The sequence below is a fragment of the Lampetra fluviatilis genome, chromosome 68 (genome assembly GCF_964198595.1).
Source record: "Lampetra fluviatilis chromosome 68, kcLamFluv1.1, whole genome shotgun sequence".
In the NCBI taxonomy this organism is placed as follows: domain Eukaryota; kingdom Metazoa; phylum Chordata; class Hyperoartia; order Petromyzontiformes; family Petromyzontidae; genus Lampetra; species Lampetra fluviatilis.
Window position 1 is genome coordinate 6,323,410 of NC_136342.1, and position 129,882 is coordinate 6,453,291.

At 50.8% G+C, this 129,882-nt stretch overlaps 1 protein-coding gene across 1 annotated transcript; it reads left to right on the forward strand.

Annotated features, from left to right (window-relative positions):
* The first annotated feature begins 1,558 nt into the window (after positions 1-1,558).
* Positions 1,559-100,214, forward strand: LOC144952549 (NACHT, LRR and PYD domains-containing protein 3-like). Its single transcript, XM_078883001.1, has 9 exons — positions 1,559-1,634; positions 11,918-12,307; positions 14,949-16,608; positions 58,182-58,268; positions 69,676-69,759; positions 70,892-70,978; positions 79,577-79,660; positions 81,133-81,219; positions 100,051-100,214. The coding sequence occupies exons 2-9, from the start codon at positions 11,941-11,943 to the stop codon at positions 100,130-100,132; spliced, it is 2,538 nt and encodes an 845-aa protein (XP_078739127.1). The 5' UTR covers positions 1,559-1,634; positions 11,918-11,940; the 3' UTR covers positions 100,133-100,214.
* The last annotated feature ends 29,668 nt before the right edge of the window (positions 100,215-129,882 follow it).

Consider the following 129,882-nt stretch of genomic DNA (forward strand, 5'->3'; position numbering starts at 1 on the left):
CCCTCCCTTCCAACCGAGCTTAAATATATGCTCCAAGCATGGTGCTGTTTCATTCAGACGCTGTCGCCTCGACAGACCTGGTTTTCACCTCGACAGACCTGGTTTTCACCTGAGGACGGCTGCTTGCGTTGTGGCCGAAACGTCGTGAGAATTATTTTATTATGTTTTATTTTTATTATTTTATTACTTCCCTTCTACGTGACTTTACCGAAAGAACCAAGAAGAAAAATGGAGAGTGTTGTGTATAAATGCTTGACGGTTAAACCGTTTCAATGATAATTTTATAATTATTTCATAAGGTGTTTTATATATTTTTTGTTTACTGAATGCCAAAGATATTGACCTGGTCACTGAGATCGATACCTAAGAATCCAACTTTTTAACATTTACTGGGTGAATTTGTTCATAGGATGTCAAGTAGGGACAAGCCACCTGAGTAATTTTATATAAACTGCACCCCTACGACACGGAACTGTTGACATTAGTGGCAGGGTATTGGAATCTGCAGGTGAAATTGTGAAGAGCACGGGAATCTGCCACCATTACGCCCTACTCACTGTGGCCCCTATGTTGCCTTGGTCTCGCCCCACGTGGTCCCTTTCACCTAATAGGGGAACCTACCTCTGATCAGCAATTTTGAGGTTTGTGCTGGTGGATCATGCAGATTTGTGAAGCTTACCAACATTAAATACTAGATCAAGACATTTCTGCATTAGTTTGTCCTATCACAAACCTACCTTGGAAAATCCCTCGAAATATGAATCTTCTTCCACCACTTCACACACCTCTCCCACAATGGTCTCCACGACAATCTGGTTTCCACCAAGGCCAGTCTACCGAACTGACGTTCTGCAGCTGCATTAATGGTGACACCTGGCGTGAATGAGCTCATGCATACACGTGGTATAAAGAAATCTACTTTGCACATGCCGGCTTCTGAGTGCGAGTGGGCTCATGTATTTGTGTAGTATCAGTCAAATGCTTTGGTGGGTGGAAGTTTAACTACATTGGTTAAAGATGAAAGTGCTTGCTAACCATTAAGATATTAAGCAGGGCAATATACACACCGTTGTTGTTATTGTTGTTGTGCACAAACAAGTATCATGCACATGAATCAAGTTATAATGCCATGCCAGTGCTTAAATAATACACAAATGGGAAATTGAAAATAACCTGTAGTTTGTTTAACACGTAGGATTTTTATTCCTCTTTAGATGACTCCGGGGCATTGGTGGTGATGGAAGCAAACGGTCCTGCATATCAGATAATTAAATCCAACAAAGTGAAACTACAAACATACCTCCAAGTGAAGTACTCAGACGCACTTGACCATTCACTTCAAGCAGACATAGTGGATGATCAAGAATACAGGTCCCTTAAAAGTGAGACTAACCCTGTTGAAAGAACACGGGGCCTGTTTGACCTGGTGCTCGTCAAGGGAAACAAAGTCTGCATGAAGTTCCTGCAGGCTGTGCTGGTGGTGATGAGAATCGTGATACCTCTTTTGGATCAGTGGATATCAGAGAATGAACAGCACATAAAGGAGATGGGCATCGATCTGAGCAGGGGCGGGGACACAGTCATCCCTGGAGCAACATCATCCCCCACTCCACACATTTCTGGAGCAGATTCCCGTGAGTGATGCCTCTTTTCAGCCCAACTGTGTCCATGTCTTACGTGTCTTTAGGTAATGGCTTTGAACTGGGATTCATTGGGATGTGATGTTTGCAAACTGAAACACTACCACACAGCAGTATTGACATCATTAAGCGGGTATTAACATGCCACCAGAACACATACTGGGGATCAGCAATTTGGAAAAAAGGTCTAGTGGGTCATGTATATTTGCGAAATTACCAGAAATCCACTCTTCCCCAGATATTTTTCTGTCAAATTCTTGCCTATGTTAGAGTCTAGGCTCAATACTTTTTTTTATTTGTCTATGACGGACTGCTTCTCTATATTAAATCAGATTCAGTGCACATAGTCACCATATAAATCCAGATTTTATTGCATTGTAAGATAAGAGGCTTGTGTAATGAGTCCAACTTAGTCCCAGACGTTATCTTAGGAGCAACACAACAGTACGTAACATAACACAATCGACACTCGGGTCTCGAATGACCATCTAACCACGCTACGGCAGAACTAGACACGGTTTGCTATCCCGGTCCGGACCACAAACAGGGTCCCAGACAGCGTGGCTAGAGGCTTCTTTTCCCCGACGTGGATCTTTGTAACACCAGCATACGAAGAACCTCGAGCTTCTCACGGGGCCTTCGTTATATGCCCCCGGGCTGGGGCTGGCTCCGCCCTTCACCCCGCCCACCTTCCAGGTCTCTCGGGCTCCTTCTTGAAGGTTCCCGAGAGCTCCTTTGGACCACATGACTATTCACGGCCCCTGTCCACTGGTGGCCCCCCTCCAATATCATCTGTTCACGTGACAGCAGGTCAACCAGCGTATCATGCCCCAAGGTAACCCTGGCTGGCTGATGCTCCCTCTCGTTCCCTCATCGGGAGCCCGCACCGTACACTGCTCACGGTGCCTCCGTGCTAACAAGTGCTTACCCAAGCCCCGCTCGGGCTGGTACTACATCCCGTAACCCGGGCTGCCCATAATGACAACACATTACCCACCGTGGCTTTGTAAGCCCCGACACCATACAGTGACAAGCACATTCACTACATCACCCCCTCCCCCCCCCTTCGTAGGTTATAGCCATCCTGGCTGCCAACTCCCCCCCAAGTAAGCAACCAACGTATAGTCAACAGAACATAACAACAAGTGTGCTCCAACAACATAACAAAGCAATAAATTACCCAACCCAACTTTACAATATATACACAAAAAAACGAACGGTCAAACCAACAATCGCGGCGCACGAAATCCCCACAATCAACATCTCCCACCTACAACGTGTAACAACACCCGTGAGCTCGATGGCGAGCAGGATCAGCCAAATACTCACCACGACTCGCGCGAACGCGACAGCCCATGACGGTGTGGGAGTTACGCAAATCAACAAGGCTGTGACGCCGGTCCTCCAGACGGGTTGGGCTCGACCACCTTGGTAGGGCCGGGGGGGCAATAAATCGACCCGATGAAGCTGGCTCCTCACGGAGAGCAGTAGGCCGGGTCGTCGGGTCCTCAATGTCTGAGCACGCGAGGCTGACACGAGCGGCCACGTACAAGGCATCAGTAACGCGGGGGCGGAACAGAAACCCACGTTGGCAGACACACGCCCCATCTCATTGGGCACACCCGACACTCGGCCCTTTCGATATGGAGATGAAACAAACTCACACGGCGTGATAAACGGTTTAAGGCGAGAGGGGTGCACAAACCAGCTCCGCTTACCAAACCGAACCTGGACACACTGTGGCCGCACAAACCGAACCACATCAACTGGTCCTCTCCAAGATTGCAGCAATTTAGGTGATGTGCCCACTGGCACCTGTGGACAATGCAACCAGGCCCTGTCCCCCGGCGACCAATCCCATTGACACCTTTGAGCCGCTCGTTGGCCAGCTGCCTGGCCCGAGAGTTAACACTGGCGGCTTACCAAACCTCTTAAAGTTTTCCCATCATGAACCGAATTGTGTCAGAATTTTTTTACACATTTGGGGCAGTCGCAGCCTGCAACTGAACATCGATGGGAAGATAATACTCTCTCCCATACATCAAAAAGAAGGGAGAGTAGCCGGTGGACGTGTGAGGGGTCATCCTATAAGGGGCAAGAACCGCAGGGATATGCAAATCCCAATTGACCTCTGACTCACTGACCAAGTGACTCAACATGGAGGTCGGAGTCCGGTGTAGGCGTTCGACCATGCCATCCGTTTGCGGGTGATTGTTGTATCTTTGCCCCTTTTCTCAAAAATTAATATTAAGAATAATTAGGCCAAATTTTTTTTTTTATATATTTTTTTTTCATTAAATAATGAAAACAGCCCCTACTCCTCACAAGCACACCAGGAATCTGTGAAACGGGGAGGGCCATTAAACGGTAAGACTTCGGAGCACAGAGAGGTCAGAGACATCCAGATGGACAAAAGGTCGATGGCCTAACCTTCCCAAGACGTCTGGAGATGCACGGATAACGTGCAGAGCAGAGAAAAACAACTGTTGCAACTCGCGTTTTCTTTAACGTTTTCCTTAACGAAAAGTAGAAACTTAACAAAAGAATCAAGCAACGGTATAAGACTGCAGCCTACAATAGGGGCTTTTTTTATTAGTAATTCCCTTATTTTACTCGTATTCACTGCATATATATTATTTTGTATTGTATGTTTCTATCTACATGACCTTACCAAAAACTAAAGAATACGAATTCCAGCTGTCAAGAAAGCTTAAGTGGAAACTTAGTTACACTTAACCTCAGGACATTAAAATATAACTCGAGTAAAACAGTGCAATCCCTGAATACAGATAGACAACAAACGTCAAAATCTCCTCAGCCACCTTTGTCTCCAACGGTCCGGCACAAACAGATGGCACCATAAATACTTAGGGGGTTAGAAAGGGTCGCGAGGAGGGGTCGGGAGGGTGTCTGTTTTTTTTCGGTATGTTGTTTCTCTCGCAAGAGATGCGCAGAGGGGAGTCACGTTTTTGAGTTTAAGCACAAACGCGCAGAAGTCTGTGTGCAGTCTGGTTCGAGTCGCACTCAGTCTTGCAACTCGGCTTGCGACGCGGCGTTGCGACGGGGCATCGCAAGGGAGCTGGGGCGAGTCGTGCCTCGAGAAGAGATGGAACGAGGAGGGGTCGTTCGTGTCGCAGAAGTCTGAGTTCAGCCTAGGTCGAGGCTGGGTTTCAGCCGTGCTCCGGCTGGCAGAGCGTCGTGAGGGAACAAACACCGATACCGATGGCCGGTGTCGCTTCTCGCAGAACGAAGTGGCGAGGTGTGGTTAAATGCGAGTGAAGCTTGCGAAATTCCAGCTATCATTCTCGTGAGAGAACCTGAACCAACGAAACCCCTGAAGTGAGGGCGGGAGAGGCATCAGCGAGTACCCGCGTGAAACTGGTAGCTGCATGCCAAGGGAGAAAGAGTGTCAGCACGGACGACCTGCGGATGAGCTGTGAGCGCTATTGGGCACCGCCGAAGGCGAGCATCGTGCCGACTCAACAATCATCCAGCAGTGGAGAAGACTGGAGCTGCCACCAAGAGAGAGAGAGAGAGTGCCATCGAATGCGCCGTGTGTTTGATACACACACACACCGACCAACACCCAGTGAGAACAGACAAGACGTCCAGCAGCGACGACGGAATCCTCGCGCACCACGACGGCGAGCGTCGTGCCGACTCGTCATCCAGCGGTGGAGGAGCTGCGCGCTATCCGACGACGGAATCATCGCGCACCACGACGGTGAGCGTCGTGCCGACGCCACTCATCAAGCAGTGGAGAGAGAGAGTGCACAGGCAGCACACCCGGGCGTCACCGAGCGTCGTGCCGACTCGTCATCCAGCTGCGGAGGAACGGCGCTATCCGACGGCGGAGTCATCGCGCGCCACGACGGCGAGCGTCGTACCGACGCCGCTCAATCTAGCAGTGGAGAGAGAAAGCAGGACGGGCTCGCTGCGGCCACGCCCAAGCGAGAAGTAACCTTTGAAGAGCGGGTTGTATCCCCTCCCCCACCCCACAAGCTCTGACACAGCGCCCTGCCTCTGCTTAAAATATTAATTTTACAAGGGGACAACGCACACACAACACGCACACGAATAAGACTTTCAAAAAGTTATCTTTGTGTTTCAAAAAGGGTTGCCATTTCAAGGTGGTGCGTTCAATATCAACTGATCGTGCAAAGCAGTTGCTGCCGTCGAGTTACATGACTAAGAAATGTTTGAGTCATTTATTTTCGTTATTTGCATAATCTTGCCGATGAATCTATTGACGTATACTTTTGCCTTTGCATATTAGAGTGTCATATGTTTGTTTAGAATTAAAATTGCTTAACACCAAGTGTTCGAGTGCTTATTTCCCAGTCCATGCAAAACTGTCTTATTCATAAGAACTGTAACCTGCGATGAGATATGAATTTGGAGACCTAACATAACATAAACACACTAAGATAATCAATAAATGTTTAATCAATTATAATCGGTTATCCTGAGTGATACAACTCTGGATAACGAAGATACGCCTAATTATCATAACTGCACACATTAACATAATCGCAAGCTTTTGCATATGTAGAGGTGTAATTGTGTAGATGTATGGGCACGGATGGGTAACAAACACAAGGGGCGTGGTTAGGGCCGTACACAGAGGAGGTGCTCACACCGACGTCCGCACCTGCATCCCCCACGGGCCCCTCCCGGGGGCCGAGTGCTATAAAAGGTGGTGAGCCGGAGGGCTCGAGGTTGAGTGTTAGCTTTAACCAGCGAAGAGTGAAGACCAGCTAGAATAGGCCCCGGAGCTCCCCTGGCTCGCTGTCCTTGTCAGGGCCGACCAGGGCAAGCCGGTGGCGTGGCCCCGAGAGCCCAGACTGACGTTCTTATAAGAGCCGGTCTGGAGACTCAGGGTGCCGGGATCCCAGCTTGACCAGGGCTGGGATAGGTAGCCTCCCCTAGCTCCGTAGTGGAGGACTCGGGCGTAGGTTAGCGGGGTTAGACGTTGTGTCTCCCTGTTAGACGAGTGAAGGGGACGATACCCCTTCAAATGCTGTGTGTACCCGTTTCTGTACACAAGTTGGTATTAATAAATAAGTGTGCCTCCGACCCCATCGTCCAAGCCTCTTGCAACTTACTACACATACATTAATACGATTATATCAGTAATTATCATAATTTATGCATATAATTACATACATTAACATAATTCATGCGAATTACGCATTTTTTAAAATTTCATAATCCGGCATATACAACATAATGGGTGGCTCGCCGGGATCTCTCGCAGACAGTGTTTTGTATGGATGAAGGAACGAATCACTACGTGTTAACCAGAGTATTGTGATCCCACATTGCCGGCCATGGCCTCCACAACGTCGGAGGCCATGGCCGGCCAATAAAAATCCACTCCGAGGTGCAACAGCTGTCTATGCACAGCCCACACAACCCCGCCCCGCATGGCGGTAGGGACAACAACAGCGTAACGGCGCAATCCTCTGTCCCTATACATGTGTAGTGGGTTCGAATTAGGTGCACACACACGCAGCTTGGAGGCAACACTATTTATTAAACGGTAAGTAACATAACGCTGTACATGAGGTGGTGACCACCTTCCTCAACTCACTAACACTCTGGAACGCGACACAGACTGGACCAGGCAGGCAACGGCCTGCCTGGCCCAGGACCACGACTCGGGACTTGACGACCGATGATGTCTTCACTTCGGAGTACAGTACAACAGCCCCGCTCTGCGTTCACACCACGCTTATATCTGGTTTGGCGTGGCTGGCTCCGCCCCGGCGTGGCTGGCTCTCTTCAGGCCACGCCTCCCTTCCCAGGACACGCCTCACTTCCCCCACCTCTGGGAAGGTCTGGATCCCTCCAGCACGTGACCCCCCAGGCACCCCCTTGGGGCCCCCAGCCCTCGTACAGGCCGACACAGTAGTGACCATTCTATGTCACTACATCACCCCCCCCTGTATAAACACACAGCCGTCCCCGGCTGTAACACAACTGTGAAAAATCGAAAAGGTGTGCCTCCGAACCAGCAACATCAATAAATGACCGGCGACCGATAAGAAATACAATCACGTAATATATACAGAATCGACGAGGGTAAAAGGGAACCGCACAGAAAACGGGGAATTAACAACAAATATACATGAAAACTGGCTAACCCACTTACGCTCCAGCACAGCCCCCCCCCCCCCCCCCGTTAGAATCACGCATGCAATGACAGTCACCCGTTAGCACCCCCCCGCCTTTCCGACGTGGCGTCACAACCAGTAGCACGCGTCGGCCATATCGGGGGGGGAATTTCCATGTTACCACCCCACCGCCTTTCCGACGCGGCGTCACAACCAGCAGCACGCGTCGGCCATATCGGTGGGATTTTAACCCAGTCTCTCTCCAAGACTCGCATCGCAGCATATAGCTGTACCGACCGAGCTGAGACGACCCAGTCTCTCTCCAAGACTCGCATCGCAGCATATAGCTGTACCGACCAGGCTGAGACGACCCATCATTCACTCACTGCACAACATGCACCCTAACAACTGAGGGATACAGTCTCAACGTAACAGGACAACTCCACCTGAACCTTACGAATCTCCAGCCCACTGTTTCAACGCGCCTCGGAGGGTCTCAACCTCCGAGCCGTCAGGTCAAGCTGTCAGCCATAGCATGACGGGACCACACTCTCCGAGCCATGTGAGCGCACAGCCCACTAGGCTAGACGAGCCACGGAGTGTTTCAATCTCCGGGCTGTCAGGTCAAGCCGTCAGCCATTGCATGACGGGACCACACTCTCCGAGCCATGTGGGCGCACAGCCCACTAGGCTAGACATGCCACGGAGTGTTTCAATCTCCGGGCTGTCAGGTCAAGCCGTCAGCCATTGCATGACGGGACCACACTCTCCGAGCCCTGTGAGCGCACAGCCCACTAGGCTAGACATACCACGGAGTGTTTCAATATCCGGGCTGTCAGGTCAAGCCGTCAGCCATAGCATGACGGGACCACAACGTTCATGTTAGACACGCAACTCTCACTGGGCCATCCTGGTCAGGACCTGCGCCCCAAGATAGGTGACAGCCAGCAGCACAATTCCAAATCCCTGGCAGCACGTCACCATCGCAATTTAACACCATCACAACACATACAATTTGAATTATGATCCCCCACAGAACTGATCCAATGCCGAACAGGTACGCACAATTTGTGACGATCCCGAATATTCAATGGTCACAACAATACACCTCACATCCCGTATCCGTACACATCATCTCCGAGACTCACATTGCAGCATGCAGCTGTACCAACCGAGTGGAGAGAGCAACGCAATTTGACAGCAATTAACGGAAACGCACCCCCGATCGATGTAGAACACAAGGGGCATTCCCGCACAAAAGACATCATCTGTGCAACAACGGACAGGGGCCAACCAGTGAGGCTGAACCACACCGAACCTGTCATTTCAAAAACCCCTTCAACATTAACCATGGGACTCAGGGCATTCAAATTTTGAGAGCAAAAAAACTATACCACAAACCCCAAGAATTGCCGAATTGATTAATACAGTATATGCAGTATATGAAATTCGTACAGTCAATCATTTGGCGCAATGCTCCATCCAGTCCCCACATGGCAACACACACAACCAATACTCCAGACAATCCGTACATAGTAAATAATCACAAACAAGTACCCAACAGTCCCTACACTTCTTCTTGGTTCTTTCGGTAAAGTCACGTAGAAGGGAAGTAATAAAATAATAAAAAATAAAACATAATACTTCCCTTCTACGTGACTTTACCGAAAGAACCAAGAAGATGAATCCCTGCAGTCACGAAAGCTTTAAATCGAAAAGTCCCTACACTGTTAACAATTTCAAGCAAAGCTCCATACGGTCTGTACATTGGCAACAATGACGATCAAAGTTTCTGACAGTTACAAGTGACAATCACGAGCGAAACTCCATACAGTATACACAATAACAATGGCGATTTCGCAACACAACGATGTAACAACACGAGTCATTAACACGGCAACATACAGCATATCAACGGAACTCGGGACACCAATAACGAATTAATCATTAACTACACCCAGAAGATACCGATCTCGACGCCGTAATTAACAACAACACTGTTACAAGCAGAAACCCGCATGGTCGCCGCGTCATTTTATCACGCACACAACCGGATGAACACGCTCCGCAAACCAGCGAGTAAAAAAAAAACCCGCGATCGCAACCCGGCACACGCAAGATCGGTGAAGTTATTATTATTTTTCTCGTGTCATGTCACGACTCGCCTGGCAAACTGTGAATATCGGAGGGCGGCAAGGTGGAGCACTGGGACGGCCCGAAGAATCTTGCATGGTGAACACGGCCTGCTCTTGCGAACCCCCATCCACAAGACAGGGGCGCCACCTGCACGTGTGGAACTCCCCCTCCGCAGGCGTTGATGTCGGCGGGAGCGGCGCTTTGGCGGGAACAGCGCCTCGACCCGCCGCCGAAATGGCGGGAGCGGCGCTTTGGCGGGAACAGCGCCCCAACCAGTCCTCGAGTTGGCGGGAACCGCGCCCCGACCAGCCCTCGAGTTGGCGGGAACCGCGCCCCGACCAGCCCTCGAGTTGGCGGGAGCAGCGTTTTGGCGGGAACCGCGCCACGATCAGCCGCCGAGTTGGCGGCCCCACCGCGTGGCCCGCATGCCCGGGCCTCCCCCCGCCAGCCACCGCAGAGACGACGGTGTCCTCTCCCCGCGGCTCCATCGCTCCGTTCCCGATGGCGGCGAAGCAGCGGTGCGATGCCAGTCCCGCCGCTCCGCGTGCAGCGCCATCTCTCTCTCTCTGTCACCGGGGCTGCCATCCCCGGGGCTGTCCGAAGGATGGTCGTCACACCATCCCCGTCGTACGAAGGCGTCCAGATGAGTTTTGTCTTTGTTTTTCGTGTGCCCATTTTACTTCCCTAGGATAACACCTAGCAATATTTATATTTCCACAACTTCTGATGCCAAATGTAGTTGGTTCGAATTAGGTGCACACACACGCAGCTTGGAGGCAACACTATTTATTAAACAAGTACATGAGGTGGTGACCACCTTCCTCAACTCACTAACACTCTGGAACGCGACACAGACTGGACCAGGCAGGCAACGGCCTGCCTGGCCCAGGACCACGACTCGGGACTTGACGACCGATGATGTCTTCACTTCGGAGTACAGTACAACAGCCCCGCTCTGCGTTCACACCACGCTTATATCTGGTTTGGCGTGGCTGGCTCCGCCCCGGCGTGGCTGGCTCTCTTCAGGCCACGCCTCCCTTCCCAGGACACGCCTCACTTCCCCCACCTCTGGGAAGGTCTGGATCCCTCCAGCACGTGACCCCCCAGGCACCCCCTTGGGGCCCCCAGCCCTCGTACAGGCCGACACAGTAGTGACCATTCTATGTCACTACACATGAGCAATCCTCCCCGCAGCATAAACTAATTAACATCCCGTGGAGCCATACCATCTGCGGTCTTCTTGACACGCTGGCGCAACTTAAGGAGGGACGCGTCCTCTGCCTGCCGGCGTCCCCGTACAACTTTGGGTCCAGACCCAAAGATGCATTTTTAGTAAATCTAAATTTGATATCGGTCGGACATCTCTGTTGAGCCACCATTCGGCAAAATCCTTAACCCCTGAGTCCGGCCAAAAAGGATCACCAGCCCACAGGGGATTATTGTGTCTGTCCGTCTGTCGTGCATCCAAAAAGGGGAGGGGTGGGACTGGGTGGAGAGGGGAGGGTGGGGACGGGCTGGGTGGGGAGGGGCTGGTCATAACCTACTCACGCCAGCTCACAATTGGCCATATTTGCGGAATACACCACGCTGCCATTGACCCTGGCCATTGACCGAGCAACCCAACGTTCCTACCAGCTCCCTCCGCAGGAATGTGTTGAGGTTCTGCAGCTGCATTAATGGTGACACCTGGAGTGAGTGAGCTCATGCATACACGTGGTATAATCAAGTCTACTTTGTACATGCCGGCTGCTGAGTGCGAGTGAGTTCATGTATTTCTGTAGTATCAGTCGAATGCTTTGGTGGGTGATAGTTTAACTACATTGGTTAAAATATGAAAGTGCTTGCTATCCATTAAGATACGAAGCAGGGCAATATACACACTGTTGTTATTGTTGTTGTGCGCAGACAAGTATCATGCACATGAATCAAGTTATAATGCCATACCAGTGCTTAAATAATACACAAAGGGGAAATTGAAAAGAACCTGTGGTTTGTTTAACAAGTAGGATTTGTATTCCTCTTTAGATGACTTCGGAGCATTGGTGGTGATGGAAGCAAACGGTCCTGCATATCAGATAATTAAATCCAACAAAGTGAAACTACAAACATACCTCCAAGCGAAGTACTCAGACGCACTTGACCATTCGCTTCAAGCAGATATAGTGGATGATCAAGAATACAGGTCCCTTAAAAGTGAGACTAACCCTGTTGAAAGAACACGGGGCCTGTTTGACCTGGTGCTCGGCAAGGGAAAAGGAGTCTGCATGAAGTTTTTGCAGGCTGTGCTGGTGGTGATGAGAATCGTGATACCTCTTTTGGATCAGTGGATATCAGAGAATGAACAGCACATAAAGGAGATTGGCATCGACCTGAACAGGGGCGGGAACACAGCCATCCCTGGAGCAGCATCATCCCCCACTCCACACATTTCTGGAGCAGATTCCCGTGAGTTATGCCTCTTTTCAGCCCTACTGTTTCCATGTCTTACGTGTCTTTCGGTAATGGCTTTGAACTGGGATTCATTGGGATGTGATATTTGCAAACTGCACCACTACCACACGTGAGTATCGACATCATTAAGTCGATATTAACATGCCACCAGGACACGTACATGGGCTCAGAAATTTGGACAAAAAGTCTGGTGGGTCGTGTAGATTTGCGAAATTACCAGAAATCCACTCTTCCCCAGATATTTTGCTGTCGAATTCCTGCCTATGATAGAGTCCAGGCTGAAGACATTTTTTTACTTTGTCTGACGGACTGCTTCTTTATATGAATTAAGATGCAGTTGCACATATTCACCATATAAACCCATATTGTATTGCATTGTAAGATGAGAGGCTTGCAAGAGATGGGAGTCTAAACCACACGACACATCTGGCCGGTTACTTGTTATTCTCTCATATGTGTGGCATTTCACAGAGCATTTGCATTTCCTTCCACCTACAAACCTTATTTACATGAAAGAACTGGTAAAAATTCCAGTCCAGGACCCTCATAAAATAAATGTTTACTCAATTAAATGTCGCTAAAAATATGGCAATTATCTTGACAGTGTTGTGTAGTTGTATATGTGCATCTGTAACTAAATTACTGCAAACTATTGCACCTTTATTCACAAATGCCATATTTTCAGTAAGTGCCCTTTCGCACAACAGATTGATTGACTCATAGTTGGACATCAAAATTTACAATACGGGGCTTTGGAAAATCACCACATAATGTTAACACAGTTATTTTTCGGTTTTGAATTGACATTTGTGTAGCTTACTTCTGCTAGAGCCTGATGTCAAACAACGTCTTCAAAAATCAAAGTAAATGTACACTAATTAAAGTTAAAACTTAAATGGTCAAATTCCCCTGTGTCAAAGTGCAGTGGATATTGTTATTGTGAAATGTATGTGCACATGATGAAGCCTTATCTCAGTAGAGATCACTGCCATTATTAGTATTAAGTTCAAAAACACCAGTTTGGGAAGTTCGTAAAGGTTAAAATGTAAAAATATATGCTTTCACAATGTCATCCAAGCTGGTCCCAGCAGTGTCCCCATGCCACGTGATGAAGGCTGGAGGAGAGGCTCCCGCACCCCTGCATCTGTGGAAACCCGAGCAGAGCTCTTACAGCGCTGTGGTGCAACTCAAGCCGTCCCTGAGGGAAGAAAGGGGGGAAATGCTGCAGAATAGCAGGAGTCAGGAGGTGTACAGGGAAAAACAGCCCCAACGCAAGTGAAAGATAACCAAGAAACAACATTCCGCAACATGCTAACCAATAAACAAAAAAACATTGTAGGAGTAGTCGGCAGTACATTTTATGCGCACATGATGCCATGATAAATGATGACGGGCAAGCAGAAGAGGAGCATAGAGCAAGCGTATCCACAGGGTGGCTCGGACAGTCAACTCTGAAGGGTAGAAGTCAACATGATCATGGGACTATTCCCATTCAGGGAATACGGAATACGTTTGTGTAATGCATCGTAATGCTGCACGTGTTGACACTCTTTTTACAGGTACAACAAAGAATCCAAGTACTTGGAAGAAATTTGTCAAAAGAAAAAAAAAATCCGAAGGTACAGTGATTGTTACATTTGCATATACAGCAATCCCTCGCGGACTCGCCTACTGCGGATTCATGTATACACGGTTCACTATTTTTATACCAATGTAACAACCGTGGTCTGAAAATTTGAGTCTCCACGGGTAAGCACGGGTCCACAACACGCACTTACAAATTTGGTAGGGCAGCGATTCTCCTCTGTGCCCATTCCGATGATGTGTACACTTGCCCATTCATATGTCATTGGTGTCCCAGAAGACGAGGGGGGGGACATGATCTTTTTAACCACCCATTCCCCCATCATCTCATTGTCATCATCATCGTTCATATTAAAGGTATGTAAAGTTAATGTAATGTTTATTTGTATTATGTTGTGTAATATACTACATTTTATTCGGTGTTTAGTTAATATGCAACTTGGCTATGACGAGTCTGACCGTGGCCGTGGTTCCCCCACCCCCTATTTCCCATAAACCCTGTACGTTACCAACCATGGATTTGCCTACTGCGGCCTTTTCCAGGTTTTCCAGGAACCTAACCTCTCTAGTTGGTGAGGGATTGCCGTACATATATATGTAGAAAACGACGGACACACTTCCTCACACAATAATCAGTGATGTACGTGGTCAACAAACTCAATGTGCTTATCATTTGTTTTTAATTTAAACCGATTCTTCTGCTATAGGTATAAATTTCGATTTAAAGCTTTCGTGACTGCAGGGATTCATCTTCTTGGTTCTTTCGGTAAAGTCACGTAGAAGGGAAGTAATAAAATAATAAAAATAAAACATAATAAAACAATTCTCACGACGTTTCGGCCACAACGCAAGCAGCCGTCCTCAGGCGAAGAATGAGAACATTATCAAGCTAGGAGCTTATATAGGTGTAGCGAGGAGGAGCGCCTTAACAAAAGAATGTGCATATGAAGAGGAATTTAGCATACCAATGGACAATGCGTATAGGTATGTTTAATATTGTTCCATGTGTTTTATTTCGATTAACCAGATGATAACTACACAGAATCGTTATTGAAGCTGACGTCATTAACACGAGATTACAACGCACGACCTGGAGAAGCTGCAGTGTTTTTGCTGGAGAGGTTGGTGAAGCCGATTCTGGTTCTTTACTACCACGATTTAATGGCGAGAGGCAAAAAGCACGAGGAGATGATGGAGAGAGCTGAGAGAGAAGGGATGACTTACAAGAAGCTCTTTGATCTCATTGGTCCAATGGGGAAGAAAACACACCCCCGATTGGTTGTTGTAGTTGGGACTCCAGGCAGCGGTAAAACCATGTTGAGCAAATTCATTGTGCACAGCCTGCTGTTAGGTCGGAGGGTGTTTGCACGACGATTCAAGCACATTGTCCTCATAGCATTCAGGCAGTTAAATAATCTTGGAGAGACATCACTTGCAGAGATGTTTTCTCTTCTGCACTCGTGCTTGGGAGAGAGGGCTGATGAGGTATTCGCAAACCAAGAGAGAGCCCTCTTCGTGATGGATGGGTTGGATGAGTTTGGAAAGCGCCTTGACTATGCCACGGCATGCACTGATCCACATGAGACCACAACCATAGAAGCCATCATCGCTAGTTTAGTGATTGGAAACCTCTTGCCTAAAGCGTCTGTCTTGATGACGACCAGACCCATTACAATGGAGCAGCTGAGTGAAGCGAATGTTGATCGAGCTGTTGAAATCACCGGGTTTTCTCAAGAAGATAAAATAGAATTCTTCAACAAATTTTACAAAGACAAGAGTCTCACAGAAAGAGCACTCAAGCTATTGCAGCAAAGTGAAACGGTGAATATATTGTGCCATAACCCCTCATTCTGTCAGATAACAGCCATTACACTGATGGAACATTTACAAAAGCATCCAAACTCTGACATTAGTCTAAAATCAACGACTGACCTTTTCACACAGTACCTGTGTGGGCTCATAGAACACCATGGACGTAGCAGGAGTGACGCCAAGGAAGTCGTATCGGCTCTTGCTAACATGGCTTTGAAGGGGGTTCAACAAAACGTCCAGATGTTCAGCGAAAGAGATCTAGAAGAGTTTGGTGTTAGTTCTTCTGAACTAGGCAGTACATTCCTCAACAAAGTGTTCACATGTGAGGGAATTAGAAAAGGGAGTTGTTATTCGTTTTCACACTTGACAATACAGGAATTCTTCGCAGCCATAGCTATGCATCTGTCACATCCTACCCGGTCAGTGAGTGACATCATCAAGGCGATTGAAGACAGCAAAGATGGGAGGTTTGATGTGTTTCAGAGGTTTCTTTGTGGGCTGGCATCAAATGCTCCCTGGAAGATCTTTGAGGGTATCCTGGATCCTCCATCTGGGAATTCTCCAAAAGAGATCGTTGAGTGGCTCAAGCACAGAGTGGATACTCAGAATACAAACAAACACAGGCTCATTAGTCTCCTGCACTCCCTGCACGAGCTGCAGGATCACAAGGCCGTGAGTGATATTACTCGACCCATGACCGAGATAGACCTGTCATACACAAAGCTGTCCCTGCAAGACTGCGCTGTCCTCTCCTGGATCCTGCAGCATCGAGAGGAACCTATTGAGAAACTCAACCTGCAGAGCTGCGGCATTGGCACTGAGGAAATGAAGAGACTCCAGCCTGCACTGCAGAAATGTAAAGAGCTATGGTAAGAGTCGCATACCTAAAGTTCACTACTTCACAAATGATGCATGTGTAAGTGAGAGAGAGAAAACTGTATACAGCATAAGCTATCTTATCTGGCACTTAACCATCTGTAATGCTCTATTAACCGGCATCTGTCATAGACAGCAATACAAATCTTCCTTCACATATCTGGAAAAATTCCAACAGCCATCAGGCATCTTGCCGTGTGCTTATCATATATATTGTTTACCGAAGATTCAGGGCACTACCAATTGGTGGCGCTAGCCAGAGTCTGTACATACAGTACTGTATACTGTATTCTAAACGGATACACTACTCTACAATCAACTTAGAGTGCTCTACAATTGAGTAGTGAATACCTCTGTACAATAGTTTATTATTTCTTATACTATAGTTAAAATGTAGGCTTAGTTTTTTCTTGGAAAGTTTATGTGCTTGGAAAATGTGTTGAACCATAAGTATGACTCTCAGGTAACCGCCGCGGTGGCGAAATGTCATCTCCCTCGCCTGGTATGCGGGAGGTCGTGGGTTTGATCCTGACCCTGATGCCTGTATATTTGGTGTGTGCATCTTCTGCCTGTGGCCCATTCCCCAACCTCTTCATCTTTCCCATTGGTTCCCATTTATCTATTATGTTACCCTCAGGTGCTCCATGCAATATGTCTAGAAATCCCGTTCTTTTCCCTTAAACTTATAACGAAGGTGCTCCATCGCAGCCACAGTAGATAATGATATACAGTGAGGGAAAAAAGTATTTGATCCCCTGCTGATTGTGTACGTTTGCCCACTGACAAAGAAATGATCAGTCTATAATTTTAATGGTAGGTATATTTGAACAGTGAGAGACAGAATAATAACAAAACAATCCAGAAAAACGAATGTCAAAAATGTAAAAAATGTATTGGCATTTTAATGAGGGAAATAAGTATGTGACCCCCCTGCATAACATGACTTAGTACTTGGTGGCAAAACCCTTGTTGGCAATCACAGAGATCAGATGTTTCTTGTAGTTGGCCACCAGGTTTGCACACATCTCAGGTGGGATTTTGTCCCACTCCTCTTTGCAGAGCTTCTCCAAGTCATTAAGGTTTCGAGGCTGACGTTTGGCAACTCGAACCTTCAGCTCCCTCCACAGATTTTCTATGTAATTAAGGTCTGGAGACTGGCTAGGCCAATCCAGCACCTTAATGTGCTTCTTCTTGAGCCACTCTTTTGTTGCCTTGGCCGTGTGTTTTGGGTCATTGTCATGCTGGAATACCCTTCCACAACCCATTTTCAATGCCCTGGCTGAGGGAAGGAGGTTCTCATCCAAGATTTGACGGTACATGGCCCCGTCCATCGTCCCTTTGATGCAGTGAAGTTGTCCTGTCCCCTTAGCAGAAAAACACCCCCAACGCATAATGTTTCCACCTCCATGTTTGACGCTGGGGATGGTGTTCTTGGCGTCATAGGCGGCATTCCTCCTCCTCCAAACACGGCGAGTTGAGTTGATGCCAAAGAGCTCCATTTTTGCCTCATCTGACCACAACACTTTCACCCAGTTGTCCTCTGAATCATTCAGATGTTCATTGGCAAACTTCAGACGGGCATGTATATGTGCTTTCTTGAGCAGGGGAACCTTGCGGGCGCTGCAGGATTTCAGTCCTTCACGGCGTAGTGTGTTACTAACTGTTTTCTTGGTAACTATGGTCCCAGCTGCCTTGAGATCATTGAGAAGATCCTTCCGTGTAGTTTTGGGCTGATTCCTCACCGTTTTCATGATCATTGCAACTCCACGAGGTGAGATCTTGCATGGAGCCCCAGGCCGAGGGAGATTGACAGTTCTTTTGTGTTTCTTCCATTTGCGAATAATCGCACCAACTGTTGTCACCTTCTCACCAAGCTGCTTGGCGATGGTCTTGTAGCCCATTCCAGCCTTGTGCAGGTCTACAATCTTGTCCCTGACATCCTTGGAAAGCTCTTTGGTCTTGGCCATGGTGGAGAGTTTAGAATCTGATTGATTGATTTCTTCTATGAGCAGGTGTCTTTTATACAGGTAACAAGCTGAGATTAGGAGCACTCCCTTTAAGAGTGTGCTCCTAATTTCAGCTCGTTACCTGTAAGAAAGACACCTGGGAGCCAGAAATCTTTCTGATTGAGAGGGGGTCAAATACTTATTTCCCTTATTAAATTGTAAATCAATTAATAACATTTTTGACATGCGTTTTTCTGGATTTTGTTGTTGTTATTCTGTCTCTCACTGTTCAAATAAACCTACCATTAAAAGTATAGACTGATCATTTCTTTGTCAGTGGGCAAACGCACAAAATCAGCAGGGGATCAAATACTTTTTTCCCTCACTGTATTTCAGGGTCTCCCAGAAGGGGGTTCGTGGTCCTTTCAATTGCCTAAGATACTTTTCCTCACCATTATGTTGAAGGCTTGGAGTAACGTGTTCTGGTGCTTGGATACCCCTGTGGGTTTCAAGCCCCATAGGGATGAATCTACTGAGAGCCTAACATGTGTGTCATATATAGAATTAAAGTACTAGGCAATGTCCTCCTAGAATTCGGTGATATCTGGGCACAGCCAGAAGGCATGTGCAGTGGTCCCCCGTGGGCACCTCAGGCTATCTGGGGTAGAATAAGAAAATGTTGCCTTCTCGTTAGTCAGGTAAGTTCCATGCATACGAGTAATCTGAGGCCAGCTACCGGGGCTCAGCTGGGTCATGACATGCGATGGGATGTCATGACCCATCAGCGTTTCCCAAAAATGTTTAAATTTTTATATGAATCGTTACTCGCAAGATTTGAGATGATATGCATCTGCTCGTTTATACGTCTCCTTTCCTCCCAATAATGAGTCTATTATGGGGCCTGTCTTGGGGTGAAGCAGAGAAAGCTGCTAAATACCGTCCAGCATGGTGTGGGCTTGTTGCGGCCTTATGCCCCATAGGGTGCGAAGGGGAGTAAGTATGGAGTGGGTATTGATAGCAACGTATTTCTTTTTGGTATTGGCATCCCTGAATGAGTAAATTGTCTCATCTTAAATCAGTAAGTCCCCTTTCTTGTCAATGATAGCCATTATTTATGTCGGCCTTTTACTACCTTTGCTCTCTATTTTAAGGGATGGATATCCCCATATAGAGGGTTGTGGAAAAAAGGGAGAATCGGGATCTGCCTGTCTCTGTAAATTCCCAGAGTGTAAGAGACCGTCCATAGTGGTTTAAGGCCCCATGGTCTATCTTTAGTAGGGGCTAAAGTAATCCCTGCGAGAGTCCAGTGACTGACGGAACTTTTTTTTACCATTTCTTCCATTACCCCCTAATTTCTGAGTTCATCTGGTGTTTAATATTGAGGAGGGCAACTGATCAGTGATATTTAAGGAAATCGGGGAGGGCCAAGCCCCCCTCCTTCTTGGTGAGTGAAAGTGAGTGAAAGTCAATTCTCGCTATCTTGTGGTTCCATATGAATGAAGCAAAACGTGAATGGACAAAAAAAACGTTAGGAATGTGGGTAAAGAGCAGTCGTAGGTGGTATAGGAGGAAGGATAACAATTTTCATCAAGTGGGCTCGATTAGAAAGGGAGAGAGGTATGTCTTCCAGACCTCAGGTGATGTTGTGGGGGCCGTTGGCCCCCGGGGTCCCTCCCGCCTGCATCCCCTATTCCGTTTACGTTACCCCACCTCCCTATTCCCCGCTACGGTTTCGCCGGCATTCGAACGCGACGCCCCTACTGTTACAGCCTCGCGCCGCGCTCCGACGCTACGAGCATACGTGCGCACAGCATCATCAATCAAACGCCACACTCCCCCTCTTTACACCACTACGTACAGCTCTCGCACACTGCGAGCGTGTGCCCGTCTATAGCCCTGTGCGGCACTCGCCTCCACGTCGAATAACCACGTTACCAATGCGCATCCGTATCCGACACGTAACGAACGTATGCGCACTCACGCACACAGCTCTCCGCGGCACTCACTCACCACTGAATACTCGCGTTATGATCGCGCACCTGTATCACACACGGAGTGAACACACGCGACACCCACTCTCGCACCGCTCTGCGCAGTGCTCCCCCGAGGCGAGCCGCAGCACTACAGAACCACTGTGTACACACGCTCACCCACGCGCTCAGCTCCGCGCAGCGCTCACTCACGTGGCGAACCACTGTGTACACCTGCGTACCCACACGCTCACACTGCTCGACAAGATCACGCGAGGCCACGCTTCGCTATTAATGATTTATTATCTGCTACCTGGTAATTGATGTTAAATCAGTGAGTCGACGAGGCTGGCCTGTTCCACTAAACCTGTACCTATTCCCTATCTATCGGCTATTATCCTACTTCACCTCCCCACTCACCGTCAAGTGTCCACGGCGGTCCGCTGATCCTTGTGCTAACAGCGTACCTCGGTGCGTCGCTCGGACGTCCGGGTCGCTGGCTGGAGCTGCTGCTGGTCCTCTGGCGCTGGAGACAAGAGCGCGATTTCCCCTTTGCGCTCCCTATTTATCCTCCCTACCTCAAAGGGATGCGGCTCTGAACAATAGGCTCGCGACCCTATGGCATGCGCACGGCAGTTCCGGGCGCTTTTGATATGCTAATTAATGCTCAACCTGTGCGGCGCAAATTCCAATCAATCCCTTTCTCACGCAGGCCCCCCCATTATTGCAGTTCATGCGGCGGCGTCCGTCACAAAGGCTCGCCGTGGGAATCTGTGCACAGGCTCCCCGCGCGCCTCCCCTCTCCCGATCTATTCATACCTTCAGCTCAATCATTTACCCTCCCCAACAATTGTGCCTGCGCGCTCAAGCGCAACTATCCCAACCTTCCGCGACTATGCGCAAGAGCCCCTGCGGTCCTGCTACTCATGCTGTCCCGTCCTTCCCCTGCTGGCCTCGTCGACGCATGGGGGGGGGGGGGGTGTGTGTGGGGGATGCATTTCAACCGTGGTGGCCGAATGCCCCTCGCCGCGGCCACACCATATTACAGCCGGTCGAAGCGCCACGGTGCAACGTAGCATTGGGGGAGGTCATCCAATTCCCTGATCGCCGGAAACCGTGAGAGTTAATCCCGATAAGGGTTTCTCGGATAAAAACCGGTCGATCAGGTGTCCTCCCCTTCCCGCTCTATGGGGGGGGGGGATGCGTGCGGGTATGTTCATGTGAGGTGAGGGGGACGTGGGGTCGGCTCCGTCGCTTGGTGGTGGCGAGGCCGCAGATGGGGCGCCTGCTGAACGGCTTCGTGGTGGGGGCATCACATAGCCCCCCGAGGTGCCAGTCCCCATCCCGGGTTGACTGGAGCACATTGCTTGGGCCGCGCCCACGAGGAAACGTTGTGGGGTCCGGGGGATCCGTCCGGACCTGGTGGCTGTCTCGGGGCGGGTGGCTCCGTCCTCTGTAGCTCCTGCGGCGGCCTCCTCCTCCACTCCAGCGGCTCTCCCCGTCCTCCGGCACCTGTGGGCTGGGGCACAAACTCAGCAGCGGAAGGGTTTAGGGGCCGTCGTCCGCGTTGTCTCCTGACTGGATCGGGGCGTCTCGGGGGCCCGGCGAGGCCCATGTAGGGTGCGAGGCCCCCCAACACGAGGGGTGCGGGTACTCCGGGATTTCGGGGGCCTTCGGGTGACGGGGTTCTCTCTCGCCGGGGCCGCTTTCCACGGTTTTAAGCGGCGGACGTTGACCACCGTCTCTCGATCCCTCTCCCCGCCATAAATTAGTACCGTCCAGGGGGAGATCTGTCGCACCACGGTCCAGGGTCCCCGCCAGTAGGTCGTCAGTTTCCCCACCTGCCCGGCCCCGACGCGAGGGGTGTGTAGCCACACCTTAGCGCCTGTCAGGAATAAGGGGGGTTCCATGCGGGGTCGGGTGCCCTGTTCCTGCCGCCGATGCGCGGCTTCCCCTTGCGGGTATGCTCGGCCTCGGGCTTCTCGCAGGGTCTCCAACAGGTGTTCCACGGGGCGGCTTCCCTCCTCCGGCTGGGGGAAAAGGGACGCCGAATAGCAGATCTGCGGGTAAACGAGACTCACGGCCGAACATCATTAAAAACGGGGTTTGTCCCGTCGACGTGTGTACGGTGGTGGCGTAGGCGAAAAGGGCGTAGGGGAGGTGTTCGTCCCAATCCCGTTGATTTGCGGCCGCCATACGTTTGAGTTTCCCCGCTAGGGTCTGATTCATGCGCTCTACCATACCGTTCGCTTGGGGGTGGTACGCTGTGGTTCGGTCCTTCTGGATTCCGAATTCTCGGCACAGTGCCTGGAACAGCTCGGCCTCGAACTCGCTACCCTGGTCGGTGAGGACTCGTTCTGGGATCCCGTGCTTCAGTACGTAATGTTCCACAAATGCCCGGGCCACCACCAAGGCCGTTTTATCAGGGATGGCCACTGTCACGGGGTAGTGGGTGAAATACTCTACTGCGACCAGGATATACCGGTTGCCTCGATGGGATCGCGGGAATGGCCCCTGTAGGTCGATCCCGACCAGCTGATTCGTGCGGCTGACGCGGAACGGCCTTAGGGGTACCTGGTATCGTGCCGGTTTCTGCCCGCACTGCTGACAGGCGCGGCAGCCCTGTACCCAGGCCGCCACGTCTTGTGCCAATTTGGGCCAGAGATATTGACGACGCAGGGTCTCTCGAGTGCGTCGTTCCCCATCGTGGCCCCCGAGTGGGTGGTCATGCACCAGCCGTAGCAGCTGGGGTCGCACCTGGGCAGGAACACAGATACACCCCGGCTGGCCGGCCTCGGTTAACTCCCATACCACTCCGTTCTGCACACACAACCGGGCATACAAACCGCTCCAGGGTCCTGGTAGGGCGCTTTTTTCCTCCCGCAGTGCCGCCTCCACTGCCGCCAGATCCGGATCTCGCTGCTGGGTCTGTCTCAGCTGCTCGTTGTTTAGGCCCGGGAAGGCGCAGCCGACGTCCTCCTGGATCGTCCAATTGGGTCCCGAGCCGCGGGTCCCGGGCTTGCCGGGCGGTCGACGGGATCCTTGGTGCCACCTGTGAGGGTCTCTGTGGCGCACACTGCACTCTCTCTCGCTGGGGGAAGGTCAGTGGCCGCGGCCTCTTGGGGGTCTGTTGCCTGCCGGCAGCGTCCCCCCGTGAAACACGGGCAGGCCTCCTCCGCCCTTGTCTCGGCGTACACCGTGGGCCGCCTCGACAAGGCGTCCGCGTTTGCATGCGTCCGGCCAGCCCGATACTCGATTTGCAGGTTGTACTCCTGCAACTGCGCCAACCACCGGGCCATCTGCCCCCGTGGCTCCTTGAATGTAAGAAGGAACTGCAGAGCATAATGGTCAGTGCGTACGCGACATCTCCTGCCGTACAAATACGGCCGGAACTGTTTGCATGCGAAAATCACGGCGTACAACTCTTGGCGGGTCACGCAATAGTTCAGCTCGGCCCCACTCAAGGTCCGGCTGGCGTACGCGATGACTCGTTCCGTCCCATCCTGTACCTGTGACAACACCGCGCCCAGCCCGCTGCTGCAGGCGTCGGTGTCCAAAATAAAATCGGTGGTAAAATCTGGGAAAGCGAGGGTGGGGGCGTGGGTGAGGTGGTCTTTGAGAGTGGTGAAGGCCGTCTGGCAGGCCCCCGTCCACTGATAGGGGTGCTTAGGGGAGGTGAGTTGGGTGAGGGGGCGTGCAATCTCGCTGAATCCCTTTACAAATCGACGATAATAGGTGGCGTGCCCCAAAAATGATCTGATCTCCGTCAGATTCCTTGGCCGTAGCCACTCCACTACGGCGCGTACCTTCTCCGGATCGGTGCGCACGCCTGCCTCGTTGACGCGATGCCCGAGGTACCCCACCTCGCGTTGTGCGATGTAACACTTACGTGGCTTGAGCTTGAGATGAGCCGCTCGCAGTCGCTGGAACACCTCTCGTAGCCTGGACCAATGCTCAGACAAAGATCTACTGAACACGATCACATCGTCCAAGTAAATCAGGAACTGTTCCCATTGCAAGCCCCACATCACCAACTCCATCAGCCGCTGGAACGTCGCGGGCGCATTGGTGAGTCCGAACGGGAGTACTCGAAACTCGAATAGCCCCATCGGGGTGGCGAATGCGGTTTTCGGCCGATCCTCCTCCGCCATCTCCACCTGCCAGTACCCGGACGCGAGAACGAGGGTGGAAAAATATCGCGCTCCGGCGAGGCTGTCGAAGGTGTCGTCGATGCGGGGTATGGGGAAGGCATCGCCGAGCGTGACTGCATTCAGTTTACGGTAATCGACGCAGAACCGGGTTGACCCATCCTTTTTCGTTACTAGTACCACTGGGGCTGACCAGGGGCTCGCCGAGGGCTGAATTATGTTATCGCGAAGCATGTCCCCAACTGCCTCTTTGATTTGGGCGCGTTCGGGTGCGCCCACTCGGTACGCAGGGAGTTTAATGGGTCGGGCTGCACCGGTGTCAATTTGGTGCTTAACAAGGTCGGTCCGACCCATGTCCGAGTCGTGTTCACTGAACACGTCGGCATACTCCCGCAGTAACTCGCGCAGCCGATCGGCCTCTCCCTTAGGTAAATCCGCCCATGGCACATGTAACGCGTCGAGCAGGGGGACGACCTCGGCTCGGGGAGTCGGGCCGACTCGCCAGGCCAGGTCCTGGTCACCCTCCGAACGACCGGGGTCCTCAGCCCAGAGTGCGAACACCGATTCGTCAGAGTGGCGTGCGTGCAGGGGGTGTACAGTGGCGATCGGGGTGCGCCGTCGCAGTATCGCTGGGGTATTGTGCGGGTTAAACATCCGCATAAACAATCGGTCCCCATCTGCGTTTACCAACGTGGCAGATCCCACGACCCCATACCGTTTTGCCAACTCCGGGTGAGGAGTTAGCATTACCTCTCCTGATGGTCGGAGTGCGGGGTCGGTGGGGGATGTTGCCACCGGCACCAGCATCTCGGTGAGCGGCCCGATGGTGACTGCCGTCGCCAGGATAGCGGCCACAGGTGCGAAGCGGGGGAGCGTTGGTTCTCATCCCAGGAATGGAATCCGCTCGCCGTTGCTCTCCATGGTGGCGCATCGCTGGCGGGGTTGCACGTTGAGTCCCAGTTTTTCTAAGAGGTCGGTACCTGCAATACACTCGTGACACAACGCACTCGACACGTAGAACTCCTGGGTGCACACCTGGCTGCCTATGTGGACCTCTAGGGTGGTTCTCCCCAGCAACCCCATTCCGGCTCTGCTCGCCGTGTGCAGCGCGCGGTCCGGGGCCTGCAGGTGACGCACGTCGACCCCGATCGCGCTACAGTGCGCTGCGCTCACGAGCGAGGCCACCGCCCCCGTGTCCAGCAGGATTCGGGTACGCACTCTGTTTACCTCCCCTTCCACCAGCGACGTGGCCCCCGTGATCCCCGCCACCAGCTCCCGTAGCCAGTCGCCATGAGTCACCGTTTCCGTTGGCATTGTTGCTGGAACCTGTGTGGAGATCACTCGCTCGCCATTATTCTCACAGCTTGTTTGTGTCGGGGCTACGTCGATTTGACCCCCCAGTGGTCCCCTCTCTAGGGGGGCCTTAGTGTTTGACCTTAGCTCTTGTCTAGCTCGGGCGACCTGAGGACAGTCCCTCCTGAGATGCCCTCGCCGATCGCACACATAACACGCCCGGGGAGGGGTGGCGGCTCCGTAGTGGGCTCTCTGCCCACTCCCTCCTCCCCCAGTGCGCTGCTGCTCATACTTTAGCCCCTACTATCTTTAGTAGGGGCTAAAGTAATCCCTGCGAGAGTCCAGTGACTGACGGAACTTTTTTTTACCATTTCTTCCATTACCCCCTAATTTCTGAGTTCATCTGGTGTTTAATATTGAGGAGGGCAACTGATCAGTGATATTTAAGAAAATCGGGGAGGGCCAAGCCCCCCTCCTTCTTGGTGAGTGAAAGTGAGTGAAAGTCAATTCTCGCTATCTTGTGGTTCCATATGAATGAAGCAAAACGTGAATGGACAAAAAAAACGTTAGGAATGTGGGTAAAGAGCAGTCGTAGGTGGTATAGGAGGAAGGATAACAATTTTCATCAAGTGGGCTCGATTAGAAAGGGAGAGAGGTATGTCTTCTAGACCTCAGGTGATGTTGTGGGGGCCGTTGGCCCCCGGGGTCCCTCCCGCCTGCATCCCCTATTCCGTTTACGTTACCCCACCTCCCTATTCCCCGCTACGGTTTCGCCGGCATTCGAACGCGACGCCCCTACTGTTACAGCCTCGCGCCGCGCTCCCAAGCTGCGAGCATACGTGCGCACAGCATCATCAATCAAACGCCACACTCCCCCTCTTTACACCACTACGTACAGCTCTCGCACACTGCGAGCGTGTGCCCGTCTATAGCCCTGTGCGGCACTCGCCTCCACGTCGAATAACCACGTTACCAATGCGCATCCGTATCCGACACGTAACGAACGTATGCGCACTCACCCACACAGCTCTCCACGGCACTCACTCACCACTGAATACTCGCGTTATGATCGCGCACCTGTATCACACACGGAGTGAACACACGCGACACCCACTCTCGCACCGCTCTGCGCAGCGCTCCCCCGAGGCGAGCCGCAGCACTACAGAACCACTGTGTACACACGCTCACCCACGCGCTCAGCTCCGCGCAGCGCTCACTCACGTGGCGAACCACTGTGTACACCCGCGTACCCACACGCTCACACTGCTCGACAAGATCACGCGAGGCCACGCTTCGCTATTAATGATTTATTATCTGCTACCTGGTAATTGATGTTAAATCAGTGAGTCGATGAGGCTGGCCTGTTCCACTAAACCTGTACCTATTCCCTATCTATCGGCTATTATCCTACTTCACCTCCCCACTCACCGTCAAGTGTCCACGGCGGTCCGCTGATCCTTGTGCTAACAGCGTACCTCGGTGCGTCGCTCGGACGTCCGGGTCGCTGGCTGGAGCTGCTGCTGGTCCTCTGGCGCTGGAGACAAGAGCGCGATTTCCCCTTTGCGCTCCCTATTTATCCTCCCTACCTCAAAGGGATGCGGCTCTGAACAATAGGCTCGCGACCCTCTGGCACGCGCACGGCGGTTCCGGGCGCTTTTGATATGCTAATTAATGCTCAACCTGCGCGGCGCAAATTCCAATCAATCCCTTTCTCACGCAGGCCCCCCCATTATTGCAGTTCATGCGGCGGCGTCCGTCACAAAGGCTTGCCGTGGGAATCTGTGCACAGGCTCCCCGCGCGCCTCCCCTCTCCCGATCTATTCATACCTTCAGCTCAATCATTTACCCTCCCCAACAATTGTGCCTGCGCGCAAGAGCCCCTGCGGTCCTGCTACTCATGCTGTCCCGTCCTTCCCCTGCTGGCCTCGTCGACGCATGGGGGGGGGGGGGGGGTGTGTGTGGGGGATGCGTTTCAACCGTGGTGGCCGAATGCCCCTCGCCGCGGCCACACCATATTAAGGCCGGTCGCAGCGCCGCGGTGCAACGTAGCGTCGGGGGAGGTCATCCAATTCCCTGATCGCCGGAAACCGTGAGAGTTAATCCCGATAAGGGTTTCTCGGATAAAAACCGGTCGATCAGTTGTCCTCCCCTTCCCGCTCTATGGGGGGGGGGATGCGTGCGGGTGTGTTCATGTGAGGTGAGTTGAGGGGGACGTGGGGTCGGCTCCGTCTCTTGGTGGTGGCGAGGCCGCAGATGGGGCGCCTGCTGAACGGCTTCGTGGTGGCGGCATCACAATGTCACTGTCTCTTGAAGCAGGGTTGGGGCATTTCTCTGGAAGAGATATGCGAGTGAGGAAGCTATTGTAACCCATACTCTTTGGTTCTTTCGGTAAAGTCACGTAGGTAGAAAAATAAAAAAATAAATCACGACGTTTCGATCGCAACACAAGCAATTGTCATCAGGTGGTAAGATACAGCAGTAGAACTGCTGAACAGGAAAAGCTGCTGCAACAAGAGGTTATATATATAGGTTTGAGGTGGGTGTCACCCAAGGGTAAGTAGACGGGGTCAGAGATGGAAAGGAGTCCTGTCGCCGTACGCACACACAACAGCTGTGTTAAAGGGAGAGATTGGCACGTTAATGTAAACGAGTATAATGGGAAATGAGCCCCGTCGTTGCACACGAGCAACGTCGCTGCATGCACAGCAGCTGCATTAAAGTGAGAGATTGGCATGTTAACATAAACGAGTTTAATGGGAAGATATTGTAACCCCTGAGGTATTTAATTTGTTCGGGCACCATCTGAGTGATGAAAGTCCTTCCGGGGGTTTAAATAAGACAGGGGAGAGGGACATTAGCTCAAATCTTGTTGAATTTAACTCATAGCCTGAGGCTTATCCGTATTCTGTGATCAGAGATAAGACAGTACGGATATAGGTCATTTGCTATATTAATGTAACTAAGATGTCATCAGCATATAGATTAATTTTTTTCTTGCTTGCCCCCTTGCATACTCCCTTCACATTCTCGTTGCTTCTAAAGAGAGATGAGAGGGGGACATCCTTGCCTGGTGCCTCTGACTAGAGGAAAGCCTGGAGATAGTAGTCCGTTGGTTATTACTGTAGCAGATGGGTTGGCGTAATGGATCTTGCATTTGTTCGTCAAGTGTTAAAGGGTATGCAATGCATTTATCTCTGGTAGCGATATTTATCATAATTACCCAGGTCCTGATATTATCTGCCAAGTTAATTTTAACAAAGCCTTGTTGTATATGTAGTGACTGTGATTGTCACTGTGTGGTGCCGGGCTTACGAAGCCACGGCGGATAATGTGTTGGCAGTATGTGTAGCCCGCTTACTGGGCGTAGACCCAGCCCTGGCGGGGCTTGGGTGAGCGCTGGTCAGCGCGGAGGCACCACGTACAGTGTGCGGTGCGGGCTCCCGGTGAGGGAGGGAGAGGGAGTGTCAGCCATCCAGGGTTACGTTGGGGCATAATACGCTGGTTTACCTGCCGACACGTGACCAGATGAGATTGGAGAGGGGCCACCGGTGGACGAGGGCCAGTGGGCGGTCACGTGGTATAAAAGAGCTCTCGGCAAGCCTTCGGGAAAGAGCTCGAGAGATCTAGAAGGTGGGCGGGGCGAGGGGTGGAACCAGCCCCAGCCCAGGCCGATATAATGGGAGCTCCGTGAGGGGCTCGGGGGTTCTTCGTGTTGCTGGTGATGAAGATCCACGTTGGGTAAAAGAAGCCTCTAGCCACGTGGTCCGGGACACAGCTTGTGGTCTAGGCCGGGATAGGGAACCATGTCTAATTCTGCCTTAGCGTGGCTAGATGAGCATTCAACACCCAAGTGTAGGTTGTGTTATGTTATGTTGATTTATTGAATAAATAGTGTTGCTCCCAAGACAACGCCTGCGACTCACTACATATATATTAGGTCTTGAAAATTAATAGAAATGTAATTTTACTGAATTATGCAAACGCATGTAAGTATGCTAATTATGCATATATGCTAATTAGGTTCTTCCTAATGTCTCGGGGTATTATCAATCGTGATCATAAAATGAAGGTGTAAATGTATGACGTTATGCAAGTGCAGTAATTATGCTAATTAGGTTCGGCTTCATTGTCTAGGGTTGTATTCTCAATTGTATTATAATAATACAATGATTCTCGATTTAACTTTTACTGATTATGTGTTAGTGTTTTATGTCAGGTCTCAGAATTCAGATCTCACCGCAGGATACAGTTCTTATAATTAAAATTATTACGCATGAACTTAGGAAGGGACACTCAGACTCTTCTGTGTTAAGAAACTTTAATATTGAAAAACAAAACACTCTAATATGCTAACACTTATGCTAGGAATTGTCAACATAGTACTCCTGGAGATGTCCTACTCATTGATTAACCCTCCATGGTTACATTTGTTAAACTGGGTAACAAAACAATCGGTTAATTCCTCAGAGTAAAGCGATCATACACGGTGATAGGAAAAAGTGACAATATTCATACAATATTCAATTAATGTGACAATATTCATAGGAACAGTAGTAAAGAAACATGTGCCCAAGGCAAAAGTAGTTTTCAATGAATTCATTGGTAAGTTAAGATTTAAAGCTTTCGTGACTGCAGGGATTCATCTTGTTTATTTCGGTAAAGTCACGTAGAAGGGAAATAATAAAATAATAATAATAAAACATAATAAAATAATTATCACGACGTTTCGGCCACAACGCAAGCAGCCATCCTTAGGTGAAGAACAAGTCTGTCGGAAAGACGCTGTCTTTTAGCGTCGATGGATTCATTGGTAAAGCTATGCAATTAACACACCGAATGACTAAAATACTTCGAAACGACCATATTCATGCAGCTCAATGGACCGAACAAAGACGCTGTCTTTCCGACAGACTTGTTCTTTGCCTGAGGACCGCTGCTTGCGTTGTGGCCGAAACGTCATGAGAATTGTACTTAATTATGTTCTATTTTTATCATTTTATTATTTCCCTTCTACGTGACTTTACCGAAAGAACCAAGAAGATTCATTGGTAAGATTATGCATTTAACTAAATGCCCCTGAACAATGGTGTGCGGCAGTGTAGACAGCGTCTTTCCGACAGACTTGTTCGTCACCTGAGGACGGCTGCTTGCGTTGTGGCCGAAACGTCGTGAGAATTGTATTTTATTATGTTTTATTTTTATTCTTTTATTATTTCCCTTCTACGTGACTTTACCGAAAGAACCAAGAAGATGCATTGGTAAGATTATGCAATTAACTAAATGCCCCTGAACAATAATGTGCGGCAGTGTACCTGTTTGCCTAATAGATGCTTATCAATTGGCTAATGGGCTTCAATTGATTCGCGGGCAAGATTCTGTGATCAAAAGAAAGAAATCTCAACACAATAGTATTCCTGTGAGTGTGTAGATTCGTGACATCGATGCTTTTAAAGTTTTAGCGTCGATGGATTCATTGGTAAAGCTATGCAATTAACACACCGAATGACTAAAATACTTCGAAATAACCATATTCATGCAGCTCAATGGACCGAACAATGTTTTTCACGATCAGCTAATAGTTAACGCGCGACACCTTAGGATGGCCCTTTTCGAACCACCAGAAAAACTTTGGAGCAATCTTTTTAGTCCCGATATGTGCGTTATGTGTGTGCGGGTGTATTGTTTTCATGCTCAACACTTTGTGTTAAGCGGGCGCCGAGGTGGGGCGTTCCTTGTACTAAAAATACCCCTGCTGGGCGTGTGTGGGCGTGTCATACACACGGCGCTTTCTCATACACACAGCAGATCCAGGCTTCTCCACTAATGGATGATTGTTGAGTCGGCACGATGCTCGCCTTCGGCAGTGCCCGATAGCGCTCGCAGCTCGGCCGCTGGTCGCCAGCGCTGCCACTCTTTCTCGGTTGCGCTGGTCACGTTCTTTTCTCCACTGCTAGGTGATTCATCTTATTAGTTCTTTCGGTAAAGTCACGTAGAAGGGAAGTAATAAAATTATAAAAATAAAACATAATAAAATAATTCTCACGACGTTTCAGCCACAACGCAAGCAGCCGTCCTCAGGTGAAAACCAAGTCTGTCGAGGCGACAGCGTCTGAATGAAACAGCACACGTCCTTGGAGCATATATATAAGCTGGGTTGGAAGGGAGAATACAATGCCAGTGAGTGGAACGCGGTCTGAAAGTCATCGTAAACGTGAACACAATCAGTTAAGATCCGAAATGGTTTATTACGTCCTTCCAATGATTGCGAAGCCAGAATCCATCTTCTCGGTTGAAATTGTCTCTGTGTTTGTATATGTGGACAGAGGTTCTCTGCAAGCCATCTGGCTACCGTGAGAGATTCGTTTATGAGGCGATCCACATATACAAACACAGAGAAAATTTAAACCGAGAATATGGATTCTGGCTTAGCAATCATTGGAAGGACGTAATAAACCATTTCGGATCTTAACTGATTGTGTTCACGTTTACGGTGACTTTCAGACCGCGTTCCACTCACTGGCATTGTATTCTCCGCAGGGAAAGGATTCTTTGCTCCGCTGCAAGTTTCCTACTATTACTCTCCCATTGACATATTTCGTTGCTTCCTCTTAGTATCTTTCACACGACGGTCAATGGTACAGTGTATAATAACAAATAGTATAGCATTTATATGCTTAATACAATGTACAAAGTAATATATAGTATCGTAATTGTATAGTGAATATACAGCAGTGTGATATACATTAGGGTGGGTAGAATAATACATAGTGTAAATTTACAATGTATAAGGTGGTTTATAGCAATACAGTATGTAATTTAATGTTGGGTTTGTCTATGGAAGTATATAGTACGGTGTAGACTCGTGTGATGTAAGAGAATAAAATTTAGATGGAAGCATATTATATATTTTTTTACGACGTAGAATTGTAATGTATTACTTACTGTTAGTAACTCAGCTTATTGTAGAGTATATTTAGTATACTGATGATACTATGTAGTTTATACTTTAGTTGTTTACGTGGTGGTTTTAGTTACTGCAGCTACATACTATTAACACTCCTTCCCTTTATTAATGCTACCCCTATCCCCTCCCTTTGATGCTGCTAATCCTGCATAATGCACGGGCATAATTAGTACTATTCACATACATGCATTTCCCATATCCCCTCCCTTTGATGCTGCTTTCCTGCATAGTGCACGGGCATAAGTAGTACTAATCACATACCTGTATTTCCCATAAATATGCTAAATTCCTCTTGATATGCAAATTATTTTGTCAAGGCGCCCTTTCCCCCCCTTCCAACCCAGCTTATATATATGCTCCAAGCACGTGTGCTGTTTCATTCAGACGCTGTTGCCTCGACAGACCTGGTTTTCACCTGAGGACGGCTGATTGCGTTGTGGCCGAAACGTCGTGAGAATTATTTTATTATGTTTTAATTTTATTATTTTATTACTTCCCTTCTACATGACTTTACCGAAAGAACCAAAAAGATGAATCCCTGCAGTCACGAAAGCTTTAAATCGAAATTTAACTGCTAGGTGATTGTTGAGTCGGCGCAATGCTCGCCTTCAGTGGTGCCCGATAGCGCTTGCAGCTCGTCCGCTGGTCGCTAGCGCCGACACTTTTTCTCGGTTGCGCCGGTCACGCTCTCTCCCTTGCACCAGGCACGGTTGATCCTCGTAGCCTCGACCTTTGCAGGAGTGTGCTCGGCTTCTGAGTCCGGATGCTCGTGGTTAGTCGTTAGCCGCTGCTGCTGCTGGTCCTGTGCGATGCTCGCTTGGTCGATGTTTGGCGCATTCCGCCCTTTCTCCAGGTTGATTGCTTGTCGTTGCTTGTCACTCTTTCTCTCTTGCTGTAGCTGCTGGTGGGAGCTGGCACTCAATGTAGAATAAAACTGTTAGCGATACTTCATCTGTCAGCACCGAACTCACACTCGGCGACACGTCGCTCCTCTGCAAGCCTCGTCATCCATAGTCGATTGCGGGGCCCACCCCTGGTGCTCGCCGCAGCAAGACTGAAGTGCGTGGTTTCTGCTCGTCATTATATTCTAAAATCTCCCACCTCGGCTCGCCTCCTCACAAAGGGCAGCTGTTTGTCCGGGTGTGTGTGTCTGTTCTAATTTATTGAAGTAATCTGTTAAGTCACATCAAGGCCTGGTTCCTGTCCCCTTCCTCCAGCCATCTCGCCATCTGTGGAAACAGATTCTTTTAATTGCCCCTAAGTGTGTTTTACTAGTTTTTCAACTTTATGAAGTTTTGACTCTGCAAGTGGCTCAAGGTATGTATTGAGCGATGTTTACAGCCCTTCCGTTGTGGTTTGGAATTTCTTCATGGTGTTTGCTATCTCAAGGGGAGGCGCCCTCCCTTCATACGTGTTTACTGTTCGTCGCCCAGCTTGACGAACTGTGATCGACCATGTAGGTTTCCACCCCAGTGCTGTACCTGATACACCGAACCTTGACCTTTGCTGCCCAATGAGTATATCATGGTCAATAATGTCAAAGGCAGATCAGAGATCGAGGCCAACTAATGTTGTGGTGCACCAGTCATCCATGATCTTGTAGAGGTCATAAGTGATCTTTTGTAGAGCTGTCTAAGTGTTGTGGAACTTCCAGTACGCCAACTGCAATGGGTTGAATCTTCCCGTTGAAGCGACGTTGGGAAATAATTGCTTCAGAAAAAGGTGCTCTATGACCTTTGAAATAGCACTCAGGTTTGAGATTGGGCAATAGTTTGCGGGGTTACTGGCTCAAGCGAACTTTTTTAGGAGCGATGCTACCTGCGCCATTTTTAGCTGGTCTGGAAAACAGCCCTCGTTGAATGAAAGATTTGCCAGGTGGACAATCGACAGCACAAGCGCTATCTGAGCATGATCTGAGAATCGCCGTGTGGATGGAGTCGAACGGCGATGTCTTATTTGTGTGGCCATGCTTTGAACATCAACACCTCTGCCACTGATGCTCGTACCAGGATCTCGAGTTTTAAAGTGGTTCCCAGTTGATCAACTCAGATGGCAGACCGAGAGAATGCGTTGCCTTCAATTTATACATTTCCAACAATGAGTCGGTTAGCAGATCTGCAGGCTGCTCTGTAAGCAAGTCATACAGTCTCGAAACCAGTTTTGTTCCAAATACATTCCAGCCTCCTCTGCTTTTGCTTTGCAGTAATTGCATCCGGTGACAGCAAGTTACCGCGCGCTTTTCCTGCTCTTTTTGTGCTTTTCAAGTGGCCACTATTTCATCAAAGAAAAGCAGTGATGTCATTTTATAATGGAGCTGCAAATAAATAGACCGTTGATGCAGGATTGATGATCAGGTCATCTGATGGAAAGCATCATGGTCCAGTTGTTTTCAGTCTCTGTATAGTATTGTGATGGGTGAGCAAATACTTAATTCTAGATTTGAAGCTTTCGTGACTGCAAGGATTCATACTCTTAGGTTTTTTCGGTAAAGTCACGTAGGTAAAAATATTTAAATTAATAAAAGTAAAATAAAACAAATTAAAAAATTCACCGTCACAGCCACGAGCTGTCGTGGCTGTGACGGTTCCACCTGAAGACGGAGGCTTGTGTTGCTTTCGAAACGTCGTGAATTTTTTAACTTGTTTTATTTTACTTTTGTAATAAACGACTGGACCACGATGTCTGGCTCAGTGTCCTTTATTATTCGGTTCGTGCTGTACACCCACACGGCTGTCTTTACTCTGTAGCTTCTCCACGGTGCTGACTCCAATGTCGGCCCGATCCACAACAGCAGCTCCGCTGCTGTTTCTCTCACACAGCCCCCCTTGGCTGTACTCTCTGCTGCTCTTCTCCCTCCGCAGCTCTCACAGCTTCTTGCTCTCTCTCTCTCTCTCCGCAGCTCCTCCTGGCAGCCACACCGCTGCCTCTAACAAGCAGCCCCCTCTCTCTCTCTCTCCGCAGCTCCTCCTGGCAGCCACACCGCTGCCTCTAACACGCAGCCCTCCTGGCTGTCTCCTCCCCAGCTGCACACCACTCCGCAGCTTCCTCTTATCTTCGGGGTTGGCTCCCGATCGCCGTCGGCGCCCCCCCTCTCCACACTTGCCCGCGTGGCCTCACTCTTTTCCGCTCACACCCCGACTACCTTCCCCTTCCGGTTTACCCGCTTAAAGCCCCGAACCTTACCCCCACGTCACATGACTCCACCCCCCGTGACGTCACCTCCGGAAGGTCGCTTACGCCCGCATTACACCACCCTCCCCCGTAGAAAAATCCCAGCCGACCTCGGCTGACCAATAGCAAATCGTAATGCGGCGAACCGAGCTTCCCCCCCTAAAGGACACTAAGCATATAATGTAACAACAAGAACAACAACAACGCAATGAACATCAACGATCGTACAAAAGCATGCAATAAATACAACTGTAAGAAAAAAATAACAAGACAGCAACAATCAACGAAACGTAAGCGATTTGGAACGTGTGCGGGTCGCCGGCCCGTCCCGGACGGTCGGCGGCCCACTCGCAGAACGGGAACGCGATGAAAGTCGAGGAATGACAGGGGGTAATCCCCCTGTCGCAGCTGGAAGTCCACCGACGTCCCGTGTCCCTAAAGAGTTAGTCTTGGGCTTGTCCTGTGACCGTGCCCGCAGCTGGGTCGGAAGGGCTGCAGGGCTCGAAGGTCCCGCAGACCTGGCAGGCGTCCTCCGAGCAGGGCCCCTCGTCCCCCGCAATGTCACGGCCGGCCTGTCTGGAACAGGTACGACAGGCGCTCCAGCGAGATCAATGGACGCAGGCAGGGGAGAGTCAGCAGCAACAGACCCCGGCAAGGCAACATTGGGGGATGACGCATCATGTAAGGGAGCAACATATGGTTTCAAGCGCGACGTATGCACAACCCAGCGACGAGACCCAATCTGGACGCGTGCTGTCTGTGGGTTGGGAACCGCAATGAGGCGTACGGGACCATGCCAGGGTTTGTGCAATTTCGGCGAGGTCCCCGGACGTACCTGTGGACAATGAAGCCAGGCTAGGTCCCCAACCTTCCAAGGGCACTCCCCCTCAGACCGTCGCGCATATCGCTCGTTCCGGGCCTGGGCTTTGGCCGTAGCCACGCGGGCATTCTCCCGCGCCTCCGTGACTCGGCGAACCGTGTCCTGAATGTATTCAGGAAGTGGTTTACGAGGTCCCTTCACCCCAGTTCCCAATTGCACATCCACCGGCGGCACGTTTTCCCGACCATACATAAGGTAAAACGGCGAATATCCTGTAGCCGCATGAGGCGTCATCCTGTACGCCGAAAGCACCCCGGGGATGTGCAGATCCCAATCTGATTGTTGTTCACTCACGGTATGGCAAAGCATGGCAGACAACGTCCTGTTCAGCCGTTCAACCATACCATCCGTCTGCGGATGGTATGGGGATGTCCGTACTTTCTTAGTCCCAAGGCCCGCGCACACTTCCGCCAATAATTTAGAAGAGAAATTCCTGCCCTGGTCCGTGAGGAGTCTCTCAGGCGCCCCCTTGTCCATAATATACCCAAACAAAAAGGCGTCGGTAATGGCCGCGGCCGACTGATCGGGCAACGGCCAGGCCATCGGCCAACGGGAGAGGTACTCAACCCCTACCAGCAAATATTTATTACCCCTCGCCGATGGTGGAAAAGGTCCCAATATGTCCAGCGCCACCAATTCATTGACTCGAGACACCTGAATCGACTGGAGAGGCGGCACGTAAGGATGTTTCGGCGGCTTACGTTGTGCACACGCAGGGCACGCGCGCACGTGCCCTACGACATCTGTCGCCATGCCGTGCCAAAAATAATGACGTTGCAACGTCAACAAGGTCTTCTGCACCCCTAAATGTAAGAGAGTGTCACAATGGAGGGTTCTAATCAACTCGAACCGCAAGGACGTTGGTACCACCAGGCGCCAACGTTCCTGGAACCCCTCCCGCCACATAAGCAGACCATCTCGGAGAGCGGTTTGCGGCCCCACAGCCGTACTCGGACTCCCATTGTCCTTAGCAGACCGCTTCCGCAAGGACACCAATGACTCATCCATCATCTGTTCCCGGATCCAGACAGACCGCGGCAGATTCAAAACCCCGTCAGCCGGTCCCGGTTCCATCGGAGTGTCCGACTTCTCGACGGCCAACGTGAGCGGCTGAGGGGGGTTTGGAATCGGCGAACACCTATGCGTCCCCGACTCACATTTACAAGGGGCGCGCCGCGGTAATCTGGAAAGTGCGTCAGCGTTCGCATGGCGCACTCCCTTCCGATGTTGAATTTGGAAGGAAAATTCCTGTAGCGTGTCCAACCAACGTGCCAACTGTCCGGATGGCTGGTCAATTTTAAGGGCATATTGCAAGGCCGCATGATCCGTACGCACAATAAAAGAACGACCGTAGAGGTATGGTCGAAATTGCCGTAGGAAAAAAACAACCGCCAATAGTTCTCTGCGAGTGACACAGTAGCGGGTTTCCGCAGGAGACAAGACTCGGCTACCATACGCCACGACACGCTCTACACCCCCTTTAGACTGTGATAACACCGCCCCAATACCTGTGTCACTCGCGTCCGTATCAAGAATGAATGGGTGATCGAAATCGGGATAATCCAATGTTGGGGCCGTGGCCAATAGATCACGCAGACTCCGAAAGGCCGCCTCCTCCGGCTGTCCCCAAACAAACTTCCGTCCTTTACCCGTAAGGAGATGCAAAGGCCTCGCAATCGTCGCAAAACCCGGCACGAATCTTCGGTAATACGAGGCAAATCCCAAAAACCGCCGAACATCCCCCACGGTGGCCGGAGTCGGCCAATCCCGGACGCACGCCGTCTTTTCCGGATCCGTGGACACTCCCTCAGCGCTCACGATGTGCCCCAAATAGCGGACGGACCGTTGCAGTAGGTGACATTTCTTTGGTTTGAATTTCAATTTGGCAGAACGCATCCTCGTGAACACTGTCTCCAGCCGCGTCAAATGTTCATCGAATGTGCGGCTGAAGACAATGATATCGTCCAAATATATAAGACATGTCTCCCACTGCAACCCCGTCAAAACGAGCTCCATCAATCTTTGAAATGTAGCAGGGGCCGCATTCAATCCCATCGGGAGACAGTTGAATTGAAATAACCCCTGCGGCGTACGGAATGCGGTTTTCTCCCGTGAGGACTCGTCAAGGGGAAGCTGCCAAAATCCCGAAGAGAGGTCCAGTGTGGAAAAGAACTTAGCCCCCGACAATGCGTCGAGGGAGTCATCCATACGCGGCAGGGGGTACGCATCTGCCACCGATATCTTATTCAATTTGCGGAAATCAACACAAAATCGCAATTTGCCATCCTTCTTCTTAACCAAGACGACTGGAGCGCCCCATGGGCTGTTAGATGGCGATATAATGTCCGCAGCCAACATGTCTTCCACTGCCCCCCGTACGTGTTCTCGCTCCGCAGGACTCATCCGATGCGAATTTAATCGAATAGGGGCAGCATCGCCCGTCTCAATGTGATGGTAAAGCAAGGAAGTGCGGCCCAAATCCAAATCATCGGAGCTGAACACGTCGGAATATGTCAACAACAATTTACGCAGCGCACCACGTTGCTCCATGGACAGGGAAGAATTTTCGTCACATAATTGAGCAACCCAACGATCATCCGAACTCCTTGGCTCGGAAACCCCAGCAACAACTCCCCGGCTATGTGGACAATCATGGGTCGCAAACGCCGTAGTGGCATGTGCCACAACCGTACCGGCCGGAACACGGACGTTTTCTCCCCCCGCATTAAGCACCTGTAAAAACGGTAATTGATCCGGCCGGACGATGGTCTGTGCCCCCACTAACGCCAACCCGGTTGTTATCGTGGCGGACGGTGACAACAAGACCCCTACTGCTCCTAGCCGATCAGGCAGGGGCTTCCGATACCGCAAGGGTATAAGCATCTGTGTACCAGGTGGGATGTCCACAGATGCGACGGACAGCGCCTGCACTTGTACGGCCGAAGCAGGTCGACCCCAGGGCGACGGCAGAAACGAGATTTGACGGCCCCCCGGCAGTTCAATACAATTCTCATTGATTTTGATCAAAATGGGCATCTTAGCCAAAAAATCGGTGCCTAACAAACAAGGAACCGCCAAAGATCTCGATATCAACACAACACCCGAGGCCGACACATCCCCAATAGATATCTTAGCATCCACCTGACCCACGATACCCATGCTACCCCCGTTCGCAGCGACGCACGACCCATAAACCGGACGCACAGCCCGCGACGGAATGCCCAACAGATGGAAAATGACATCCGATATAATAGTCGCAGACGCGCCCGAGTCGACCAAAATGCGCACGTCCACACCTTGTATGGACCCCGGTACAGTGGACGAACCCGTAGCGGCCGCGACAACTCTCCGTGCCAATTTGCGCCACTGCGTAACTGAATGACAAGGCCCCGTCGATGGCCTTTCTTTAACAACAACAATAGGATCGCGCAACACAGGTGGTGGGTGAGGTGGAAAGCCTTGCCGAGTGTCTGGTGCGTGCCGACATGCCTGTTTCGGAGGATCTTTAGCCGACTTGACCGGTGCCGAGGCCTCCTGCTGCGGCGGAGCCGGGAAGCGGGCCCAGCAGTCTCTGGCGTAGTGGCCCCTACGCCCGCAGCGGAAACATTCGGCCTCGTTGCGCCGAAGCGCAGGCCTCGCCTCCTGACGGCCCCGTTCTGGTAGCACCGCGCGCGGTCTCGGCCCGCCGCGTCCCGTCCATGGAGCGGAGGCGGCCGTCAGTTGTTGAGGGCCCCGGTCATCCGGAACATAGACGGCCTGCGCAGGGTTCCACCCCAGCGCCTCCTCTTCTTTGACGGGCTCCCCCGTCCACGCCGTCACTTGTTTCCAGCGACGGAGGTTGAATTGCGCATCGAGACACTTAGCAGCCATCCGGGAAGTTAGCTTCTCATGCCCACACACAGGCATGGGGATCCCTAGATCCCGAGACAGCTCCAACATTTTCCCTAATATGAGAGGCTCCAGCAGGTCCTGTGGCGTCTCAGGATAAGCTGCCATGGCCAGCTCCAGCACCGCACCCCTGAACGCCACGGGCGACTCCTCTGGTGCTCGTTGTCGTTGAGCGAATCGCCGATGCGCATCATCTGGTGGCTCATAAGCATCGGCCATTTCTTGAAAAACACCACATAAAGTTGCCTTCTTATCGGTCGCTATGGAACGGAAGAATCGGACAGATTCGTCGTCCAGGAGAGTCGGCAACACCTCCAAAGCCTCCGCATCGGTCCATCTTGCTGTGCGTACCGCCGCCAAGAAGCGGCAGGCGAACGCGCTCCAGTCCCCACCGACGGAAAATTCTTTAACTGTTGTAAGGTGGCGACTCCGACTCCTCTTCCCGCCGTCTTCCAATGGTGGTGGTTGTGATGGCAAATTCAAAATGGCGTCGGCCCGCGGCGTGGCCAAGATGGCGGTTTGGCGCCACGGAGCGCGCAAAATGGCGGCCTCTTGCCGCGTGGGCAATGGCGGCGGCAGGACAGGCAACGTGGCGGCCCGCGGAGCACCACTTGCATCATCCATCGTCCCTGGCGCGACGAGATGGCATAGATGCGCCAGGACGTCCTTAAGTGCCTCCAGTTGTACCGCCATCGCTTGCCATCGTTGATCCGCGTCTGATGATGTCGACGGACCCGCCACCGCGCCAACATCCTCCACTCCCGTTCCCGTGGTCTCCTCAGCCGGGCTCTCCTCCACCACCCCAACAGGATCCGCGGTTGGAGGGAGTTCGTCGTCGTCGGACGAAGAAGCCGATGCAGGCGCCGGATTAACTTTCTTCCTCACTTGTTTCGACATGCCGTTGCACTTCCGACACCAGTGTAATAAACGACTGGACCACGATGTCTGGCTCAGTGTCCTTTATTATTCGGTTCGTGCTGTACACCCACACGGCTGTCTTTACTCTGTAGCTTCTCCACGGTGCTGACTCCAATGTCGGCCCGATCCACAACAGCAGCTCCGCTGCTGTTTCTCTCACACAGCCCCCCTTGGCTGTACTCTCTGCTGCTCTTCTCCCTCCGCAGCTCTCACAGCTTCTTGCTCTCTCTCTCTCTCTCCGCAGCTCCTCCTGGCAGCCACACCGCTGCCTCTAACAAGCAGCCCCCTCTCTCTCTCTCTCCGCAGCTCCTCCTGGCAGCCACACCGCTGCCTCTAACACGCAGCCCTCCTGGCTGTCTCCTCCCCAGCTGCACACCACTCCGCAGCTTCCTCTTATCTTCGGGGTTGGCTCCCGATCGCCGTCGGCGCCCCCCCTCTCCACACTTGCCCGCGTGGCCTCACTCTTTTCCGCTCACACCCCGACTACCTTCCCCTTCCGGTTTACCCGCTTAAAGCCCCGAACCTTACCCCCACGTCACATGACTCCACCCCCCGTGACGTCACCTCCGGAAGGTCGCTTACGCCCGCATTACACTTTTATTAATTTAAAATGTTTACCTACGTGACTTTACCGAAAAAAACCTAAGAGTATAAATACTTAATTGCTCATGCCACTTTGCATGTCACAAGACTGTGATCTTAAATACTCATGTCTTTGATAACAACGTTGGTCATAGTTATGGTGTCGGTGGATGTGAAAATGTAATCCAGCACATTTCCCGAATGACATGATGCACCGCTGATGTGCGTGGTTAAACTGTGACTGTCGATTATCTCGGCGAGATCACTATTGATTTTACTACAAGAACCAGTCAGTCTGGAACAGTTTAGGTCACCACAGATGACATAGCGAGAGCCAAGTGACCGACAGTCCAGCAGACCGGAAAACTCAAGAAATTATTCTGACAGCGGGTGAAGACAGCAGTTGATAGATGACAGCGATTGTAAACTCCCGCATGATATTAGATCTGACGTTTGTGTGATGATAAGCTGATGGTCAACTATACGGTGTCAGCAAATGTTAGTTTAACACGTAGGCAGATATTATTTATTTGACCCAGCATGCATCCATAATGTCATGTGGATGTGCCAGTGTTGGAACATGGGCTGCACAAAAGTCGTGATATTCAGTGTCTCAGGATTTTTCACGTAGATGTCTCCACGGTATATCAGTGTGATACCACCACCATGTGGGCTGCCAGTGCCAGGCTTCCTGCGACGTTGCTGATGTACAATAGTGTATCCCTTAGGGTGCAGTCTCATGCTAATTGACATCCGGTGAGTAATCATATACCCAGGTTTTGGGAACAACCAATATCTCGAGTCCCCAATTGTTGATCAGATCCTTTATCAGTGCTGTCTTCTTGACTATGGAGAGTGCATTGATTATTCCGAAGTTGAGGAGCCCTGCTCCAGGGTTTGGGTCAATACCCGACATCAGCAGAAAAATGGCGATGAAGGCACTCTTCTGTGATCGTGTGGTTATGGGGAGGAAGAAGAACTGACCAGATCTGCAGCACAACCATTTGCGAGGCATTGCAGCAAGTGACATGCATGGTCGGGTCAGGGTCAGCATTTCCACAGCAGATTGTAGCCCAGTGTTGTGCAGAACTCGTAGGATGAACCGCTGGATGCTGCGCCGAGTTTACTGGTGAGTCCCACAGCTGCATTGGTGACGTTTGGTGTGATGATAAGCTGATGGTCAACTCTACGGTGTCAGCAAATGTTAGTTTAACACGTAGGCAGATATTATTTATTTGACCTAGCATGCATCCATAATGTCATGTGGATGTGCCAGTGTTGGAACATTATGGGGAGGAAGAAGAACTGACCAGATCTGCAGCACAACCATTTGCGAGGCATTGCAGCAAGTGACATGCATGGTCGGGTCAGGGTCAGCATTTCCACAGCAGATTGTAGCCCAGTGTTGTGCAGAACTCGTAGGATGAACCGCTGGATGCTGCGCCGAGTTTACTGGTGAGTCCCACAGCTGCATTGGTGACGTTTGGTGTGATGATAAGCTGATGGTCAACTCTACGGTGTCAGCAAATGTTAGTTTAACACGTAGGCAGATATTATTTATTTGACCTAGCATGCATCCATAATGTCATGTGGATGTGCCAGTGTTGGAACATGGGCTGCACAGAAGTCTCTCCTGGCTTCACGAAATGGGGTTTGGTCCCTGCACAAGCTTAGTATCGTGTTACAACATGGTTATGGATACATTTGATAAAAATGTAGGGGTTACCAGCCTCTCACATGTCCTGGTAAAAGTGTTGAGCTGGCAACGACTCATTTGGAGACGGAGGTGAGGTTAAGGGCTTCCGCCGTTTATTAAAGGGCTACACAACACACGGGAGGGGTGAACCACTTCCCAGGGGTTAGGGGTCCCGGGATAGGTCCCACTGGGTCCCAACACAGCCGGCTGCCCTGTGCTGTCTCCTCTGCGCTGGCCGTGGGATCATCCAACACGGCCGACTGAGGAGCACAGCCACGTCCAGCCCTGGAGCTGTGCTATCTCCACTGTCCCTACCCTCTTGACCCTGGCTCCCCATTTCACACTCTCTCGACCCGTGACTCCAGCTACGACCCCGCTTACGTCACGGGGTCCCCCTTTTAACATCGAGGAGCTGTGTCGTCATGTGCACTGTCCAGCGCGCGTGACCCCACGTCCCGTGACGTCATCGCACCGGACATCGCACACGACGCCACTACTCTCCTCTACTCCTCTACAAAAGCATGCACAGCATACGAGAAGAAGAAAAAACGACTCAAAGTACACACATAAATACATAAAATAAACTGCCATACACAGCCTTACATATAGTTACATAAACTAAAACACTTCCACGCACATAAGGGCTGTCATCTGCAAAAAGGTTAATGTCACAGTGCAGATTGGAGATGTCTAGGTAGTTAGGAAATATAGGGTCCATAGATAATGGGCCCCATATTGTGATAGTTGGGACCCTAGATATGGTCATCCAGAGGAAAACTTTGCAGCAGTGAGCATTGGTGTATAGTTGTGCTGATGAGTCCTACTAAGGATGAAACTTGCACACAATGGTCTATCAACAGCATTACTCCTGCTGCTCTCAGTCACATTCACTCAAATTGTTTTTAATGGTGATGTTACTACTTCATTATTTTTTTCTCGACCACAGGTGTGACCTGTTCTGTCTGACTGCAACATGGCACAGGCAGGATTACTTTTACCTGCTGAATCAATTAGCCAGCTCTGATTATTATTAAAGGCGCAATCTTCTGGTCAAGGTGGCAGCCTCACTGTCATCTATTGTCCTGATTTAAATTTGACCCCTGACATACTCCGGTTTCTAATTCCTTTGAGTGCTTGGCCCTGAAGGTAACATGCACAGTGCCTTTCAGCTTTATTTTAACTTTATTGCCCAACAAAGTCTAAAGCCATATTTTTTATAGAGTTTTTCAACTTATTGTAATTTTTATATCCTACTTACAATCGGATATTACTCTTAGGTCATTTTAATTTTTACGTCAATTCTCCGAACTATTCCTCTGCAGGGATCAAATGTTTTGCCCTTCTGAATTGTGTTCATATCTCCCAGCATGTAAATTTTCCCACTCACAATCTTCGTTCTACGCTTGATCTAGTTATTACGTCTGGCTTGGCCATATCACATTTAATTTTGTGCAATGTTGCTGTATTTGAATACTTTGCATTCTTTTTAACTTGATTTGCCACTTTTCTTTATTGAAATCAAACGTACCATCAAGTATGGAACTTTTTAATTTTTAAATACAACTAAGTTTGCTTAGTCAAACTTTCAGTTTATTTCTTTGGAGGATAAGGTTCTTTCTTGATTTGAAGCTTTCGTGACTGCAGGAATCCATACTCTTTGTTTTTTTCGGTAAAGTCACGTAGGTAGAAAAAATAATAAATCACGACGTTTCAATCGCCACACAAGCAATCGTCTTCAGGTGAAGACGTCGTGATCTATATTTTATTGTACCTACATGACTTTACCGAAATAACCATAAGGTTCTTCTTTATAATTCAACATTTTCCAATACTCTTAACTTTTTGGTGCCAATTAAATCACATCTTGTTTCCTGCAATCGGAAATCTCCTTTGTATATTGATCGTCTGCGCTCCTTAAAAATATCTGGGAGAGAGCTTGAGCATAGATGGAAGGATACAGATCTGGAGATTCATTTTCAGATCTGGAAGCAACATCAGTGTATATGTCGTGACTAACTCGGAAGGCAGTAAGACTTGGAGCCACTTCTTTTATTTAACGAGCACCATCGGGATAATACACACCCTACGTGGGTACACACTATTACTGTTGCTAGCCTATACACAACACTAACCGTCTAACACTGACGGCGCTGAATGGAGACAGCCAATAACTATCTAGCAGCGCAATATCGAGCGAAGATGGCAGCGGCGATGGTGACGAGACGAGAGCAACGATGGCGACGACGAGATGGTAACGATGATCTTGAACTGCACGATGGGGAGCCTACTTCCAGTAACAGCCACGAGGTCCCTCACAGGGGCCTTTCTTATACTCTCAGCGTGGCCTCGCTCCGCCCCGGCCACGCCCCCTCTCTGGAACTAGCGGGTTCCCGAGGCTTCCCGATGGGCCCCCCTCTGTGACCTTTCCCCTAGATGTCCCCCTCTCGTGTCTATCGTGGCCTGCTGACGTGGGTACTGCCATACACTGCAGTTACCCTTTTCGCCAGCAGCAAGCGCTATGCCACTACATATATAGGGACGCATTAAATTCCGCAAGGCCCCCATTTTACTCTATGCTCATTCAAGGTGGCTATAGAACACAAGAACACTTTTGTCTACAATTGATCAAATGTTAAAATGAAATTCGAAACGAATCTTACCTGGTTCCATCACCACATTTAATACGTTTCTTGAATGTTTTCATTCCAAAATTGATACCATTATGAAAAACATTAATTGCCCCTCCACTCCTGAGTCACGTGTATACAATCTTCTATTTTTTCTGATATTCCTTTGACTGCATTCACCATGCTACCCCCATAATACTTTTTAGACCTTACCTTCAAAGTAAAACCTGCAACTTATTCCCTAGATCCCATACGAACTGCTCTGTTTGTTATCAGTTTTTCATGTCACTTTGTCCCCTGGTCAATGTCTATAATGAGTGAATCACTTAGCACCAGTGTGGTACCTAATGCTGTTTCCTGATTGGATTACTGTGTAATTGATATTTTTTCGCTTTTATCATAGTTTTGTTCTTAATTGTTATTGCATTTCGATTGTAGTTGTCATTGATATTGTTATTATCAGCTTTATAATTCGCCTATATTTTATCTATACGTGTGAGTGTAGTTAAATATTCTTTCTATGGATAGTACTTTGATATATTTCGATATGACAAGTGCTTTATAAAATAGAGGTTATTATTATAACCTAAGACAAGAGGACCACGTAGGAATTTTGATGGTTTTTATATTTGTACATTTTGTGTATTGTGTGAAATAGTAAAACAATGTGAGTAAAGTGTTTGAATGTTATCAGTTATATATAATGCCATGTAAGATTACAAATGACTGAGTATCGTGATATTTGCCATGGTCACCTGTTTTTCTCAATGTATACCAAACTTGCCTTAAATAATGAGCTGGTGGATTATGAACATGTATGTGCTGAAACTAGATTCGAAGCTTTCGTGACTGCAGGAATTACTCTTTGGTTCTTTCGGTAAAATCACGTAGAAAGAAATAAAATAAAATAATAGAATATGACGTTTCGATTGCAACACAAGCAACCATTATCAGGTACAAATGAATGAGAAAACAAACATAGTTAACTTGGAAATGCAATGCAATACAACACAGAGAGTCGGCCAACACAAGAGTCAACACCCCACCTGGCTGATTACGTTCCTCCAAAGATTGCTACATTTTAGAGAGAGACAAAACATAGACACACGAAGACACAGACAGACACACAAGCAGAGAGAGAGATTCACACAGAGACAAATAGAGAGACACACACATAGGCACACAGAAAGACAACGTCTCTGTATCGAGGCCTTACATAGAGAGAGAGGGGGGGGCAGAGGGGGAGTTGCGTGTAATTCCTGCCCATAGGGGACAGATGAGCTGGAAACTGGACTTCTAAACAAACAAGCACGGAGCGTTGTGTGGAATTCCTGCCCACAGCGGCCGGAGGAAAGAATGGACTTATAAACAAGCATGGTAGAAAGTTAATTTAGTAAAATTAGGAAGTGTAATGCACTGCAACACAGAGAGTCGGTGAGCAGTCACGAAAGCTTCAAATCTAGTTTGAACCACCTCTATGGGGAGGGTTTGCCGTGTTTCACACTTAACTTCTAATTTAGCAATCTTTGGAAGAACGTAATCAACCAGGCTATGCGTTAACTGTGTGCTAACCGACTCTCTGTGTTGCATTGCATTACACTTAGTAATTTTACTAAAAATTTGCTTTCTACCTTTCTTGTTTTTAAGTCCATTCTCTCGTCCGTCCGCTATATGGGCAGGAATTCCACACAACTCCCCCTCTGCCCCCCCCCCTCCCTATTTAAGGCCTCGGCACAGAGACGTTGTCTTTCTGTGTGCCTATGTGTGTGTCTCTCTGTTTGTCTCTGTGTGAGTCTCTCTCTGCTTGTGTGTCTGTCTGTGTGTCTCCGTGTCAATGTTTTGTCTCTCTCTCAAATTTAGAAATCTTTGGAGGAACGTAATCAACCAGTTGGGGTGTTGACTGTTTTGTTGGCCCACTCTGTGTGTTGTATTGCATTATATTTCCAAGTTTACTAAGTTTGTTTTCTCATAGATTTGTACCTGATGATGGTTGCTTGTGTTGCAATCGAAATGTCGTATTCTATTATTAATTTATTTATTTCTACGTGACTTTACCGAAAGAGCCAAAGAGTGTATGTGCTGGTTATCTTCACCAGAATTGTGAGTGTCCATCACTCGCCATGTATTTAACCTGCAGGTCACGTGGACACAGTGAGTCAGGGCTGTCCCTTCTATTGTCCTCTTGGGTTTAGGCTGATTGAAAACAACCTGATGGACGGCATCCAATTTCTGGCGGACCGGATGGTGGGGAGAGAAGGAAGTTTGGAGAAGTTAGAGTGAGTGATCTCCTGATACAATGCACACAGACATGTACGCATATATAGTAATCCCTCGCCAACTGCAGGCATTAGATTCCTAGAAAAGGCCGTGGTAGGCAAATCCATGGTTGGTAAAGTATAGGCGGTTAGGGAAACCAGGGCCATGGTGAAACTTGTCATAGCTTAACTAACTTGCCTGTTTATTAACTAAACACCAAATGAAATACAGTACATTATACAATAACATAATAAAATCTAACTAAACATTACATTAACTTGGTTTAACATGTAGGCTTTCGCAACCAATATCATCCATAATACATATGGATGACACGTTGGTGGTCTGGCCACACGGCAAAGATACATTTCGATTTAAAGCTTTCGTGACTGCAGGGATTCATCTTCTTGGTTCTTTCCGTAAAGTCACGTAGAAGGGAAGTAATAATATAATAAAAATAAAACATAATAAAACAATTCTCACGACGTTTCGGCCACAACGCAAGTAGCCGTCCTCAGGTGAAAACCAGGTCTGTCGAGGCGACAGCGTCTGAATGAAACGGCACACGTGCTTGGAGCATGTATATAAGCTGGTTTGGTAGGGGGGGAAAGGGGCGCCTTCCAACCCAGCTTATATACATGCTCCAAGCACGTGTGCTGTTTCATTGAGACGCTGTCGCCTCGACAGACCTGGTTTTCACCTGAGGACGGCTACTTGCGTTGTGGCCGAAACGTCGTGAGAATTGTTTTATTGTTTTATTTTTATTATTTTATTACTTCCCTTCTACGTGACTTTACCGAAAGAACCAAGAAGGCAAAGATACACTTAACGAATTTCTAAATAATTTCAACTCGCAAAACCCGTCCATCTAGTTCACCACGGAAGTGGAAGCTGACATAACTCTGCCATTTCTGGATATTCTGCTCGGGTGCGGTCGAAATGGCAAAATAACACAGCGTTTACCGAAATAAAACACACACTGACGCCTATCTGAATGCAGTCGGACCATTACCCCACCCAGAAATCCTCTCTCATCAAGACGCTCATACAGTGGGATAAGAAAGTGTCAGATGGTGATAGTCTGAGAAGTTAAATTAAACATGTTAAAGAAGCGCTGCAATTGAACGGTTACAATTGTAATGCGAGCGTAAGCGAGGTTTCGCCGCTCAGCTCTGGGCCAATCAGACGGCCCGGAGTATTGGGGGCGGGGCCCAGTAAGGTGGGCGTATGGGGAGGTCCGCCGCCCACCTCCGGTCCAATCAGATGCCCGGATGATCAGGGGCGGAGCCTAGGGGCGGAGCCGGGGGGGCGCTAAGTGAAGGGCGTGATCTGGAAGGTTCGGAAGGGGCGTGGTGGAAGGTGGAAACAGGATGACGTCAGAGGGGACTATAAGGGGGATCCGGAAGTGGCTCGAGGCAGTTGGGATAGACACGAGGTGGGACCACGTTGAGCCGTGGGAGGTCTCCGGCGCCATTGGTCACGTGGCTGGAGACGACTCCAAGCACACTGTCAGCCAACAATGTGCGGGAGGAGAGGGGAGTGCAACTGACAGAAAGCGCGCGGGGCGCGCCAGTAGAACAGCCGGTCCACGGTCGGGACCGACGGAGTGTGAGCGGCATAACAAGAATAAAGACAGAGACGGAGACCAAGCTGTGTGTTGTCAACACCCTTTATTACACAATGATGCACAAATCAACAGGGCACTGCATGCCAAAACCTAATCAAATAACACGAGCGTTGAAACTGACCAAATAATGAAAACGTTTTAAAATACTGTACATTGCGGGAGTAACTGATAAACTGGCCAGATGTTTGGAAAAACAAAACATCCAAGTCAGATTTGGCACAGTACATAAAATACAGACGTTAATATCTGGTACAAAATATGTATTTATCGAAGCGATCAACAAGGTTTGTACCGGATTAATTGCTCTTGTGGAAAAAAAAATATGTTTGTTAGACAGGACGAATGATCAGCACGGGACTAAAAGAACACCAAAGGAATATGAAATACTCCCAAATACAACTGTTGGCAGGGGCATAATAAGCGTGCCAACAAGGACACTCAATTGATTTTGATAATGTTGAAGTTATGTGCAAAACAGTTACTACTGGCCAAAACTAATTAGATAATCTATAGAAACATTTTTTTAACTATTCGGATAGCTACAGGCTTAGTGCTGCTTGGAAGCGAATCATCAAATAATACATTGTTTAAATGCATGCCTATTCAATGGGGATTACCGTTGAACAGAAAATAACAGGTACTGCTATTTTAGTGCACACAATCGACAGGAGGTACAAGAACAATGGGCTTGCATAATTCACATGCATAAATTACGTTGATTAGCAAAAAATAACCCACTGGCAATTGATACCCATTGTTATTTGTATGCATTCATAAATCCCCCCCCCACTTCGCTCAAGAAGGGCTCACAAGTGATGTCATCACATCTACCCCTCTATTTAAGGAATGAAACAGGAGGATTTCTACACAAATCTGGCTGTCACCTTATAAAGCTAGTTGTAATTACTGGCGAAACGTTGTAATCGGATGGTCAATGTTGTGGCTTTGCTGTCCAACACAACCGATGTGCTAGTAACGAATTGGCTGTGTCGGGTGGTGGTGGGTTTAACGACACATTGGTATATTTATGCGATCTAACCCAAAAAAACTGTATTATGGATTACAGTACATTTTTATTCCATTAATATTAACCATGATGATGACAATGACAATGAAATGGGTGGTAAGAAAGAGGAGGGGCTCAGCCCACCTTCCCCCTCTTCAGATGAGTAGGCAAAATGATAACTATATTTCAAGGGGTCACTTTAACTCACACCTATGACACATGCTCACAAAATGCATGGAAACATAAACAGTTAAAACTGACACACTTAAAAAAAAAACCTGTTAATTGTTAACTAAAGCTATTTGTCTAATAAGAAACAACAACCGCCATTCGCCACTAAGTGGTGGTGCCATCACCCCACGATGATTGTGCCAGGCTATGTTCACCTTGAGGCCACGTGAAGTGTTGAACACCCACTGGCAGGAGGTCACAGGGCAGACCCAGATGCCACAGGGCGACCTACTGATTCGACTGGCTGATGCACCACCTGTGCCCCCTACTGTGCCAACTTGCTGTGCTTTAGCCACCCGGCGCTCCGCTCGTTGTTGTGAGCATCGCTCCTCCGCCCTCCATTGTTGTTGGAGGGCGACTGCCTCCAACTGCCCAGTCGCGTCCTTCACGAGCCTCCTCCACAGAGGCCGATCTTGACACCGATGGTACCAGTCATCGGCAAGTCCACTCAGCTCGACATCCTCCTGTACCACATCACTCCATTTCTTCACTAGCCCGTGCTGCGCCCGTTTAGCCTCCTCGATCCGGCTGAACAAATGCTATTTAGGCATGCGGTGGCTAGGCATGCGGGCTACATGGCCCAGCCAACGCAGCCTTGCCTGCCGTAGAAGCTCACCGATGGGACCTTGTCCAGATCTTTCAAAGATTTGTGAGCTCACACAATCCAGCCTGGTTAAACCCAGGATGCATCATAGGCAGGCCAGCCTAAATGTTTCCAACTGGCGAAGACGCTCAATTAGGAGGATCCACGTTTCGCAAGCATAGAGAAGGGAGGGAATGACTGTGGACGAGAAGACCCGAAGCTTCGTGCAGAGCGAGAGACCAGGTAGATTCCACACAGCGTTACGCAACTGATGAAAAGATAATGCCGCTCGACTGATTCGGATTAAGACCTCTGCTGTTAAACCGGAGCCGGGCATGAGCACACTGCCCAGGTATGGGAAACTCTTCACTCTCCACAACTGCCCCATCACCAATTGGGAGTTGTGGGGGTGAAGTACCCGATGGTACAAATACCCAAGCAGGTGCTTGGTTTTGGTGAGGCTGATGGTAAGGCCCCACCTCTTCGTGGCAAGCTCCAGGTTCAGCAGCAGCGCCTCCAACTTCTCCTCTGAGTGAGCCGCAATTATCAGATCATCGGTATATGGTTGAGCAATAGGGAGCCATCCCTTGACCGCACCCGGGCATCGATCAGCCTCCCACTGTATCTGTGTCATGCGAGCGTACGCTTATGGTCGCCGAATGGTGGGATAAGCTTCGGCGCTTCAGCCTCTAAGCCAATCGGGTGACAGGTAGTATCTGGGCTAGAGTTCAAGGGCGGAGCCCGAGGGTGCTAGTGGGGTACCATCTAGAAGGTTCGTAAGGAGGTGTGGCTAGAGGTGGGGCTTGGTGACGCGGGAGCGGGTTATAAGGGGAAGCCGGAAGGGACTCGGGATCAGTGTGGGAAGTCTAGAAGCGGAACCACGTCTCGCGCCTCCGGGACGCCATCAGCCACGTGGCGGTCCAGAGACGGTCGCCCTGCGCGCCGTCTGCCAGCGGTGCACGGAAGCGAGAGAGTGAGCGAGCGTGCGCAAAGGATACCAACTCACGCTGCGTCACGCAGAGCGACGGAGATAGTGTGGAAGAACGCGGATAAATAAATAAATAAGACACAGTCAATTGTCGTCGAAGTGTTTTATCATGTCTGTACCAGATGGAAATTCCTCCGGTACAGCTATTGAAGGCTTCACAAACTACGTGGTCATAAATAGATGTTAAATAATGTGGGAGCCAGAGGACATCCCTGTCGCACCCCAAGGTGTATAGGGAATGGATCTGACTCCCGGCCATGTAGTTTCACCTGGGCCCGCTCACCATCATGAATGTCCCTTAATGATCGTGAGCAGAGGGTCAGGGACTCCGAAAGCATGAAGATCAACCCAGAGCCCAGGCCGACTGATGGTATCATAGGCCTTGACCAGTTCAATAAAGCAGAGATGTCAGTACAATTGGAATTCCCTACACCTCTGCTGTAGCAGACGGACAGAAAATATGGCATCTGTGCAGGACCGCCCTTTCTTAAAACCTCACTGGGGCTACACAAGCCGCTCCTCAGTGTGCCTAGCAAGGCGATGTTGAATAATCCTCGCCAGGACCTTTCCCGGCACACTGAGGAGTGAAATGCCCCTGTAGTTGTTACAGTCTGTGCGGTCACCCTTCTTAAAGAGGGGGACTACCAGGGCATCCTTCCAATCCTGCGGGACCCGGCCAGTGGTCCAGACTGTTTTTATGATGTCATGTCGAGCAGTCTGTGCACAAATGCCACCCTCCCTCAGCATTTCACTTGGGAATCATCTCTGCCCCGTGCCTTTCCTGGTCTCAGACTCTGGATCGCCTTCAGTACTTCCTCCACAGTTGGCACCTCAGCCAACCACTCAGAGGGGGTGACTTCTTCTTCCAATATTTGAGGCACCGCAGCCACGGCAGGGTCATCCCCACTTTGTCCCACGTTGCTTTCCTGGCTGAGGGATTTCTCCTCCCCCAGGACCTCACAGAAATGCTCAGCAAATCAACAAACCTGTTCTTGGGGGTCGGAGATTGGATCACCGTTCTTTCCTCTAATGATGGTAATAGGTGTGGCACTGAAGGTTACTTTTTTATGGAATTAAAGAGCGATATGTGATTGCGGGCCATTGAGGCAGACTCCATCTTCTCAGCAACCCGCGACCACCACCCAACCACCACCCATCCTTGCAGCACCTCACGGCTCTCCGAACCTCCGAGCGAAGGCTGCGGTAAGCTAGCTGAGACCATGCCACTAAGGGTTCGAATGGAGTCCTGTGTGTACACACACCACCGGAGTGGAAGAATGGCAGGCGCATCTTACACATGACAAGTCGATGGTCTCTTTGGTTCTTTCGGTAAAGTCACGTATAAAGATAAAATAATAAATTAAATAATAGCATACTATGACGTTTCGATTGCAACACAAGCAATCATCATCAGGCATAAAAGACAGAAATAGCAACAAAAATCTAACCAGAAAGCTATAGACAGACATATAAGCAGACAGATATCTTACCGAAAGAACCAAAGAGTAATTCCTGCAATCACGAAAGCTCCAAATTAAGATTGAACCACTTCTACGGGGAAGTTTTAAGTTTATTTTTTCTCTCTCTCTGGGTTTTTTGTTTTCTCTCTCTGCTTGTGTCCTCTCTTTGGAATTTTCACACTTAAATTCTAACTTAGCAATCTTTGAAATACGTAATCGACCAGGCTATGCGTTAATTGTGTGTTGACCGACTCTCTGTGTTGCATTACATTACATTTCGATATTTTGCTAGGTTATTTAATTTTAGTGTGTCTTTCTCCCTTTCTCCGAATTTTCAAGCTTGCGTACCGTACCACATGTCGCCCTACTCATTGACATGCTAATTTTTCCTCTGCCCCCTCCCTCTCTCCGACCCCGCCCCCCCCTCTCTCTATTTAAGGCCCCGTCACAGAGACGATCTCTCTCTTTGTGCCGATGCGTGTCCTCTCTCTGTGTATCTTTGTGATATCTGTCTGCTTATATGTCTGTCTATAGTTTTCTGGTTAGATTTTTGTTGCTATTTCTTTCTTTTATACCTGATGATGATTGCTTGTGTTGCAATCGAAACGTCGTAGTATGCTATTATTTAATTTATTATTTTATCTTTATACGTGACTTTACCGAAAGAACCAAAGAGTAATTCCTGCAGTCACGAAAGCTCCAAATTAAGATTGAAGTCGATGGTCAGTGGGCAGATCAGCTCCACGGTAGGTCCTGGTATAAAGGACATGGGCCCGCATCCGCTGTTCCGTCACTATGTAGTCCAGCAGATGTTCTTGCTTGGACCCGGCATGCATCTATGATGTGGTGTGGATGTGCCAATGCTGGAACAGCGTGTTGGTAATTACAAGCCCATGGGCTGCACAAAAATCTAGCAGCCTCCTGCCGTTGTTATTGAGCTGATCTGGCCCATGCCTTCCAGTTAATCCAGACCAGGTGCCAGCATCATGACCAACTCGGGCATTGAAGTCACCCAACAAGATGACTCTATCCCTAGGGGCTAGCACCTGTGACAGGAGGTCATAGAAGGCATCTGACTCATCGGCTTTGCCTGCATCCCTCCACGGATGTTCGTCTTCAGTGGGGGCATAAGTAACCATGACCACCACTCCTCGCATTTTCTCACACCTCACCGCCACGCTCCCACGCCCCCTGCATTACTTTTTCAGAAGAAGATCCACACCCTGTTGTTAGGCAGTCGCTTGCCCCGAGTAGAGGACTGTCCACCCCTCATGGTGGCATGAGCCAGAGCCAGTCCACCGGACCTCATGAATACCACAGAGATCCAGGCGGTACCGGTCCAACTCCCGACAGAGGAGTGGCAGCTTCTCCTCTGCAGTGAGCGTTTGAACATTCCACATGGCCACACAAAGTGTTTTTTTGTTGTTTCTGGAGGAGCCCCGAGGGTAAGGATTCAGTTTCCTGGCTCCACCAAATGGGGTTTGGCCAGGAGACGTCATAGACGCCTGTCCCCCCGGGGCCTCCGGCACAAGCTTATTTATAAAATTTTGTCGTCGTGGTGTAGTGGTAATTCATTGAAGGTGGAGGGGTTTCCAGCCCCTCGCACCCGTCCAGAGCCCCCATTTGGCCGCTGGGGTGGTTACAAACGCCATGAGGGGAAAGGCCAATCGGAATTGGCCCTCCACCACAGTACTGTCCACGACAGCGTGAGCCCGTCCGGCACCACGAGGAGGTAGGGGGTTGTTTTGCCGGACTATACTACACTACTCACACACACACACATTTGTGTACACACACATACACAATACAATTTAACCCCATGAACCTAATCAGTGGTAGCTGTTTGTCAGCTGTTAAAGTGGGCATGGGTTTAATAGTTACTCACAAGCAGTCTCCACAAACACACCCCTCAACCACACTCCTCTGACCCACCACTACCCCTCACCACCCATCACCACCCTCCCCTTCGCCCCCATTGACCGTCTCATCTCTCCCCGCAGTCTGCAGTGCTGCTCACTCACGGACAAGTCGAGCTCTTCTTTCACAGACATTCTCAAGGCCAACACAGGATTGAAGAAGCTGGTGTAAGCTCTGCCGTTCGTTTCTCACATGCGCTCGTTGGGCACAATGTGCTTATTTTTGGTGCAACACAGTGTCATGTAAATATTGAAATATGAACGCAATATCATTGACAATGATCAAATCGCCTAGAATGCACTGCTCACTTGACTGTTTTATTTATTTACCAGGTAAAGCCAACTGAGATATTAGCTATTTTTCAAGAGGCGACCTATCCACACATAGAGATAAATATGGAGGGGAAAACCGGAGAACCCGAAGAAAAATCTACATGACCACTGAGAGAGAATGTGCAAACTCTTAATATACAGGTTGAGGGAGATTATTCGCCACCGTGACGCCCTGGATGGATGATCACAATGTAGTAACACAGCGATATAGGCGACAGGGGCATTTTGCGAGCTCGGGAAGCAATATCCAGTGCTATATTTTATCTCTCTGATCTCGAAAGTCCAACACTTGATAAACATTGACATCTCGATTTCATAGACGTCATTCGCATTGAGGTATTTTATTTTATATACTTGATTAAGATATCTTACATTTCCTACACTTCAATAGCATAGAGATATCCAATTTCCAATCTTGATTAGCATATTTTATAAATATCATTTCCCACTCTTGATTACCATAGATTAATGTTGGTTCGGTCCAAGATGGATGCTCTTATTTCACTCTGCCTGCTCTCTGAACTACACTCAGAGTTCAAGCTACCCCTGTACATTGTTTACATTGATTTGAAGGTGGCATTTGACTCTGGCCAAGACATACAATTTGAGAAGACTCTGGCGAGGCATATCCAATTTTTAAAATCTGAATCAGGTATTTATTTTTCACAGGCTTTTCTGGCTTACCAGAATTCCCACTTACTCGATTCCACTATCAAGATGTTTTACTGTCATGTTCACATTTATTTTAGCTATCTTCAAATTCACCATATATTGATAGCAGATGCATTCATCATAAACACCTCTCGAAGCCACTGATGCAACATTGTGTTCATATAAACGCACCCTCTTCCAAATTATTAAGGTACAGTGCAGTAAAATACAAATGATCGTGAGGAGAATGAAGCTTGTGAATGTTGCCTGTTCAATATTAAATTATTAACAAATAAGTAGTTGTCCCATGAACATGCGTGTGTGCGTGTTGGTCATGTTCACCTAGAGTGTAAGTGTCCGTTACTCGCCACGTATCCATCACGTGGGATCATTGCATCAAGGCTGTCTCTTCTCCTGTCCACTTGGGTTTAGGCTGAGTGGCAACAAGATAAGAGACAGCGGCATCCAACATCTGGCGGACGGGATGGCGGGGAGAAAAGTGCATTTGGAGGAGTTGGAGTGAGTGATGTCCTGATGCACACACACAACATCATCATCAACAATAATGAACAGCCATTTTCCACTCAGTCGTGGTGACGTCACCTTAGGGCTTGTCCCAAGTGATGTGCACTTTGAGGACACATGAAGCGTCGAAGGTACACTGAAAGGAGTTCACAGGATAGACCTAGATGGCATTGGTTGACTGATTGAGATGGATAGCAGATGCACCCCCGTGTTTCCAATTTTGCCAAATTACTACATTTTAGCGACCGGCGCTCCACTCATTACGGTGAGCATCAGTCCTCTGCCATCCGTTGTTGTTGGAGGGCAACTGCCTCCAATCGGCCCTGTAGCGTCCTTCACGAGCCTCCTCCAAGAGGCCAAATCTGAAAACGACTGGTACCAGTATTTGGTAAGTCCACTAATCTCCACCTTCTTTTGTACCACATCCATTATTTTGTCTAACCCGTGCTGTGCCCATTTAACCCCCTCCATCTGGCCAAACAGAAGTTGCTTGAGCATACAGTGGTTAGACATGCAGGCTACATAACCGAGTTTTGCCTGCTGGAGGAGCTCTTTGGTGGGATCTTTCAAGGATCTGTGAGCTCACACAATATAGCCTAGTTAAACCGAGAATGGATTATAGGTAGGCCATCCTAAATGTTTCAAAGAAACACAGATGTCCTACTAGAGGGATCCATGTTTCACAAGCATAAAGAAGGGAGGGCATAACTGGCTGATAAGACCCGAAACTTCATGTGGAACGACAGTCCAGGCAGCTTCCACAGAGTGTTCCGCAGCTGATGAAAATATGGTGCTGCTCAATTGATTTGGCACGAGACCTTTGCTGCCAAACCAGACATGTTCATGAGCATATTTTCCAGGTCTGGAATGTTCTCCACACTCATCACAACTATATTTCCCCTTAAACTAATTTTTTATCTGATTGCTCCAATTTCCTCTATGACTCCTATTCCATAAAACTTGTTCCATTCCCTCTCTAAATCCTCCCACTCTTAGTGGTGAATGACATTTGTAATAGCGCACTGCCCTACACCACCAGAGACACAATTTTGATTCCTGCCCATAACCAATATCTGTGGCAAATATTTGAACCAGTCCTAGGCTTATATTAAGGCCCCATCTCTAAATGGCATGCTCCAGGTTCAGCAGCAGATTCTCCAACCCCTCTAAGAGTGAGCAGCAATTATCAAATCATCCGCATACATAACGTGGTTGAGCAATAGGGACCCATCCATTCACTGCACCCAGGCATCAATCAACCTCCCATTATATCTGTACCAGATGGATATCCCTCTGGTACAGCCATGGAAATGTCCTCAAAAACCACATTGGGGCTCCACAAATCAATCCTCAGCGTACCTGGTAAGGTGATATTGAATACACCTTGCCAGGACCTTTCCCAGCACATTGAGGAGATTCCGCAGTAGATGTTACAATTGTTGTAACACCTCTGATTAGCATGGTTGGCTACGTACTGTGTGAAAGAAGTTCAATATACATACATAGTGCGGTACCCCCTCTGAAAGAGGGGGGCTATCATTGTGTCCTTCTTATCCTGCAGAACCCATTCAGTGGTGCAGTGTTATAATGATATCAAACAGGGCAGTCTGCACACATGTCACCTTCCCTCAGTAGTTTTCTTGGGAGATCATCTCTGCCCAGCCCTTTTCCTGGTCTCAGACTTTGGATCACCTTTCTTACTTCCACAACAGATGGCACCTCAATCAACCACTCATAGTAGGGGGTGACTACTTCATCCCTACCATGCCCCATGATGTTTCCTTGGCTGAGGTATTTCCTCTCCCCCAAGATCTCACAGAAATGCTCAACAAACCTGCAAACATGTTCCTGGGAGTCAGCAATCGGATCACCTTTATTTCCGCAGAAGATGCTGTTTGGTGTGGCACTGCAAGTTACGCTTTATGTAAAAGTCGTGATTTGTTATCGAAGGCTACTGAGGCAGACTGCATCTCCTCAGCAACCCGCAACCACCACTCATCCTTGTAGCATCGCATGACCGTCCGAACTTCAGAGCAAAGGCTGCGGAAACCTCCTCATTCTCTGACGTAGGATGCTGTAGACGATGGGAGTGGGCCTGTCTTTTTTCTCAGCCAGCTGGAACACCTCTGCCAGCAAGGGTCTCTGGGAAAGTCTGGACCTCGTACCCAAAGCACCCATTACAGCTGCATGACCCACAGTCTTAAACCTCACCTATTTCCCCTCGGCATCAGGAGGAGGGGGACAATGCCAACCCCAGCTGCAAGCGATGATAAAAGTGGCCTAGTCTCAGCTATTTGAGACCAGGCGACTGTAGGTTTGAATGGGGTCCTGGGTGTACACCCACCACCAGAGTCGAAGAATGGCACGTGTATTTTACAGATCACAAGACGATCGTAAGTCAGCAGGACATGGGCCCGCATATGCTGTTCCATTACTATATAGTCCAGCAGATGTTCATGCTTGGACCCGGAAAACGTTCATAATGTTGTGTGGATGCACCGATGCTGGAACAGCGTGTTGGTAATTACAAACTAATAGGCTCCACAGAAGTCTAGCTGCCTTCTACCGTTGTTATTGAGCTGATCTGGCCAATGCCTTTTAATCACTCCAGGCCAGGTGCCTGTGCCATGACCATCTCTGGAATTAAAGTTTCCTAAAAGGATGGCTGTATCCCGAGGGGCCACTTTAGCTAGCACCTGTGACAGGAGGCCACAGAAGGCATCTGGCTCATCGACCTTGCCTGCATTCTTCCAAAACATGTTGACCTTCGGTGGGAGTATAAGCCACCACCACCATATACAGTATTTGATCCCCTGCTGATTTTGTACGTTTGCCCACTGACAAAGAAATGATCAGTCTATAATTTTAATGGTAGGTTTATTTGAACAGTGAGAGACAGAATACCAACAAAAAAATCCTGAAAAATGTTCTAAATTGATTGGCATTTTAATGAGGGAAATAAATATTTGACCCCTCTGTAAAACATGACTTAGTACTTGGTGGCAAACCCCTTGTTGGCAATCACAGAGGTCAGACGTTCCTTGTAGTTGGCCACCAGGTTTGCACACATCTCAGGAAAGATTTTGTCCCACTCCTCTTTGCAGATCTTCTCCAAGTCATTAAGGTTTCGAGGCTGACGTTTGGCAACTCGAACCTTCAGCTCCCTCCACAGATATTATATGGGATTAAGGTCTGGAGACTGGCTAGGCCACTCCAGGACCTTAATGTGCTTCTTCTTGAGCCACTCCTTTGTTGCCTTGGCCGTGTGTTTTGGGTCATTGTGATGCTGGAATACCCATCCACGACCCATTTTCAATGCCCTGGCTGAAGGAAGGAGGTTCTCACCCAATATTTGACGGTACATGGCCCCGTCCATCGTCCATTTGATGCGGTGAAGTTGTCCTGTCCCCTTAGCAGAAAAACACCCCAAAGCATAATGTTTCCACCTCCATGTTTGACGGTGGGGATGGTGTTCTTGGGGTCATAGGCAGCATTCCTCCTCCTCCAAACACGGCGAGTTGAGTTGATGCCAAAGAGCTCCATTTTGGTCTCATCTGACCACAACACTTTCACCTAGTTGTCCTCTGAATCATTCAGATGTTCATTGGCAAACTTCAGACGGGTATGTATATGTGCTTTCTTGAACAGGGGGACCTTGCGGGCGCTGCAGGATTTTAGTCCTTCATGGCGTAGTGTGTTACCAACTGTTTTCTTGGTGACTATGGTCCCAGCTGCCTTGAGATCATTGACAAGATCATCTCGTGTAGTTCTGGGCTGATTCCTCACCGTTCTCATGATCATTGCAACTCCACGAGGTGAGATCTTGCATGGAGCCCCAGGCCGAGGGAGATTGACAGTTCTTTTGTATTTCTTCCATTTGCGAATAATCGCACCAACTGTTGTCACTTTCTCACCAAGCTGCTTGGTGATGGTCTTGTAGCCCATTCCAGCCGTGTGTATGTCTACAATCTTGTCCCTGACATCCTTGGAGAGATATTTGGTCTTGGCCATGGTGGAGAGTTTGGAATCTGATTGATTGATTGCTTCTGTGAACAGGTGTCTTTTATACAGGTGTAATGCGAGCAAGGATTGAGGGGGGTGGAGTCTGGGTCACGTGAGGAGAGGGAGGAGTTAGGGTCACGTGGGGGAGAGGATTTAGGGAGAGAACCGGAAGGGGATCGGGGAGTTAAGACGGAGTGAAAACGGGAGGAGGCCACGCTGGGCAGTACTGGGAGGGTGGCGCGATCGCCACGTGTTGGGAGACCTCGGCACCGTCGGTTATCGGTGTCTGGGCGCAGGGGGCTAGCGAGCTGTGGAAGGCTGGCTGCAGAGCGGAGCAGCAGTGTGGCTGCAGAGCGGAGCAGCAGTGTGGCTGCAGAGCGGAGCAGCAGGGTGGCTGCAGGCCGAGAGCAGCAGTGTGGCTACAGAGAGCTCGACGGAGGAGACGCGGGCCTGAGCGAGGACGCCGTGGGAGCGAGCTTTACACGAACCCAAATAAAGGACAACGGAGATCGACACTGTGGAAGAGTCCTTTATTACATTGGTGTCAGAAGTGAAACGGCATGTCAAAACAGCTCAGAAGAAAGAATGTCCCTGCACCATCTTCTGCAGCATCTTCTGAAGACGACCTCCCTCCGGCGGTGGCGCTACTGACGATGGAGGGGGGAAGCGACGCAGGGACGAGCGACGGTCCGGGGGTGCAGGACGTTGCCGCTTCGGTGGGTCCATCCGCGCAAGTGGACGCCGACGAAGGATGGCGACAGGTGGCGGCCCAACTGGAGGCACTGAAGGCGGTGTTGACGCAGTTGTGCGACCTCGTGACGCCGGCGACGACTTCGTGGAGGCCCAGCGGGGAACACCACGCGGCACAAAGCCGCCATCTTGGGCGTGGCCGAGGAGGAACGGTGGGAAGCCGCCATCTTACGCCCTCCACCGCGGGGAGCCGTCATCTTGAACACGTTGCGGAGTGACGCCATCTTGTCGCTGCCGCACGAGTCACCATCGATGGAGGACGGCGGAGCAAGGACCCACAGCCGTCATCTAACGACTGTTAAAGAATTCTCCATCAGCGGAGATTGGAGCGCGTTTGCCTGTCGTTTTCAAGCGGCTGTACGATCCGCCAAATGGACGGACGCGGAGGCCCTGGAGGTCCTGCCAACACTTCTCGACGACGAGTCCGTCAGGTTCTTCCACTCCATCAAGGCCGAAAAGAAGAGGACGCTACAGGGGGTCTTTGAGGAAATGGCGGACGCGTATGAGCCTCCGGACGATGCTCATCGCAGATTCGTACAGCGGCAACGGGCGCCGGAAGAATCGCCAGTGGCATTCCGAGGCGCCGTTCTAGAGCTAGCTATGGCTGCGTATCCTGAAACGGAGCCTGATTTGTTGGAACCCCTCATATTGGGCAAGATGCTGGAGTTATCTAGGGACTTGGGGATTCCCAAGCCGGTGTGTGGCCATGAGAAGTTGACGTCCCGTGTTTCGGCTAGGTGCTTGGATGCCCAATTTAACCTTCGACGGTGGAAACAGGTGTCGGCTTGGATGGGGGGCCCCATCGTCGAAGGCGGTGCTACAGGGTGGGACCCCAAGAAGGCTGTCTACGTTCCTGACGACAGGGGTCCGCAGGAGTTGACGGCCGCGTCCGCCCAGTGGCCTGCTCGAGGGGGAGCAGGGGTGCGCTCCGGGCCGCCGACGCGGGAGCGTCGGGACAGAGGGGGTGCTGCGCGCCGAAACGACTTGGAGTGTTTCCGCTGCGGCCGTAAGGGCCACTTCGCCAGGGATTGTTGGGCTCGCATCCCGGGGCCGCCCCAGCAGGAGGCCTCTGCCACGGACATGACGTGAAAGGACCATCCAGGACAGGCAAGTCGGTGCGCATCAGACACCCGGCAAGGCCTGTCACCTCATGCATCACCATCGCCGTGGGGTCCGTGTGTCATTAACAACGGGGGGCCGCCGATTGACCCATGTCGCTCGCTGACGCAGTGGCGGAAATTGGCACAGAGGGTGGTTGCGGCCGCTACTGGGTCGTCCACTGTGCCTGGTTCTATTCAGGGGGTCGAGGTGCGCATTTTGGTGGACTCAGGTGCGTCCGCGACCATTATCTCAGACGTCATTTTTCATCTCTTAGGCATTCTGCCGGGAAGGGTGCGACCCGTTTATGACTCTTGCATAGCGGCGAACGGGGGAAGTATGGGCATTGTGGGCCAGGTGGACGCCAACATATCGATCGGGGGGGTGTCGGCTTCAGGGACCGTGTTGATTTCCAGGTCCCTCGCGGTGCCCTGTTTGTTGGGGATCGATTCCCTGGCAAAAATGCCCATTCAAATAAGGGTGAATCAAAATTGCATTGAATTGGAAGGGGGTCGGAAAATTTCGTTCTTGCCGTCGCCCTGGGGCCAGTCTTCCCCTGTCTGCCAGGTGCAGGCGCTGTCCGAGGTATCTGTTGATATTCCACCTGGTTCGCAGATGCTTATTCCGTTGAGGTATCGGAAACCAGTGCCTGGCATTGAGGGAGCGGTGGGTGTTTTGTTATTGCCGTCCATGGCTATAACGGCCGGCTCGGCGCTGGTCGGGGCACAGACGATTGTCCGGCCGGGTCAGCCTCCGTTTTTACAAGTGCTGAATGGGAGTGCGGATAATGTTAGCGTACCAGCCGGAACGGTTTTGGCTCACGCCACGACTGCTTTCACAGCCCATGACGACCGGGGCCGCCGGGACCTGGTAGGGGGGGTTTCGGGCCCCACGGAGCAGGATGATCGCTGGGTTGCCGAGTTGTGCGGGGAAAATTCATCCCTAACTGGGGAACAACGGTCCGCGCTTCGCGCGCTGTTGCTAAGCTATTCCGACGTTTTCAGCTCGGATGATTTTGACTTGGGACGCACCTCCTTGCTTTCCCACCACATTAATACAGGGGATGCTGCTCTGATTTGGATGAACCCGCATCGGTTGAGCCCGACGGAGCGGGATCATGTTCGCGGCGCAGTGGAGGACATGCTGGCTGCTGACATAATTTCCCCGTCTAACAGTCCGTGGGGCGCGCCGGTGGTCCTTGTGAAGAAAAAGGATGGGAAATTGCGGTTTTTTGTCGATTTTCGCAAGTTAAACAAAGTGTCCGTGGCAAACGCGTACCCCCTGCCGCGTATGGATGATTCCCTCGATGCCTTGTCAGGGGCGAAATTTTTTTCTACGCTTGATCTTGATCTCTCCTCGGGATTCTGGCAGCTTCCCCTGGATGAGTCCTCGAGGGAAAAGACGGCTTTTTGTATGCCGCAGGGCTTATTTCAGTTTAATTGTCTTCCTATGGGCTTGAATGCTGCCCCCACCACTTTTCAGCAGTTGATGGAGCTGGTGTTAACAGGTCTGCAGTGGGAGACATGTTTGATATATTTAGACGATGTTATCGTCTTTAGCCGCACGTTTGATGAACATCTACAGAGATTGGAAACGGTGTTTGCTAGGATGCGCTCCGCCAATTTGAAATTTAAACCCAAAAAGTGTCACCTACTGCAACGATCCGTGCGCTATTTGGGACACATAGTCAGTGCGGACGGGGTGGCCACGGACCCAGAGAAGACGGCGTGCGTTCGCAGCTGGCCAACCCCAGCCTCGGTAGGGGACGTACGTCACTTCCTTGGGTTCGCTTCATATTATCGCAGGTTCGTTCCGAACTTTGCTACGATCGCTAGGCCCCTGCACCTCCTTACGGGGAAGGGCCGGAGGTTCAGTTGGGGCCCGCCGGAGGAAGCGGCATTTGAAGGCCTACGCGATTGTTTGGCGATGGCGCCGACATTGGACTATCCGGATTTTGATCGCCCTTTTATTCTGGATACGGACGCTAGTGACACTAGGATCGGGGCCGTTCTGTCACAGTCCAAGGGCGGCGTGGAACGCGTGCTAGCCTACGGTAGCCTCGTGCTGTCGCCGGCAGAGACCCGCTACTGCGTTACTCGCCGCAAACTATTGGCTATTGTCTACTTTCTCCCCCAATATCGCCCGTATCTATACGGCCGGTCGTTTATTGTTCGCACGGACCATGCGGCTTGGCAATATGCCCTGAGAGTTGACGAACCATCTGGCCAACTGGCACGATGGTTGGAAACCCTGCAGGAATTTTCCTTCGAAATTCAGTACCGGAAGGGGTCGCGTCATGCGAACGCGGACGCGCTCTCCAGGTTGCCGCAGGGGTCCCCTTGCGCTTGCTCTTCGGGTACGAATAGGTGTACGCCGGTTCAGCAACCCCCTCGGCCTGTTGTGTCAGCTGTCGAGGTGCCCGAGGCTCCCGTATGCCCGGGACCGGCCGATGGGGTTCTGAACCTGCCGCGCTTGGTATGGATTCGCGAGCAGTTGCTTGATGACTGTGTGGGGGCCTTACGGAGTCGGGCTGCGAAGGGAACGGGGGGACTGCTGTCCGGTGGGACGCCGGGGGCCGCTCTCCGGGATGGGTTGCTGATGTGGAGGGAGGGGTTGCACAATCGCTGGCGTCTGGTAGTACCGTCGTCGTTACGGTACGAATTGATTCGGACTGCGACACTATTACATCTCGGGGTGCAGAAAACCTTGTTGACGTTGCAGCGAGACTACTTCTGGCACGGCATGAGAACGGATGTTGTCGGACACATTCGGGCGTGTCCCGAGTGTGCCCGGCGGAAGCCGCCTAAAAACCCATATGTGCCGCCAGTGCAGTCTATACAGGTGTCTCGGATTAACGAGTTGGTGGCGTTTTATATTTTGGGACCCTTCCCGCCATCCGCTAGGGGCAATACATTTTTGCTGGTCGGGGTGGAATATCTTTCCTGTTGGCCGATGGCTTGGCCCTTACCCGACCAGTCGACGGCGTCTAACACGGACGCCTTCCTGTTTGGATATGTAATGGACAAAGGGGCGCCGGAAAGGCTGCTCACGGATCAAGGGCGAAATTTTTCTTCTAAATTGTTGGCGGAAGTGTGCGCTGCTCTGGGAACCAAGAAGGTTCGTATGTCTCCCTACCACCCGCAGACGGATGGCATGGTGGAACGGCTTAATCGGACGCTGTCGGACATGCTATGTCACACGGTTAACGAGAAACAAGCTGATTGGGATTTGCATATCCCTGGGGTACTCTCCGCGTGTCAGATGACGCCTCATGCGTCGACAGGGTATTCTCCATTTTTTCTAATGTACGGCCGCGAGAATGTGCCGCCGGTGGACGTACAGCTGGGTACGGGGGCGAAGGGTCCTGTTAAGCCTCTCCCCGAGTACATTCAAGACACTGTTCGACGCGTCACCGAGGCACGGGAGGGGGCCCGATTGGCTACTGCCAAGACCCAGGCCCGGAACGAACGTTGCGCTCGGCGCTCGAATGGGAAATGCCCCTGGCGAGTGGGGGACATGGCCTGGCTGCACTGCCCGCAAGTGCGGGCGGGGACCTCCCCTAAGCTGCACAAACCATGGCAGGGGCCGGTTAAGTTTATTGAGGTTCCTAACCCGCAGTCCGCGCGTGTTCGGTTCGGATCGCGGCGCTGGTACGTCCATACGTCTCGGTTGAAACCCTATGTGGCCCCGCTGAAGGATGCGTCATCTCCTGATGTTGCCTTGCCGGTGTCTGTTGCATCCGACGCACCTCTGCCTTTGCCTGTTGACCCTGCAAGCGCGCCTGTCGTGCCTTCTACAGACGAACCGGCCGTGACACAGGCGGATCCAGCGAATCCTGCTCTGGGTGGGCCTACTACGGCGATGGGGACACTTGACCCCGCTGCCCCTCCAATCCCACCACAGACACGGTTGCGGGAGACCCCGGACTCGGGTCTCTTTGGGGAATGGGACCTTGGCGTTGACGGGCCTCCAACAGCGGCGGGCGGTTCTAATCCCGTCACTCTTAAAACCCCGTCGCGTTCTCGGTCTGTGGGGGGGCCGCCGCCCGTTCGGGACGGGCCGGCGACCCGCACGCGTTCCAAATCCCATTCCTTTCGTTGATTGTTGTTCTTGTTCTTTGTTGTTCTTTGTTATCGTCTTGTTATAATCTCCGTTGTCCGGTGATGCCCGATGGTTGAAAGTTGCTCGCATTATTTTGTTCTGTTGCAGCCGGGGACGGCTGGGTTTTTCATCAGGGGGGGGGGGGGTCGTGTAATGCGAGCAAGGATTGAGGGGGGCGGAGTCTGGGTCACGTGAGGAGAGGGAGGAGTTAGGGTCACGTGGGGGAGAGGATTCAGGGAGAGAACCGGAAGGGGATCGGGGAGTTAAGACGGAGTGAAAACGGGAGGAGGCCACGCTGGGCAGTACTGGGAGGGTGGCGCGATCGCCACGTGTTGGGAGACCTCGGCACCGTCGGCCATCGGTGTCCGGGCGCAGGGGGCTAGTGGGCTGTGGAAGGCTGGCTGCAGAGCGGAGCAGCAGTGTGGCTGCAGAGCGGAGCAGCAGTGTGGCTGCAGAGCGGAGCAGCAGTGTGGCTGCAGAGCGGAGCAGCAGTGTGGCTACAGAGCGGAGCAGCAGGGTGGCTGCAGGCCGGAGCAGCAGTGTGGCTGCGGAGAGCTCGACGGAGGAGACGTGGGCCTGAGCGAGGACGCTGTGGGAGCGAGCTTTACACGAACCCAAATAAAGGACAACGGAGATCGACACTGTGGAAGAGTCCTTTATTACACAGGTAACAAGCTGAGATTAGGAGCACTCCCTTTAAGAGTGTGCTCCTAATCTCAGCTCGTTACCTGTATACAAGACACCTGGGAGCCACAAATCTTTCTGATTGAGAGGGGGTCAAATACTTATTTCCCTCATTAAATGCAAATCAATTTATAACATTTTTGACATGTGTTTTTCTGGATTTTGTTGTTGTTATTCTGTCTCTCACTGTTCAAATAAACCTACCATTAAAATTATAGACTGATCATTTCTTTGTCAGCGGGCAAACGTACAAAATCAGAAGGGGATCAAATACTTTTTTCCCTCACTGTACATGTTTGTTGCTCAAGGGAATTAATAAAATAAAATAAATTAAACATAATAAAATTATTTTTATTACTTTATTATTTCCCTTCTACGTGACTTTACCGAAAGAACCAAGAAGATGAATCCCTGCAGTCACGAAAGCTTTAAATCGAAATTTAAACATAGGCACTTACATGCACATGCAAAAAGGTCCACATACAAACGCATAGATGAACAAACGCTAACACATATAGTAGACTTTCACACAAAACAAACATCACATTTTAATCCAATAAACATAAACAGCGATTGCCATTTGCGAGCTGCTATTAAAGTGGGCATGCCTTTAATAGCTCCTCACAAACTGTCTCCACAAATATGCTGATAACCCACCACCAGCCCTCACGATCCCCCACTCTCTGTCCACAATCCCCTCCCTCCCTGGCTCCCTCCCTGCCTGACTCCCTCCCTCCCCCGCTCACCATCTCTTCTTTCCCGGTAGACTGGATCGGTGCTCACTCACGTTCAAGTCGGGTTCTTCTCTCAGTGTTATCCTCAAGGCCAACACAGGAATGAAGTGGCTCGAGTAAGCTCTGCTGCTCGTTTCTCACACGCGCTTTGTGTGTGCACACTGTGCATATAATTGGTGCAACACGTTGTGATGTAACATTTAAACATCAGCACAGCAATATTAATTTCTATGTTACAAGTATGAACAATATTATAGACAATGATCACGTCATTAAGAATGCACATCCCGGAACTGAATCAAAATTGTCCGGATAGGCTAAAGGGAAACTCTGTGGGTGCTTGAGGGCAGGGAATCAAAGTTGAGAGAGTTATTTTGTAATTCTGTCAAGAACAGGGATACATTTAATTTACTAAACTTGATGAGCATAGACATTCACAATATCCTACACTTGATTACCACAGTTAGCACACATTTACTAGACATGATTGGCATAGATATCTCACATTTTCTACATTGTATTCGCAAATGTATACAAATTATTACACTTGATTAGCACAGATATCTGTAATTTCCTACACTTTGTAAGCATGGAGAGCTTATACTTCCTGCACTTTGCTAACATAGAGATTGCATACTTTCTCTACACTTTATTAATTTAGAGATCTCCCATGCCCTACAGTTGATTGGCACAACGAATGCTGCAAACTACCTTGCGCAGCTTGATGCACATGTGAACAGTTTTCTACTGAGATGTTTTTGGGTAAAAAGTTTTTTGCATAATGTGTTATTTATTTTTGGGAGGCTTCTGACTTACCCTCAATTCCTGCTTACCAGAGTCAAACTTCAGGAGGTTTCACCATCACCCTTATGTAATATTAAAGCAGTCTGTAAATTCACAACATGTTGATCGCAGAAGCATTTATTTTATTCGTGTAAAAAAAGTCCATGTATTCTTGGATGCAAAATAACTTCACATTGTATTCATACAAACGCAAACCCTTCCAGATTATAATGGTACAGTGCCATATAAGATTACAAATGATTGTGAGGATCGTGATACCTTTGATGGTCACCTGTTATATATCAAATGCATAACAATTGCATAAACAATTAGCAGCTAGCTCATGAACGTGTGTGGGCGGGTCATGTCCACCAGGATTTTGAATGTCCACTCACCGCATGTTTGACCCCGCGGTTCACGTGGAGGCTCAGGGGCTGTCCCTTTCTCCCGTCCACGTGGGTTTAGGCTGAGTGACAACAAGATTACAGACCGTGGCCTTCAACTTTTGGTGGATGGGATGGTTGGACGAGAATGGAGCTTGGAGCAATTAGAGTGCGTCATGTCCTGATGCAAAACACCCGCACACAAACCACATATATGTTTTTGCGCATAATACAATTTGCACTTGCATACATATGTAATGTAGTGACTTGTCGGGAGACGACCTTACGGGTAGCACACTCTTTTATTAACACCAACTTATATTACACGGGTGGTTAACTGCAGCCTAACCCACGGGGTTCCCCTGGCTACACCCACACGGGCTCTTACGCCCCATAGCTTCTCGGAACCCACCCGACTGGGGTGTCCGTCTCGACTCTGGGTCCCACAGCCTCGTCCCACATGGACGTCAGACCACGGGTCCCACAGTCTCGCCTCCGAGCCACACAGGGTCCCGGCCCTTACAAGGACAGCGGGACTAGGGGTCTCAGGGCCCTACTTCTTCAACTCCGTCTTCAATCTTCAACTGGTTAACAACAACCCCGAGTGCTCCCGCGCGTCCCCCTTTATAGTCCCTCCTGCGGACGTCGCTGAGAGCACCCACCCCAGTTGACCAATCACTGCGCGCTGCCCACGATCCTATTTCCCACCTTGTGTCAGCGCGCACAACCACGCACCCCGCGCCGCCCCGTGATCTCTCACTGTCGGCGCGCGTCAACACCACCACTACATCACCCCCTACCACATAGCTCGCAGCCGACCCGGCTGCTATAAAAAAAATTGTATTACCCCCCCCCCCGTGTGTGCCCCGTAACACAAGCAACAATCACAACAACACAACACAACAAGAACTCCGCCATCCGCAAGAATCAGAACATGCCACCGTGACAACAAGAACAATATGTACAATATGTACAACCCGGCGAGCGGAAACAATAAATGTGTATGAAAAAAAAAATTACTCGTGCAGCGTCCCTTCATTTCCGAGCGCCCCTTGAACGGGACATTATACCGGGCAGAAGGGGAACGCGGCGGCGAGCTGCAATCTCGGGCCCTCCCCTCTTTCTTTTTTTTTCATGAAAAGTGTCGTGTCTTAGCACGAGTCCGCCTGGCCGGTCCGTCGTATGGCACCAGACGCGGTTGACCGTCCGGTGGTGCCGGCAGTCCAGGAAGGCACGGGGCAGGCATCGGAGATCCGCGCGTGCCTCGGGGTTCCGATTCACGACGGTCAACAGCCGTCAGGTCCGAGACACCTGGGAGTGGGTCAGGTGGAGACACGTGAGGATCAGACTGCGACACATCCCTCCCCGAGTCGACGGCCCCATCACACGCTCGGTCGTTACGGCACAAAGGGAGGTCATGCGGTGCCGCGAAGGGTTTCAGCCGGGAGGGGTGTACGTACCAACGGCGTTTTTCCCATTTAATCTGGATACTCTGGGGTCGTGCAATACGCACGATTTCCACCGGTCCCCTCCATGGTCTCAACAATTTAGGGGACGTAGCCAACGGTGCATGTGGGCAGTGCAGCCAGGCCTTATCGCCTGGTTTCCAATCGTGCGTATACACCTTTCGTGCATGCAATCTTTCGTTAGCGATCTGGCGAGACCTTGAATTCAACCTCGCAGCCTCTCGCGCTTCAGCCAGTTTGGCGATATTAAATTTGATGTGGTCGGCCAATTTAGATTTCGCACGTGGCTGGGAAATCCCCAGTTGGACATCCATGGCCGGATCGGCCTCCCGCCCATACATGAGAAAAAATGGGGAAAACCCCGTCGCCGCATGGGGGGCCATTCGATAGGCCGCGAGTACCCCAGGTACCTGTAAGTTGCAATCAACCTGATCGTTGCAGACCTGTTGGCACAGCATAGAAGTAATCGTTCTGTTTAGACGTTCAACCATTCCATCAGTCTGCGGGTGGTACGGGGAGGTACGCACTTTCTTCGTACCCAACAGGTCGCACACCTCGCGCAACAAAACGCTCGAAAAATTATTTCCTTGGTCCGTCAGCAAGCGTTCGGGGGCGCCTTTGTCCAAAACATAGCCCTGGACAAAGGCGTCCGCCACTGCCGCAGCCGACTGGTTGGCGAGTGGCCACGCCATGGGCCATCGGGTGAAATATTCTACGCCAACCAGCAGGTACTTGTTACCCCTAGGTGTAGCGGGAAAGGGCCCCAAGATATCGAGCGCAACCAGTTCGTTCGTGCGCGAAACCTGAATGGATTGTAGTGGTGGATTAGCCGCTATTTGTGGCGGTTTTCTTTGAGCGCACCCCACACATCCCTTGAGGATGTTTGCCATGTCGCTCCCCATACCCGGCCAATAATAGTCCCGTTGGAGTAGGGCGAGCGTTTTATGAAATCCCAAATGCATGAGTCGTTCGTGAGCACCCAGAACGACCCTACCCCGCATAGCAGATAGCACAACGAGCATATGACGCCGGGACATATTGTCCCACTTCATCAGGAGGCCCTGTCTGACCACCCAGGAACCGACCCGCGTCTCCCCCCCCCCCCCCCCGGGAGCCTCTGCCTTCCGACGCAGCGTGAGTAGGGAACTGTCGGCCATTTGGAGACGGCCCCACTCGATAAGAGGCAACGCGAGTAACGAGTCCCCGCCCGTGGGAGCGGCGGGCGCGTCGACCCCCGAAGCGTCAGTGGCGGTGAGCAAAACTTCCGCGGGGATGGTGACAGGGGGTTTACACCGCGCCGATCCCAGAAGACATGCGCATTCCGAGCGAGGCGACAACCGCGACAAGGCATCCGCATTCGAGTGCCGCAATCCCTTACGGTAAATCATCGTGAATTGGTAGTCTTGGAGGACCTCCAGCCATCGGGACAATTGGCCGGAGGGTTGCGCCACCCGCATTGCGTATTGGAGAGCCGCGTGGTCCGTACGAACAGTAAAATGACGGCCGTAGAGATACGGCCTGAATTGCTGTATAAAAAAAACGATTGCTAGCAATTCACGACGTGTCACAGTAACGTTGTTCCGCAGGTGACAAAACTCTGCTACCATAGGCGACCACCCGTTCGACCCCCCCGACCACCTGTGAGAGCACTCCCCCGATACCCGTGTTACTGGCATCCGTGTCAAGCAGGAACGGTTGCGTGAATCGGGGTAACACAAGGGAGGAGCCCGCACCAAGGCGTCCCGAAGGGAGCAGAACGCAGCCTCCTCTTCCGGCCCCCAGTGAAACCTTACCCCTTTAGCCGTCAAAGCGTGTAGGGGCCTGGCTATGGTGGCAAAATGTTCGACAAAACGGCGGTAGTAGGAGGCGAATCCTATGAAGCTGCGGACTTCAGTGTCTGAGGTTGGCGTTGGCCATGAGCTGACGCAGTGCGTCTTAGCAGGCTCTGTAGAGATCCCTGAACGGCCAACGATATGCCCCAAGTACCTGACCGATTCCCGAAGCAGGTGACATTTAGCCGGTTTAAATTTTAATTTAGCGGAACGCATCCTGAGGAACACCCCTCTCAATCGCTGGAGGTGCTCCTCAAAAGTCCGGCTGAAAACGATGATATCATCGAGGTAAATCAAACAGGTGTCCCATTGGAGTCCTGACAAAACCAATTCCATGAGCCTCTGGAACGTGGTGGGAGCGGAATGTTAGCCCATGGGCAATCGATTGAATTCAAATAGGCCTCCTGGTGTCCGGAAGGCGGTCTTTGGTTTCGATTCCTCATCGAGGGGCAATTGCCAAAATCCTGAAAGCAGGTCAAGCGTCGAAAAAAACTGTGCTCCCGCCAAGGCATCCAGCGACTCATCCATCCTGGGGAGTGGATACGCGTCGACCATCGAGATTTTATTTAGGCGGCGGAAATCCACACAAAACCGCAAGGACCCGTCCTGTTTTTTAACAAGGACGATGGGAGCACCCCACGGACTGGAAGAGGGCGAAATGATGTCGGCAGCCAACATGTCATTAACAATGGTAGGTTTTTACCCTTTTAACTGGTACAAAACTGACACCTTTATTCCTTCCCCTCCTTGTACCAGTTAAAAGGGTAAAAACCTACCATTATATTTTGCCACTGGTAAAAGAGATCTCATAGTATGTCATTAACAGCCGACTGCACATGCTCCTTCTCGGCTGGGCTGAGCCGGAAGGGATTCTGCCGAATAGGGGCCGCGTCACCCGTCGCTATGTGGTGGCGCAACAGGTCCGTGCAGCCAATATCGTACTTGTGTCTGCTAAACACGTCAGCGAATTCGAGTAGCAGGCTCCTCAACGCTCCCAACTGCACACTAGACAAGTTACTAGACCCAGCACACAACGAGTCCAACCATTCTGTCCCTTCCTCCAATGGAGGATGCGTATCGAGGCTAGAATCCGCATGTGCAACGAGCTGTTCAGACGGGTAGCGGCGCCGCGTGAGCCAGCACCGTGCCTTGTGTAATTACAGCTGGCCGCGACCCCGTATTCAGAACCATAACGAACGGATCCCTGTCCGCCCGCACCATGGTCTGAGCTACCGCTAAGTCGAGGCCCCCAACAGCTCTGTTTGACGGCCCCAACAGAACACCTTGTTCCGCCGCATCCACCCCGAGGGGTTTTCGGAATCGAAGGGGTACCAACATTTGCGATCCCGGGGGCACCCACACAGTCTGAGTTGCCAGCGCCTGAACCGTTGCACAAACCGTGCGTATTTTGGTAGGACTCGTTAAAAATGCAACCCGCCAACCCGATGGAAGCTCAATGCAGGCCTGATCGACGAGAATGTTAATGGGCATTTTAGCCAGAAAGTCCGTACCCAGTAAACAAGGAACTGCCAGAGATGATGACACAAAAATAGGGCCCGCCAATTTGATATCGCCAATACAAATAGTCGCCCGAATCTGTCCGATGATTCCCAAAGAACCCCCATTCGCCGCGTAAAACGGTACATCCACCGGAAGAAGGGGTCGACATTGGACGGGGAGGATGTTATAAATAAGGTCCGAAATGATAGTGGCCGACGCACCCGTGTCCACCAGCACCCGGACCTCAACCCCGTCAATAAAACCCGTTACTACGGACGACCCGGCCGACGCAGCCACTATCCTGTGGGCCAACTCGGACCATTTGACTGCTCCCGGGCCGTGTACGAACCCCCCTCGCTGAACCGAATCCCCGGAACCCATACGCGGTCCCCCCACCGCGAAGCGGCGACCCGAGTGTGCCGTGTATGTGGACCGAGCGTGTGGGGTGCCGCGACTTGCCGGGGTTAGCTGGGACGACTTGGGGCCTTGGTCGTCGTCCGGACGTGGTCCCGTGGCGCGCTGACGTGGAGCAGGCACCCGGACGCGACGTGACCCCGAAGGCCGCAGTTGTAACACATGACGAGGGACGTCGTAGGTTTCGGTTGCTCCAGCTTGCGGGACGATCGTATGGGCGAACGACCTCCCGATCTCCACTCCCCCGGTCTCGACACGGTGAAGGTCTCCTCCCGAGCCGTAGCAGTCTGAGGCTCGGCGACCGTCGCGGCAGGTGTCGCGATCCCCGCCGATGCACAGACGACTGCCCGCTTGCGCTTGTAGCAACCCCCAAGGAGCAAATGTCCATTTCGTCTGCCGTATTGATGGGGACTCCCAGGTCGTGAGCCAACGCCAGCAGCTGCTCTGTCACCATGGCGTCCTTCCCCTCCTTGTCCATGCGGGGAAAAGCGGCGTCTGCCAGGGCGAGCAGCGCCGTGCGATAGGCGAGCGTAGTTTCTCCAACCATCTTACGCCGTTCGTAAAACTGGTGGCGACAGGTCGAGGGCGAACACTTAGCCATGAGATGTAACGCGGCCTGGAGCGTTGAGCGGGACGACCTTGGGGCGGATGTGAAGGCCACAAGTGTGTCGTCGTCGAGCGTCGCCGGCAGCGCGCGTAGGGCAGTGGTGTCGGACCACCCCGACATCTCTTGATGTGCGAGGAACCTTCGTTAGAAGGCCCCCCAGTCGCCCCCGTCTGCCTTGAACGCCGTCAGCGCGGGCAGTCTTTGTTGGAAGACCTGGTCGTCGTCCTCCGATGAATGCTTTTCCCGCGCGCCGCTGTGGTTGACGAAAATGTCGGCTCCGTCGGCAGGCGCATGGTGGAGAGTTTTGGCGTGCGCCGATGACGCGGGCCATGTAGAGTGGAGGTCCCTGACCACGTGGTGTCCACGCTTCCCGCCAATCGATGGTGGACCCTCAAAAATGGCGCCAATTTCAAAACTTTCGGCGTGGAGCGCGTTCTGGCGGGATTTCTCCGGCCGCGCTCCCTCCTCCAACCTCGTAGTCGTCCTCCCGCCTGCTGAAACGGTGATTTCTGCCAAAATTGAAGCGGCGGCGAGCAGCAACTCCGCCAGGCGGGAGTGTGCATCCTGTAGGCCGGTGTCGGAGGCGAGCGGAGCGTCGGCCATCGCCGCGAAGTGCTGCATCGGCGGCAACTCTTCATCCTCGCGTTCCGAGGCTTGTGGCTCCGGTACGCCGTCGTCTTCCCGATCTCGCCCGTGGGTACGGGTAGTCTTCCTAGTATCCATCCTTTTGAAGACAGGTTTACTTCTGACGCCAGTTGTAATGTAGTAACTTGTCGGGAGACGACCTTACGGGTAGCACACTCTTTTATTAACACCAACTTATATTACACAGGTGGCTAACTGCAGCCTAACCCACGGGGTTCCCCTGGCTACACCCACACGGGCTCTTACGCCCCGTAGCTTCTCGGAACCCACCCGACTGGGGTGTCCATCTCGACTCTGGGTCCCACAGCCTCGTCCCACATGGACGTCAGACCACGGGTCCCACAGTCTCGCCTCCGAGCCACACAGGGTCCCAGCCCTTACAAGGACAGCGGGACTAAGGGTCTCAGGGCCCTACTTCTTCAACTCCGTCTTCGATCTTCAACTGGTTAACAACAACCCCGAGTGCTCCCGCGCGTCCCCCTTTATAGTCCCTCCTGCGGACGTCGCTGAGAGCACCCACCCCAGTTGACCAATCACTGCGCGCTGCCCACGATCCTATTTCCCACCTTGTGTCAGCGCGCACAACCACGCACCCCGCGCCGCCCCGTGATCTCTCACTGCCGGCGCGCGTCAACACCACCACTACACATACAAGCCACCTACACATATACACATATCTTGTTTATAGCCTTGACAGGCAAGTGCTGTGGCCGAGCACGTAATATGGCCGGCATGACACACGGGGGAATGGATGACCAGCACCATCTACAGCCATGTTATTCTCCCCTATGCTGATGTTTACACACTGCACCAGTTACCATTTAAGCCTAAATCGACCTAGATGAGGTCCAAGACCAGTTCATATATTCATCACCGATATTGGCCGTGAGCGGTGACCGATTTTGGGTCGCCGGGTTTGTAGCTCCATGCGCCAATCACTACACCACCATTCCTTCTGCACATGCATGCACACTCGTACGCAGATAAATAGGAATTAGGAAACGGGAGGCATTAGAGAGAGAATTTGAAATTGGAAGCGTTGCAGAGGAAATGGCCATATGCAAAGTTATCTTGTGCCCAGAGTGACAACTCCACTGGGGGTTCCTTTTCAACCGTGTTGAGAAGATGTGATGTAAAGCACATATCGGAGACTGCTTCATAGTCAAATGTGCTAAGCGCTGTGCCAAGTGCACACAGCCATAAGACAAAGATGCCCCGTATAGCTTTAGACTTTTGCAGTAAGTGCTGTTAGCGAGTAGCACCTATGAAGGTCAGCACGGCAACGAGGAAGTGGGTGGCCAGCACCACGCCCAACCACTTTTGTCTCCCAAGTGGTGATATTCACACGTCGTACCAGGTACTCATTGGAGGCTGGGTCGACCTAGGGAAGGTCCAGGACCGGTTCAGATAACCGCCACTGGTGTTGACCCTAAGCAGGAATTAATCTCGGGTCGCCAGATTCTTAGGGCGGTGTGATAACCACTATTGATCCCCACGTACACACGTACATAAAAAAACACATGCAGATTCACGATTCACAAACATGAATGTACTCATATCTGTACACACATACACACACAAATGTCAGATTTGAACCCATTGTACCTATTTCATGCACACAAAAACACATAAAAAACGAATATAGACACACTTACACACAAACATGTACTTTAGCTAATTAGGTCGACTCAGCCGTTTATATTCACACACACACATGCAGATTCACACAGTTGTCAACAAAATGAACAACAAAAACAAAGGCACAGATCATTATTAAACCCCTTAAACACGAACAATAATTGCTGTTTTGCAAGTACCATTTAAAGCAAACATGCAGTGATCACCCATAAAGACAAATCTCCCCCGTGTAGCCTTAACAGACTGTTGGGGCAAGTGCTGGCACAGCACACGAAGAGGTGAGAGGCCAACACCACGTCCGGCCACCTTTGTCTCCCCAATGGCGATGTTTACACATCGCACCAGGTACTCATTTGAGGCTGAGTCACCTAGGGGGGGCCCAGAACTGATTCTCTTGGGCATGAGAAAGGTATCGAACTCGGGTCGCCTGGTCCGTAGCACAGCAGGCTAACCGTTGCACTACTGCTCCCCGCATAGGTGCTGACATACAAACACACACAAAGACGTGAGTCTTCTACTGTTTCCACCACCAGGCCCCTCACCCACTCACCCCTTTTTACCACCACCACTCACCCCTCTTCACACCTCATCATCCCCTACTCTCTGCCCACAACCCCCCATCCCTCCTCTTAACCCCCCAGTCAGCATCTCTTCTCTATTTGTAGCTTGGTGAGATGCTCACTGACGGAGAAGTCGGTCTTTTCGCTCGGCCTCATCCTCGTGGCCAACACAGGATTGAAGAATCTCGCGTAAGCTTTGCTGCTCGTTTCTCACACGTGCCCTGTGTGCACACCGTGGTTATGATTGGTGCAACACGTTCAGAAGTAAACATTGAAATATGAATGCAGCAATCCTGCTGCCTCTACATGACAAAGCTGAGTAATCGCCTAGAATGCACCAATCGCTTCAGATTCAGAACTGAATTCGGAGTGAATCTGGATAGAGCCTGGATACTGGACTGTGTTATTTATTTATCGAGTAAAGCCAACTGAGATATTAGCTCTTTTGCAGATAATAGCTCATCGAAGTGGCTTATCATATATTGGCATTTATAGCAGCCAATTAATATAAACGCATGTTTCTAAATCTGGAAAGCAAAAACCGGAAAACCTGAACAATATTATTAACTCAGAACAAATCGCATCTCTTCAGATCCCTGAACTGAATCAGAATTGTGCCTTCATATAGCTTGGATGGGTGACCACCATGCATAACAAGGTTTTATAGGCTCTAGAGGCAAGGGCAGCGAAATCCATTGTGGTATTGTACTTCTTTGATGAATACATTTGATTATCATAGAGATATAACACTTCCGACGCTTTACTCACATAGAGATCTTCAGTTTCCTTCACTTGATTAGCATACAGGTCTCACATTTCAGCGCTTTTTTTTGCATAGAAATCTCAAATTTCCTCCACTTGATCAACGTATAGCAACGTATAGATGAGATAATTCCACATGCCTGTAATCCAGCACTGTGGAGGGGGGTGGAGGCGAGGGTTTAGAAGATCGGGCAAAACGACATGTTGTGAAACTCACCATGGTCATCGAGGAGGCATATCCTGGGGTTGCCAACAGAAAGAGGTACAACAAAGTTCGCGGCCGAATATCCTTTGTCTCTTCTGTATAGGATAGAATGTTCAACTCTCGCATGCGTAGGTTTTTTGTCCCCCAAGTACCCTGGTTCCCTCCAACATGTATACACACTGTCTATATGGCTGAAAACATCTTAACGTATAAGTCAAGTAAAAATGTTTTACAAACTCTCTACAGTAAAAAAAAGTGTGTGCCTTTCTGGCACAAATCTGTCACTCAGAAGCACAATTACGTGAAACTCAAACTCAACATAAATTATAAAGATTCTAAACAATAAGAATATATGTATACAAACTATCTACAGTAAAAAAAATCAAGTTGTGAGTTCGTTTTTGTATGCAAGTGCACAGAGATGGATTTTGAGTTGTTACTTAAATGTAGTGATGCAGTCGAGTGTGCGGATTGCTTCGGGGAGGTTGTTCCAGAGGTGTGGTGCTGCAAATTAGAAAGATCCATCCAAATTCGTGTTTTTTTAATGGGTTTAGGTGGTTGCAGGAGTGTTTGGATTGAAGAGCAAAGTGATCTGTTGTTTTGCTTGATCTGTATGTTTCTAATGCAAGGTGGAACTTGGTTGTGTATTGATTAGTATGTTATTAGTATGATTTTCCTATCCATGTGGTTTTAGGCTGAGTGACAACAAGATTACAGACAGCGGCCTCAAATTTTTGGCAGACGGAATGGTGGGGAGAGAAGGAAGTTTGGAAACGTTAGAGTGAGTATTGCTCTGATGCACACACAAACGTACTTATGAAACAACCACCAGTCGCCATTCATTACTAAGTTGGGGTGATGTTGCCACATCGTTTGTGAGGTGTTGAAGGATTGCTGAGAGGAGATCACTGGACAGACGTCACGCTGGCAAGATGTTAACTATCTTGCCTGTTATACAGAAGGTTGTGGGTTCGATACTGACCCTGACGCCTACTTTACTTTACCGAGTGTTAACATCCCCAGTGTTTAACAGTACTCTCTTTATTGTTCAGCCAGCACTGGTATAAACATGGGCATTTTCGTTCTTTTCTATCATGTGTATCAACAGGTGCTTGTACATACACATGTCCACGTACACTTGCACCCCACACTCTCTTTTGGCCTCCCCTCCCCCTCTCCGTCCAATACGTTGGCGTGTGCAACAATAGTTGCTTGCGCACAACCACGTCCACGTCGCCGACTCTCGTGTACCACGTCGTGCATTCTTTTGGCCCCGCCCTCTCCCCCTTCCGATACGTTCTACGTAGCACTTCGTGCCTTCTTTTAGCCGCGCCCCCTCCCTCCCGATACGTTCCGTTCATTGTCTACCACATTCTGATGAGCTCCCCCCCCCTCTCCTCCCCCCTCAACTTGCATTTAAGGGATTATATCTTGAATCCTTGCCTCACTTGATGCAGCAAATCTGGCTGTGACGGTCCCACCTGATGACGGAGACTTGTGTTGCCTCCGAAACGTCGTGATTTTTATTGTTTTATTTTTTATTAATTTCATTTTTTACCTACGTGACTTTACCGAAAGAACTAAGAGTATGAATCCTTGCAGTCACGAAAGCTTCAAATCTAGAATATATATTTGGAGTTTGCATGTTCTCTCCATGGTCGTGTGGGTTGTTTTTCCAGGTTCTCCATTTTTTTTACAGTTTCTCCGTTTTTTTCCTCCACATTTAGAATCAACATTATGCATTTAGAATGGTTGGCTGCTATATATTCGCACGTAATAAGCCACTTCGTTCAGTGATCGTTTGTGGCTATGTCACTTCTGAAAAAGAGCTACATAGGACAGTAGGCCTTTCCTTGTAAAAAGAAATAGTTGAGTTTTAATAGACCCAGGTTTTATGGTTTGACGTATCGAGATGGATGGCAATTGCACCTCCATGCCATCTCGCTGCGTTATAGCTGGCCGCCAATCAGATTATTTTTGTGAGCATCGATTTATGTGCCCTCCATTGTTTTCGGAGGGAAACTGCTTTAAACTGTCCTGTAGCAGCCTACACCAGCCTATGACATAGAGGCAGATCTTGAACCACTGGTACTATCCATCAGCAAGTCCACACAGCTTCACATCTTCCTGTACCACATCAGCCCATCTCTTCTCTAGCCAGTGCAGTAGCTGTTTATCCCCATGTATTTGGCCAACAAAAACGTATTGCGCATGCAGTGGGTGTGTATGCAGGTTACATAACATAGCCAACGCAGCCTTGCCTGCCAGAATAGCTCACCGATGAGACTGTGTCCAGATCTTTTAAGAATATGCGAGTTCCTCGCACAATCCAGCCTAATTAAACACAGGATGGATTGTTGGGAGGCTGGCCTGAATGTGTCAAACCAGTGCAGATGTTCCCTCAGAGGGGTCCAGATTTAGCAAGCATGGAGAAGGAGGGGCATAACTGGAGCTGAGAAGACTGGAGCTTTGTGTGGAGCGTCAGGCCAGGCAGCTTCGACGCAGCATGATGCAAATGATAAAAATATAACGCCGCTCGACTGATTTGTATTGAACCCTCTGCTGCCAAACTGGAAATAGTTATGAGCACACTGTCCAAGTATGAGAACTCCTGCATTATCTCCTCAACTGCCTCACCGCTCTTGAGGAGTTGAGGGGATGGAGTGTTCAATTGACACAATACCCAGGGAGGTGCTTTTTTGTGTGGCTAATGGTGAGGTTCCATCTCTCAGTGGCACAAGATTTAGCAGCAGATTTTCCAACTCCTCAAAGTCAACAGCAATTTAAAGGTCAACATACATAACACGGTTGACCATTGTATGTATAACAGATGGAAATTCCCTAAGATCTATGTGATCAAAAATATGTGAAATAATGTAGGAGCCAGAGAACATTCCTGTTAAACCCTAATGTGAAGATGAAATGGCTCTGACTCCTGGCTACGAAGCTTTATCCAGGCCTGCCCACCATCACGAAGGTCCTTATTGAGTCTGAGCAGAGAGTCAGGTACCCCAACACCACGAAGAATAACCCAGAGCCCAGGCCTATTGATGGTCATCTTCTTTAGTATGGCTGATGTAGATGCACAGCAACAACTGCAAATTCAGGTGGTCAAGCCAGCAGAGTGTATCGCTGTGATATCTCCTTCGTATTTGTGGATCAGGGCATTATATCATTACACGTTGAACGGACTGTTCTGGATGACCACAGTCACACACTGGAAAGTTTATAATTTTCCAGTTGTGCATCAGGTATCCACATCTGCCATGATCTGTGCAGTGGATGCGGTTTAGGGTGGACCATGAGCTTCGTGGAAGATCAAACCCTGGGATCTTCTGCGTTGGGTCTTTCACAAGGTGTTTGTTTGTGAGTTCTTTTGAACTCTATTCAGCTCGCCAAGCTTCATCAGGATTGAATTCGCATTATGTCAGGTTAAGCGCATGTGGTTCAAAGGGGCTTGGCATGACTTCAAGTGCTGACGAGGGACGGTATTGAGGCGACTGTTTTCCTCAATTCGAGTGTTGCAGCGTTGCGGTGGATGGGTGGGGGAGAGATGGTATCATATTGATGGTATCATCATATTGATGGTATCATTATATTGATGGTATCATAGGCCTTGTCCAGGTCAATAAAGCAGCGATGTAGGTCCTGCTGAAATTCCCTACACTCCTGCTGGACAGCCCCGTTCTAAAACCACATTGGGGCTCCGCAAACCTCTCCTCAGCATGTTTGGCAAAGTGATATGTCCCAGCAGTTGTTGCAATTAATACAGTCCCTCTTTTTAAACATGCATTCCACCAGGGCTACGTTCCAGTCCTGCAGAACCCATCCTGTGGGTTCTGGGTGGTGATAGGTATGGCACTACCATTGACTTGTTTTATTCAATTAAATAATTATTAGTGATCACGGGCTACTGAGGCAGATGTCATCTGCCACAGAGATCGAGGCAGTACCAGTCCAGCTCCCCACACAGGAGTGTCAGCCCCTCCTCCACAGCGAATGTTCACACATTCCACTTGGCCACTACTCGTGGCTTTTTGTGGCCAGCATCATGCCCGGCTGCCGTTTTCTCCCTCATGGCAATGTTTACACATAGCACCAGTTACTCATTTGAAGCTGAGTCGACCTAGGGGATGCCCATGACCGATTCAGATACTCATCACTGGTGTTGAGCAGGAATCGAACTCGGATCGCCGGGTTTGTAGTGCAGCACGCTAACTGCTAAACGGTATATAACAACAACCGCCATTCGCCACTAAGTGGTGGTGACATCACCATGACGCTTGTGCCAGGCTAGGTGCACCTTGAGGCCACATGAAGTGTCGAACGCCCGCTGGCAGGAGGGCAGACCCAGGTGCCACGGGTCGACTGACTGAGAAATATACACACATACACATGTAATGTGAGGATATATCCGGGTGGTTGATGGATCACACCTCGTTACGATGATTGGTTCTACCGGTCCTGGCCCATAGCCAATGGGGGTAAGTCTAGGGGCGTGGCCCTGACGTAATGGGAAGGTGACATTTGTAAGTAGAGGATTGGATCTGCTGGCTTTAGCCACAGCCAATGGGCGGACGAGTCAGGGGCGCGGTCCTGGGATCGTACGATGGAGTCTAGAACATGCAATGGAGGTTAACCAGGATTGGTGGAAATGTACCACGTGACCCGGGTATTAAAAGGGGTGGAGACAGACAACACGTTGTCAAATCTGGAACGAACAGAGGGTGAGGCCATGCTGGAGTGGGGTCCAGGCTGCCACGTGGCCGCGCGTGTCTCTCTCTCTCCCTCTCACGTTGTCTGTTAGCGTGAAGGAGTAAGACAGGAGTGTTGTGAACAAAAGACAAATAAAGACCGGATTCCAGAAGTCGCTTCCACGACCTTTAATACATTGGTGACAGATGTGCTTCTTGAGACTGTTTCGACAATTATTTTTAAAAATGTCCAAGCACCTCAAGAAAAGAAACCCACCGGACCCTCCGTCGGATGAAGATGTCGAGGCGGACGAGGACGAGCTGCTGGGAGCCACGCGTCCTCTACCGCCGTCTGCCGCTCTCCCCGACGCCGCGCATCGACGACAGGCTGGCGATGAGGCGTCTCCGGCTGCGGACGAGGGGTGGCGTCGGGTGGCGGAGCAGATAGAGTCGCTCCGTGCGATCCTGCTAAATCTTGCAACGGCAGTCGCGTCATCTGCGGCCCTCGGTCGGCCACGTGGAACTCACCCAATGGCCGATGACCATGATCTTCAGCGGGAAACGTCATCCACCATTACTCCTGCCATGGAGGGGGAGGCCTCCATCTTGGGCGGGGCTGCTGCCACGCGGCCACTGGACGCCATCTTGGGCGGGGTTGCTGCCACGCAGGGAGCGGGATCTGACACGCCCGAGGCCTCGGATATTCACCGCGGCCATCGCCTTCCTCAAATTAAAGAATTTGTCGCCGGGGGCGACTGGAGCGCGTTCACTTGGCGGTTCGAGTCAGCGTTTCGGTCGGTGCGATGGACGGAGGCAGAAGCGCTGGAGACTTTGCCCACGCTATTGGACGACATCTCCTTGGCAGTCTTCCGCTCCATCCCGGCGAGTAAGAAAAAAATGTTGCGTGACGCTTTCGCGGAAATGGCGGAGTTCTATAAGCCGCTGACGGCGGCTACCAGAAAATTAATGCAGCGGCATCGAGGAGCGGATTAATCGCCCTTGGCCTACCGAGGGGCGCTGTTGGCGCTTGCCATGGCCGCCTACCCCGATTCGTCAGCCGATCTCCTGGATCCTCTCATCCTTTCTAGAATGATTGAGTTGTCCCAGGAACTTAACATATCATTACCGGTGTGCGGCCACGAACCGCTAACGTCTCGATGGGCGGCGCGCTGTTTGGACGCCAAGTTCAACCTAAAACGCTGGGACCAGATGGCTGCATGGACGGGAGATCCTGAGATAGACGGGCCACCGTTGGGATGGGCTCCACGTCGTGTCGTCCATGGCTCCAACGACTCTAGCGACGACGAGGTTATTGCAGCCGTTCCTCGCTGGGTCCCGAAACGCCGGCCGCGCGAGCAGCGTGACGGGGCCGGACGTCCACGAACGGGGACCGGAGCGACCGACCGCTGAGCGCAGGCGGCCACATGTTTCAAGTGTGGCCAACGAGGCCATTTCGCCCGGGATTGCCGCTGCCAACTTCAACCTCCTCAGCTCCCGTCGGGCCGACTTCCATCTCCTCCACCGGACGCGGATCCACGGCACCCTCGGGCAAGTCGGCACATATCGGACACCCGGCAGGTCTTGACACATCACGCATCCACTCGCACCCATGTTTCCACTCCTGAAGGGAATTGTGAGTCACCTGGGTCGATGCCGCACTCGGTTACACAATGGAAAAAATTGGCTCGAAAGTTGGTGGCAGCCACGTCGGGGTCCTCGACGGTACGGGGCACTATTGATGGGATCGATGTCTGTATTTTGGTGGACACCGGTACGTCTGCAACCATCATTTCCGATGTTATTTTTCATCTCCTGTCCATTCCTACGTCGCGGATCCGACCGGCTGACGATGCATGCGTTGCTGCGAATGGGGGTAGGATGGGTATTTTGGGACGAGTAGATGTGCGCATTGTTATAGGGAATATCACCGCGGTGGGACCAGTTTTGATCTCGCGTTCATTGACCGTCACATGCATATTGGGCACCGTTTTCTTCGTCGGATGCCCGTTAAAATACTCGTCGATCAAGGTTGCTTGGAAATGCCAGGGGGCCATAGAATGTCCTTCCTGCTGTCCCTACTGGGCCGTTTGCCCCCAGGAAACGCTGTTAACTCGATTGTTGCCGTCATGGTAGAAGTACCATTGGGCACACAAATGCTTATTCCGCTGCGTTACCGAAAGCGGTTGGAAGCCATGGACGATGCGACGGGTGTGTTGTTGTCCCCGTCAAACTCTGTGGCTAAGTCGTTTTCCCTAATGGCGGCTCAAACTATCGTTCGGCCTGGTCAGTGTTAAATGGGGGCCCGGACCGGGTGGTCGTTCCGGCTGGCTCGGTATTGGCTCACGTCACTACCGATTTCACCAGCTTTGAGAGCCACCAACCCACAAAAATGGCCGCTGGCATGCCACAATCTGATCGTTCGGGCGATCGATGGATCGCAGAATTGTGCCGGGAAAATATGTCCTTGTCGGCCACGCAGCGGAGTGCCTTGCATTCACTATTGTCAGAGTACGCTAACGTTTTCAGTAAAAACGATTTGGATTTGGGCCATACCTCGCTCTTGTCACACCATATCGACACCGGTGCGGCGGGACCGATTTGTATGCACCCGCATCGCATGAGCCCTGCAGAAAGGAAACACGTGCATGGCGTGGTGGACGACATGTTGGCGGCCAATACATTTTCGCCATCCAACAGTCCTTGGGGTGCGCCGGTGGTGTTGGTTAAAAAGAAGGATGGCAGAATGAGGTTTTGTGTAGACTTCCGCCAATTGAATAAGATATCCGTGGCGGACGCATACCCCTTGCCACGGATGGACGACTCGTTGGACGCTTTGTCGGGGGCAAATTTCTTCTCTATTCTTGACCTGTCGTCTGGGTTTTGGCAGCTTCCCCTCGATGACGCGTCCAGACCGAAAACGGCATTCCGCACGCCGCAGGGCCTCTTTGAGTTTAACCGCCTACCTATGGGCTTGAATGCAGCACCGGCGACGTTCCAACGCCTGATGGAACTGGTGCTAACGGGGCTGCAGTGGAAACGTGCCTCATATATTTGGAGGATTATAATTGTATTCAGTCGCACCTTCGAAGAACACCTCCAACGGCTGGAGACTGTCTTTCAAAGGATGCGGTCGGCTGACCTTAAATTTAAACCAAAGAAGTGCCACCTTTTGCAACGATCTGTCCACTACCTGGGACACATCGTCAGCTCTGACGGTATGTCCACGGACCCTCAGAAAACGTCTTATGTCCGAGAGTGGCCCACGCCCACTTCAGTGGGCGACGTACGGCGGTTTAAAGGGTTCGCATCCTACTATCGCCGATTTGTTAAGAATTTTGCGACACTGGCTAAGCCGCTGCATGTTCTGACAGGGAAGAATCAGAGATTGAAATGGGGCCCAGAAGAGGAGCACTCTTTTCAATCTCTCCGGGATCGCCTGGCCACCGCTCCAACACTCGACTACCCAGACTTTTCCCAGCCGTTCATCCTTGACACGAATGCTAGCGACATCGGCATAGGGGCCGTTTTGTCGCAACGGAAAGACGGGGTCGAGCGAGTGGTGGCATACGGCAGCAGGGTTCTGTCTCCTGCCGAGACGCGCTATTGCGTGACGCGACGGGAATTGCTGGCAATCGTCCATTTTGTTCGCCAGTACCGGCCGTATCTGTATGGAAGGAAATTCCTCATGCGTACTGACCATGCTGCCTTGCAATATTCTTTGAAATTGGAACAACCATCCGGTCAATTGGCTCGGTGGTTAGAATCGCTGCAGGAGTTTTCTTTCGAGATCACGTACCGCAAGGGTACTCACCATGGCAACGCGGATGCTCTCTCTGGTTGCCCGCGACCCCTCCCTGCGCCTGTCTGATGGGTACGCACCGCTGTGCGGCGCTGCCTACCCCGCCCTGTCCGGTCATGGGGGCGATGTCAAAGGATGAAGGCCAGGATGAACCCGTTGGCACCGACAATACGCTGCATTTTCCGCACTTGGTGTGGCTACACGAGCAAGAGGCTGATGCCTCTTTGGCCCCACTGTGGGAATTGGTCGGGAAACCGAGATCTCATTTGGCAGGATGGAAATGGCAGTTGTTTCTGGGCCAGGCGGGATTACTAATGTGTACGGATGGGTTGTCGGACCGTTCACGCCTGGTTGTGCCGACGTCCCTTCGCCACGATCTGATCCGGGCGCTGCACGCCGACAAGCTGATGCACCTTGGCGTGCAGAAAACATTGGCCGCGATGCAGAAGGATTTCTTTTGGCCAGGCATGACGGCGGATGTCACTAGCTTTATCCGGTCATGCCATGATTGTGCGAAGCGGAAACCGCCACGTCAAAATTATGTCCCGCCCCTACAATCGATCGAGGTGTCCTGTATTAATGAGCTGGTTGCTCTGGATATCCTGGGCCGTTCCCTCCATCGGCTAGGGGCAATAAATACCTTTTGGTCGGGGTCGAATACTTTTCTCGCTGGCCTATGGCCTGGTCTCTACCTGACCAAACGGCCTCATCCATCACCGAGGCTTTCTTGAATGGGTACGTCATGGATAAGGGAGCACCTGAAGGGCTGCTCACGGATCAAGGACGTAACTTCTCCTCTAAATTGCTCAAAGACGTGTGCTCTGCCTTGGGTACAAAGAAAATCCACACTTCCCCTTACCATCCGCAAACGGATGGCATGGTGGAACGATTTAACCGCACCCTTTCGGTCATGCTTTGTCACAATACCTGGCGTCCTGGCGGCATACCGCATGGTTCTGCACGCGTCCACAGGATATTTGCCATTTTTTCTGATCTATGGCCGTGAGAATGTACCCCCGATTGATGTGCAACTTGGTGCAGCGGGGAAACAACCGTCCCCTTCCTTGCCTGACCATGAGCGAGACTCGCTTAAACGGGTTACGGAGGCGCGAGAGGCCGCCAAATGTGCGACGGCCCGTACGCAGGCAAGGAATGAGAGGTGTGCGCGTCGATCACGAACTGACATTCCTTGGTCGGTGGGCAATATGGCATGGCTCCATTGCCCTCAGGTGCCAGTGGGTACGTCCCCTAAACTGCACAGGCCTTGGCGGGGGCCTGTGAGGCTGGTGGACATTCGGAATCCCCAGAGTGTTCGCATCCAGTACGGCCAACGTCGTTGGTATGTTCATTCGTCGCGGCTCAAGCCCTATGTTGACCCACGTGCTGGCCCTTCATCCCCACTTGTTGACCTGCCAGGGTCTGGCATGCCGAATGTGCCACTTGCCTCGCCGATTGATCCTCAGCGGGGCCGTGTTCTACCCCCCGCAGACGCACAGGTTTTGGATGACGAGACCCCGGACGTTCCACCTCCAGCGGGGCCTGTCCCAGACATAAACGGAAACCGAAAAATATTCTTCTTCTCCACTACACCCACCTCCTGCTGAACAGTCGGCGAGGCAACCATGCGCAAGGGGAGGAGAGGGTCCGGCGTCGCGTACGCGGTCGAAGTCTCTCCCATTTCGCTAATACTGTTGTCCTTGCGGTCTGTGGCCCTGGTGTTACTGCGCTACAGGGGCACCCTAATGTATGTCGGTTGTTTTTACGGTTGTAATGTTTTAATTCCTCTGCGCGTTGGTGCCCTACTCCCCTTACCTTGTTAATGCGTCATGGATGTCCTAAGATGTTATTCAAAGGTTTCGGGCTATAACTCTTTCCCCAGCCGAGACGGCTGACTTTTTACATCGGGGGGGGGGGGGGGTGATGTAATGTGAGGATATATCCGGGTGGTTGATGGATCACGCCTCGTTACGATGATTGGCTCTACCAGTCCTGGCCCATAGCCAATGGGGGGAAGTCTAGGGGCGTGTCACTGACGTAATGGGAAGGTGACATCTGTAAGTAGAGGATTGGATCTGCTGGATTTAGCCACAGCCAATGGGGGGACGAGTCAGAGGCACGGTCCTGGGATCGTATGATGGAGTCTAGAAGATTCCATGGAGGTTAACCAGGATTGGTGGAAAGGTACCACGTGACCCGGGTATTAAAAGGGGTGGAGACGGACAACACGTGGTCAGATCTGGAACGAACGGAGGGTGAGGTCACGCTGGAGCGGGGTCCAGGCTGCCACGTGGCCGCGCGTGTCTCTCTCTTTCTCCCTCTCACGCTGTCTGTTAGCAGCGTGAAGGAGTAAGACAGGAGTGTTGTGAACGAAAGACAAATAAAGACCCGATTCCAGAAGTCGCTTCCACGACCTTTATTACACACACATTCACACATACAAATGCAGATTCACACAGTTGTCAAGAAACATGAACACACCCCCACACACGTGTACAAATATCACAGTTTAACCCCATTAACCTCAACAGCAATTTTCTCTTTTCAAGCTGGCCCTTTTAAAGCTGGCATGCAATGATCACACACAGTAGGTAATGACACACACGAATCTTCCACATTTTTACACAACCAAGCCCCTCACACGCTCACCCCTCCCCACCCCCCACTCGATTCACAACCCTCACTACTTCTCTCAGCCCCCACTCAACGTCTCTTCTCTTCCCTCTAGTCTGCAGCGTTGTTCACTGACGGACAAATCGATCCCGGCCCTCCGTGCCATCATCAGCACCAACAAATCATTGAGGAGTCTTTGGTAAGCTCTGCTGCTCATATCTCGCACATGTTTTATGTAAGTGTAATAACGACTTGACACACTTCCCTTGAGATGGTACTTGTCTTATTGAAGACACTTGACATCAGGTGGAGACCCCACTGCAACAGCCCCGAGTCTCCTGCACATCTCTCTTATATACCAATTGAGGCCACACCCCCCTTCTCGATCATTCTTGCTCACTCTGGACGCTCGCTCCACCGGCAGACTCTTCCGTCACCTGACCACGCTCCCTTCTCGATCATTCCCGTAGCCACCAGTCCCTTCGCACTCACAACTGATACCCCTGTCATTACCTCCCGTGGCCACTAGTGCATTCGCACTGTCGGCTGACTCCCTTGTCATTACCTCCCATGGCCACTAGTTCACTAACGGTGCATATAGACTCTAATGCACTGTTATTATTATTATTCATTATTACTACTCCTAAAAACAAATGGCCCGTCTTCATAGCACGTTTGTTTGCTATAAAGAAGGGCCATTGCCTGAAGTGGGAGTCGTAGTGGAGTATATCCAGTGCATTTGTAGTGGTGGTATTGACGTGCGCCGACTGTGACAGTGATGGATCACGGGGCGGCGCGGGGTGCGGGGTTGGGCACGCGTTGTGGGCGTGGTGTGGACGCGCGCGCCGGGAGTGACAGATGACGGGGCGGCGCGGAGTGAGTGGTGAGGCACGATGAGATGTGGGAAATGAGGATCGTAGCCAGCGCCCGGCGATTGGTCGAATAAGTGGGTGCTCGCAGCGACGTCCGCAGGTGGGGTATAAAGGGGGACGCGCGAGAGCACTCGGGGAGAGTTACCCAGTTGAAGACCCGAAGACGGAGCTGAAGACCTAGTGCATCCGAGTAGCTCAGTGGCGTTAGTCGCCGAGTAGCTAAGTGGATGTTGGTCATCCGAGTAGCTCAGAGGCGTTAGTCGCCGAGTAGCTAAGTGGATGTTGGTCATCCGAGTAGCTCAGTGGCGTTAGTCGCCGAGTAGCTAAGTGGATGTTGGTCATCCGAGTAGCTCAGTGGGCGTTAGTCGCCAAGTAGCTAAGTGGGTGTTTGTCACCCGAGTACTAAGTGGATGTTGGTCATCCGAGTAGCTCAGTGGCGTTAGTCGCCGAGTAGCTAAGAGGATGTTGGTCATCCGAGTAGCTCAGTGGGCGTTAGTCGCCAAGTAGCTAAGTGGGTGTTTGTCACCCGAGTACTAAGTGGATGTTGGTCATCCGAGTAGCTCAGTGGGCGTTAGTCGCCAAGTAGCTAAGTGGGTGTTTGTCACCCGAGATACAAAGTAGGTGTTAGTCACCTGTGACCAAGTTTGATAAAATAAAGAGTGTGTTACCCGTGAAGTCGTCTCCCGCCGAGTTACTACATTACAACTGGCGTCAGAAGTAAACCTGTCTTCAAGAAGTATGGACACAAGGAAGACTACCCGTACCCACGAGCGAGGTCGGGACGACGACGGCGTACCGGGGACACCAACCTCGGGAGGAGAGGACGAGGAGTGGCCGCCGATGCAGCACCTCGCGGTGATGGCCGACGCTCTGCTTGCCTCCGACACCAGCCTCCAAGACGCACACTCCCGGTTGGCGGAGTTGCTGCTCGCCGCCGCTGAAATCTTGGCCGAGATCTCCGTTCCAGCGGGCGGGAAAACGGCTGCAGGGTTGGAGGAAGGAGCGAGGCTGGCGGGATCCCGCCAAAAGGCGCTTCGCGCCAAGAGTCTGGGAGTTCCCGCCGTTTTTGAGGGGCCGCCATTGATTGGCGGGAAAGACGGACGCCACGTGGCCGGACACCTCCGCGCAGCGCAGCCCACGTCATCAGCGTGCGCCGGAGCCCTCCATTTTGCGCCTGACAACCGAGCCGACATTTTACACAACTCCAGCGGAGCGCGGGAAAATCTCTCCGACGTCGACGACGATCGGGTCCTCCAGCAAAGATTGCCTGCGCTGTCGGCGTTCAAGGCGGATGGGGGCGACTGGGGAGCCTTCCAACGAAGGTTCCTCGCTCATCAGGAGATGTCGGGGTGGTCCGACACCACTGCCCTGCGTGCGTTGCCAGCGATGCTTGACGACGACGCGCTTGCAGCCTTCACATCTGCTGCAAGGTCGTCCCGCTCTACGCTCCAGGCCGCACTACACCTGATGGCGAAGGTGTTCGGGCCGCCCTCCACGTGTCGCCACCAGTTCTACGATTGGCGGAAGGTGGCTGGGGAAACGACGCTAGCCTACCGCACGGCACTACTCGCCTTGGCGGACGCAGCTTTTCCCCGCATGGATAAGGAGGGGAAGGACGCCATGGTGACGGAGCAGCTGCTGGTGTTGGCCCACGAGTTGGGGGTCCCCATCAACGTGGCAGACGAGATGGAGATCTGCTCCCTGGCGATCGCCACGAGCATTCACGCGTACGAGGTCCTCAAACGCAAGCCGGGGGTCGTCTGCAAATGGCCGGGGAACGCGGCACTGGCCGCCACGATCGCCGAACCTCAGCCAGCTGCGGTGCAGGAGCAGGCCTTCGCTGCATCGCGTCCGGGGGAGTGGAGAACGGGAGGTCGTTCGCCCACACGTTCGCCCCGCAAGCTGGAGCAACCGAAACCTACGACGTCCGTCGTCTGCTACAACTGCGGCCTTCGGGGTCACGTCGCAGCCGGGTGCCGGGCCCCGCGTCAGCGCGCCGCAGGACCACGTCGGGACGACGACCAGGGCCACAAGTCATCCCAACAAAACCCGGCGAGTCGCGGCACCTCACACGTTCGGTCCACAAACACGGCACATTCGGGTCGCCGCTTCGCGGTGGGGGGTTCGCGGCTGGGTGCCGGGGGTTCAATTCAGCGAGGGGGGTCCGTACGCGGCCCGCAAGCAGTCGAGTGGTCCGAATTGGCCCACAGGATCGTGGCTGCGTCAGCCGGGTCGTCCGTGATAACGGGGTTCATTGACGGGGTTGAGGTCCGGGTGCTTGTTGACACGGGTGCGTCGGCCACCATCATCTCGGACCTTATTTATAACATTCTTCCCGTCCAAAGTAGACCCCTTCTGCCAGTAGACGTGCCATTTTATGCGGCGAATGGGGGATCCCTGGGGATCATCGGCCAGATTCGGGCGACTATTTGCATTGGGGACATTAAATTAGCGGGCCCTATTTTTGTATCATCATCGCTGGCCGTTCCCTGTTTGCTAGGTACGGACTTTTTGTCAAAAATGCCCATAAAAATTCTTATTGATCAGGCCTGCATAGAGCTTCCGTCAGGTCGGCGGGTTGCCTTCTTGTCGAGCCCTATCAAAGTGCGCACGGTTTGTGCGACGGTGCAGGCGCTGGCGACTCACACTGTACGGGTACCCCCGGGATCGCAAATGTTAGTACCCCTTCGGTTCAGGAAGCCACTCGAGGTGGGTGCGGAGGCACAGGGGGTGCTGTTGGGGCCGTCAAACAGAGCCAGTAAGGGCCTCGACTTAGCGGTTGCTCAAACCGTGGTGAGAGGGGACAGTGAGCCGTTCGTAATGGTCCTGAATACGGGGTCGCGGCCGGCCGTAATTGCGCAGGGAACGGTGCTGGCTCACGCCGCGCCGCTGCCCGTTGAGGAACGGCTCGTGGCTCAAGCAGATTTTACTGTCGAGTCGCATCCTCAAAGTGATGAGGGGACTGAGTGGTTGGACTCGCTGTGTGCGGGTTCTGCTAACTTGTCCGGGGTGCAATTGGGAGCATTGAGGGGTTTGCTCATCGAGTTTGCTGACGTGTTCAGCAAACATAAGTACGATATCGGCTGCACTGACCTGTTGCGCCACCACATAGCTACAGGGGACGCGGCCCCTATTCGTCAGAATCCCTTCCGGCTCAGCCCGGCCGAGAAGGAACATGTGCAATCGGCGGTTAATGATATGTTGGCGGCCGATATCATTTCGCCCTCTTCTAGTCCGTGGGGTGCTCCTATTGTCCTAGTAAAGAAACAGGACGGGTCCTTGCGGTTTTGTGTCGATTTCCGCCGCTTAAACAAAATCTCGATGGCGGATGCGTATCCGCTCCCCAGGATGGATGAGTCGCTGGATGCCTTGGCGGGAGCGCAGTTTTTTTCCACACTCGATCTGCTTTCTGGATTTTGGCAATTGCCACTCGATGACGAGTCAAAACCTAAAACTGCTTTCCGGACACCTGGGGGCCTATTTGAATTCAACCGTTTGCCCATGGGCTTACATTCCGCTCCCGCCACGTTCCAGAGACTCATGGAATTGGTTTTGTTGGGCCTCCAATGGGATACCTGTTTGATTTATCTTGACGATATTATCGTCTTTAGTCGGACTTTCGAGGAGCACCTCCAGCGACTGAGAGCGGTGTTCCTCAGGATGCGTTCCGCTAAGCTAAAATTTAAACCGGCTAAATGTTTTCTGCTTCGGGAATCGGTTAGGTATTTGGGCCATATCGTGAGTCGTTCAGGGATCTCGACGGACCCTGCTAAGACGCATTGCGTCAGCTCATGGCCAACGCCAACCTCGGTCACGGAGGTTCGTAGTTTCATTGGTTTTGCCTCCTATTACCGTCGTTTTGTCAAGCAATTTGCCACCATAGCCAAGCCCCTGCACGCTTTGACGGCTAAGGGTGTGAGGTTTCACTGGGGGGCAGAGGAGGAGGATGCGTTCTGCTCCCTCCGTGACGCTTTGGTGCAGGCTCCCCCCTTGTGTTACCCCGATTTCACACTACCGTTTTTGCTTGACACGGACGCCAGCAATACGGGTATCGGGGGGGTGCTCTCACAGGTGGTCGGGGGGGTTGAACGGGTGGTCGCCTACGGTAGTAGGGTTCTTTCCCCCGCAGAACAACGCTATTGCGTAACTCGTCGTGAATTGTTAGCCATTGTGTTTTTTACACAGCAATTCAGGCCGTATCTTTACGGCCGTCATTTTACGGTCCGGACGGACCATGCGGCTCTACAATACGCTATGCGCGTGGCACAGCCATCGGGCCAATTGTCCCGATGGTTGGAGGTCCTTCAAGACTACCAATTCACGACGATTTACCGCAAGGGGTTGCGGCACTCAAACGCGGACGCCTTGTCGCGGTTGCCGCCGGGCACGGACTGCACATGTTTGTTGGGATCAGCGCGGTGCAAACCCCCGGTCGCCGGCACCCCGGGAGTTGCGCTCGCCGCCACTGACACCCCGGGAGAGGACGCCCCCACGGGGAGGGATTCGCTGTTGTCGTTGCCCCTCATTGAGTGGGGCCGCCTCCAGATGTCTGACAGCTCCCTACTTACGCTGCGTCGGAAAGTTGGCGCTCCCGAACAAGGGGAGGCGCGGGTCGGTTCCTGGGTGTGCAGACAGGGCCTGTTGATGAGGTGGGACAACATGTCCCGGCGTCACGTGCTCGTTGTGCCTGTTGCTATGTGGGGTAGGGTTGTTCTGGCAGCTCATGAACGGCTCATGCATCTGGGTTTTCACAAAACGCTCGCCCTAATCCAGCGAGACTATTATTGGCCGGGGATGGGTAACGACGTGGCGAATATTCTTAAGGGATGCGTAGGGTGCGCCAAAAGGAAACCGCCACCATTGGCAGCTAATCCACCGCTGCAATCCATTCAGGTTTCGCGTATAAACGAATTGGTAGCGTTGGACATCTTGGGGCCCTTTCCGGTTACACCAAGGGGAAATAGGTTCCTGCTGGTTGGCGTGGAATACTTCACCCGATGGCCTATGGCATGGCCGCTCGCCAACCAGTCGGCTGCGGCGGTGGCGGACGCCTTTGTCCAGGGTTATGTGTTGGACAAGGGCGCCCCCGAACGCTTGCTGACGGATCAAGGGAAGAATTTTTCGAGCGTTTTGTTGCGCGAGGTGTGCGACCTGTTGGGTACAAAGAAAGTGCGTACTTCCCCCTACCACCCGCAGACTGACGGGATGGTTGAGCGTCTGAACAGAACGATTACGTCTATGTTGTGCCAACAGGTCTGCGACGATCAGGTTGATTGGGACTTACAGGTGCCGGGGGTACTCGCGGCCTATCGAATGGCCCCTCATGCGGCGACAGGGTTTTCCCCATTTTTTCTTATGTATGGGCGGGAGGCCGATCCGGCCATGGACGTCCAACTGGGGATTTCCCAGCCACGTGCAAAATCTAAATTGGCAGACCACATCAAATTTAATATCGCCAAATTGACTGAAGCGCGGGAGGGGGCAAGGTTGAATTCGCGGTCGCGGCAAATTGCAAACGAGAAATTGCATGAGCGGAGGGTGCATACGCATGATTGGAAACCAGGCGATAAGGCCTGGCTGCATTGTCCACATGCACCGTTGGCTACGTCCCCCAAGTTGTTGAGACCTTGGAGGGGACCGGTGGAAATTGTGCGGGTTGCACGACCCCAGAGTATACAGATTAAATGGGGGAAACGCCGTTGGTATGTGCACCCCTCCCGACTGAAGCCCTATGCGGCACCGTGTGACCCCGTTCTGTGCCGTGACGACCGGGCGTGTGATGTGACCGTCGACTCGGGGAGGGAGGTGTCGCAGGCTGCTCCTCACGTGTCTCCACCTGACCCACCCCCAGGTGCCTCGGGCTTGACGGCTGCTGACCGTCGAGAGCCTGAACCCCGGGGCACGCACGAGTCCTCGATGCCTGGCCGATGTCTTCCTGAACCGCCGGCACCACCGGACGTTCAACCGCGTCTGGTGCCGTACGACGGACCGGCAAGGCGGACTCGGGCTAGGTCTCAACAATTTTCATGAAGACGTTTTTTTGCTCTACACCGAGCTCGCCCGGTGTTCCCCTCTGCCGGGGTAATGTCCCGTTGTAGGGACGCTCGGAAGAAAAGGGGACACTGCACGAGTCGAAAGAAGAAAAAAAAAATTTTTCCATTTATTTTTTTTTGCATACACATTGCTATTGTCACTCGCCGGTTTGTATATATTGTTCTATTGTCGCGGTGGCATTGGTTGAGGGTTGCGGATGGTAGTGTTCGCGTCGTGTTGTGTTGTTAGCTTAGTTGTTGTTCTTGTTGTTGTGTTGTGTTACGGGGCACACAGGGGGGGTTTGTATATTTTTATAGCAGCCGGGGCGGCTGCGAGCTATGTGGTAGGGGGTGATGTAGTGGTGGTATTGACGTGCGCCGACTGTGACAGTGATGGATCACGGGGCGGCGCGGGGTGCGGGGTTGGGCACGCGTTGTGGGCGTGGTGTGGACGCGCGCGCCGGGAGTGACAGATGACGGGGCGGCGCGGAGTGAGTGGTGAGGCACGATGAGATGTGGGAAATGAGGATCGTAGCCAGCGCCCGGCGATTGGTCGAATAAGTGGGTGCTCGCAGCGACGTCCGCAGGTGGGGTATAAAGGGGGACGCGCGAGAGCACTCGGGGAGAGTTACCCAGTTGAAGACCCGAAGACGGAGCTGAAGACCTAGTGCATCCGAGTAGCTCAGTGGCGTTAGTCGCCGAGTAGCTAAGTGGATGTTGGTCATCCGAGTAGCTCAGAGGCGTTAGTCGCCGAGTAGCTAAGTGGATGTTGGTCATCCGAGTAGCTCAGTGGCGTTAGTCGCCGAGTAGCTAAGTGGATGTTGGTCATCCGAGTAGCTCAGTGGGCGTTAGTCGCCAAGTAGCTAAGTGGGTGTTTGTCACCCGAGTACTAAGTGGATGTTGGTCATCCGAGTAGCTCAGTGGCGTTAGTCGCCGAGTAGCTAAGAGGATGTTGGTCATCCGAGTAGCTCAGTGGGCGTTAGTCGCCAAGTAGCTAAGTGGGTGTTTGTCACCCGAGTACTAAGTGGATGTTGGTCATCCGAGTAGCTCAGTGGGCGTTAGTCGCCAAGTAGCTAAGTGGGTGTTTGTCACCCGAGATACAAAGTAGGTGTTAGTCACCTGTAACCAAGTTTGATAAAATAAAGAGTGTGTTACCCGTGAAGTCGTCTCCCGCCGAGTTACTACATTACACATTTAATATTCATTATATCAGACCCTGCCACGTGACAAAACCACTTTAAATGCACCCAATCTCATCAAAACTGGAAGATAACCAGGATTGTCCCTGGATAATGTTTGGATGGGCGACTACTGGTCATTAAAAACAGGTGTTATAGGTTGCAATGCTACACTGTGGGCAACAAAGTGCAATTTACAGTACAGTACACCATTGTACTGTACTATGGTGCCAAATCTGTGGCCCCTGCCATCACCGACCTGCATTGTCCCACGGGGTGAAATATGGCAAAGCAGCTCCAATAGCGTGGGGAGACCTTCATCGAGTGTGGTTGTTGTTGAGGTTGCGCTGGTTACAAGCTGTGAGGGGATGCCTGAGGCTCCGGCGTGAACCCTGTGTCAGCGTGAGCCTCTCTCTTTGTGCTGCAGGATCAAAGAGAATGGCTTCAGTGAGAAGAAGATGAATGAGATGAAGTTAAAATGGACTCACAGAAGAGACCTGAATATTTAGATTTAAGCTGAGAGGCGACGCTGACGCTGCAGCAGACGGAGCTGCCCCACACGCGACTCACACAGCAGTCCGGCTCATTTCACTCCCGGGGCTCTGATCGCCGAAAGACGAGCGGGAGCCCTGTGAGCTCCACATGGAGCCGAGGGTGAATGTGGCTTCATGATACTGGAAATTATGGTGATGATGATGATGATGACTATGATGATGTGTACGTTTGTTTATGACCATGTGATATAGGGGAGCAGTGTTGGGGGATATAGGGGAGGAGTTGAAGGGGGATGTAGGGGAGGGGTGATGGGGGAGGTAGGAGGAGGTGGAGGGAGGATGGATTTTAAAAGCTCTGGCAGCTCGCCCTGGTTTCACTCCGAGTCCGAATGTTTTGCATGGATGTGTGTACACAGGGGGTGTATACACATAGTCGTACACATTTCCTTGTCTCTTTATGTATAAGTCCAATTAGCCACCCTATATCTGTTTTATATTTATGTATTTTTATATCCGTTATTGCGCTATGATTGGTCTAAAAATAATCTGTTCAGGCCAAGTTGCGCTACAGGGAATGTATTAATGAATATGTTTGTGCAATACTGTCGATTTCTCGCATGTAAGTTTTGCTCTTGATTTATCTTTGCTTCATTGCTATAATGTATTTGTTTTGCTTTTGTAATTTTGGTATCCCAGGTCACGCTGCAAATGAGGCTATCCAAGTCACCTTAAAAAAACCTTGTTAAATCAATAAACTTGCTATATCTATCTTTATGTATACATATCTATATGAACGTATTGGCCGTACAGCGGTACACGGTATAAAAAAGCACATTTTTCGCAATAATTATTTTATTTGCGGGGTGATGTTGCATCAAAATCAGTTATCGTGATGTCGAAGCAGTCATAAGACGAATGTTATGAACAGCTGAACACGAAGTTTCCCAGTTTGTTGTCGTTTCACACCCAACCTGATGACGATTGGCTCCATGTTTTGACTTGTGCCTTCCACAGATTTGACTCGTGCCCTTAACTTGCTCGGATGATTAGGATTAGGTTATGGTTAGAGAAATACGAACTCTGACCTTTCATGAACCATTCTGCCTATATTGGAAGATATTGTTCTTAAATAGCATTTGGTTGTTCACGACAGATTTATATTTTACCCTCATTTATTGTTGCCATTACAATTGTAATAAACGACTTCTACCACTTGTTGTGACTTGCGTCTTTCTTTATTAGTTGCGACTGCTTGGCTTCACACCCTCTCCCCAGATGGTCTCTCTCTCTTTTTCACACCGTGGCACGCGCTCGCTGCTTCTCTCGCCCTCACGTTCCCCGCACCCCACTTCGTGGTGGTGTCGGAGACCACTCGCCCACTGTCCGCGAGGCTGCCACATGGTTGACGAGGCAGAGGAGACGCAGTCCGAACCCTGAGTCCCCCTCTCGCCTCCCCTTATATCTCTCCCGGCGGAGCGAAGCCCCACCTCTAACCATGCCCCCCTCAGAACCTTCCCGATGGTTCCCGCATACCCCCGCGAGCTCCGCCCGTGAACTTCGGCCCAGATGGAACCCAGAGCCCTGATTTGCTATCGCCGATGAGGCAACGCCTATGCAGCCTTCTGTCACCCGTCGGTGTGCTCTCTCATTACACAATAACCATAACGCTAACGATCTCAAAGCTCTACTTTTCATACTATCCATCAGCGGTTCAAGACGACAACGAAGATGATGCTCCAGTGCCACCCCAGGCTCGTAAGGCAACGCAATGAAGCTGCTGTTGCTCCAGGTGCTCGCCCTCCTGGTCGGCCCAACAAAATTGCGTGCCCCGGACCCAAATCAATGGTAAAGATTGACCTTTTTCTTACAAGTCTCAGTGGACTGAATACACCTTCGAATCGCATCAAACTTGACAACAGGGTCAATTAACGACCGATAAAATAGATTTGCTGATTAAAATATAGATTTCAGACTTATTAGGATCGGTGTGTTATGCCGTGCACCGCCAATATGTCCATATACAGAATGTACTCATTTTACAACACTTGCCTTAATTGCCTGTTATTGCTGTTATGTGGATATTTGAATATATTCAGCCTTCAATGGGTACCCGTTGCTGTATGTAAACATAAACATTGGGGAGACAAAGGTGACTGAGCATCTTCCTGGCCATTCCACACTCTCGTGTGCCTTGTCAGCCTGATTAGGTGCTCAAGACCTGTATTTTCCCCAACAGCCTCTGTAGGCTACATCGGGGGATCTGTGTATGTTTGCCTTGTGTGTGGTTTTTGCGTTCATGGGAGATTTATGTTGTACTCATGTGTGGGGGACAACCGTGTTGTATGTGGTGATGGTATGGTAAAATGCGGGAAAACAGAAGAAAGAGACTCACTCCCAATGTCTCCTACTCTTCCGCCTCCCATAATCGAACGTGCTGAGTGGTTGTCTCACATCACTCACTGCTCTTGCTTGTCATGCATTCGAAAGTCTCACATGGACTACGTACTGAAGAATACAATTTCAGTGTAACTCACAAGATGAAGTCTCCTGGTTACTCATGCGGCGTTGCTTTGTACATTTTAAAACATTAAATGTTTTTTGTCATTGTACTCCATGCTATCATCGATTGTGCTAACGGCATCACGAGACTGATAAATATAATTAATCTGTTTGGAAATCTTACGGAGCAGCGTGATCCTTTTTGATAATCATTGGCCCACACAAATGCCTTCAAGTTACATTAAGGCCCAGGCACAGACCCATAAACTCACGTACAGCTCCACAGACTCACATTGAGATAGAAAGACTCTTACAGGGACAGACTAACGGAGATACAGACTCACACTCATCTAGTCGTACAGGTGTAGTGGGCTGAATTGAGGTCCACGCTCAAACCTGGAGGCAGCACATTTATTCCGGACCCAACGGGGTAACGACACGGGATTTTGATACATAACCACACACGGGATGCTGATGAAGGGTGGTGACCACCACATTGAACTACATAACCATACAGGGGAATACTATATAATCGGCCAGGTCAGCTAACATGCTGCCTGGCTCCCGATGGCTTGTCCGATGCCCGAAGATCGAAGACCGAAGACTTGGCTGGCGGATTCCATTCTCAAGGACAGCCGCACCTGCTTCCCCGCACCGGGTCACGTGCCCTCTCGGGTTCACCAAAAGCGCCATGTCCTTGCCCGCCCTATCTCTCACCATTGCCAGGGCTATTCCCCCTAGATAACCCTTCCATGGCATCCACACCCTTGGTGCTAGAGAAAGGCTCCGCCCCTACACTCAGAGGTGTAAAAAGTACTCAAAAATGTTACTCAAATGAAAGTACAAGTACTAAGGGAAAATTTTTCTCAATTAAAAGTAAAAGTATCTGGCTGGAATCTTACTTGAGTAAAAGTAAAAAAGTACCACATTAAAATTGTACTTGAGTATTAAAAAAGTAAAAGTAACAGCAAGAATGAAAACTAGAGATTCTTTTTTCAGCTTTTAATCTCAAAAAACATTAAATGAAATGCATACAATGTTTTATCCTGCTTTAGAACTGTTTGTATTTAATTATCAAACTATAAGTCTATCTAATGCCAGTATGCAACATGCTACTCAAAGTTGTAAAACCTCAGATTTAACTTAAGCAGAAGCTGATTTTCAAAATTGTGAGTGTCAAGCCTAGCTCTTTTGGGGCTGAAAAGCAATCCTGCAGTGCTGAAAAGCCTCTCACAGGCAGCCGATGCAGGAAGAGGTGTATTAGTCTTGATAAAGAGGCTGCAAATAGCAGGGAACGTGAGCAGAGACTCCCTGGTGTCTGAAACACAGGCCAGATATCCATCCAACTCTTTGCTGGCTTCATGTGTTGTCGGTTTCAAAGAAGCAAAAATCTTCATCATCAGATGAACTGTTGGCCAATTCTTTATTGTGGTCCAAAGGCTCCAGATGCACTCTGATGTAGTCCATGCCTCCAAGCAGAGTGAGCAGACACAAACAAAGGTTTGGTTGAGGGGCTTCTGACTGGGAACAAATTTTATGGATTTTGTCATTAACTACATTTACGTGCAGTCATCTACATCTAAATGTCTAAAATCATGAAAATACCTTATTTTAGTGTAATAATCCTTCAGGAGACGGCTTCGGAATCGGTCCTTTTTATTTTCACTTCACGATACACCTTGCTCACTCACTCTCCGTTGCTGGCAGACAACGGAGAGAGGACAGACCACCCACTAAGTCCCCGCCGCGCACGTGGCAACCCCCGGCCCCGTCCGCGCGTGACCCTGCTCTCCTGCTCCAGTCTGCTCCCGATCGTTCTCCTCCCCTCGCTCTTAACACCTTCATCACGTGGTTCCCCCAGCCAATCATCCATGGACAGCTCCGACCATTCTCGATGGTTCCCTGTCAATCCCGGGACCACGCCCCTCATCCGGCTCCCCATTAGCTGGGGCCCCGGATGGCTAAGCCCATCCCCCTGATGGCCTGTCATGATGACGCATGGGCCATGGTCCCTATCTCAACCCTTATTGGCTACAAGCAAGACCGGCAAGCCAATCCCCACGTGAACCCTCTGTGGCTGTTATTACATTAGCATAAATTCTAACAGCATTTCCAAGCCACATATGATACGAGAGTTTTGTTTCAAGAAATACTGAGGGATAACTACAACCTGCTGCAAGAATACTATACATCAATATTCATATTGAGATCACAGCCAAGGATCGGATCATAATATTCCTAAAAAGTGCAAACAAATAAAAAATATTGGTATGGCTCAAATGTTGCCCAGATTAGAATTCGTCAAGTGTATGTTGCTTGCATTTATTTACCTCGTTTTATGATGGTTTCATCATTTGTCCAAGAGGTCCGAAATTTAGGGAGAAGGATGGCAGCTGCGATGATCTCATGATCTTCAAACATATGCTTGAATCGTGTTTTGATTCCTTGTTGTAGGGCATCCACAAGTGGGTCACAGTACCTGAGAGAATGGTGGAGTCGCTGAAGTTTCAAGCTTAACTGATGGACACTAGGCAGCAGCCACCCCAGCTGTGTATTCGTTTCCGCTTGCAAGATGTCGAGTACTTTTGCAACTGGACGCATTGTGTTGGCCCACTCTGTCAAGAACAGCATTTCTGCTGGATTAAACCTACAGGAGAAATCGGCATAATCAACGAGTATACAACAACAACAACCCACATTTGTTTACATAAATAGAGGGGAAAAACCCTTACATTGGAACCTCAAGATAGGTGCATATATCCCTAAGTGCGCCTTCTCCTGCTTCTTTGCAAATTTGAAGAATTCTGTCAACAGCCATAAAAGTTGAATTCCACCGCATTTGGTTTGGCCTGATTTCTGCTTCAACAGCTTCAGCTGCTAGAGCTGATCGGCTGCTTTTATTCCATAAAGCTTGGCATTTGCCAAAGACAGATGTGTAGAGTTTCTTGTAGTGTTCATTTGAGAGAGCTTTTTGGGCATCAACGCTTGAGACTAGGTTAAGTAAGTGACAGGCACACTTTTGATGTTTTGGTAGCTGGAATTCGAAGCCATCGTCTTGGTCCAGGACTCGAGAGGCATCTTGGAATTCCACACCATCACTTCCCTCACCACAGCCTTCAGAATCAGTATCATCACTTTCACACCTTCTTGCCTCAGTCTCGATATCATTGTTTTCCACACCAAAAACTCTGAAAGCCTTCAGAAAGTTGGAACCACTGTCTGTGGTTGTGCAAACAACCTTGTCACGTATTTCAACCGGTCGATCAGGTGTCCTCCCCTTCCAGCTCTATGGGGGGGGGGGGAATGCGTGCGGGTGTGTTCATGTGAGGTGAGGTGAGGGGGACGAGGGGTTGGCTCCGTCGCTTGGTGGTGGTGAGGTCGGGGATGGGATGCCTGCCGAACGGCTTCGTGGCGGCGGCATCACAGTTACACCAATGAATGACTTTCTACGTGCAGTCCAACAATCCGTTGTGGTTGCAATCCATTCAACTTCACTCATGGCAGCAGTCACTTTCTGTTTCATGATCAGAGCAGCTTCAGCTATCTTGGAGCGTAAAGTAGGCCTTGTAATGACAGAAATGCCAGGCTGCAGTGTACTAATCAGCTCTTTAAATGATGGCAGATCAACAGTGCTGAAAGGATGAAGTCCTTGAATGATGTACCTTAATATAGCTTTGTTCACAGTGACTGGAGACACATGTTTGACTGGGAAAACTGAGTCAACTTTCAGTTGCTTACTGCTGGAAGCATGGGTGGAGGTCCCGATCTTTCTCTTCTGTGCTGTCAATTTAGAGTAGTTTTTGAGGTGATTTGGGTGTAACAATTACACATGCACTCTCTGATTACAGCATTAATAAAACTGACATTTGCATCCAATTGCACACTTTATAATGTTAAATACTTGTTGATTTTAGAAATACAGTAGCATTTAGTGACTATCAAACATTAATTTTATTTCTGATTATATTGACAAAAACACAGGACTGTAAGGCTGACATGACAGGGTGAATTGATTTCATTACATTATTTTTGACGGTAACACTTTACAATAAGGTTCGTTAGTTAACTACATTAGTTAACATGAACTAATAATGAACTGCACATATACAGCATTTATTAATCTTTGTTCATGTTAATTTCAACATTTACTAATACTTTATTAAAATCTTGTTAACATTAGTTCATGCACTGTGAACTAACATGAACAAACAATGAACAGCTGTATTTCTATTAACTAACGTTAACAAAGATTAACAGATACAGTAACAAATGTATTGCTCATGGTTAGTTAATGCTAGTTAATACATTAACTAATGAACCTTATTGTAAAGTGTTACCGTTTTGACAATACAACATGATGTTTGGTAATTATTAAAAATAAAAATGTCTCGCTTGGTTTTCTTGTGTTGTGCATGAATTCAAACACAATGAGAGCACGGAACGATAATGATGATTCAAAGCAATACTGCTATAGGCGCCAAATTTCCCGTGGACCTAACGTTACCATAGCAAATAATTTACAATTACAAATGCATTTTAGCATTTTATTACGTGAGCCTTATATTGTCAATCGCATGCATTAGTGAAAATAGGCCTTCTACACATATAAAAGGCGCGCCGTCAAGGTCAAAACATGCACACGCAAAAAAAACTATCAGTAAAACAAAATACTTAACGTACTTACCTCAATATGCTTCCTTAAGTTTGATGGCGGACTTTTGAAGGCCGATATTTCCCTATTAAGCGGGAGACAAAGGACACATTTCATCTTGAATGAATCCTTATTAATACCACTAAAAGAAAAGAATTCGCTAAGATACGGCCACGGGTGCTCTTGATCCTGTGGCTGATTTTGGACTGTGCTCGCAGCTGACTCACGTTCTTCCTCCATTTTCTTCCACTGATTGACTGTTATAATTTCTCTAATTTCTAGATCAAGGTGCTGTGCATTGTGGTAATAGATGTGACATGACGTCACTTCCAAAGGACCAATGAACATGTCTGACCAATTTCATGCACTTAGGTTTTTTCGGTAAAGTCACGTAGGTAAAACATTAAAATTAATAAAAGTAAAATAAAATAAAAATCACGACGTTTCGGAGGCAACACAAGCTTCCGTCTTCAGGTGGAACCGTCACAGCCACGACAGCTGTATCAAGTAGTCACAAACCGTACCTCTCCATAACAAAGGCTCACCCTCTTAAGCCTCACCTTACCATATGAATAAAAAGTGTGCCGTACTTGGCCCTTCCCCCCTCTCCAACCATTATATATACGGAGTGGTAGCTCTTGCAATCTCTCATTTACTTGATACAGCTGTCGTGGCTGTGACGGTTCCACCTGACGACGGAAGCTTGTGTTGCCTCCGAAACGTCGTGATTTTTATTTTATTTTACTTTTATTAATTTCAATGTTTTACCTACGTGACTTTACCGAAAAAATCTAAGAATATGAATCCTTGCAGTCACGAAAGCTTCAAATCTAGAATCAATTTCATGTAATGTGAAAACGATTTTCATAGGCAGAATAAATAACATTTAAATTAAACTGGGCATCAGCGCAATTCAATTGGTTTGGTAATAGCAAGGGAAAATAGAATGAAGTGATCTCCAAAAAATAAGTACTTTTTGACTGTAAATAAAATTGTAAGGAGTAAAAAGTACTTTTTTTCAAAAAAAATGTAATTAAGTAAAAGTATTGATTTTTATTCGTACTCAAGTAGAGTAAAAATCCCCAAAAATAATACTTAAGTACAGTAATCAAGTAAAATGACTCAAGTACTTTACACCTCTGCCTACACTACCATTCTTCACTTGGTACTGTTGCTGCCCTATAGTGATGCCTTTTATGTCAATACACAGGGATGCTGAGACGACTCACAAAGAGACTCCTAGAATAACACAGAGCCACAAAATTACAAAGGCACCCAGAGACTCACACAGAGCCACTCCTGCACTAGCCCCGCCTACTCTACCACCAGCGACGTCCACTCTCCCGTTAGCCCGCCCTCTCCTGCAATCGCCACGTCCACTTCGCCACAAGCCCCGCCCACCCCCACGAGGCCTGCCTACTTTTTCAGTAACTCTGCCCACTTCACCACCTAGCCATGCCCACTTTGCAACGAGCCCCGCCCATTCCACCACGAGCCATGCCTACTCCCAACATTAGCCCCACTCACTCTATCACTTGTCCCGCCCACTCCTCCAGTAGCCCCACTCCTGATTCATGCTCTGATCTTTATCCCTCTGGGATACTGTAATTTTCTTCTTACTGGTCTCCCTACCTCTGCCCTCATTCCCCTCCAACAAAATCAAACTGCTTCTGAACGAGTTATTTTCTATCTCCCCTTTAAGTTTCACACTTCGCCTGTACTTCAACTCCACTGGGTTCCTGTTTACTACCGCTGTCTTTTCAAATACCTGAAGCTCGTCTTTAAAACTCTCCATGACTTTTCCCAACCTTATCTCGCCTCTAATTTCCATTAATGTCCCCTCTTGCCCTCTTCAATTCCAATGTTCTCTCTGTCTCTCTCAGTCACTTCTCCCTGTGTCCAATCCTGTTTACGGTCCTTCTCCCTCGCACTGGAATCAACTTTCCTTCCATTCCTCTCTTAAAGCCTCCCCTCTTCTCCATTGGCCATTCTCTTCATCTTCCCTCCCCTCCTTCCAGTCCTGTGATCCCTAAGTACCCTATATAGCTCTAACTCATTTCGCAATCCTTGCATGGCCCTGCCATCGATATAATTCAATTTTGTCACTGCAATGTTTGAGCAATGTCAACTGCCATGAATGTAGGCACTTTATACACATGTAGTGACATAAAATGGGCCACTAGGGCCCGTAGCGCTGATTACTTGCAGAGAGGGGGATTTGTGGGAGTAGCAGCCCGGTCTGCCAGTGGGGCACGTGATAGGCCGGGGAAAGAGATGTAGGGTAAAGGTGACGAAAGAGACACGTGAGGTGAAGCCGGGAACCTTCTGGTAAGTTCCAGAAGGGGGCGTGGCCGAGGGCGGAACCAGGCCACGCTGGGGGGATAAAAAGGAGGCCCCAACTCAGGGTCGGGGCTGTCTTCTGGAATAGAACCCGTCGTGCTACGCAAGTCTTCATTCTCGTCTTCACCTTCTTGGCGTTGTTGGTGAGGCAGTGTGCCAGCTGTCCTGACCTGAGTATAGTTATCCCCTGTTTCCTGTGATGGCTAGAATAAATGAGAGTGCCTCTTCCTATTAGTGTCTCTGAACTGATTCACTACAAATATAAATTAGATACATTTTCGAATGTGAGAGTGTGATTGAGATAGTGTTTTATCGTGAGAGTCAGTGTGTGAGTGACATTTTAAGAGTAACATTAACTTTATCGAGTATAGAAAACACATACTTCACGTGTAAGTCAATGGGCCTTGTGACGCCAGCGCACCGAATAAGGGCCATTGCAATCTGCAGCCGATAGAGGGTTCAGGGAGATAGAGTAAAAGTGCAGCGAGTGTAACAATGTGCAGCTGGACCTGGAGGTAAAGGAGAGTGTTGACTATTCACAAGGTGCATTTGGAATGAGACGCTTGGCCTTTGACACGGTTATCATCACTCCTCGACTCGCCGACCTTCATCCCCACTCACCATTGTCGTCAACTAATTTTACCCCCCCCCGGTCTCTCCCACTCTGCCCCCTCTGCCGCGAAATGGTGCCTGATACAGGGAACCAGGAGCTCCTACTGGGGGTCCCTATCCCTGGACCAAACAATCTCCTCCTAGCTCACCACTCACCACCTCCACACACTCTCCTTTTGGCTCTCCCCTCTCACCTCACCACTCACCATCTCCAGCACTCTTATCCTAGCTTCCCTTCACAACTCACCACTCACCACCTCCACTCACTATTCTCCTATCTCTCCCCTCGCCCCTCACCACCCACCACCTCCACTTACTCACCTATCTCTTCCCTCACCACTCACCACCTCCACGCACACCCCTTCTCCCCTCTCAACTCACCAACTCACCACCTTCATGCAATCTCATCCTAGCTTTACCCTGTTACCTCACCAGTCACCACCTCCACCCACTCTCCTCCTGGCTCTCCCCTCACCACTCACCACTCAGCAACTCAACCACTCTCCTCCTTGCTCTCACCTCACCACTCACCACCTCCATGCACTCTCCCCTTGCTCTCCCTTCTCACTTCACCATTTCCACTCACTCTACTAATAGCTCTCCCCTCACCAATCAACACCTCACCACTCCTCCTAAATCTCTCCTTCACCTCACCACTCACCACCTCCACCCACTCTCCTCACCACTCACCATCTTCCACCACTCTACTCTTAGCTCTCCCCTCTCACCTCACCACTCACTACCTCCACGCACTCTCTTCCTTGCTCTCCCCTCTCACCTCACCACTCACCACACACTCACCTCCTAGCTCTCCCCCACTCATCATCTCACCCACTCTCCTCCTTTCTCTCACCTCGCCACTCACCACCTCCACGCACTCTCCTCCTAGCTCTCCCCTCTCACCTCACCACTCACCACACACTAACCTCCTAGCTCTCCCCCACTCATCATCTCACCCACTCTCCTCCTTGCTCTCACCTCACCACTCACCACCTCCACGCACTCTACTCATAGCTCTCCCCTCACCACTCACCACCTCCACACACTCTCCTCCTTGCTCTACACTTTCACCTCTACCACTCTACTCCTAGATCTCCCCTCTCACCTCACCGCTCCCAAACTTCACACATTCTCCTCCTAGCTCTCACCTCACCACTCACCACCTCCACCCACTCTCCTCACCACTCACCATCTTCCACCAGTCTACTCCTAGCTCTCCCCTCTCACCTCACCACTCACTACCTCCACGCACTCTCTTCCTTGCTCTCCCCTCTCACCTCACCACTCACCACACACTCACCTCCTAGCTCTCCCCCACTCATCATCTCACCCACTCTCCTCCGTTCTCTCACCTCACCACTCACCACCTCCACGCACTCTCCTCCTAGCTCTCCCCTCTCACCTCACCACTCACCACACACTAACCTCCTAGCTCTCCCCCACTCATCATCTCACCCACTTTCCTCCTTGCTCTCACCTCACCACTCACCACCTCCACGCACTCTACTCATAGCTCTCCCCTCACCACTCACCACCTCCACACACTCTCCTCCTTGCTCTACCCTCTCACCTCTAACACTCTAATCCTAGAGCTCCCCTCTCACCTCACCGCTCCCAAACTTCACACACTCTCCTCCTAGCTCTCACCTCACCACTAACCACCTCCACCCACTCTCCTCACCACTCACCATCTACCACCAGTCTACTCCTAGCTCTCCCCTCTCACCTCACCACCTCCACGCACACTCCTCCTTCCTCTCCCCTCTCACCTCATCACTCACCACCTCCACGCACTCTCCTCCTAGCTCTCTTCTCACCACTCACCACCTCCACGCATTCTTCTCCTAGCTCTCCCCTCACCACTCACCACCTCCACGCACTCTTCTCATAGCTCTCCACTCACCACTCAGCAACTCACCACCTTCATGCAATCTCCTCCTAGCTTTACCCTGTTACCTCACCATTCACCACCTCCACGCACTCTCCTCCTAGCTCTCACCTCACCACTCAGCATCTCCACCACTCTACTCCTAGCTCTCCACTCACCACTCACCACCTCCATGCACTCTCCGCCTTGCTCTCACCTCACCACTCACCACCTCCACCCACTCTCCTCACCACTCACCATCTTCCACCACTCTACTCCTAGCTCTTCACTCTCACCTCACTTCTCACCAACTCCACGTACTATCCTCCTAGCTCCCCCCTCACCACTCACCACCTCAACGCAATTTCCTCCTAGCTCTCCACTCTCACCTCATCACTCACCACCTCCACGTACTCTACTCCTACCTCTCCAGGCTATGTGCACGTTAAGGCGACGTGAAGTGTCAAATGCCAACTTGCTGTCCTTTAGCTACCCGGCGCTCTGCTCTTCGTGATCGTTGATCCTCTGCCCTCTGTCATTGCTGGAGGGCGACTGCCTCCAACTGCCCACTATCAGCGTCCTTACTGAGCCTCATCCACAGAGGCCGATCTTGACATCGCTAGTAGGAGTTATTGGTAAGTCCACTCAGCTCCACCTCCTCTTGTACCACATAACTCCATCTCTTCTCTATCCCGTTCCGCACCCATTTAGCGCCCTCTCTCTGGCCGAACAAAAACTGTTTCGGCATGCGATGGCTGGGCATGCAGACGACATGACTCAGCCTCACTCACCCACCTACTAATTAATCCACCCACTCACTAATCCACAAAAGCAACCGCCTTTCACCACTAAGTGGCTGGCACAAGGTTGCTGAACAGACCCAGCAGGTGCCACAGGTTAACTGACTGAGATGACTGACAGATGCACAAACTGTGCTCCCGGAGACACGGGGACAGACGGAGACACGGGGAGACGTGGAGACAAACGGGGACACATTGAGATCAGGGGACACATGGGTACACACGGGGACACGTGAGTACACACCCAGGGACATATAGCCTTGATACAGTGGTTGTGTAGTTGGTGTAAGTGTTAACATTAATGTGCTGTGGTGATTAACGTTATGTTTGTTGTGGTGGTTAAGTTGTGGTGTATGTGGTGGTTGTGGTTATAGTTGTGGTGTATGTGGGTGTGGTGGTTATAGTTGTGGTGTATGTGGTTGTGGTGGTTATTGTTGTGGTGTATGTGGTTGTAGTGGTTATAGTTGTGGTGTATGTGGATGTGGTGGTTATAGTTGTGGTGTATGTGGTAGTTGTGGTTATAGTTGTGACTCAATAAAAGGGCCCACCGCGGAGACTGCGGGGATGGGAATTCCATTCCGCTCATCATCCTGCTCGATGCGGCTTCTGTTTCAGTTTCATTTAGTTTCATTTACTAGGATTTACCCTGTGAGCCATTCGGCTCTTGATTTGGGTGCAACCGCAACAAACAATAAAATTACAAGATACACCTACAATTAATTGTACACTACTGTGCTGGAGACGTGAGACTGCCGACCACGGGGAAACCCCTCCTCGTCCAAGGCCCGGGAGCCCGCCGTGTTGGTGGGTCAGCACCGCAACCATCGCCTTGGAGTCCAGGCTGGGGGTGATGACCACATGCTGGCCGGTGGGCGCGATCGACCGTGGTTCTGCAGTGGACGGCTGGTCCATTCACCAGTGGGTCATCTCCGCAACCATCGTTTTTAGAGCCAGGGGTGGAGCACCATGGGGAACCACCTGCTGCTGCTGTGAAGGAATTGCTTCGTGAGGACTGTGTGCGGGGAGGAAGGGAGGTGATCCTCTGAGGTGGTGTTTGGAACGTTTTGTTTAGTCCGTTCCAGAGCCGGGTGATATTTCGTGCGTACCTTCGGGGGTTGCTCGGCAGCTTTCTCCCACCAGCGTTCGTGGTGGAGGAAATCTGTGAAGCCGTGACCGTCGGGTTGTTGTGTGACTGTTGTGCTGTTGCACGGGCCATTTGGGTTGGTATAATTGCTCGTGATGTGTGCACTCCTCCGGAGAAGTAGCAGGCCTGTTTCCATTTGACAATTTAAAACTTATATAAAAGTTAAATTCTAAGAAAACACTATAAATCTGGAGTATACCGGCAGTGGTCTTTTTTAAATCCTTTCTATTAAGTTCGCTTGCTTGCTTGCTTGCTTACGACCGTGTAAATCTTTCGGTCGTTTTTAACCCACTTCCCGTGATCCAATCGAGCTGACATTTTCCACACAGACTCGTTGTGCGTGACAATTAATGTTCGTGAAAATTTTTTTCAAAAATTTTACACTTTTTAGGACAAAAATATTATATTTAATTACCAATTGCTTAATGGTGCAATGCAATCATCTGACCCATAGGTGGCAGCCATCTCAAGCCAGAGGACGAGAGGACTCTAGCCGCCACGCATATAAAGGATGTATAGTGAAAAACTTTGTTTTTACGGGTTATACTTGTTTATATTCCGCACATGGGCATTTGGGGCATCGTGTGAAACAGGAGCCCCACCATAATCTAAACTACAGCGATGCTAGCTAGGGTTTCGGGTATAGACCGAAACCCTCTAAAGCATGTCCCAAAAGGATGCACCGTTGCAGCCCAGCGTCTATACTTATTCATATATATTCATGATATAGTGAAAGACATTCCCAAATTCATCCCATGAGCTTTTAAGGCACACAATGAGAGGGCAAATGGTCATAAATATGCCTGGACGCTCTATTATCTTCAAAATGAATGTTTACCCAAAACTCCAAGCATACATACTCTTTGGTTTTGTCGGTAAAGTCACTTAGGTAAAAAATAAAATAAAATAAATTAAATGAAAACAACTAAATTAAATCATTTATTTTATTTTTACCAACGTGACTTTACTGAAAAAAACAGTATGAATCCTTGCAGTCATGAAAGCTTCAAATCTAGAATCCAAGCATACAATTTCAGCCTTCTAGCTACGAAAGGAATGTGTAAAAAAAAATCAGCTAGAAAATAATACGATTTGTATTATGCAGAAATGTATAAATTCATGTTCAATCGCATCTTAGAGCTGTGCATATGTGAGGTGTTAATTTCCTGACTGTTTCCATTCTGATACAAACATTTCCAAAGAATAACAAAATAAATATTATGATATAACCTCCGTGTTCAAGAGAGTTAATATACTTGACAGCAAATGCAAACTTTATACGGTCGCACATTGGCATGGTAAAAAGGTGGTGGTGTGTCCAGAACCATGCCATGCTGCCTTAATCTGCTCAGTATTAATTCTTCCTCACTTCACTATGTAATTAATTGAGGATCAATCAACATAGCAGAGGCCCACAATACGTTCAGTTTTCACCTATTAATCATTTTTGCTGTCGGCAATAATCAAACTCTAAATGTTGAGTTCATAATATAGTGAAATAACTATGTCACCGCTCCCCACATAGATAAACTCTTACATGTAAATACATTTCAAATGGACAAGCAACAGATATAAACAAAAATCACCATCACGAATTGGAAGCAGCCTCGTCACAGTGCTCCTGCATTAATAGGTGCTCATGCAATGATAGGTGCAATTTGAGGCCATGTAAGTGTGATCACGTGTCAGCAGGTCATGGGAATGATCCAGGTGTCAAGCGAAGACTGACAGCTGCACCAGCTGTGCTCCCCACTATCTTGCTGGGTTTGAGGAACCCAGCATTCCACCCAATCACGTGAGCGTCGCTCTTCTGACCTCATCGTTGTTGCGCAGCAAATGCCTCCAACTGCCCTGCAGCATACCTCATGGGCCTCCTCCACAGAGGCCAATCTTGACACTCCTGGTACCAGTCATCGACAGGTCCGGTCACCTCCACATCCTCCAATCTCTTCTCTAGCCAATGCCATACATGTTAACTCATAATATATGGACTAACAGAAACTGCTTGAGCATGCGGTGTCTGGGAATGTAGGATTCATGACCCAACCAATGCAGCCTTGCCTGCCAAAGAGACTCACTGATTATATTCTATATTGATATCTTAAGGATATGTAAGCTTAAAATATAATATAGTCTTGATTAATAGAGGATGGATCATAGGCAGGCCAGCCTTCATTGTGTAACGACTCCGGACTCGAGCTTTATAGGTTTATTTTATTGCACGTAATGTAGATTAGGACCACGTCGTCATGAGATAATGCCGACTTGGAGATCGTATGACCGAGCAGACAGTGACGACGTGAAGACGTGAAGACAGCGACGATGGCCCGAGTCCCTCGCAACAACCCCGAACATGCCTTCTTGCCCGGCTTTTATCCTCGTGGATTCTCTGGGGGAATTTACCCAGCTGTTTATTTTGGGCACTCTGGAGAATTTACCAACCAAGGACCTCTGGGGGAATTTCCCAACCATGATCCTCCAGTCTTGCTGGCGGCTTGTCTTTTCATCCAGCCTCGCTGATACCCTGTCTTCACATCGAGACTTGCTGACAGTCTTTTCATCACCCCCCCCCCCCCCCTTAAAAACAGTATCCGTCTCGGTTAATAACCATTTTTAGCGGGACCGTGCGTTAGGGCAGAACTTCACTAAGGAATTTTGTAATCGGACGTGTGACGATCGCGAGCTCAACAGCCTATTTTAAGGGGTAAGTAGTGTGACTCCACTCACCCAATAACAACCCATTTAACAACAAACCATCCGCACGTAGCTCAAGGGGGGGGGGGGGGTCTTGAATGTCCTTGGATTGGTTTTGGGCCTACTAACGCACTTTGAGTGGGTTCTCGATACCGGTCCCTTGTCTTTTCCAGAATTTTGTGCCGTCCCGGGCGTTAAACTCAACTCCCTTAAGGGATGTGGGCTCATCCCCGGCCTCCCTTGACGAACTCGAGCGGGCTCCCGAGTTCGGTTCCTTGCCATGTGACGGATTCTTGGGACACCCCGGGCTTTGGAGGCGTGGAAACTGTGGGCGGCACAACTTCCTTCTGGAGTGCAGTTTCCGTAGCCAAGCGCCCCAGCACGTCGGACATATTCATATGAGTATATGAATAAGTACAGACGTGTAAGTCATGTGTGACTGTATATATATGACTTGATACTGACATAGATGATGTTGATATTTTTTTCTGTCTGCAGCTGATGCTTCCCCTGCCACTGTGCTCTGCAGAATTGGTCTGATGCAGCAAAGGCACTCAACCCAGCTCGGTACAAAAAAATCAACGATATGACCAGCACGGATCATACTGGAAATTTGACAGCACCAGAGAACTCGCACAGGAGAGAAACCATTAAAGTGCACTGTGTGAGAAGACATTTGCACGGTCATCAGTTCTTCAGAACCACCAGAGAACACACACGGGAGAGAAACCCTTCAAGTGCAGTGTGAGGGAAGGAATTTTCAGAACATCCCCAAGGAGCGGAGTCTGAAATCGGCTTGTAAAAGTCAAAGTGCTGCAAGGCGCCCATCCTTAATGATAAAAGAAAATCCTAGCTTAGACAATTTAAAAGGTATCAAGGTGAAATATGAAGAGGCGAAGGTGAAATGTGAAGAAGTGGCAGTGAAGAGCGAAGAAGTGAAGGTAAAATGTGAAGATGAAGCTTCAACTCCAAAATCAGACCTTCACATCGATGGAGGCAATGTGAAGCAAGAGGAGAATTATGACTGAGGCAGAGCCAGGCAACTCCCACCAGTTTGTGTAGGTGGACGTGTGGCTGGACTTCTTAGACAATACAAAGTCAAATTGAGACCCGGTAGACGTGTAAGCTTGAGACAATGAAGCTCCAATAGATTCACCTTTGTCACAGACCTTTTATGAAACAATGTGAAGTTGAACACTCAATTCCTAAGTTCAACCTGCAGAGTAAGAGCGGCCAGTATTTGTGGACCTGTGGGTTGGATAGATCTCTAACCAGGAGCCAGGGCCAATAAGCTCCCAATCATTCACTATGTTATGATAATAATCTTTGCATTTATATGGTGCTTAATTGCCCATAATAGAGGTTTTTTTGGGTTAGATCGCATAAATATAAATGTTTGGTGAAACCTGCCACCACGCGATTTATTCTCCAATACACCGGTGTGCTGTACTAGTGTAGTGTAATAATGCTGACTGTTGTCCAGCAACGGCAACTGCAGCGACAAACAGTACACACGCCAGTGAGCATTTACACGGGTGTGTCGGCAGGGCAGAGGAACTGGGGCAAGGGTCACGAAGACCCCATCTGGAAGCCCCTGGAACCTGCTAGTGGGTTTGAGAAGGGAGGCGCGGCCAAGGCAGAGCCAGGCTTCGCTGGGTAGCATAAAAACAGCTGAGAGCGGGAGCTTAGGCCTGTCGGTTCTGGGAGTGGGCTCGTATCGTCGTTGCTGTCATCTTTGCTGCCTTCATCGCTGCCGTCTTCGCAAGATTTTGCGCGGCCGGATAATTGGCTGTTTTGGTCAGCACCATCGGTGTTACATGGTCAGGGTTGTTTTTAGACTCGGCTAGACGACTAGAGAGAGCGCATTTATAATTATGTGATCTAACCCAAAAAAAACTCTGGATGATTTTGGTTGCGAAAGCCTACGTGTTAAACTTGCTTAATTGCCTCAGCAATTAGGAGTTTTGTATCATATCTCATCACAAACACTCGAAGAGCACCCCTAAGTGGCAGCTGCTTCTGTGTGGCATAAGGTGGCCCAGTACCAGCCTGCATGTGGGCATGAGTCTGTCAGTAGGGGGCTATAATTGATGTGTAATCTCAGTTGTGTTATTTCTAGATAATATTTGGAATTACCCAAATTTTGACAATGACACCAACATGCAAAGACCTTTGTGTTTATTAGGACACAATAGTCAGTTTTACATCCATCGGTTAAGCAGACAGTGCATATTTTGGTTAATGTGTAATGGGTTCCGGAGACACTTGTAGAGGTAACTCCTTTATTACAATACAACACTCCAACAGTCCTGATACTCTGTTACAGCCTAGGTACACAGCCTAGGTACACAGCCTAGATACTCTACTCTGGCTACGCTCTGGAACTCGCCCTCACAAGGTCGTCGAGTCGGGAGTTCCAGAGTCCCACCACTGGCTCTCACATCGTCCCAGGGTCCTCCGATGGCTGGTCTTGGGTCTTGGGTCTTGAGCTACGACTGGCCCTGATCGTCCAGGGAGCTCCGCTTTTATAACTAGTCCCCAACGAAGGGTGGGGCCGTGTGCGCCCCCAGATCTCCTACAGAGCACACACAGCCCCCCACTTTGGCGGCGCCAAGGGGATTAAGCGCCTGGGAACCCAACGCCTGACACCAAGAGGCTTAAGCATCTGACCCGCCTGAGAACCCACGCCTGGCGCCAAGGGGATTAAGCGCCTGGCCCTCCCAGGGACCCAGAGCCCCCAGCAGCCCCTCCCTTCTTATGTCACTACATTACCCCCTTCTATGTAGCCTCCAGCCATCCAGGCTGTCAATAATTAGAAAGTTTAAATTAACGAAAGGGAGAGAGAGAAAAAAAATACGCGAGCCTCAACAGGAAAAGAAAAGAGAACAAGAAAGCAACCATAAATACCATAACCAACCTGTACAACTCTACACTATATACAAGCATCAATCAACAAAAAGGTGAAGCAATGACACGTGAACAAACGACCCGCGGCACACCTAGCCCTCCTCGGGATCCGCATAGAAAACGGGGAATTAACAACAACAAATATACAGATTCCGACGCGTTGGATGCACAACCACCGCATGGATGGCAGGGTTCCACACCACCCTGCCAGCCTCCCATCCGTCAGGTGGAGAGAAGGCGAAGACCAACATGTCGAGCATCCCTCTACACGCACTAATCTGGACGTCTGTCTACGTCCCGGGTCAAGAAGTCGTACTTCAGGGTCGACCCATGTGTCGTACTTCAGGGTCGACCCATGTATTTAGGAGGCTTTGACGACGGGGTCGGAGGCACACTTATTTATAAATACCAACTTGTGTACAGTAACGGGTACACACAACACTTGAAAGGGTATCGTCCCCTTCACTCGTCTAACAGGGAGACACAACGTCTAACCCCGCTAACCTACGCCCGAGTCCTCCACTACGGAGCTAGGGGGGGCTACCTATCCCAGCCCTGGTCAAGCTGGGATCCCGGCACCCTGAGTCTCCAGACTGGCTCTTATAAGAACGTCAGTCTGGGCTCTCGGGGCCACGCCACCGGCTTGCCCTGGTCGGTCCTGACAAGGACAGCGAGCCAGGGGAGCTCCGGGGCCTATTCTAGCTGGTCTTCACTCTTCGCTGGTTAAAGCTAACACTCGACCTCGAGCCCTCCGGCTCACCACCTTTTATAGCACTCGGCCCCCGGGAGGGGCCCGTGGGGGATGTAGGTGCGGACGTCGGTGCGAGCACCTCCTCCGTGTACAGCCCTAACCACGCCCCTTGTGTTTGTTACCCATCCGTGCCCATACATCTACACAATTACACCTCTACACATGTACTGGGCAAAAGAAGTCGCACTTCAGGGCTGCTCCAGTATCTACATTTTTAAATATATATATAAAATTTACATGACACAAACAAAATAAATCTGCCTGCTCCTGCCCAGAAATGGTGGCCGCACGCGCGAACCGCATCTCCAAGGCATCCCGTGCTTGCGTCCCAGCAGCCCTCAATGAGAACCACCACTGACATTACATGTCAACCGTTAGGACCCCCCGCCTTTCCAACGTGGCGTCTCCATCTTAAAACCGTGCACGTCGGCCATATCGGGGGGGAATTTCCGTGTTACCACCCCACCGCCTTTCCGACGCGGCGTCACAACCAGTAGCACGCGTCGGCCATATCGGGGGAATTTCAACCCAGTCTCTCTCCAAGACTCGCATCGCAGCATATAGCTGTACCGACCGAGCTGAGACGACCCAGTCTCTCTCCAAGACTCGCATCGCAGCATATAGCTGTACCGACCGAGCTGAGACCCAATCTCTCTCCAAGACTCGCATCGCAGAATATAGCTGTACCGAATGAGCTGAGACCCAATCTCTCTCCAAGACTCGCATCGCAGCATATAGCTGTACCGACCAAGCTGAGATGACCCAGTCTCTCTCCAAGACTCGCATCGCAGCATATAGCTGTACCGACCGAGCTGAGACGACCCAGTCTCTCTCCAAGACTCGCATCGCAGCATATAGCTGTACCGACCGAGCTGAGACCCAATCTCTCTCCAAGACTCGCATCGCAGAATATAGCTGTACCGAACGAGCTGAGACCCAATCTCTCTCCAAGACTCGCATCGCAGCATATAGCTGTACCGACCGAGCTGAGACGACCCATCGTTCACTCCCTGCACAACATGCACCCTAACAACTGAGGGATACAGTCCCAACGTAACGGGACAACTACACCTAAACACCACGAATCTCCAGCCCACTGTTTCAACGCGCCTTGGAGTGTTTCAATCTCCGGGCCGTCAGGGCGAGCCTATTGCTCCAGACGCACCACGGAGGGTCTCAACCTCCGGGCCGTCAGGTCAAGCCGTCAGCGATTCCATGACGGGACCACACTCTCTGAGCCATGTGAGCGCACAGCCCACTAGGCTAGACATGCCACGGAGTGTTTCAATCTCCGGGCTGTCAGGTCAAGCCGTCAGCCATAGCATGACGGGACCACACTCTCCGAGCCATGTGAGCACACAGCCCACTAGGCTAGACATGCCACGGAGTGTCTCTATCTCCGGGCTGTCAGGTCAAGCCGTCAGCCATAGCATGACGGGACCACAACTCTCGTGTTAGACACGCAACACCCGCTGGCCCATCCTGGTCAGGATCTGCACCCCAAGATATTTGAGAGCCAGCTTGACAATTCCAAATCCTTGGCAGCATGTCATCATCTCAAGATAAATGCCCCATACAGTCTATACATCGTTAACAATGACAGCACAAGCTATACATTAACAATCACGAACAAAGCTCAATACAAACCATACATTGTTAACAATCACAAGCAAAGTTTCGCACACACATTGACAACGAGCGAAGCTCCACACAGTTTACCCAACAACAGTCACGACTCCCCGACGACAACGAAGAAAATGTCAAAAAAAAAATCATTAATCCGGAGCGCGTAAATGGACGAAGTGTCAGGGGCCTGGTCTCCCGACCTCCAACCTTTGGCCAGAGCAGCAAAGGCGGCGACCAGCGTGTCGGTCGATGTGCCGGCCCCGGCGCCGGTTACAGTAAGAATGGCGCCCTCACTGTCCGGTCGCAGCGCTGATGACGCGGTATGCTAGGTTGAAGCCAGCTGTCGTCCGGCAGTGAAGGTCGCAGCGCTGATGACGCGGCGTTGCTAGGTTGCAAACAGCTGTCACCCGGCGGTGAGGGACGCAGCGCTGATGACGCGGCGTCGTCGGGTTGGCCCACGCTGGGCCCGGAAGTGACGTCGCTCCCAGCGGTCATTGCTCCCCCCCGGCAGAAGTGACGACACACCCGGATGTATTTGCGGCGGGAACGGCTGCCATCTTTGTGCGGGAGCCGGCGGAATGGCGCGGCCGCTGTGCCGCCTCTCTCCCTCCTGTCTCCGCCTGTGAGCGACGCATGTCCAGGATGGAGACGGTGGCGTGGAGCAGCTCGGTGAGGCGAAGCAGCGTTTCCTCCATTGCTGCTCCCGACGCTGGAGGAGGATCGGCAGGTGTGGTGGACGACTGCTCAGCCGGCGGTGCGGCGTCATTGTCGGCCCGAGTTGGCTGCCCCGTCGCCGCTTGCTCTTCAACATCGCCGTCAGGACTGAAGGTACGTGGCTTACTTCTTGTCTCCATTACCACTTCTGACGCCAAATGTAATGGGTTCCGGAGACACTTGTAGAGGTAACTCCTTTATTACAATACAACACTCCAACAGTCCTGATACTCTGTTACAGCCTAGGTACACAGCCTAGGTACACAGCCTAGATACTCTACTCTGGCTACGCTCTGGAACTCGCCCTCACAAGGTCGTCGAGTCGGGAGTTCCAGAGTCCCACCACTGGCTCTCACATCGTCCCAGGGTCCTCCGATGGCTGGTCTTGGGTCTTGGGTCTTGAGCTACGACTGGCACTGATCGTCCAGGGAGCTCCGCTTTTATAACTAGTCCCCAACGAGGGGTGGGGCCGTGTGCGCCCCCAGATCTCCCACAGAGCACACACAGCCCCCCCCTTTGGCGGCGCCAAGGGGATTAAGTGCCTGGGAACCCAACGCCTGACGCCAAGAGGCTTAAGCGTCTGACCCGCCTGAGAACCCACGCCTGGCGCCAAAGGGAATTAAGAGCCTGGCCCTCCCAGGGACCCAGAGCCCCCAGCAGCCCCTCCCTTCTTATGTCACTACAAATGTAACTGGAGTAGCCAGGGGTGCCTGTCGGATTTGTACCTTGAACTTCTGCAATAAATAGAGAGTGCGCTACCACTTGGCTTCCCTCAATCTGAGTGTAGCAAGGCCGTAGCCATGGAGTCAACATTGGGGGGACCAAATCTTCCAGGGGGTCTGGGGTCCTCCCCCCCCAGAAAAAAAAATCTAAATTTGAAAACGACTTTCCTGCCTAAAATATTTTAAAATTCACTAAGACATAGGATGGATTTTTTTATTTTTTTCTTACAATCATGTCTAATAGTGTATTGTATGACATTGCTCTGTTTTTTCATTTTTACATTTTTTTGTTTCATTGTATGTGTAGTGGTGATACGCGCTGGGTGTATACGTCGTGTGCCAGCGCGTATGTACGGGTGTGTGTGTGGTGACGCGCGCTGACGGGGAGGAGCAGGCGTCAGTGCGCGGGTGGGGGTAGTGCTGCTGATTGGCTGTGTGCCGGTGACGCGCCCAGAGGGAGTGATCGGGTAGCAGCGCGGTGTGATTGGTCGGGGAGTGGAAACACGCGCTGAGCGGAACCGGATCGTAGAGATAGCGCGTGGGGATTGGGTAACTGAGGAGCGGTGCCGACGTTGAGGTCCGCATCCGCTCCGTCTCCCGGGAAGAGGAGGTATATAAGGTGATGCACAGAGGAGCAGGGGGGGAAGTGGAACCATCTAAGAATGAAGACGAAGGTGCAGAGATAGAGCCCGGAGAGGAGAGTAATGGAGAGTAATGGAGAGTAGAGGAGAGTAAGGTATAAGTGTGTAGCCAGAGAGAGAGAACGGTCTACACGAGCTGAGTACTGTATAGTGTGTAGCCAGAGAGAGAGAACGGTCTACACGAGCTGAGTAATGTATAGTGTGTAGCCAGAGAGAGAGAACGGTCTACACGAGCTGAGTGATGTATAGTGTGTAGCCAGAGAGAGAGAAAGGTCTACACGAGCCGAGTATGCATACGGTGTAGCCAGAGAGAGAGAAAGGTCTACACGAGCCGAGTATGCATACGGTGTAGCCAGAGAGAGAGATGCAAAGTCTACACGAGGCGAGTGGAGAGTGTAGCAGAGGCGCAGAGTCTACACGAGACGAGAGAAGAGTGTAGCCGAGGCGCGGAGTCTACACGAGGCACAGAGAGCCAGCAGCACAGAATCTAAGAGAGTCAAGAGAAGCGTAGGGCGGAGAGAAGAGGTCACGAGTTGTACCGTTGTATGGTGACCGCATTGTGAAGAAGAGAGGCCACGCGTTGTATCGTTACAAGTCAAGATTTAATAAAAGAAGTGTGTTCCCGTCAAGGAGTTTCCTGCCGTCATTTTCCAATACTTCATCTGGCGTCAGAAGTGAAACGGGCTTCCAAGCATGGAGACAAGGAAGACCCGTAGGACCCACGGGATTGACCGCGAGGAAAACCTGGACGACTCGGGGCCGCTGGTGGCGGGGGGCGAGGAGGAAGACTTGCCCACGCTACAGGATCCGTCGACGGCGCCGGCCGAGCGACCGGGGACCGAGGCCGTGCTTCGTGAGGCGCACTCCCGACTGGCGGAGCTGCTGCTCGCCGCCGCGTCCATCTTGGCGGAGATCAGCTCGTCGGGAGGAGCGGGGACGATGGGGGACATTTTACAAGGTCGCCCCGCAGATTCCCGCCAAAACGAATGGGGGATTCCCGCCATTGCGCCTGGGCCTACTTTTGGCGGGAACGGCGAGCGCCACGTGGTGGTGGGTTCCCAAGCGCGCGCATCGACGTCATCAGCGCGAGGGGGTCCGCCATTTTACGTCTGCCGCTGGAGCCGCCATCTTACACACCGACGGAGAGGCGGAGAGGAACCACGAGGCGGATGACTTCATTTTTCAGCAGCGTCTGCCCACGTTGTCAGCCTTCAAGGCGGAAGGCGGAGACTGGGGCAAATTTCAGCGAAGGTTTTTGGCGCATCAAGAGATGTCAGCGTGGTCCGATGCTACGGCGCTGCGGGCGTTGCCTGCCCTGCTGGACGACGACGCGCTCGCGGCCTTCAGGTCTGCACGGAAGTCGGACCGCTCCACGCTGAAGGATGCGCTGGGTTTGTTGGCCAGGGTCTACGGACCTCCCTCGGCGTGCCGCCATCATTTCTACGCAAGACGGAAAGCGGCCACGGAGACCGCGCTGGCCTATCGCACGGCGTTGCTGGCTCTTGCTGATGCTGCGTTCCCTCGGATGGACGAGGAGGGCCAAGACGCGATGGTTTTGGAGCAGCTGCTTAAGTTGGCGCAGGACCTGGGGGTCCCTATCAACACAGCTGACGAGATTGATATTTCTTCTTTGAGAGTCGCCACGAGTATTCAAGCGCACGAGGCCCTACAACGGAAACAAGGAGTTGGTTGCAACGCTGCTGTCGTCGCAGCTCCGGGTTCGGTGGTCACCGAACCCCAAGTCGTCAGCCCACGAGAGGAGGCGTTCGCCACGGGACGACCAGGGGACTGGAGGCCGGGGGCTCGGTCGCCTCTGCGATCGGGCCGAAAGTCGGAGCATCCAAGATCTACTCCGACCCTCGTCACGTGCTATAACTGCGGCCTCCCGGGCCACGTGGCGTCCGGGTGCCGCGCTCCGCGTCAGCGCGCCATGGGTGCTCGGCTGGACGACGACCGAGATCCCAAGTCATCTCTACAATCCCCGGCAAGTCGCGGCACCTCACACGCTCGGCCTGTTTATTCGGCACACATGGGACGCCGCGTTGCGGCGGAGGAGGGCCGGTTAAGGTTCGGGGATTCGGTTCGGCGAGGGGGGTTCGGCCGGGACCAGGGAGACATCGAATGGGCGGAATTGGGGCATAGAATTGTGGCTGCTTTGGCGGGTTCGTCCGTTGTTACGGGATCTATTGATGGGGTCGAGATTAGGGTGTTAGTGGACACGGGGGCATCGGCAACTATTATATCGGACCTCATTTATGATATTCTCCCAGTCCAATGTCGTCCGCTGCTTCCAGTGGATGTGCCATTTTACGCCGCTAATGGGGGATCGTTGGGCATTATCGGTCAGATTAGGGCGTCCATTTGCATTGGAAATATCAAATTGTCGGGACCCGTTTTCGTTTCGTCTTCTTTGGCGGTTCCGTGTCTTTTGGGCACTGATTTTTTGGCTAAAATGCCCATTAAAATTCTTATCGATCAACGATGCATTGAACTGCCATCGGGTCGCCGGATTGCATTTTTGACGAGCCCTACTGACATTCGGACGGCGTGCGCTACGATACAAGCGGTGGCGACACAGACCGTGCATGTGCCCCCGGGTTCACAGATGTTGATTCCCCTCCGGTTGCGGAAACCATGGGTGAGGGAGGCTTCGGAACAAAGTATGCTTTTGGGTCCTTCTAACAAGGCTGTCGGGGGTCTTGATTTATCGGTGGCTCACACTTTGGTGCGGGCTGACAGGGATCCGTTTGTGATGGTTTTGAACGCGGGGTCGCGGCCAGCTGTCATTCCACAGGGCACCGTGCTGGCTCACGCGGCGCGGGTCCCTGTGGATGATGGGTTGGTTGCGCAGGTGGGCTCGAGCCCCGCGCGGAACGTTGAGCCAAGGGAAGACCTTGAGTGGGTCCATTCGCTATGCGCCGCCTCGGACGATTTGTCGGCGGCGCAGTTGGGTGCGCTGCGCGAGTTGCTCATAGAATTCTCTGATGTGTTCAGTAAACATGAGTATGACATTGGGTGCACAGATTTGTTGCACCACCACATTGAAACGGGCGATGCGGCGCCGGTCAAGCTAAATCCCTTCCGACTGAGTCCCGTGGAGAAGGAACATGTTCAGTCGGCTGTTAACGAAATGCTAGAAGCCGATATTATTTCGCCCTCCTCTAGCCCGTGGGGAGCGCCTATTGTGCTGGTTAAGAAGCAGGACGGGTCCCTGCGATTCTGCGTTGATTTCCGTCGCCTGAATAAGATCTCTGTGGCTGACGCGTATCCGCTCCCCAGGATGGATGAGTCCCTCGATGCATTGTCTGGTGCGCGATATTTTTCGACTCTTGATTTGTTATCGGGGTTTTGGCAGTTGCCGCTCGACGAAGAGTCGAAACCTAAGACAGCATTTCGGACTCCAGGGGGGCTGTTCCAGTTTAACCGGTTACCCAGGGGACTTCACTCCTCTCCAGCGACGTTTCAGCGACTTATGGAGTTGGTTTTGTCGGGCTTGCAGTGGGATACATGCTTGATTTATATGGACGATGTCATTGTTTTCAGTAAAACGTTTGAAGAACACCTCCAGCGATTGAGAGGGGTGTTCTTGCGAATGCGATCGGCTAAGCTGAAATTTAAACCGGCCAAATGTCACCTCCTTCGGAAGTCGGTTAGATACTTGGGTCACATTGTCGATTCTTCGGGGATCTCCACCGATCCCGCGAAGACGGATTGTGTCGGTTCGTGGCCGACACCTACGTCCGTTTCCGACGTGCGTAGTTTCATCGGGTTTGCTTCTTATTATCGGCGGTTCGTTGAGCACTTCGCCACTATTGCAAAACCCTTGCACGCTCTAACGGCGAAGGGAGTGAAGTTCAAATGGGGACCGGAGGAGGAGGCCGCGTTTCGCTCCCTCCGGGACGCCTTGGTGGGTGCCCCACCCTTGTGTTATCCCGATTTTGCGAGTCCCTTTTTGCTGGACACGGATGCTAGCAACACGGGCATTGGGGGGGTGCTATCCCAAGTCGTTGGGGGTGTCGAAAGAGTTGTCGCCTACGGTAGTAGGGTGTTGTCTCCGGCGGAGCAGCGCTACTGCGTCACCCGTCGCGAGCTGCTTGCCATTGTCTTTTTTGTGCAGCAGTTTAGGCCATATCTCTATGGTCGTCACTTTACGGTCCGAACGGACCACGCGGCGCTACAGTATTCATTGAGGGTCGCCCAACCCTCGGGCCAGTTGTCGCGTTGGTTGGAAGTCCTCCAGGACTATCAGTTTACGACTACGTACCGTAAGGGGTTGCGACACACAAATGCCGATTGCTTGTCGCGGTTGTTGCCTTGTGATGAATGCGCGTGTTTGTCGGGATCGGCGCGCTGTAAACCGACGCTTGCGGGGGAGATGGGGGCACTGGCTGCGACAGCGGGCGCACCGATCGTGGATGATTCCACTGCCTCTCAGGGTCGGGACTCGCTGCTCTCGTTGTCGCTCAGCGAATGGGGCCGTCTCCAGATGGCGGACAGCTCGCTGCTAGCATTGCGCCGCAAGGTTGGGGGTCCCGAGGGGGACCAGGAGCGTACCGGCTCCTATGTACTTGAGCAGGGCATGTTATTGAGATGGGACAGTTTGTCCCGGCGGAACGCACTCGTGGTGCCTTCCGCTGTAAGGGGGAGGGTTGTCTTGGCGGCACACGAACGCCTCTTGCACTTGGGAGTTAACAAGACGCTTGCCCTGCTTCAGCGTGACTATTACTGGCCGGGAATGGGAAGTGATGTGGTAAATATTCTGAAGGGGTGCGTTGAGTGCGCCAGGCGTAAACCACCGCCCGTGGCAGCTAATCCACCGCTGCAATCTATTCAGGTCTCGCGTACTAACGAGCTCGTTGCACTCGATATTTTGGGGCCCTTCCCAGTCACGCCGAGGGGGAATAAATATTTGTTAGTGGGGGTCGAATACTTTACCCGATGGCCTATGGCGTGGCCTCTCGCTAACCAGTCGGCAGCGGCTGTGACGGACGCCTTCGTCCAGGGCTATGTCCTGGACAAGGGGGCTCCCGAACGCCTGCTGACCGACCAAGGTAAAAAAATTTCGAGTAAATTGTTGCAAGAGGTGTACGATCTGTTGGGTACCAAGAAGGTGCGTACCTCCCCGTACCACCCGCAGACAGACGGGATGGTGGAGAGACTCCACAAAACTTTGACTTCCATGCTGTGCCAGCAGGTGTGCGAGGCACATGTAGATTGGGACCTGCAGGTCCCGGGAGTCCTTGCCGCGTATAGAATGGCCCCCCATGCAGCTACGGGGTTTTCCCCATTCTATTTGATGTACGGTCGGGAAGCTGACCCGCCAATGGAAACGCAACTTGGCCTGTCCGCTCCACGAACTAATTCTAAATTGGCAGAACATATTAAGTTTAATATTCACAAGCTGACAGAGGCGAGGGAGGCCGCACGGCTTAATTCGCGGGCTCGCCAAATTGCTAATGAACGGTTGCGGGCACGGAAGGTGTCCGGGCACGATTGGAAACCAGGTGACAGGGCCTGGCTGCATTGCCCTCAGGCACCCTTGGCTACGTCGCCTAAATTGTTGAGAACGTGGAGGGGACCCGTGGAGGTCGTGCGCGTTGCACGACCCCAGTGCGTTCAGATAAAGTGGGGAAAGCGCCGTTGGTACGTTCACCCCTCCCGACTGAAACCGTTCTCGCCTCCATATGGCCTCCCCTTGTGTCGTCATGGCCGAGCGTGTGACGTGACCGGCGACCCACAGGGGGAATTGTCTCTGCCTGATCCACGCGTATTTTCGCCTGATCTGCTCCCAGGTGTC

Excerpts from the sequence above, each read along its gene's own strand:
- LOC144952549 (XM_078883001.1), top strand. The coding sequence starts at position 11,941 with ATGGAAGCAAACGGTCCTGCATATCAGATAATTAAATCCAACAAAGTG. Across the intron at positions 12,308-14,948 it reads CCCTGGAGCAGCATCATCCC|AACCAGATGATAACTACACA; the intron begins CCACTCCACACA and ends TTTATTTCGATT. Across the intron at positions 69,760-70,891 it reads ACAGGAATGAAGTGGCTCGA|GCTGAGTGACAACAAGATTA; the intron begins GTAAGCTCTGCT and ends ACGTGGGTTTAG.